We start from the raw sequence: 144179 nt of genomic DNA, 5'->3' as shown, positions 1-144179 counted from the left end.
TTTAGAGTAACATGTTGAGATTCACGTGATAATCCAGGTACTAGATACTCAAGATGTCCATAACCGGGGACACGGCTAACCATGATTAGTTTGTTACACTCTGCAGAGGTTTGCGCACTTTTCCCCACAAGACTCGATCGCCTCCGTTTTGTTTCTCGTTCTACATGGTGTTTGAGAAGACGGATGACCGGGACATAGTCTTTCAGAAGCGTTTGCACCTTACGATGGGTAGACCGTACCACCTACAACCCCTACATCTGCTAGTCTACCACTGTAAGAGTTCACACGACTTAGTCAACTATGCTAGATCCCATAATAGCTTGTGGCTGCACACGGAAGTTTCTAGTATGAATAATCTCATGATCCCTTTGAGCCTGGGTGGCGGTCCAAAAGAAAAACAAGCAAGTCCTGGATACCCCAGGTGCCTCAATCCACCTAGATGTGTGTTATGTTGCCACCTTAGATAAACCTTTAATTATAAAATCTCACATCTGTCATGGATATCACTCACCCAATCCATGTCTACTGGCATAGCATGGCATAATAAGCAAACGTAGAAGTAACTCCCAAAGGTTTGATAATAAACAGGTAATAGGTACTACCTCATCTACTTCCCATCCCATAATTTAATTAGATCCTAATCATGCAATGTGTGAGGGTTGATCTAATGCAATAAAACTGGGTTGTAGAAAAGGTATGATCAAAGTGTTACTTGCCTTGCTGATGATCCGCGAAACCTAGAGATTCGAAGTAACAAGCGGCGCACTCCGGGTATTCTATCGCAGACAAACAACAAGCATACAATAAGTACTCATCTAATGCACAGGTAAAACTCAAATAGAAGATCTAACCAGAAAGTTCAACTTAAGAACCCTGGTTGGCAAAAAGAATCAAATCGAACAAAGCAAAAGAAAACAAACGGCGAAAAAAAACAACTTTGTTCTAGTAATCTAGATCTAGGGCAAATTTTATAGTAGCAAAAACATGTTTAAGTTGATTATTCGGAAAGAGGGTTTCGAGGCGAAACTCCAGGCGCTTGAATCGCTTGATTCCGATAAATGAGCGAAAAGTTATACTAAAACGAAAATCGGATCAGAAATCGCGATCAGAAAATAACCGCGAAAAATCCGACGAAAAAAAGAAAAACGACGAACATAATTTTTTTTATTTCTTTATTATTTTTAAATCCACTCGGAAGAAAAATAAAAAGAAATACTAAACGGACTCCAAAAATCACGAAATAAATTTGGCGGGTTTCTAAAATCAAGCCCGATAAAGTGAACATTTATCTGGGCCCAAACTACAACTTTGAAAAACGCGCATTTTTCCTAAATCCAAATAAAAATACCGAAAAACTCCGAAATAAAACTTATTTGATTTTTTTATTAAATCCTAAATATTTCTATATTTTGGGAAAGTCATTTTATTCCCTCTCTCATATTTTTGTGATAGAAATAATTGGTGATAAAATAAATAAAATCAAATGATCCTGTTTACATAATTTGAGAAAGCTCAAATATGTAAATAACGAAATCCCCAACTCTCTCCGTGGGTCCTTGAGTTGCTTAGGATTTTCTAGGATCAAAACCAAAAGCAAAAATAAAATATGATATGCATGATGACCTAATGTATAACATTTCAAATTGAAAATTTGGGATGTTACAGGGCGCACCTACCCCCTGTGCGCGCCCTCCTATCTCGTGGTCACCTCACGAAGTTCCAAACTTCAACTCCAAGTCTTCTGGTTTGCTTTCGGTCCAAGAAAGATCATCGCGAAGGGTTCATTCCATTTGGATTCCGTTTGGTATTCCTTCTCTGCGAAACACTGAAATAGGCTAAAAACATAAATTGGCACTGGGCCTCCGGTTAATAGGTTAGTCCCAAAAATAATATAAAAGAGCATATTAAATCCCATTAAACATCCAAAATAGGTAATATAATATCATGGAACAATAAAAAATTATAGATACTTTGGAGATGTATCAAGCATCCCCAAGCTTAATTCCTACTCGTCCTCGAGTAGGTAAATGATAAAAACATAATTTGTTGATGTGGAATGCTACCTAACATATTTATCAATGTAATTTTCTTTATTGTGGCATGAATGTTCAGATCCGAAAGATTCAAGACAAAAGTTTAATATTGAAATAAAAATAATAATACTTCAAGCATACTAACAAAGTAATTATGTCCTCTCAAAATAACATGGCCAAAGAAATTTCATCCCTACAAAATCATATAGTTTGATCATGCTCCATCTTCGTCACACAAAATATTCAAATCATGCACAATCCCGATGACAAGCCAAGCAATTGTTTCATACTTTAGTAATCTGAAACTTTTTCAACTTTCACGCAATACATGAGCGTGAGCCATGGACATAGCACTATAGGTGGAATAGAGTGGTGGTTGCGGAGAAGACAAAAAGGAGGAAGATGGTATCACATCAACTAGGCATATCAATAGGCTATGAAGGTGCCCATCAATAGATATCAATGTGAGTGTGTAGGGATTGCCATGCAACGGATGCACTAGAGCTATAAATGTAAGGAAGCTCAACAAAAGAAACTATGTGGGTGTGTATCCAACTTGCTTGCTCATGAAGACCTAGGGCATTTGAGAAAGCCCATTGTTGGAATATACAAGCCAAGTTCTATAATGAAAATTTCCCACTAGTAAATGAAAGTGACAAAATAAGAGACTCTCTATCATGAAGATCATGGTGCTACTTTGAAGCACAAGTGTGGAAAAAGGATAGTAGCATCGTCCCTTCTCTCTTTTTCTCTCGTTTTTTCTCCTTTTTGGGGCCTTCTCTTTTTTTGTTTCCTCACATGGGACAATGCTCTAATAATGATGATCATCACACTTTCTATTTATTTACAACTCAAAGATTACAACTCGTTACTTAGAACAAAAAATATGACTCCATATGTGTGCCTCCGGTGGTGTACCATGATGTGCAATGAATCAAGAGTGGCATGTATGAAAAAATTATGAATGGTGGCTTTGCCACAAATACGATGTCAACTACATGATCATGCAAGGCAATATGACAATGATGGAGCGTGTCATAATAAAAGGAACGGTGGAAAGTTGCATGGCAATATATCTCGGAATGGCTATGGAAATGCCATAATAGGTAGGTATGGTGGCTGTTTTGAGAAAGTTAAATGGTGGGTTTATGGTACCTCTGAAAGTTGCTCGGTACTAGAGAGGCTAGCAATGGTGGAAGGGGGAGAGTGCGTATAATCTATGGACTCAACATTAGTCATAAAGAACTCACATACTTATTGCAAAAATCTATAAGTTATCAAAGCAAAGTATTACGCGCATGATCCTAGGGGGATAGATTGGTAGGAAAATATCACCGCTCGTCCCCGACCGCCACTCATAAGGAAGACAATCAAATAAATACCTCATGCTTCAAATTTGTTACACAACGGTTACCATACGTGCATGCTACAAGACTTGCAAACCTTAACACAACTATTTCTCAAATTCAAAATTACTCGACTAGCATGACTCTAATATCACTATCCTCATGTCTCAAAACAATCATCAAGTATCAAAATTATCCTACTATTCAACGCACTTTATATGAAAGTTTTTATTATACCCATCTTGGATGCCCATCATATACGGACTAATTTTATAACCAAAGAAAATTACCATGATATTCCAAAAGACTCTCAAAATAATATAAGTGAATCATGAGAGATCAGTAATTTCTATAAAATAAAACCACCACCATGCTCTAAAAACATATAAGTGAAGCACTAGAGCAAAATTGTATAGCTCAAAAGATATAAGTGAAGCACATAGAGTATTCTAATAAATTCCGATTCATGTGTATCTCTCCCAAAAGGTGTATACAGCAAGGATGATTGTGGTAACTAAAAAGAAAAGACTCAAATCATACAGGATGCTCCAAGCAAAACACATATCATGTGGTGAATAAAAATATAGCCTCAAATAAAGTTACCGATAGACGAAGACGAAAGAGGGGATGCCTTCCGGGGCATCCCCAAGCTTAGGATTTTGGTTGTCTTTGAATTTTACCTTGGGGTGCCTTGGGAATCCCCAAGCTTAGGTTCTTGCCACTCCTTGTTCCAAAATCCATCAAATCTTTACCCCAAAACATGAAAACTTCACAACACAAAACTCAACAGAAAATCTCGTGAGCTCCGTTAGTATATGAAAATAAACCACCACTTTAAGGTACTGTAATTAACTCATTCTTTATTTATATAGGTGTTAAACCTACTGTATTCCAACTTCTCTATGTTTCATACCCCCCGATACTAGCCATAGATTCATCAAAATAAGCAAACAACACGCGAAAAACAGAATCTGGCAAAAACAGAACAGTCTATTGCAATCTGTAGGTTTGGAATACTAATGTAACTCCAAAAATTCTGAAAAATTAGGATGACCAGGAGAATTTGTATATTGATCTACTGCAGTTGGAATTGGTATTTTATCGCTCTCTGGTAAAAGAATGAAAATTATTTTCATGAGCACATACTTTCTATTTTTATCAGCAAGATCAAACAACAATCACCAAGAAGGTCCTAAAGGCTTTACTTGGCACAAAAACTAACTAAAACATAAAAACACAATCATAAAAGAGGCTAGATAAATTATTTATTACTAAACAGGAACAAAAAGTGAAGAACAAAAATAAAATTGGGTTACCTCCCAACAAGCACTATCGTTTAACGCCCCTAGCTAGGCATTGAGATTTCAATGATGCTCACATGAAAGACAAGAATTGAAGCATAAAGAGAGCACCACAAAACACATGAAAAACACATCTAAGTCTAACATACTTCCTATGCATAGGCATTTTATAAGCAAACAAATTATCAAGACAAGCAAAAAACTATCATATGCATGGAAGAAAAAAGAAACAATAGCAATCTCAACATGATGAGAGGTAATTTAGTAACATGAAAATTTCTACAACCATATTTTCCTCTATCATAATAATTACATGTAGGATCATAATCAAATTCAACAATATAACTATCACATGAAATTTTCTCTTCATGATCCACATGCATGCAAAGTTGACACTCTTCCGAAATAGTGGGATTATCATAAAATAAAGTCATGACCTCTCCGAACCCACTCTTATCAAAAACTTCATAAGATTGAACATTATCCAAATACGTGGGAACTAAAGTTGACACTCTTCGAAACCCACTTTCAATATTATTGCAAACATTATTATCAATCTCATATTCATCATGGGGCTTAAATAAATTTTCAAGATCATAAGAAAAATCACCCCAATCATGATCATTTCAACAAGTAGTAGACATAGCAAAATGATCATTGAAATAAGAAAAATCACCCCAATCATGATCATTGCAACAAGTTTATGATGGGTACTTGGTATGTCTTGACTTGGCGTAGATCTCCCCAGTAATCACGCCAGAAATTCTACTTGCTACCTCTTGAGCATGCGTTGGTTTTCGCTTGAAGAGGAAAGGGTGATGTAGGAAAGTAGCGTAAGTATTTCCCTCAGTTTTTGAGAACCAAGGTATCAATCCAATAGGAGACAACACACAAGTCACCTAGTACCTGCACAAACAATCAAGAACCTCGCAAGCAACGCGATAAAGGGGTTGTCAATCCCTTCACGGTCACTTGCGAAAGTGAGATCTGATAGAGATAGTAAGATAAATATTTTTGGTATTTTGTTGTATAGATTGGAAAATAAAGATTACAAAATAGTAAACGAGATGCGATAATAGAAGAGATGCAATATAATAAGAAAGAGACCCGGGGGCCATAGGTTTCACTAGTGGCTTCTCTCATGATAGCATGTATTACGGTGGGTGAAAAATTATTGTCGAGCAATTGATAGAAATGTGCATAGTTATGAAGATATCTAAGGCAATGATCATGAATATAGATGTCGATGCGAACGACACCTATGTGATCATGGAGAATCCCTTCTACGGTTGGCAGGCGCGGGGCTGTGGAAAGAGCGGGTTTAGAAGATCAACACGGGGAATTTATCCAGCTTCGGGCCGCAAGTCATGCGTAATACCCTACTCCTGCAAGTTTGTGTTTATCTGGTGTTCTTGGACTAGCTACAAAGCGTGCAGGGTCCAAAAGGTCTGAATCCCTCTCTCCAGTATGCCTCGGGCCTCCTTTTATAGCCAAGGGGGTCTCCACAGTGGCACACAAGAGGTGGAAAGTTTGTACTGTACACAAGTCTATCACCTAGCACTGTAGGACAAACACATTTAATGCGCTGCCAACGTGCCCTCTCACTTTATCGGGGATGGCAAGGAAGCTCGTCTCGTCCTTCGGTGCCTTGTCTCGCTCTGACGCGCGTCCAAGCTGACTAGGTGCACAGCGCCACGCTGGCTGGTTGGCTGTGGAGTTGGTGTGGTGGCAGAGTCTTCATGAAGATCTGCATGCCACCATGCAGGTGCTTGCTGAGTTGGCATGGAAGCTGCAGGACTGGCTGTGTTGGAATGGCGGTGGAGCGTTGGCAGGTGGGGGACTGGCTGTAGCCTCGCAGATGTCCCCGACAATGCCGGGGTCTCGCAGGTGTCCCCGGCAAGGGTCTTGCCGGGGGTCTCGTGAGCGTCCCCGGCAAGGATCTTGCTGGGGGATTCCCGTCTTCTGGTCCTCATCTAGTCTTGTATGTTCTTCGTCTCCACAAAGATCTACATGCCACCATGCAGGCACCTCCCGAGCCTTGGTTCCAATGTTGTCGACGGTGTCGGAACTCTTAGGCTCAAGGGTGGCGGCTCTGCTGGTGTTGGGAAAGTTGCCCCGGCAAGACTCTTGCCGGGGCTACGTAAGCTCCCCCGTCAAGGATCATGCCGGGGAAATCCCACCTTCTCCCTCTGCTTCTCGCGCCTTCGGCTTGGCGCTGCTCTGGTAGTCTTTTGTCTTTTCTTCCTCTGCCCCACCAAGCGTGGCCGCAGGCATGTGGCTACGACTTCCTGTGTACAAGTAAAGGGGTACACAAAGGACCCCTACTTTTGTACACTGATAGGAGCCCCCAGGCCTGGGGCACATATAAGCGCGGAGCGTTATTGGGCCAGGCCCAGAACGGTGCGCGGGTACGCGTGGCAGGGTTTTTACCGCAGTAACTCCCTTGCCAATTGCGCTTCCCCACGACCCACGTTGAATGCGTGGCGTGGGGGTCGTGCATGTGGTGGTTGTGGCCTGCTTGCATCATGTCATGGTAAATGGTAAAGAGGCGGCCCGCGCCTTCCCCATAAAAAGGGAAAATTGTAGGCGCACTGCTCATTTACCCCCTGTGCCCTTCCCAATCTCAGAACCGTCGCTCCCTTCTTCTTCCTCTAGCTCTTGCCTTTTGTCACCACTGTCGCGCCCTCATTGCCCTTAATCCTCCATCCCCTCTCGGTCGCTATGGCGCCCAAGAAAGGCAAAGGCAAGGGGGCGGCCAAGGATGTCGGGGAGAAGGAGGCGCCGGAGAGCGAGTTGGTGGTGCATCGGGCGTAGCATGCCTACTTCCCCTCTACTGTCGATGCGGTCCATCTTAGGGACTTCTTCAAGCCCCTGTGGGGGAGGAAGACGACGGGGCACCCTTCCACATGCATCGTCCCTGCCAATTTCGCCGAGGTCGGCCCAAATCGGTACCCCTTCTTCGTCGACTACTTCTCTTGTGAGCTCTGCCCTCTTTCTCTGGCTTGTTCAATGATGTCATGCACACCTACAGCTTCCATCTTCTGGATCTTACGCCGAATGCCGTGGCGTGCATGGCCTTCTTCGCCCATCTCTGCGAGGGCTTCGCCAGAGTGCTCCCTAGCACGATGCTCTTCCGCAACTACTTCTACCCCCGCATCTAGTCAGGGGGCGCCATCTCCGGCCGCATCACTTGGATCCCGAGGTCTCAGGAGAAAGGCACGTGTCCGGAGGGCACCCAGAAGGAGAGGTGGGAGGAGTGGTGGAGTCGGTGGTGTTGGATCAAGGAAGAGGATCCACGGGAGTTCTGCCAGGTTCGCCGGAGTCCGCCGGTCTGCCGCAAGGACTGGAGCGACCTCGACGCCAACGACAAGAAGCTCTTGGTCGCCGCCACCAGGATCAATCGCCTCACCATGGCCGGGCTCACTCTTGAAATGATCGGGGCTGATTTCATCCGCCGCCGGATTGCCCCACTGCATAACAAAGGGGAGGCCGGCCTGGGACTACAGGAACACGGCTGACGTAATGAGGCTCCGCCCTGGCTTGAACCACAACTTCACGGTGATGGGCATGCTCACTTTTGCCAGAGGCTCTTCCAGCTCAAGGTGAGTGACGACGGCATGGCTAAGAGGGCCGGCAGAGCTGAGAAGGCTGGCAAGACCGTCAAGGCGTCTCTGTTTGGGTTACCGGCGGGAGTGGTCCCATTGAGCAACAACTCTCGCCAGATTGCCATCATTGCCATGATGCCGGACTTCAACGCGCACGGCCTTGATCCTCTCTGGGTCGAGCCGAAAGTGGAGGAGGTGCAGGAGTTCTTCGACAACTTGTTGGAGAAATATGTCTGTGACGAGCCGCTGCTCATCCGTGACACCACCAAGGAGCAGCTGGACTACATCGCCGCCAGGACGGCGGAGGCGGCGCTTGCCAAGGTGGAGGACGAGGTCGACACTGCCACGTCGGATAAAGAACTCGTCGGGTGGGTGAAGTCTGCTGGGGAGGCCAACAGCGCCGGCCCCGAGGCTCCCCTCGTCAAAGATATGGTCGAGGAGTCGGCCGAAGAGGAGGCCGAGACGGACGACCCCTGGCCACAGGGAAGAAACACGTCCTGCGGTGGGCTAGCTCCGGCGAGCCGGTCCGGCTCGGCAGGACCGCGCAGCGGCAACAGGCTCAGGAGTAGCCCGTGCGCTAGATGAGGGCGATGAAGGTTGTGGCAGCGATGAAGACGGTGAAGGCCACGACAGCGAAGAAGACGGCAGCTGTGTATTCTTTGTCCATGCAGCGCAAGACCCCATCCCCTTCTCCTCCTCTTTCGGACAGCACCCTGGAGGCCGATTTCGACCTCGGGTCCTTTTAGCCCGAAGAGGAAGAGGAAGCCAGTGGAGGAGGAGGTGGAGAACGAGTAAGTACTTCGCCCCCATCATCTCCTGACCCCACGTCTGTGTTATCCTCCTTTGACTTGATGCTATCTTCACAGGGACATGGAGACGCTGGCCTAGAGGGTGGCGAAGAGGGCCAGGGCCTCGTCGAGCGACAAACCCCCGGCTGGCACTCTGCACACGCCAATGGTGCTGGAGATCAGCCCGGACAACAGCCCCCGATGCAGCCCCCACTTCAACCCCTAGTGTGAGTTCATCACTCACTCTTCGTTTATGGGCATCGGGTCACGGATCCTTGTTGCTGACCTTGCCGGGTTTGTAGGAGGAGAGCGGCGGCAGGAGGAGCCACTGAGGGCCACTCCCAACACGCCACCCCCATCGACCACGCCGCCCAGAGGGGCGTCCCGACAAGGGCACCAAGCACTAAGCCCATGCGCATGGAGGAGGAGGAGGCGAACTTGGGTGCCGGTGGCTCCGTCCTGGCGACGAACTTTGGCGAGGAGGGAACCACTTCTTCCCAGCTCGGCACGGGTAAGTGGCCTGCCCCTCGTCCCTGTTTTTTCTTTTTATTTTTTGAACCTTGATTTTCGCCTCATCTCATTCTCCTTCTTGGTATCCAGACCCTCCCTCGGCAGACCAGGAAGATATTGATACCATCATTGAGGAGGTCGCCAAGGACGCCGAGGCCGAGGCCGACAAGATTGCTGCCGAGGAGGCCGCCGAGACTGCCGCTTAGGAGGCCGCCAAGGGGCCTGCCGGGGGAGCCGGTGAGACCACTGCCGAGGGAGCCGGCAAGGGGTCTGCCGGGGAGCCCGGCGAGGCCTCTGTCGAGGAGGAGCTAGCCGACGACCATCCCGCCTCCCCTATAGCCCCCGCCCCAGGCAAGTACTTGAAGGTGGGCGACAATCTGTTCGTCCACCTCCCGGGGACAGCGGGCACCAGAGCGCCAGCCGAAAGGGAGGTGTTTAATAATGAAGCTCTCTCCACTGTTAGGCTCAAGTTTGTTGATGAACCGAGCGTGGGCGGCGGCGGTTCCCAGGAGGAGCAGCTCCTCCGAGCCATGAGCGCCAACTTCCAGAGGCTCTAGGCGCTCCACCGTGCCCACCAAGACAAGGTAAAATCCAGGATGGCGGCGGTGGACAAGGTGGAGGTGGATTTTGAGGAGCACGTTGCTGAGATGCAGGTCTGGTTCGGCAAGGCCAGGGATGAACTGAAGGCTGCACAGAGTGAGCTGGAGGAGTGCAAGCGGGTGCTCATCCTGAAGCACGCCGATATCAGGAAGGTCTAGGAGGTGGCGAAGAATCAGGCTACCATAGACGAAGCTGCCTGGCAATAGCAGCAGACCCTGCTGGACTCCCAGGAGGAGGACCTTGCCGCTGGTGAGGAGGCGCTCGCCGCCACGCTCCGTGGCAACGAGGAGGAGGTTGAGAAGCTCATCGCACAACGGACCCAGGAACTGGAGCAAAGGCACAAGGAGGCACTTGATGCTCAGGCCCTAGTCCATGCCGGCAAGGTGAAGGATCTGGAGCTGGAGCAGGAGGAGCTGGAGAAGAGAGTCTCGGTGCTGACGGAGAAGAGGGACGCGGCCAACCGCACTCTGGCGGATGCGCAGGTCGCCATCTCCGACAAGGCCAAGCTGCTCTCCAAGTCCAACGGCTCCATCAACGATCTAAAGTTGAAGCTAGACGGCTTGAAGGGGAATATTTCGGAGGCCGGGGCTCATGAGGACACCTTGAAAAAGGTCCCGGAGGACGAGAAGCAACTGTGGAGGAATGACGCCGCCGAGCACAAGGAGTACGCGAAGGGCGTAAACATCTGGATCAGCCGCCTCGTCGACGTCGCCGGCAAGATCACCAAGAAGCTGGCTGCCATGGGATGTCAAATGTCACATACTCCCAGGAGCCGAACGTGAGCCTCAACGCCAGGATGACCCTGTTCTTTGAGGGCGTCCTTGAAGCCTTGGAGCGGCTCTGCTCCAATCGAGCAGCCTATCTGGCCAACGAGTCCTGGAGGCTCTGCCAGGGCGCCATGACCAAGGTACTCACCATGGTGGCATTCTGGAACCCCGGCATCGACTTCGCCGACGCGCTGGAGAGCTTGCCAGAAGGGACGGACCTCACGGCACTCAAAGAGAGTATCGAGCCCATCATCAGCTGCGTCAACGAAGTCCATAGAGTGGAGGGCCAGTGAAGGGACTAGCCACCCCATTTCTCGTTGTTGCTGCGAGTTCATGACCAAGACAATTTTATCTTAAGTTAGAACCACAACAATTATTGATGTAATATAACTCTCCAGTACATTGAAATGAAGCATGCAATCTTCCTGTCCGATCTCTCTTCGTATGTATACACCCTACGCCTAGTAGGATAGGTTCGCCGGTGCGTAAACACATGCTATGGCGCTTTGAGGACGGATCCTTAGCATCCTACCGGGGCGCTTGCTGTCGGACAAACCACATTGCCGCTCTCAGCATGGCCGCTTGAACTGTTGAGCGGACTCGAAACAGAACAAGGGCATTGCTAATAGCGGGTAGGTCACCTTGCCGTTCTTAGTGCGGCCGCTTGAACTATTGAGTGGACTTGAAACAGAACAAGGGTGTTGCCAATAGCAGAAGGGTCCCATTACGTGCAGGTTTTCCGTACAAAGAGCAAGATCTTTCGAGGAGAATAACCTTATACAGTATTAAGAAGAAACGCTCAAGGTTGTGCATGACTTAGCTTTTTAAGACCATGCGGACGGTCGTTGCGGCTGCGAACGACACCAGAGCGTGGCTGATTGACATCGCCTTCCCTTCTCGAGCCATCGCGATGAAGGAGTCGATAAGTTGACTCCAAAACCGGATTTTCATAGCTTGCGCCCCCTATCTGGCGCGCCAAGGATGTCGGTGTGAACGACACCTATGGTATCACGGGGAATCCCTTCGATGGTTGGCGGGCGCGGGGCGGTGGAAAGAGCGGGTTTAGAAGATCAACACGGGGAATTTATCTAGGTTCAGTCCACAAGTCATGCGTAATACCCCACTCTTGCTGGTTTGTGTTTATCTGGTGTTCTTGGACTAGGTACAAAGTGTCCAGGGTCCAAAAAGTCTGAATCCCTCTCCAGTATGCCTCGGGCCTCCTTTTATAGCCAAAGGGGTCGCCACAGTGGCACACAGGAGGTGGAAAGTTTGTACTGTACACAAGTCTATCACCGGGCACCGTAGGACAAACACATTTAATGTGCTACCAACGTGCCCTCTCACTTTATCGGGACGACAAGGAAGCTCGTCTCGTCCATCGCTGCCTCATCTCGCTCGGACGCGCGTCCAAGCTGACTAGGCGCGCAGCGCCACGCTGGCTGGCTGCTGTGTTGGTGCAGTGGAAGAGTCTTCACGAAGATCTGCATGCTACCATGTAGGAGCTTGCTGAGTTGGCCTGGAAGCTCCACGTCGCCACGCAGGTGCCTGCCTTGCTGGCAGGTTTGACTGCTGTGTTGGAACAGCGATGGAGCCTTGGCAGGTGGGGGCCTGGCTGCGGCCCCGTAGATGTCCCCGGCAAGGGTCTTGCCGGGGTCTCGCAGGTGTCCCCGACAAGGTTCTTGCGAGGGGATTCCCATCTTCTGGTCCTCAACTAGTCTTGTATGTTCTTGGTCTCCACAAAGATCTGCATGCCACCATGCAGGCGCCTCCCGAGCCTTGGTTCCAATGTTGTCGACGGTGTCAGAACTCTTAGCCTCAAGGGTGGCTGCTCAAGGGTGTTGGGCAAGTTGCCCCGGCAAGACTCTTGCCGGGGCTACGTAAGCTCCCCCGGTAAGGCTCTTGCCAGGGAAAGCCCACCTTGTCCTCTGCTTCTCGCGCCTTCGGCTTGGCGCTGCTCTGGTAGTCTTGTGTCTTTGCTTCCTCTACCCTGCCGAGCGTGGCCGCGGGCATGTGGCTGCGAATGCACGTGCACAAGTAAAGGGGTACACAAAGGACCCCTACTTTTGTACACCAACAATAGGCATCACGTTCGTGTCAAGCAGATCGAAACGATACTGCATCTACTACTATTACTCCACACATCGACCGCTATCTAGCATGCATCTAGAGTATTAAGTTCATAAGAACAGAGTAACGCTTTAAGCAAGATGACATGATGTAGAGGGATAACCTCAAGCAATATGACATAAACCCCATCTTTTTATCCTTGATGGCAACAATACAATATGTGCCTTGCTGCCCCTACTGACACTGGGAAAGGACACCGCAAGATTGAACCCAAAGCTAAGCACTTCTCCCATTGCAAGAAACATCAATCAAATAGGCCAAACTAAACCGATAGTTCGAAGAGACTTGCAAAGATATCAAATCAGGCATATAAGAATTCGGAGAAGAACCAAATAATATTCATAGATAATCAAGTTCATAAACCCACAATTCATCGAATCTCGTCAAACAAACCGCAAAAGAGTATTACATCGAATAGATCTCCAAGAACATCGAGGAGAACTTTGTATTGAAGATCAAAGAGAGAGAAGAAGCCATCTAGCTAATAACTATGGACCCGAAGGTCTGTGGTAAACTACTCATGCTTCATCGGAGAGGCTATAGTGTTGATGTAGAAGCCCTCCGTGATAGATTCCCCCTCCGGCAGATCGCCGGAAAAGGCCCCAAGATGGGATCTCATGGGTACATAAGGTTGCGGCAGTGGAAAAGTGGTTTCATGGCTCTCCCTGATGTTTCTAGGGTATAAGGGTATATATAGGCAAAAGAAGTACGTCGGTGGAGCTTCGTGGGGCCCACGAGGGTGGGGGCGTGCCTACCCCCTGGGCATGCCCTCCTATATCGTGGCTGCCTCACAGAGTTCCAGACTTCAACTCCAAGTCTTCTAGTTTGATTTAGGTCCAAGAAAGATCATCGCAAAGGTTTCATTTCGTTTGGATTCCTTTGGTTCTTTTTTTGCGAAACACTGAAATAGGCAAAAAAACAGAAACTGGCACTAGGCCTCCGGTTAATAGGTTAGTCCCAAAAATAATATAAAAGAGCATATTAAAGCCCATTAAACATCCAAAATAGATAATATAATAGCATGGAACAATAAAATTTATAGATACATTGGAGACGTATCAGTCAAGGACCACACGCTAGGGACCTTGGCATCTGGCCCTGGGCCAGACGCCGAGGACCGTGGCGTCTGGTACTGGAAACTGAGAAGGACTCTTCCTTGCATTCCAACCCGACTTTGAGGAGGCTCTTTCTCCAAGAAACGACCCCAGGGCTCAACATATAAATAGAGGAGCAGGGCAAGCCCCTGGGGGATACCATGATTCACCAAGCAGTGTGTCGGCGCCTGATATGTCTCCAATGTACCGATAATTTTTGATTGTTCCATGTTGTTATATTACCATTCTTCGATGTTTTATAACCATTTTATAGTCATTTTATATCTTTTTTGGTACTAATCTATTGACATAGTGCCAAGTGCCAGTTGTTGGTTTTTGCATGTTTTTTACATCGCAGGTAATCAATACCAAACGGAGTCCAGATGCAGCAAAACTTTTTGTGGATTTTTTTGGACCAGAAGACATCCAATGGGCTGGAGAAGCGCTTGGGGGTACTCCATGGGGAGCATGGCCCACTAGGGCGCGCCTGGAGGCCCAGGCGCGTCCTGGTGGGTTGTGCCCACCTCGGGTACCCCTGGACCGCCTCTTTACTCTATAAATACCCCAATATTCCAGAAACCCTAGGGGAGTCGACGAAACTCAATTCCAGCGGCCGCAGAGTCCTGAACCACCAGATCCAATCGAGACACCATCACAGAGGGGTTCATCATGCCCTTTGGTGCCTCTCCGATGATGTGTGAGTAGTCTTTTATAGACCTTTGGGTCCGGAGTTACTAGCTAGATAGCTTCCTCTCTCTCGTTTGATTCTCAATACAATGCTCTCTTCAAGATCCATGTGATGTATCTCTTTTGCGGTGTGTTTGTTGGGATCATATGAACTTTGAGTTTATGATTAGATCTATCTCTTTTTATCCATGAAAATTATTTTAGTCTTCTTTGATCTCTTATATGTATGATTGATTATATCCTCGTATTTCTTCTCCGATATTTGGGTTTTGTTTGTCCAACTTGATCCATTTATCTTGCAACGGGAAGAGGTGCTTTGTGATGGGTTCGATCTTATGGTGCTTGATCCCAGTGACAGAACGGGAACCGACACGTATGTATCATTGCTATTAAGGATAACAAGATGGGGTCTATTTCTACATAAATAGATCTTGTCTACATCATGTCATCGTTCTTGTTGCATTACTCCATTTTTCCTTGAACTTAATAAACTTGATGTATGCTGGATAGTGGTCGATGTGTGGAGTAATAGTAGTAGATGCAGGCAGGAGTCGGTCTACTAATATTGGACGTGATGCCTATATAATGATCACTGCCTGGATATCATCATGATTATTTGAAGTTCCATCAATTGCCCAACAGTAATTCGTTTACCCACCGTTCGCTATTTTTCTCGAGAGAAGCCACTAGTGAAAATTACGGCCCCGGGTCTCTTCTTTCATATATTTTCCTTTGCGATCTATTTTATTTTCCTTTTATTTTAAGATCTATTAAATCAAAAATACAAAAATACCTTGCTGCAATTTATTTTATCCTGGATCTATTTATCCATCTAACATATTTTCATCACGTCTGTTTGCCAATGTTTGGCACAATTACCCGAAAGGGATTGACAACCCCTTTAACACGTCGAGTTGCGAGTACTTGTTATTTGTGTGCCGGTGTTGTTTACGTAGTGTTGGTTGGTTCTCCTACTGGTTCGATAACCTTGGTATAATCATTGAGGGAAATACATACCGTTGATGTGCTACATCATCCCTTCCTCTTTGGGGAAATACCGACATAGTCTAGCAGACATCAAAAGGAATTAGGCCACCATATGAGTTTTAGATCCTTGCATTATGCCTAGCTAGGGGCGTGAAACAATAGCGCTTGTTGGGAGGCAACCCAATGAGTAAAATTTATTTTTGCTTTTTTGCTTCCTGTTCTTGAGTGTTAGCACAATTACGCCACTGTTATGATTGTGATTTTTGTGTTTTAGTTAGTGTTTGTGCCAAGTAAAGCCTTTAGGATCTTCTTGGGTGATAGTTGTTTGATCTTGTTGAAAAACAGAAACTTTTGCACTCACGAAAATAATTTTCATTTTTAACCAGAGTGTGATAAAATACTAATTATTTTTGCAGAAAATTAATATACAAACTTTTCATGTCGTCCTAATGTTTCAGAGTTTTTGGAGTTGCAGAAGTATTCGAAATACCCAGATTGCTACAGACTGTTCTGTTTTTGACAGATTCTGTTTTCTTTGTGTTGTGTGCTTGTTTTGATGATTCTATGGTTTTCTTTGAAGAGTTTTTGCCATAGAAAAGTGGTAATACACTAGATATAACACAAGAATAAAATATGAATTGGTTTGGAACAACATTTATAGTAGTGATTTGTTTTGTTATACTAACGGATCTCACGAAGGTTTTGTTGAGTTTTGTGTGATTGAAGTGTTCAAGTTTTGGGTTATCTTACGATGGATGAAGGAATAAGGAGTAATAAGATCTTAAGCTTGGGGATTCCTGTGGCATCCAAAGCTATTATCCAAAGAGAAGCAAACAACTAAGCTTGGGGATGCCCCAAGTGGCATCCCCTCTTTCTTCTAACAACAATCGGTATTTTACTCGAAGCTATATTTTTATTCGTCACATATTATGAGTTTTTCTTGGAGTGTCTTGTATGATATGAGTCTTTGCTTGTTTTGCTTTGTGCTTTAAGTCTTGAATCCTCGCTGGACACACATATTTGAGAGAGCCAAAATTATGTCATGACTTGTTAGAATTGCTCTCTATGCTTCACTTAAATCTTTATGAGCTATGGAATTGCTCTAGTGCTTCACTTATATCTTTTTGAGCATGGTGTGCTTTAGTATTTTTGAAGAAATGCTCTCTTGCTTCACTTAGATTTATTTGAGAGTTAGTAAAAAAATTAAGAACTTCCCTCTTGCTTCACTTAAATTAATTTGAGAGAAAGAAAAATTATGCTCATGATCTTCACTTATATTTGTTTGAGATTATCAAAAGCAACACATGAAAATTAGTTCCAAATTGATAGATATCCAAGAAGGATATAATAAAAACTTTCATGAAGATCATTGGACAAAATAAACTCGATTCCTTGTAATAGTTTTGAGATATGATGATGTGATATGTGAATCATGTTGATGAGTAATTATGCTTTAGTAAGAATATTGGTGTTAAGGTTTGTGATTCCCTATGCAAGCACGAAAGTAAATAGTTGTGCAATGAAATTACATCATACATGTGGTGCATTATTCGGTGTTAATTATGCTTAATGCTCGCTTATGAGATTATTCATTTCTTGGTTGGTCGCTTCCCAATCTTTTGCTAGCCTGCATTTTGCACTAAGTATGATCACTACTTGTGCATCCAAAATCCTTTAAATAGTTTTGCCACATGAGTCCACTATACCTACCTATATGCGGTATTCTTTTGCTGATCTAAGAAAATTTGTATGTGCCATCCCTAATATTCAAAATAAATTTCTCTTTTGTGTGCTCGTAACGCTCGCGAGGCGGCGAGGGGTGGCTAATATTTTCCATGCTAGATATGTTATTCTCACGATGAGTGTTTATTCACTTGTCATTGCACGAGAGTAAGGCAAAGGTATTAGGGATGTCCAGTCCCGAAATGAAAAATGAATTTACTTTATGTTGTCAAATAATAAATTCCTTGGAAAGTGTTGGTATGGAAGGCACCCGTGGATACGGTTAGCCATGGAAAGTGAAAGTATGGTGGAAAAAGGAATAAACTATATTTTCTGTTTGGGAACCGCCTATGATATATCTAGCATGGAAAGTGTTGGGAACTCTAAGTCATTTTTGTTGGTGGGAAAAGCATGCCTCTCAAAATGCTTTTATCTCTCAATTTTCGCTTTTATCTCTACAAATCCCTACTTCCCACTGCGAAGGGCCTTTATTTTACTTTATGCAATTTTTATTTTTAATTAGTCTTCATCTTCTCTTATAAAGCACCAACTAGGGGGCACTATGATCGTACTTGAGCATTGGGTGTAGCTAATATGAGAGTGTGTTAAATGAATGGATCAATCATTGAGCATGATGGGCTAGGGATAACTTATTTTAGTGTTGATATTTTGAAAGACATGGTTGCTTGTTTATATGCCTGAGTATTCAAGTCTCATGTCATATCTAGACTATTGCTTTGGATCATATAAAACTCCAAATGTCCACGCTATAAAGAAAAGAATATGAGATGACATGTTAGGCAGCATTCCACATCAAACATTTTGTTTTTATCATTTACCTACTCGAGGATGAGCAGGAATTAAGCTTGGGGATACTGATACGTCTCCAACATATCTATAATTTTTGATTGTTCCATGTTGTTATATTATCATTCTTGGATGTTTTACAGTCATTTTATATCATTTTTTGGTACTAACCTATTGACATAGTGCCAAGTGCCAGTTGCTGTTTTTTACATCGCAGGTAATCAATATCAAACGGAGTCCAAACGCAGCAAAACTTTTTGTGGATTTTTTTTGGACCAGGAGAAGCACCTGGGGGTGCTCTGAAGGGAGCATAACCACTAGGGTGCGCCTGGAGGCCCAGGCGCGCCCTGGTGGGTTATGCCCACCTCGGGTGCCCCCAGGACCGCCTCTTTATAAATACCCCAATATTCCAAAAACCCTAGGGTAGTCGACGAAAATCAATACCAGTCATAGAGTCTAGAACCACCAGATCCAATCTAGACACCATCACAGAGGGATTTATCACGCCCATTGGTGCCTCTCTGATGATGTGTGAGTAGTCTTTTGTAGACCTTCGGGTCCCGAGTTAGTAGCTAGATGGTTTCTTATCTCTCATTTGATTCTCAATACAATGGTCTCTTGGAGATCCATATGATGTAACTTTTTTGCGGTGTGTTTGTTGGGATCCGATGAACTTTGAGTTTATGATCAGATCTATCTCTTTTTATCCATGGAAGTTACTTGAGTATTCTTTGATCTCTTATATGCATGATTGATCATAGCCTCGTATTTCATCTCCGATATTTGGGTTTTGTTTGGCCAACTTGATCTATTTATCTTGCAATGGGAAGAGGTGCTTTGTTATGGGTTCGATCTTACGGTGCTTGATCCAAGTGACAGAAGGGGAATCGACACGTATGTATCATTGCTATTAAGGATAACAAGATGGGGTCTATTTCTACATAAATAGATCTTGTCTATATCATGTCATCGTTCTTATTGCATTAGTCCATTTTTCCATTAACTTAATACACTAGATGCATGCTGGATAGCGATCGATGTGTGGATTTATAGTAGTACATGCAGGCAGGAGTTGGTCTACTAATCTTGGACGTGATGCCTATATAATGATCATTGCCTGGATATCATCATGATTATTTGAAGTTCTATCAATTGCCCAACAGTAATTCGTTTACCCACCGTCTACTATTTTTCTCGAGAGAAGCCACTAGTGAAAACTACGGCCCCCGGGTCTCTTCTTTAATATATTTGCCTTTGCGATCTATTTTTTTTCCTTTTATTTTCAGATCTATTAAACCAAAAAAACCAAAATACCTTGCTGCAATTTATTTTATCCGAGACTATTTATCCATCTATCTTATTTATCATGTCTGTTTGCCAATTTTTGGCGCCGTTACCCAAAAGGGATTAACAACCCTTTAACACGCCGGGTTGCGAGTATTTGTTCTTTGTGTGCAAGTGTTGTTTATGTAGAGTTGCTTGGTTCTCCTACTGGTTCGATAACCTTGGTCTCATCACTGACAGAAATACCTACCGTTGCTGTGCTGCTTCATCCCTTCCTCTTTGGGGAAATACCGACGTAGTCTAGCAGACATCAGTGCCCCCACTCCCTCTAGTTCGTCCTCTGTCCTAAACCTGTCGTGCTTGCCGAAGCCCTAGAGAATAGTTTCACCACCTCTGTCACCATGGTGTCATGCTGCCGGAACTCATCTACTACTCAGCCTCTCTTGCTGGATCGAGAAGGCGCGGACGTCATCGAGTTGAACGCGTGCTGAACGCGGAGAAGTCGTGCATTCGATGCTTATCGTTACGGATGGATCGGGAAGCTATACGACTACGTCAACCGCATTGATAAACGCTTCCACTTAGCGATCTACAAGGGTATGCAGATGCTCCCCCCTCATGTAGCTATGCTTCTCCATGGACAGATCTTGCGTGTGCATAGAATTTTTTTGTTTTCCATTCAATGATCCCCAACAAAAGGACGATTGGCCCATGACCCCTTCGCATTTATGATGTAGAACGGCGTGCTGGACTCTCTATTAAGCCTATGTAGGACTACGGTGTGTCGATCAGCCGAGGTCGGGCATGATCCAGAAAAGTGTGTTTGGCCGAAGTTAATCGAGCATGTTGGGTAAGTTCACTACAAAAAAATACACTTCCGTGATGATATGTGTTTGTCACAGTAGGTCCCGTTTTTTTGTCATGCATGTACATCCATGACGATTTTATGACGTAATGAAGATAGTCATACCTGTGCTGTCGTAGAAGTGTTCCATCACATTACCAAAATTATCATCACGGAAGTGTCCACTTCCATGACGATAAATCGCGCATCACAGAAGTGCTTTCTTCAAGGGTGACCGACACGTGTCATCCACCGCAACGGAATGACGTTAAGCTATCGGTCCAGTTTTGGATCCGATAACCCGCTAACAGCCTCGACCAATGGGGATTTTCCACATGCAAAATCATCGTTGGCTGGAGGAAACACGTGTCGGCTCACCGTTGGGACAGATGTCATCCACTCATTGGACCGAAGGCGCATATGATACATCGACACGTGGCATGGACAAACAGAGGCCCATTCCTGTGAAAAGGCCGGCCCGTTTGACTTGGTCAAAAGGTGGCAGGCCGGCCCACGGAAAGCCTGTTAACTGCCTGTTCGCATATAGCCCATTTACAGCCCCCTAACCTGATAATCCCCAAGTGCATGGAATCATCGTAGCAATTTCCAAAGGTGGAAGTGATAAGTATGGAGTGTCGAACCCACAAGGAGCTAAAGGTAAGATCAATATTCTCTCAAGCCCTATCCGCCACTGATACAACTCTACGTACACCGAATGTTTGCTTCCAACTAGCAACGAGAAATAAAACTATGTTGTGGGTATCAAGAGGATAACTTTGTATGATATCAGAGAGATAAAATATAAAAGTAGGTGCTGTTATCATAAAGTTAGAATATATTACTAAATATTATAAATAGCGAGTGTGGAATAATGGTGGATCGGTGTGCGGAATTGTCCTAGGCAATTGTTAACAAGATCGGTAATCACTATTGCAGTTTCATATGAGGGAAAGGCATAAGCTAACATACATTCTCTACTTGGATCATATGCACTTATAATTGGAACTCTACCAAGCATCCGCAACTACTAAAGATCATTAAGGTAAAACCCAACCATAGCATTAAAGCATCAAGTCCTCTTTATCCCATACGCAACAACCCCCTTACTCGGGTTTGTGTTTCAGTCACTCACCAACCCACTATAAGCGAATCATGAACGTATAGCAACACCCTACAGCGGGAACCCCTCACGATTGCGCGACACGGAGGGCACCATAGGACAACATCAAAGTAAAACATACAACTCATACCAGTCTAGATCATCAATCAACCAAAAGACAAAAGATATCTACTCAAAACATCATACGATGGCAACACATCATTGGATCATAATATGTGGCATAAAGCACCGTGTTCAAGTAGGGATTACAGCAGGGTGCGGGAGAGTGGACCGCGTAAAAGAGATGAGGATGGTGATGATGATGGTGATGTTGATCAAGACAATCACCGCGGCGATGATTCCCCTCCCGATGGCACTCCGGTGCCACCGAGAGAGAGGAGGAGATGTTCTTCCCCTTGTGCTTCCTCCTCCATGGCCTCCCCCCTAGATGGGGAGAGGTTATCCCTCTGGTCCTTTGCCTTCATGGTGATGATGGCCCCTCCAGGATCCTCCTCCATGCCCTCCGGTGATGATGGCCCCCTCCGGCAGGGTGCCGGAGAGGGCCTAGATTGGTTTTTGGTGGCTACAGAGGCTTTTGGCGGCGGAACTCACGATCTAGGTTAATTTTCAGAGGTTTTTGTATTTATAGGAATTTTTGGCGTCGGTCTCACGTCAAGGAGGTGCCTGAGGCATCCACGAGGCAGGCCCATGCGCCTGGGGGTTGGGCACGCCCACCACCCTCATGGACGCCCCGGGACTCTCCTGTCCCAACTCTTTTACTCCGGGGTCTTCTTTTGGTCCATAAAAAATCCTCAAAAATTGGCACGTCAATTGGACTCCGTTTGATATTCCTTTTATGTAAAACTCAAAAACAAGGAAAAAACAGAAACCGACACTGGCACTAGGTTAATAGGTTAGTCCCAAAAATCATATAAAATAGCGTATAAATGCATATGAAATATCCAAGGTTGATAATATAATAGCATGAATACTTCATAAATTATAGATACGTTGGAGACATATCAGCATCCCCAAGCTTAATTCCTGCTCGTCCTCGAGTAGGTAAATGATAAAAGAAATAATTTATGAAGTGTGAATGCTAGCAAGTGCATAAGTTTCATCAATGATAGTTGCAGTCACTTTTTATAGCATCATTATATATCATAATAGTAGCTCATCTTCATAATACTTTTCATGATCAAGTAACAAGCTATTCACATATTAACGTATAGATCATAAACTTTCTTGAAACTAACAAACTATATTCTCAGTCATCAAACAATTGCAATTCATCTTATTTTCAGGAAGGGTCCATGTTAGAGCTTTGATTTAGCAAACTCCACATACTCAACTATCATTTAGTCTTTCACAATTGGTAACACTCACGTGATATTTATGGGTTCAAAATTTTAATCGGACACAGAGAAAGATAGGGGCTTATAGATTCGCCTCCCAACTTTTACCTCAAGTGTAATGTCAACAATAATAGTTCATGATAACTTACATCCAATTGGATATACATATAAGGATCTTTCCAACACAATGTGCTTGCTAAAGGATAAAATGTAAAAAGGAAAGGTGAAGATCACCATGACTCTTGCATAAGGTAGAAGATAAAAGTAATAGATAGGCCCTTTGCAGAGGGAAGAAGAGGTTGTCATGCGCTTTTATGGTTGGATGCACAAAATCTTAATGCAAAAGAACGTCACTTTATATTGCCTCTTGTGATATGGACCTTTATTATGCAGTCCGTCGCTTTTATTTCTTCCACATCATAAGATCATACAAAGCTTATTTTCTCCACATTAATAGATCATACATATTTAGAGGGCAAATTTTATTGCATGCATCGATGACAACTTACTTGAAGGATCTTACCCAATCCATAGGTAGGTATGGTGGACTCTCATGGCAAAACTGGTTTAAGGAATATTTGGAAGCACAAGTAGTATCTCTACTTGTGTGGCACCCCGGCTCAGAGCGACCAGTTTACCCTGCATTGCCAGCCCAGAGACCATGTCTTCTGGCAACACACAACATCTTGGTACAGAAAAACATCCACTTTATTGATACTAGTGGATCAGAGTTTATATTACAACAGATGTCGAGGCCAAGCAGCAAGCACAGTGCGGCTGAACATTATGTACATTATTTAGTGAACACAAAGGGGGCCTCAATCAAAACAACTACGTGACAGCGGAACAACGTCGTAGCAGAAACTCCATAGCACAGGGACACTGATGTGAACACGATCTACACTTGAGCAGCGCTCCTTTCCAATGCGACTTTCCTGAAATCTGGCATGACACGCCAAGTCAGTACATTGAATGTACTTGCAAGCTCACAACAGTCATAATCATAATGACAAACAATATCATGATCATTAACCAGTTATTAATGCAATAATGTTCCAACATGTTGTGATCATGCTCTTGTGATAAACGTCCCTCGGGACCGACTTACCAACCATGATAGTTCTCGGATCACAAACCAACCACCATCATAGTCTTGACCAGAGTAACTCGCGATCCTTACGACGATCACAACCACGACCAATATTTGGTCTCGAACATCTCGATGGCCCTTCCGCCATCATCGATAGTGCAAAGTTCATGACTTAGTGTGAAAGTTTATTAAATGTTGACTCATGGTGGGACCTACTACGAGGCGTCCGTGACTGTGGACTCGGCTATCGATAGATTATACACTCTGCAGAGGTAGCAGACTGTACCCACACCACGGAACCCATGGCCTCACATTCCCATTCGGGTGGACCAACGGCATTCCGACGAAACCCTTCCATTGCCATGACACTCTCCCGGCCACTCTGACCCAATCCCCAACGGGCCAGTCCTGGGTGGCCCCGTGTCTACCAAAGACACAACGACCACCGTCGTGGCCAAAACGATCCCACTCGGGGACCCGGTACCATAATCTCAACAACGGGCAGACAAGGTTATGCCTGCTTACCGGGCCAGGGTAAGCATGCCCATAACCTTCCCTAGTTGGAGGCACCGACCAGAGGCATGTCAATGGACCTTATCAAGGCCTTCCCACAAAGGCAAATGTGGTTGCACTAGGAAAATCTCGATTCAGCGGCACCATGACCCAGTCAACGATATATTCAAGTTGAGTTATATTCAGGTTCAACTTAAAATGAAAATGACCGGTGTCATAGCATGCCATGAAATACAATACTACACATGCATCACATATTAATAAAAATAAATGATGTCAACCATATTCACACTAAGCATAAGCATCAACAACTCATATTACTTTCCTGGATAGGGTAACTCTCACTTTAACGATATATTGTGCAGCAAGTATTATTATTTTCTCATGCAAGAAAATAACTTCAATTAATTTCTCATATGCATAGCAAAAATTTACTACCATCACCACAATCAAATCCTAATTTCTTTACCAACCAAGTTAGGTTCAAACATTCTGTAAATGGCTAAACAAGCACTTAACATAATATTTTCTAGCAAATTTTACTATTTTATTTATGAAAGAAAATAACTTTAAGTAATTACTCATATGCATAACAAGTCATTTTATCATTACCACCAGTAGGACTTGGCTTTTGTTTACCAACTAAACTAGCTCCAAACATTCTGTAAATCAAGCATAATGAGTAACAAATACTTGACAGAATATAAATAACATAATAGTTATTTAAATGCATGGATTAATAATTTCATTCAAGTAAGAAAATCATCAACATTGAAATGAAACCATGAAAATGTTGTTGTGGCTTTCCTTAGTGCAGATGAGGTTCACAAGCCTTCTAGTGATCCTCAAGATAAGCCTCACCCTCTGAAAATAAATTTAAGCATAAGAAGAAAATATCAAGAACTCTTCTGAAAATCACCAGAAATTCTAGACAGCTCAGAAAAATCTCATTTTTGGTGAGCTGCTAGATTTCTTTACAAAGAACATAATGCAAAAAGAATCAATTCATTTGGACTTATGGTTGAAGAGTTACAGCTGTTTGAAGCTCTCTGGAAATGGATTGAATTTGAATTTAAATAAAACAGACTAGGGGGGTGACGTCGAAGGCGTAAAGCCTCAGGGCGCCACCACTCGTACTGCTTCGCGCGCATACTGAGTGGCTGACTAGCGGGCCCCGCTAGTCAGATGAGAGGGACGGGAGAAGGAAACAGAGGGGGTCGCGGCTTCGCCGGAGCTCTTGCCGGCGACGAGGGCTCCTTGGCAAAAATGAGAGGGAGGGACCGAGAGAGGGGGTTGAGGCGCACCTGCCCGTACCCGTAGTGTAGCTAGGGGTGGTCGGACAGCGTCGGAATCGACCTCGCAAGAGGAGGCAGAGGGCGGTGGTTGCCAGAGATGAGGAAGACGGTGAGCAGAGGCAACTTGAGGGGCTCCACGGGGATGGGATGGCTTCACCGGAGAGAGGCGGAGGCCCTGGATGGATCGGCCTGGCCTAGGAGGGGCTGGATCTACCGCGACGACCATAGGGGATCACCGGCGAGCTCGAGCTCGAGGGCGGCTGCCCGCGGCCTGCCCGGCCGGGCGACGGTTTCCTACGCGCTTGTGGGGTGTGTGGGAGTGGTGGATGGTTCTCGAGGAGGCTGGGGGAGGTTCCATTTATAGGTGAGCGGAGAGGGGGGTTCGGGCTCTGCTGGTGGACACCTGTCCACGGCGCCTGGCAGCGAGCAGTGTCAGTGAGAGGGGGAGAAGGCGACGTAGCTCACGCGGCGACTGTTGGCGAACGGGGACGAGCACAGGAACGAGGAGAAGGCGACGAGCACAGTGCGCACCGCACTATTGGGTTGGCCGCACCGTGCCCGTGCTCGCTGCGGCGAGCTCCGGCGTCGGCGAGCACTAGGGGGGAGTTAGTGGCGTTGAGACGAGGATGGTGGCGAAGTTTGGCACGCTCGGGCAGACGAGGGAAGCGAGCATGCGCGAATAGAGCACTCGGCGGCACCCAGAGCGCGCCGACAAGCATGCTGGCATCGTGGACACGTGTGGTCACCGCGTGAACTCCTCCCTCAGGCCGACCAATGTCCAAAGATCATGTCTGGCTTGATGTTCGTGGTAGTTTTAAGGATTACCACGCTTTGGTTTGGCTCCAGATGCAGTAGATAAGATTTTACATGCCAGGTAAGTTTTTGATTAGTAACTTTGAGATGTTACTGAGGTCAAATGGCTGGGAGTTGGGGGCTGTGCTTTGGAGGCTAGCCATCATCTACCAAGGTGATGATGCACAAGAAAATTCAGACACAATGGAGCAAGTAAAATGGTAGTTTCTGTAGAAACCACCATTTCTGTCCAGAATAGAAAATATTTTCTGTAGCAAAAATATTCAAAAAAGTGATGAAATATTTGCTCAGGAAGGTGCCCTAGGGTTCAAAGAATATTTGGGAATTTTCTAAGATTTTTGTGGGCCAGAAAAATGAGGGTTGCTTTGGAGCTCATTGAACTAGCTAGGGTTTTAGAGAGGAAAAATGAATATGTTTCAAATATTCCCAAGATTATTTTGAGGTGGATCAGAAGGGGAATGATGATTAGAGAGGGGACTGATGCACTTGGGTGAAAGCCAAGGGTACCCAAGTGTTTAAGTCCATATGAAAAGATTAAAAAAACCAACATTCAAAATAAATCCAAATGAAAATCAGGCAAATAAGAGAGGGCAAAAATCAGGCTGTCACAACTTGGTGCAAAGAATTTGGCTAGCATGAGGGGGAAAAGCAAGCTCAACATGTTGGATGATCCAAGACAATATACTTTATTTCGGATATAAGAAAACATAACCCATTACATTGTCTTCCTTGTCCGACATCAAGCTTTTAGCATGTCATATTTTAATGAGTGCTCACAATTACAAAAGATGTCCAAGATAGTATATTTATATGTGAAATCTCTCTTCCTTCAATATTCTTTCATGAATTGTTCAAGTGACAAATTCTACATTTGCTAACTTTCAATAAGTTTACTACCTATACTTATTCTATGTGAAGTCATTACTCCCCATGGCATAAGCATATGAAACATATATAAATTCAGATTTATGATATTCAATTATTCAACCATTTATTCATTGGATATACGTGAAGCACGTGAGTAAATGACAAACTACTCCAAAAGATAATAGTGAAGGACACTGAGTAGTCAAATAATTAACTAGCCATGGGAGGATTCTTTTTCATTTAATAATTCAGATCCAATGATTTTATTCAAACAGCAAGTAAAATTGAAAATACTCTCCAAGCAAAACACATATCATGTGACGAATAAAAATATAGCTCCGAGTAAGGTATACCGATAGTTTTGAAGACGAAAGAGGGGATGCCTTCCGGGGCATCCCCAAGCTTAGGCGCTTGAGTCTTCCTTGAATATGACCTTGGGGTGCCTCGGGAATCCCCAAGCTTAGGGTCTTTCCACTCCTTATTCTCCTCATATCGATATCTCACCCAAATCTTGAAAACTTCAATCACACAAAACTTAACGGAACTTCGTGAGATAGGTTAGTATGATAAAGAGTAATGACAAACTACTCCAAAAGATAATAGTGAAGGACACTGAGTAGTCAAATAATTAACTAGACATGGATGGATTCTTTTTCTTTTGATAATTCAGATCCAATGATTTTATTCAAACAGCAAATAAAATTGAAAATACGCTCCAAGCAAAACACATATCATGTGATGAATAAAAATATAGCTCCGAGTAAGGTATATCGATAGTTTTGAAGACGATAGAGGGGATGCCTTCCGGGGCATCTCCAAGCTTAGGCGCTTGAGTCTTCCTTGAATATTACCTTGGGGTGCCTCGGGCATCCCCAAGCTTAGGGTCTTTCCACTCCTTATTCTCCTCATATCGATATCTCACCCAAAGCTTGAAAACTTCAATCACACAAAACTTAACGGAACTTCGTGAGATAGGTTAGTATGATAAAGAGTAAACCATTCACTTTGGTACTGTCAAAGACAAGGTTCAGAATTGTTCTCACACAATGCCAACTGTACCATATCATTTCTACAATTTATATTGAGAAATATAAGTCATAGAAACTAGAAAAGAAGCAAACTATGCAATAAAAACAGAATCTGTCAGAAACAGAACAGTCTGTAATGATCTGAACACTAACCATACTTCTGGTACTTAAAAAATTATGAAATAAATTGGTGGACGTGAGGAATTTGTCTATTAATCTTCTTCAAAAGGAATCAACCTAATCGCACTCCGCAATAAAAAATGGAAGCAAATCTCGTGAGCGCAAAGTTTCTGCTTTTTTACAGCAAGATCACATTAACTTTCACCCAAGTCTTCCCAAAGGTCTTACTTGACACTCTATTGAAACAAAAGCTATAATACATGATTAATACGGTATCTTAATCATGAGAACACACAAAAACATTAAGGGTAAATATTGGGTTGTCTCCCAACAAGCGCTTTTCTTTAATGCCTTTTAGCTAGGCATGATGATTTCAATGATGCTCGCATAAAAGATAAGAATTGAAACATAAAGAGAGAATCATGAAGAATATGACTAGAAAATTTAAACCTAACCCACTTCCTATGCCTAGGGATTTTGTGAGTACACAACTTATGGGAACAAGAATCAACTAGCATAGGAAGGAAAAACAAGGATAACTTCAAAACTTTAAGCACATAGAGAGGAAATTTGATATTATTGCAACTCCTACAAGATTATATTCCTCCCTCATAATAATTTTCAGTAGCATCATGAATTAATTCAACAACATAACAATCACATAAATCATTCTTTTCATGATCTACGAGCATAGAAATTTTTCTACTCTCCTCATAAGCAAACTTCTTCTCATTCGGAATAGCAGGATCACTAGTTCCTAGAGTTGACACTCTTCCAAACCCACTTTAGATGATAGTATTATTCATACTCCAAAAGATATAAGTGAAGTTCATGGATCATTCTACAATTAATATAAACTAATCAATGTCCAAGCTCAAAATGTATAAGTGAAGCACACGAAGCATTCTATAAAACCATACTCAAAAGATTTACGTGAAGCACAAAGAGCAATTCTATACGATCATACTTAGAAGATATAAGTGAAGCACATGAAGCATTATATAAATCAATGAAGGGATGTATCATACTAGCATGGTTCATAAAGGAATAACAAAAAAACAAAGGACACAAATCATATGAACGAAACAAAAACCGAGGTATACCGATAATTGTTGAAGAAGAAAGATGGGATGCCAACCGGGGCATCCCCAAGCTTAGATGCTTGAGTATCATTAGAATATTTACTTGGGGTGCCTTCGGCATCCCCAAGCTTGAGCTCTTGCCTATATTTATTCTTCTCACATCGGTAACTCCTCGTTCTTCGAACACTTCATCCACAAAAACCTTTAACAAAAACTTTGTGAGATCCGTTAGTATAATAAAGCAAATCACTACCTTTAGGTACTGTTGAAAATTCATTCCAATTTCATATTAGAACTATATATACTGTATTCCAACTTCACCATGGTTCATATCCCCCGATACTACCCATAGATTCATCAAAATAAGCAAACAACACACGAAAAACAGAATCTGCCTAAAACAGGACAGTCTGTAGAAATCTGAAGGTTTTGTAAACTTCTGTTACTCCAAAAATTATGAAATAAATTTGAAAATTCGAAACATTTATACAGAAGTAATGTGCAAAAAGTTTCAGACCCATTTGACTTTGCAGTAAAAAATGTAAAATCACGCGCTACAGCCAAAGTTTCGGTTTTTGTTCTGCACATAGTAAACAAGCAATCTAATCACCCTGAAACCAAAGCTTGGCACATTATTTTTATAATACAATGGATATATATATACGGGGATAATTATTTACAGAGAAAATTCCACGAAAAATTCTACATTGTTTCTGTGAGCATGAACACAAGTGCTCAAGGTCGACCCTCACTTCTTCAATGCATAACTTCCCAATCACTTCTCTTTTTGAAAAACTTTTTAGCCATGAGAGGCAAGTATTTTCTTTGGTATTTTCATTCTTTTAAAAAATTGTATGTTTCACCCACAACTAAACAGAAACAAAAAGGAAAAACAAAATCTACTTAGTGAAGAAAGCAAACAAGCATACACGAGAATATCAACCCCACGCTATTGCTCCCCGGCAACGGCGCCAGAAAAGAGCTTGATAATCCCCAAGTGCAAGGAATCATCATAGAAATTTCCAAAGGTGGAAGTGATAAGTATGGAGTGTCGAACCCACAAGGAGCTAAAAGTAAGATCAATATTCTCTCAAGCCCTATCTGCCACTGATACGACTCTACGTACACCGAACGTTTGCTTCCAACTAGCAACAAGAAATAAAACTATGTTGTGGGTATGAAGAGGATAACTTTGTATGATATCGGAGAGATAAAATATAAAAGTAGGTGCTGTTATCATAAAGTTAGAATATATTACTAAATATTATAAATAGCGAGTGTTGAATAATGGTGGATAGGTGTGCGGAATTGTCCTAGGCAATCGTTAACAAGACCGGTAATCACTATTGCAGTTTCATATGAGGGAGAGGCATAAGCTAACATACTTCCTCTACTTGGATCATATGCACTTGTGATTGGAACTCTAGCAAGCATCCGCAACTACTAAAGATCATTAAGGTAAAACCCAACCATAGCATTAAAGCATCAAGTCCTCTTTATCCCATACGCAACAACACCCTTACTCGGGTTTGTGTTTCAGTCACTCACCAACCCACTATAAGCGAATCATGAACGTATTGCAACACCCTACAGCAGGAACCCCTCACGCTTGCGTGACACGGAGGGCACCATAGGACAGCATCAAAGTAAAACATACAACTCATACCAATCTAGATCATCAATCAACCCAAAGACAAAAGAAATCTACTCAAAACATCATAGGATGGCAACACATCATTGGATCCTAATATGTGGCATAAAGCACCATGTTCATGTAGGGATTACAGCGGGGTGCGGGAGAGTGGACCGCGTAAAAGAGATGAGGATGGTGATGATGATGGTGATGTTGATGAGGACGATCACCACGCCGATGATTCACCTCCCGATGGCACTCCGGTGCCACCGAGGGAGAGGAGGAGAGGTTCTCCCCCTTGTGCTTCCTCCTCCATGGCCTCCCCCTAGATGGGGAGAGGTTCTCCCTCTGGTCCTTGACCTTCATGGTGATGATGGACCCTCAGGGATCCTCCTCCATGCCCTTCGGTGATGATGGCCCCCTCCGGCAGGGTGCCGGAGAGGGCCTAGATTGGTTTTCGGTGGCTACGGAGGCTTCTGGCGGCGGAACTCCTGATCTAGGTTAATTTTCTGAGGTTTCTATATTTATAGGAATTTTTGGCATCGGTCTCACGCCAAGGAGGTGCCTGAGGCGTCCACGAGGCAGGCCCACGCTCCTGGGGGTGGGCGCACCCCCACCCTCGTGGACGCCCCGGGACTCTCCTGGCCCAACTCTTTTACTCCGGGGTCTTCTTTTGGTCCATAAAAAATCCTCAAAAATTGGCACGTCAATTGGACTCCGTTTGATATCCCTTTTCTGTAAAACTCAAAAACAAGGAAAAAACAGAAACTGGCACTGGGCACTAGGTTAATAGGTTAGTCCCAAAAACAATATAAAATAGCATATAAATGCATATAAAACATCCAAGGTTGATAATATAATAGCATGAATACTTCATAAATTATAGATATGTTGGAGACGTATCATAACCCAGTGCTCGTTATGACCTATCCGAATTAGGCCCAGTAGCATCATCTGGGCCGTCCAATATGATTCCAGCCCATTTTAAGGTCTGGCCCATGTATGGCCCATGACGTCTTTCAGCCCATATGAGGTCCTTTGTAACTCTTGGCCCATTAATGGCCCATGGTGAAACTGGCCCGTAATGAACAGTGTATCACTTTATACCCATTAACGGCCCATTAATCCATTGGGCCATTTGCAGCCCATGTTATCTTTTGGCCTTCTCAGGGCCCATTTATTCTTGGGCTCATTTCCAGCATTCTGTTACTTACGACTCGTTACTGCCATTTTCTGCTTGTGGGCCAAATTCAGCCCGTGGTTACAATCGGCCCGTTTGTGGCCCGTTAATACGTTGGGACGTTTTCATAGCGTCATCAAATACGGCCTATTAACGACGGCCCGTTATGGTCAGCCCATGAACGAACGACTCCAACTCTAGCCCATTTACGGCCATAATGCGGTCTGTTTTTTGGCCCATGTTTGGCCAATCGATCATACGGCCCGTATAAGGCCCATTGATGATATGGCCCGTAGAAGGCCCATTGTTTCTACGGCCCGTAGAAGGCCCTTTGTTTGTATGGCCCGTAGGAGGCCAGGTGTCACTACAGTAAATATGTAGCCCATGGCCTATTAAAGGCGGGAAACTACTATAGGTTTAGACCTACTAATGGCCCAAGATGATTATAGGCCCACGTTTTTGGCCCGTATGAGTAACGGGCCGGCCTGAAGACCGACAACACTGAGATCCGCTGAACCTTCCAGCCTAAATAATAAACTTAGACTATACAATAAAGAAATTATGGCATATTACATCCACTGGGAACCAAAGTTCGCTACTGGTGATAATAAAGCGCAACATGACCGCGTATTACATACACTGGGCATCGAAGGTCGCCACCAGTGCATATAAACGCGCCGACAAAAGAATATACAAAATTGAGAGGACTTCAAAAGGCAATAGACCTGGCAAGGTCGGGCCTCGGAAGCAGCCGAACAAGCTGATGAGACTTTAGTTGTGTCAACAATAGATGCTTCATCCCTAGCTGTAAGCACGATAGTGTGCAAGGCAGTCCCCTGACATCTTCATTACATCTTTGACTTCAAGTTAGAGCTGAGCTGAAGCAAGCCTTTCCACTTTATGTTGAGACTGAAGAAGTCGAACTGATTGAGGCAACGACTCCATAGAGGTTGTCTCACACCTGCTGGTGAGTAGCTTCAACTCACTGTCTTCATCAAGACAGGACCTTGGGGTCATCTCACTATCCTCAAGATGGTTTGGCTCACTATCTTTCCTAAAGTTCTGCCTAGCATAAGAGATACAACTCTGAAAGAGAAACAAGGAGACATGTAACAGGCTTCACAATTATATAAGCAAATAAATGGATCTGTTCTGCATAAGGAACATGTTTTTACAACTACAATTTAAAACTGGTAGTTTTTGCAAACATCCAATCAGATGTAAACAGAAGTGGAGGAAATGATGCCTATCCAAATCTATACTAGAACAAAGTTTGAAGGCTTGAGAAGGATGAACTTACATTACATGTTAACATGGGCTAGACAAAGCCCTTCTCCATGTTGATGGACGGATAATTCAATAAATTCCCGAAAGAATTTTTTTTATAAGCATTGCCATTATTCTACATTTTGCAAAGAGTAAATATAGATCAAATAATATTGGAAGAAATGGAGGATAATGAAGCTCAGGTGCAGACTGATGATACATAATCAAATAGCAATTAATTAAGTACATCGTTACAAGGCAAAAGGTACTGACAAGAGGAATGCAGACATCAACGTGTGGAGTGGCGTTGGCTTTATTCAACATTTTGGTAAGAGAAAATGAAGACATGATTATTTGGAGGAATTGGAGGGCAGGGCAGATAAGATGCAGAGTAATGCTAGAAAATCAACTATCTCGCGATGCATGTATAATAATACCACCATCGTTCGTTATTACTTGTCGCTCAAATGGATATATCTAGCACTATTAAGTTCTAAATACATCCAATCGATCAACAATTAATTCAATACATAGGGAGTACATGACAACAGGTACTTACATGAGCAATCCAAAACTTCATAACCATTGTGTTAATTCTACATTTATATAAGAGTAAATATAGATCTTATAATTTCAAGCAAAAGGAGGATAAAGAAGCAAACATTTACAGTGATGCTACATAATCAAACAGCCATGAGTGTAAGTATGATGACAAAGGGCAAGAGGTACTGACAAGAGCAATGCAGAGCCCAGTATTGTCGTGAGATCCTATGATCCTTTGAGCAAGGAGATTCATCTGAAATTAGTTTTCATACAAGAGAGAAGGTAAGGCACATACAGAAAATTAGGAGTTCAAATTTTGAATTGATATCATAAACAGTACCTGGCGATGGGCTCTCAACAGTTCTAATAGGGTTTGGCCACTGGAGTAGGGGTAAAGTCTGGTATAGTTGGGCCTGTGTTTTTTGTGGTTGCTGATCTATCTGATTTAATAGGTATCACTACCTTTTCCAAATACCTAGTTTGTACTCCTTGAGGATCTGCACTCACCCTCTTCCTTTTGGACATCTATTACGAAAGAACAACATTTGACTGGAAAAACATAGTATGACGACACATGGAATAGGTACAAAAAATGGATAGGTATAACATATACTCATATATGATGCTTAAACTAACCAGATGGTGTAACAAAGTAGAAGTAATGTAAGAGGTCAGATGCAAAATATGTGCGACCAATACAACCTTGCCAAGTTAGAGCATGCACCTTGATGGGTGAATAAGATAGGCCATCCTCCACCATGACAAGTTTTTAGCCAGTGGATTGTTCCGCAATATTGCTCTTGTGCGCCCATTCTCATATTCATTTTAATAATGTTCAATACCTAACATGCATGAAAACATAAAAACAAGTGAGATTATCTTTGTAATGCTGAAGTGATTCTAATCGAATATTTCCTCCCTATAAACCCCTTTGTGCTATCTCTGCAATTCTTCTAAGAGGTGCCATGCATGTTGTAATTTGGTGTGTGCATTAATATAATGTGGCCTACTACTCAAAATATGAGAGCTCCAGAAGTGATGATACTTCGCAGATGACAACATCATATAGTAAAGAAGAACAAGTAGACCTGACCTAACAGATTGAAAATATACTAAGGGAGAATAACTTGACCTGACTAGACCGCAAGAGAAGAGGATGTAACGCCCTCGATGCGGCTATATCTCCCACATGTCGAGGCACGACTTAGAGGCATAACTGCATTGAAAGCAATGTCGCAAGTTAGGCAATCTTCACAACATCCCATGTAATATGGATAATAAAAGGGGAGAAACATAGTTGGCTTACACTCGCCACATCAATCAAAGTACATAAGTAGCATTACAACATTCAAACACTCATGGCCTGACTACGGCGCCAAAATAAAAGATAACCCAACATGCGACACGGTCCCGATCGCCCCAACTGGGCACCACTACTGATCATCAGGGAAAGACACGTAGTATCGGCGTGAGTCCTCGTCGAACTCCCACTTGAGCTCAAGCGCATCATCTGGAACGGAGTCATCAGGCCCTGCATCTGGTTTGGAAGTAATCTGTGAGCCACATGGACTCAGCAATCTCGCACCCTCGCGATCAAGACTATTTAAGCTCATAGGTAAGGCAAGGTAAATATGTGGAGCTGCTGCAAGCGACTAGCATAGGTGGTGGCTAACCTATTCGCAAAAGAGAGCGAGAAGAGAGGGCAAAGCGCGAATGAGTAACTAGAGGACAACCTGCGGCAAGCATTACTCCAACACCGTGTTCGCCTCCCGGACTCTACCGAGAAGAGACCATCACGGTAACTCACACAGTTGATTCATTTTAATTGAGTTAAGGTTCAAGTTCTCTACAACCGGACATTAACAAATTCCCATCTGCCCATAACCGCGGGCACGGCTTTCGAAAGTTCAAATCCCTGCAGGGGAGTCCCAACTTAGCCCATGACAAGCTCTCACGGTCAACGAAGGAATAGACCTCCTCCCGAGACATTCCGATCAGACTCGGTATCCCGGTTCTACAAGACACTTCGACAAGTTAAAACCAATCCAGCAACACCGCCCGAATGTGCTGACAAATCCCGATAGGAGCTGCACATATCTCGTTCTCAGGGCACACTCAGATTGTCCTAGGTACGGGTAGGCCAGCCCAGAGTTGCCCCTGGTGGCCACCGGCAGCTGACAGGTGGACCAACACTCAGAGGAGCACTGGCCCGGGGGGGGGGGGTTAAAATAAAATGACCCTCGGGCTCCAGAAACCCAAGGGAAAAAGAGGCTAGGTGGCAAATGGTAAAACCAAGGTTGGGCATTGCTGGAAAAGCTTTAATCAAGGAGAACTATCAAGGGGTTCCCATTATCACCCAACCGCGTAAGGAACGCAAAATCCGGGAACATAACACCGATATGACGAAAACTAGGGTGGCAAGAGTGGAACAAAACACTAGGCGAGAGGCCGAGCCTTCCACCCTTTACCAAGTATATAGATGCATTAAGATAACATGGCAATATAATGATATCCCAACAAGTAAATAATGTTCCAACAAGGAACGGTCTCCAATCTTCACCTGCAACTAGCAACGCTATAAGAGGGGCTGAGCAAAGTGGTAACATAGCCAGTCAACGGTTTGCTAGGACAAGGTCGGTTAGAGGTTTGACATGGAAATTTTGGAGGCATGATAAGCAAATGGTAGGCATCGTAGCATAGGCATAGCAAAAGAGCGAGCATCTAGCAAAGCAAATATAGTAGTGATTTCGAGGGTATGATCATCTTGCCTACAAAGTTGTCAGAGTTGACTGGATCCTCGAAAGCAAACTCAATGGGCTCCTCGTTAGCGAACTCGTCTCCCGGCTCTACCCAAACAAGACAAACAACAAAACGGAACACAATCAACCACGTGCAAAGCTCAAACAATATGATGCAAAGATGGTATGCTATGCGGGATGCGATATGTGATGCATATGCAAGATTTGACAAGGAATGAATGAACCTGGCATCAACTTGGAAATCCAAGTGTGCCACTGGAAAGGTGAGATGAAATATCTTGAAAACGATATAAAGATCACCGGAATCGGAGTCACGGTTTGGAAATGGCAAGCAAATCAAATATGGCACCGGTCTACAATTTACAGCAAGTAGCCATCTAAATGCAACAAGATGAACATGCTACAACACTCAAACATGACAACAAAATACATGGAAGGGATCCATTCATGATGCTAAACAAAAGATGAACACTGAGCTACGGCCAATTCATCCATTAACAGGTTCAAACAAGCATGGCAAAAATGCATTTGGTAAACAGATTTCTGACTTTGTGAAATTAACACTTGTCTGGAATTTCAGATCATATAGCACTCTTTGGAGCATGAAAACTATATGCTACAGGACCTGAACATGGCAAAGTAAAGCATGGCATGGAGCTACTCAAAGAGCTTAACAAAAGTCCCTTAGTGACCTTAAGCCAAAAGGGATCAGAAAATACATTTGCAAGCATGTGAACATGGCAAAAACATAATCAGATCACAGACTTAGTGAAAAACTGGAGCATGCAAAACAGATATCAAGTAGGCATGTTTACGAGCTCGATGCACTCACTACAGAGCAAGTCATGACAATCTAAGCATACACCCATCAAGAATACACATTATACAAGCTAGACATGGCAAGAATAATAACATAGCAAGCACGGATCAACTACAACATCCTCGGCAAAATCGTTAACAAGTAGACAATCTGCCCAGATTCACGAAATAGCAACAGTAGAGCTCGATTGACTCAAGCTAGGGTGCTCCATAATTGCAAACAAAGACATGGATGGATAGAGCACTACAAGATTAACAAAACATCCTTACGGATCATCCTCAAAAGAGGCACGGATCACTAGGAAACAACATGAACATATGCCATATTGAGATAAACAAAGCAAGGACTTAGTGGAATTTCTAAGTCCCTGAAATCAGCCTTAACGAATGCACCACTTTGCAAGCTTGTGCTAGTCACCACACACATCACAAAAATACATGGGTTGCATCTCTGGAAATATGGCAAAACATGTAACAAAACATATGTAGAGCTCAGGGGCATATCATGCACACAATAATCATGGCAAAAATGACAAATATCTAATTGGAGCAGCAGATCTGACAAATATCTCAAATAGCATTCTTCCAACAGCATTTCGGGCATCAAGATGAAATCAAAATAAAATGATGCAATGAGATGAAATGATGTGCTCTCCGAGACAAACATTTCGATATGCTATATGCCCAAAACGGAGCTATGGATGCGGAGTTACGATGTGATGAACAAGGGCAAACTATTAGGGTTTCGGGGATAAAAAGTCAACCGTCCGGATCTTAGATCTGAGATCCACTGTTCACGCGCGTGAAAGTGCAATCATGCCCTTAATCGTATTTTGATGTTGATGACGACATGCATATTGAGACTGATCATGTTTATCGAGTATTTCTCAGGATTATGTCCCAAGGGCTATGTGTGTGTGTGGATCATGACTAAGGACATAACAACATATATCACCCAAGAGCAGAGACAGAAGACAAAGATAAAAAGCTTCGGCTCCTTGTTTTCGGTTTTGCTCAAAACCACAAAATTCCCTCTCATACCATCTCATAAATTCTTCCTCTAACTTGTGCAAAAATGGTAGTAGGTTTCCAAGCTAAAAAGTCCAACTTTCACCGGACGTCCGAAGTCTACGGACATCCGGCCTCTCTCAACAAACCAGACATCCGACTCTCTCCAGTCGTCCGGTGAGTCTGCACAGAACTGAAATTAGCGGAAGACCGGTCACACCGGATGTCCGGTCACCGGACGTCCGCTCACTTCCGGATATCCGGTGCACTCCAACAGAACTAAAATTAACGGATGTGTGATGAAACTGGACGTCCGGGCTCCGGACGACCGGCGCCTTCCGGATGACCGCTACCTGTGCTGTTTTCACGGCCAGATTTATACTCCAGCGAGCGGACGACCGGCTGCCCGGCCGGACGTCCGGTCCGATCTATGTCTCCGGTCGTCCGGTACCTACCGGACGTCCGGCAGCTCCTGTGCCTTAAAGTGGCCAAACGGCTAGCTTTTTCACTACCACTATATATAGCCTTTCTTCCCCTTCGTGAGGGGGTGGACCACTCACATTGAACAAAGCCTAGAACACATTACACTCTCTCTCTCTCACTCCTCCACACCAAATCTTAGATCCCCAAGGGATTTGAGAGCATTTGGGAGAAGTTGTCCGACCAAGTGATTGATCCACTCCTTCCCCTTCTTTGCACCAAAGGAATTTGTGACTTGAGCAAGTCTTGAGCTTTTCCCATCATTCTTGTTACTCTTGGAGGTTGGAGACTCCTAGGCGGTAGGAGTCTTTCGGAGAGGAATCAACCTTTGTGATTACCCCCGGAAAAGTTTGTGAGGGTTTGGAGACCACCCCAAGGTCTACCACTAGTGGTTGAGAAACGCCTTCGTGGTGTTGTCTCAAAGAGAGAATAGGGTGAGCCTTCGTGGCGTTGGTGTGCCTTCGTGGTAACATCCACCTCTCTAACGGTGACGTAGCTTCCCTCCAAGAAGTGAACATCGGCATACATCCTCGTCTCCCGGAGTTGCGGTTATCCCTAACCCTAACTCTCTACTTGTGGTTACTTGTCTCTTAGCACTTACTTCATCACTTTGTATTTGCCTAGTTACTACTTGTGTTACCTGCTTAGTACTTAGTACTTCACTTGCAATTGTTAGGCTCACTTTCACATTCCGCATTATTGCCTAAAATTGTTAAGTAACAATTAAAATTTGTAGTTGTACCTATTCACCCCCCCTCTAGGTCCATCTTGATCCTTTCAATTGGTATCAGAGCCTCGTGCTCTATTCTTGTGGCTTAACCGCCCTAGAGCGAGATGAACCCCGATGGGACTCCCCTTGTTGTAGATCCGAAGGATAAAGGCGAGGCTTCTTCTGAAGTCAAGACCTTTACTTCTGAGGATCTAGAACGGGCCCTTGCTAAGCAAAAGGAGGAGCATGATGCTTCTGTAGAGGCCTTGGTCCAAATGAGGATAGCCACATTGTCCATGGTGCTTGCACCACTTTCGGGTGGTGCGGCTTCGAGACCAACTGTGCCTACTCCGTCACTTGGTCAACAACCTCCTAGCAATGAACACTCTAGTGTTCCTTGGCTTTATGCAAGACCCCAAGTTGAGAAACCAAAATATAACTCTCAAGGCAAACCTCCTTTACTTGACTCCACTTCCGATTTTGCTTTGTGGAGAGTTGCTATGCAGGATCATCTTCGATTTGGAAACGATGAGATGCTAGAGATCTTGGAGTATGGTTACCATGTGGTTGATCCAAAGAATCCTACACCAAGAGAAATTTATGACAAGAATCTCAATGACACGGCAATCATGTGTATAAGGAGAGGTATGGTTGAAAAGCAAAGGAGACCTTTCATACACATCACAAGTGCCAAGGAATTATGGGAAAGTATTATAAGATCCAGGACCGGTACCTCCACCCTCCGGAGTGCTCAATATGAAATTGCCAAGGGGCAATTGCAAAACTTTTGTATGGAGAAAGGTGAAACTCCAAATCAACTCCTTGAGCGTCTCATGACTCTCACCGCTGATATTGAGTCATGTGAGTGTGACAAGACACAAGATGGATTTAACATGACTAAGCGATTCCTTGTGGACAAGTTGCTCCATGCTCTTGCTCCATATCACCATCAGATGGTATGGGACATAAGACAACACCATGCCTTCAAGGAAATGACTACAGATGACATCATATCCACTTTCCAACTATTTGAAGAGTCAAAGGCAAATGCTACAAAACATCTTGCCATGCATGGTACTCCATCGTCGAAGATCAATCTTGCATTGAAGGCCAAGCATGTATGTGAAGATGAGCAAAGTGAAGAAGAAGAAGATGATGATGATGAAGAAGATGGTGATGAGGTTGAATCCGATGAGGGCCCTTCATATGAAGACATGGCTCTCTTTGTCAAGAAGTTTAGCGCGGGAAAATTCAAGGGAAGGTTTCAAAAGAAGAAAGTAAGAAAATGCTACAACTGTGAAGAAACCAACCACTTCTCCAACGAGTGCCCTTATGAGAAGAGAGAAGATAAACCAAGGTTTCCCAAGACCTTTCCCAAGAAGAAGTTGCCAAATCCTTTGAACTCCAAGCTCAAGAAGAGAGATGGGAAAGCAATGGTTGCTCAAGAAGAATCCGATCCGGATGATGTTAGTGGTGTTGCCGGAGTTGCTCAAGATTCTCAAAACACATTGAGGCTAGTCAACAAGAGTGGTGAAGTTGTCACCTACAACTACATGAAGGATTACAAGGGCAACGCTCACAAGTGTCTCATGGCGAAGGCCGTGGTAGAAGATGGAGAGGACCAACACTCTCCTGACAAGGTCAAGGTAACCCCATGATCAAACCCTCCTCTTTTCACTCCTCCTACTCCTAGTGATGAGGATCTTGATGCGGAGGAGAGGTATGAGGATGATGATATAAATGATCCTATGCTTGCTAAACTAAATAAGTTCATGTGCTCTCTTAAAGGAAAGAAGCTCACTATGTTTCGTATGCTTATGGAGATGGTGAGTAAGCACACCATTTCCATTAAGGAACTCGAAACCCTCGTCACCGAGGAAAAGGAAAAATATGAAATCCTTGAGCGGAAAGTCCAATATGAGGAAGCACGCAATGATGAACTATGCTTAAAAATTGGTGCAAACATTGATGTTCATACTAGAGATCTTGCCTCCTTGAAAAAGGCTATTGACTCTTGCGAAGAGTTGATGAATGATAAAACTAAGCTTGTGAAGTCTAATGCTTCTCTCTCTAAGGATTGTGAGCTCCTATCCGTGTCCCTCAAGACCAAGGAAGAAGAGCTCACCCTTCTTACAAAGAGTTTTGAGACACTCAAGCTTACTTATCTTGAAACTCTAGCCAAGGCTTACTCTTCTCCTATTATCAATGTTGATGCTTGTACTACTAACTCTAGTAGTGATCTAGCATCTATTTTTGAGGAGAATCGCCTTCTCAAAGCTCAAATCAAGAAAGGGCTCATGACATGTGCTCAAGGGCAAAAGAACCTTAATGAGGTGTTGAGACAACACAATGAGGTGTTTGCCAAAGAGGGACTCGGGTTTGACCCGAGCACAAGCAAGAAGAAGACGTCCTCTCAAAAGTGCACCACTCCTTTAAAAGAAACTTTTGTACGAGAAGGGCACAAGGAGAAAGGTAAGGTTGTTAGTGGGAAGGCCACAAGGGGCATGCATACTCTCAACAAGCCAAAAGTGTTCATGCCTCCATCCTATGTACTTCGTAAGACTAAGATGGAGAAGTTTGTGCTGAGTTTGTTGGTCCTCGAAATGCATTTCGGTTTTATGCTATTTGGGTCCCTAAGACCCTTGTGACTAACCTGAGAGGTCCCATTGCAAAATGGGTGCCTCTAACCAAGTCATAATTGTGTGTAGGTTGCTTTCTCCGGTGGAGTAAAATGGGTGATTGACAGTGGATGTACCAATCATATGACCGGAGATAGCAAGTTGCTCTACGATTTCATGGAAGCTATTCAACCATTTATGAGCATTATGTTTGGTGGAGGATCAAAAGGACAGGTACTCGGTTTGGGTAAGGTGGCTATCACAAATGACATGTCTCTTGCAAATGTCATGCTTGTCCAATCCCTTAAATACCATTTGCTTTCTGTTCGCCAATTGGCCTCTGTTGGTTATGATACACTATTTGGACTAACGGATGTGAAAGTCTTTAAGAGAGATACTCTCGAAGTGGCCTTTGTTGGAGAGTTGGATGGCAACCTTTACACGGTTGATTTCTCGAAAGAGAGCACATTCCATGCAACTTGTCTAATGGCCAAGGCCGACAAGGGGTGGCTATGGCATCGCCGGCTAGCCCATGTCGGCATGAGAAATCTTCAAGATCTCTTAAAGGGAAATCACATCCTTGGACTAACAAATGTCTCTTTTGAGAAAGATCGTGTGTGTAGTGCATGCATAGCCGGGAAGCAACATCAATCAAAGCACCCACCCAAGAATATTGTGTCTACTTCAAGGCCTTTGGAGCTCCTTCATGTGGATCTGTTTGGGCCTCCTTCATGGGATAGTCTTGGTGGGAAAAAGTATGGACTTGTCATTGTGGATGATTACTCAAGATACACATGGGTGTTTTTCCTCAAGTCCAAAGACGAGACGAAGATCACCTTCATTGATTTTGCCAAGCAAGCACAACGCAAGTTTGACAAAGAAATCATGGCAATAAGAAGTGATAATGGTTCCGAGTTCAAGAATTACACCTTGGAAGGATTTCTTAGTGATGAAGGGATTGAGCATCAATATTCAGCTCCATACACTCCCCAACAAAATGGTGTTGCAGAAAGGAAGAACCGCACCCTTGTGGAGATGGCAAGGTCCATGTTGGATGAATACAAGTCGCCACATAGTTTTTGGGCCGAGGCCGTCAACACTGCATGTCATGCTTCAAACCGGCTCTTCCTCCGCACGATATTGGAAAAGACTCCATATGAGCTCCTAACCGGGAACAAGCCAAATGTCAAGTACTTTCGTGTATTTGGGTGTAAATGCTTCATCCTCAACAAAAGAGAGCGGTTAGGAAAATTTCAATCTAAAACCATTGAGGGCATATTTGTTGGTTATGGATCAAACTCTCACGCCTATAGAGTCTACAACAAATCCAATGGATGTGTTGTAGAAACTTGTGACGTGGTGTTTGATGAATTTAATGGCTCCCATGGGGAGCAAGTTGATCTAAGTGATGTAGGTGAAGAAGATTCTTCTCAAGATATCTTGACGATGGGTGTTGGTGCACTTCTTCCAATGGAACAAGACCCTCATGATGATGAAGAAGAAGATGAAGGCCTCACACACCATCAAACTACTTCCACACCCATACCACCACAAGCACCTATTACTAAATCAATGCCCTTAGTCCAAGTACAAGATGATGATCAAGTTCCTCTTCATGATAATCATCAAGAACAAGATCATCCTCAAGGGAAAGAACAAGAAAGTGCAATCATTGACAATGAACCTCAACAAATGCAAGAAGAAGAAGAAGATTTTCCACCACAAATTAATGATCCATATGTTGAGGACGTGGATGATGGACATGAAGTTGAACCTCGCGAAACCTTAACCTCCATCATGCCTCGAGTGGCCGGTCGTGTTGATGTTGATAAAATCCTCACCGGCATATCGGAAGGTAGAGTCACTCGTAAACAATTGACAAACTTTTGTGCTCACTTCTCTTTTGTGTTTAGTGTTGAGCCTCTCAACGTACAAGATTTGTTGATAGACAACGATTGGCTTATTGCTATGCAAGAAGAGTTGAATAGTTTTGAGCGCAATCAAGTGTGGTCATTAGTCAAGAGGCCAACTACGGAACACAACGTCATTGGAACAAAGTGGATTTTCAAGAACAAGCAAGATGAGAATGGCGTAATCATCCGCAACAAGGCAAGGTTAGTGGCACAAGGGTACTCACAAGTTGAAGGTTTGGACTTTGGTGAGACCTTTTCCCCCGTTGCCTGTCTTAAATCCATTCGCATCTTACTTGCTTATGCTTCTTTCAATGGCTTTACATTACATCAAATGGATGTGAAGAGTGCTTTCCTTAACGGTCCTCTACAAGAAGAAGTATATGTATCACAACCACCTGGGTTCGTTGACCCCGATCACAAAGACTATGTGTATAAACTTCATAAGGCTTTGTATGGCCTCAAACAAGCACCTCGTGCTTGGTATGATCATCTTAAGAAGTTTCTACTCGATGATGGTTTTGTGAGAGGGGTGATCGATCCCACTCTTTTTACTAAGAGGGACAAAGGTGATTTGATCTTATGCCAAATCTATGTAGATGATATCATTTTTGGTTCTCCTAACATTCATTTATGCAAGAAGTTTGCGGCATCAATGACCAAGAATTTTGAAATGTCACTCAATGCGGATTTGAAGTTCTTCCTCGGCTTTCAAATTCAACAATTTCAAGAAGGAATTTTCTTGTCTCAAGCCAAATACCTCAAGGATATCCTAGCAAAATTTGGCATGTCTGATGCTAGCCCATGTAAGACACCCATGCCAACCAAAATTGTACTCACTGAAGACTCAAACGGTATCCCCTTCGACCCATCTAAATACCGCTCTATGATTGGTTCATTGCTTTATCTTTGTGCATCTAGACCAGACATCATGTTTAGTGTATGCATGTGTGCTAGATTTCAAGCTTCCCCTAGGGAAAGCCATCATAAGGCGGTTAAGCATATTCTTAGATACCTTGTTCACACCCCAAAGTTGGGTCTATGGTACCCCAAGGATGCTAAGTTTGATCTCATTGGGTACACGGATGCGGATTGGGCTGGAGACAAAGTGGATCGTAAATCCACCTCCGGTGCATGTCAATTTCTTGGACGCTCCTTGGTAAGTTGGTCCTCGAAGAAGCAAAATTGTGTTGCCCTCTCCACTGCCGAAGCTGAATATATTGCAACCGCCAGTTGTGCAACTCAGTTACTATGGATGAGGCAAACTTTGAAGGATTACGGTATCACCTATAGACATGTGCCTCTTCTATGTGATAATGAAAGTGCCATTAATATTGCTGAGAACCCCAAAGATCATACCCGCACCAAGCACATTGACATTAGGTACCACTTCCTGAGAGATCATGTGGAGAAGGGTGATATTGACATTGCTCATGTTGGCACAGATATGCAACTTGCAGGTATTTTCAGCAAGCCATTGGATGAGGCAAGATTTTGCCAACTTAGGCGTGAACTTGGTATCTTGGAGCTTGACAACATTATGTGAAAACTAGTACTCATGCATGCATTGTCATAATGTCTTGTCTCTATGTAGGCCTATATTTAGGGGGAGACACTCAACTCATGCGTTCTCTCACCCTATGAAATGCATAAAAAGAACAAACACTCTCAAAGCTACCATGTTACTCTAACTATGGTGCTTTCAATGATGGCGTAGTGATTATGGACCCAAAGTTCAAATCTTTGCAGTGTCATGTCACGTATACTCATACATGGTGGCATCAGCCACTGCCTTGTCATTAAAACAACATGTGAGCAGTATATGTGTTTATTATTGTTGGCTTAGGAAACTCATTGCTTCATCTAGGGTGTCCTTGCATCCTACTACATATGTAACTCATCATCTCTCCATCATTGCCATTAGCACCAACTATGGCACCCTAATCTTCCTCGAAAAGATATATATACAAATAACAAAAAAAGAGAGGCCACCGGACGTCCGTCAAGACCGGACGTCCGTCAAGACCGGACGTCCGTCAAATCCCTTCTGGTGCTCTTGCACCGGTCGTCCGATCTGTACCGGTCATCCGTAAAAAATTTCTCTGGTGCCTTATTGTCGGTCGTCCGCTGTAACCAGACTTCCGTTAAATACTGCTCTGTCTAAACGCGTCAGATGTCCGTTTTCTGCCGGTCGTCCGCTACCTCTCGTGTCAGGTTGCCCTCTCAGGTCCCGGACGTCCGGTTCACACCGGATGTCCGGTACGGTTCTCACCCGCCTATATATATACTTGGGCGTGTGATTCGGTCAGTTCTAAAACCTAACTTCTCTCGCTGCCGCCGCCGCACTCTCTCCTAACGGGCTGGATCCCCTCCTCCTTCCGGCCTTCGTCGCGCCTCCTACCTGGTGCGGTGAACGTGGTTCGACCGGACTTCAGATCCAATCAACACGACTGCTTCTCTCTCGACCCGGCCTGTGTCGGGAGAAATCTCTTCTCCGCCGCATTTTCTCCTCAATCTCCCGAGGTAGCAACTTCTCTTTGTTTTCTTTCCCCCATTGCTCTAACCTTCTTGACCTATGGCGATTTTTAAGATTTGGAGTCTCCTCCTTCCCTAGGTAGCAATGCCACGGACAAAGCGCTCTGCTCGAAAGCAGGTCACCGCTGGAGGCTCTCGTCCGTCTTGTTGTGGAGGGTCTGATGATTCACAAGAGCGGGCTCGTCCTTGAAAGCGTGCCGCTCACCCTCGTAGCTCCACTAGCGCCTCTTCGACGGAAGAATCCAACTATGAGGATGAATTGGAAGAAATAGAGGAACCCACTTATGTTGCTGTTCGCACCACTGCACACCAAGCCTGGAACTCGTCGGCCCACATTCAAGCCTCCTCCTCCGGTTCAACCTCCAGGTGCTGCCCGTCGCATCTCTCTTGAACCTCCCCTCCCTCACGGCCACATCATTAAACGGTTCAATGAGGTTCCCATCGCTTCTTACCTTAAGCTTCGTCGTGATGTAAATCAATTCACTATTCTTAGCGATTCACAGGGTGCTCGTTTTCGCACAAATGTCCAAGCGGACATTTTCACCACCATAGTCATTCCTAAAGGGTTATCTATTCATATGTGCATCGACTTAGAGCATATCCACACTCATCCGGAGAAATATCCGGGAGCCATTGGGCTCATTGAGTCCTCCAGTCTTGCTGCACCATTTGAATTCTAGCATGATTTTAACTATGCTGCAATTCATCAATTCTATGCCACTTGTTACTTTGGTCCCGATAAAACTATCACTTGGATGATCTCGGACACCGTGCTCATGGCATCCTATGCTAAATTTGTTGCTGCTCTTGGTTTTCCTGACACAGAGTTCAAAATCCATAAGGATGACCCTAACCATAAGCCCAAGAGCATAGAGGTCTGTGCGGATCTTCTCAAGCCCATAAGTGAAATGTCTAATCAGGAGAAACATAAGGGCCTGAACCAAGTTTCAATTTGGCGCTCACCTTTCTACATCATTTTCAGTGTGTTATTCGCACCATATATCCCAAGATGGGTGACAAGGGGTCATGTAACAGCTACTGCATTGATCTCATGCATCACCTCTATGAGTCTCCCACAGGGAAGATAAATATCCCTCACTTTCTGTGGCATGAGATCCGTCTGGCTTGTTTTCAACACAAGCGAGCCTTTCCTCATGCCCCCTTTCTTCAGGCATTTATCGAGAGTGTTGCTCCATTTCCCATTGCCCGCACTCACTTGCACGAACGGTGGGTCATTCCATCTCACATGGCGGAGGATTGGGTTCCCAAGGACTCTTCTTCTCCTGCTCGTCGTACCCCGGCTAGTGTTCCTTCTTCCACCACTCGGTCTACTTCTTCCGGCTCCGCACCTTTTGGTTGCATCTCTCGCTTTCTTGGGAAAGCTCACTCTGCCATGATGAAGATGTTTACCTTTCATTGCTCTCGAAATCACGATGTTGTCACACGCTTGGTCACCTCCAAGAATGCTTTGAAGGTTCGTTTGAGAGACTCCGGAGTTTACGATGTGAGTGACGATGAACGTCTTCCTGATGATCCACCTTCTGACTTCGGCTTTCCTTTGGGTCCTGAGTGGGCTGACTTCCTTGACGAGGCTGGTGGTAGTGGTGCTCATGATGATGATGACAATGATGCTCTTTGATGCTGTTATGACACCTCTTTTTGGGTATTTGCTGCCAAGGGGGAGTAGGCACTTATTTATGTAATATGATGCTATGATCTTATCTTATTATCGTGTTATCGAACTCATGCTATGTGGTTAACCTGTTATTGCACTTATGATATGTTTGGACCGACTTATGTTATATGCTATGAGTGATGAATCCTTGTGAAGCCTATTCTAAATCTGATGTTATCTTGATTATCTTGCATATGATTTCGGTTGTGTTGGTATCATAGTGAGGGGGAGCTCTCTTCATGTTTACCTATGAGTTATTGCACATATTGAGGGGGAGCTCCACAACAAACCCTTCGATATTCAATGTTTTTAAATTCTTTCGATATTCAAAGCTTTATTCTAAAAAGTGCATGTATGTTGTCATCAACTACCAAAAAGGGCGAGATTGAAAGTGCAATCATGCCCTTAATCGTATTTTGATGTTGATGACAACATGCATATTGAGACTAATCATGTTTATTGAGTATTTCTCAGGATTATGTCACAAGGGCTATGTGTGTGTGTGGATCATGACTAAGGACATAACAACATATATCACCCAAGAGCAGAGACACAAGACAAAGATAAAAAGCTTCGGCTCCTTGTTTTCGGTTTTGCTCTTGAGTGTAGGGATCCCGCACTATTAAGAGGGGATCGATGGATTTCGCGAAAGAACTTGCTCAAAACCACAAAATTCCCTCTCATACCATCTCATAAATTCTTCCTCTAACTTGTGCAAAATGGTAGTAGGTTTCCAAGCTAAAAGGTCCAACTTTCACCGGACGTCCGAAGTCTACGGACGTCCGGCCTCTCTCAACCAACCAGACATCCGACTCTCTCCAGTCGTCCGGTGAGTCTGCACAGAACTGAAATTAGCGGAAGACCGGTCACACCGGATGTCCGGTCACCGGACGTCCGCTCACTTCCGGATATCCGGTGCACTCCAACAGAACTACAATTAACGGATGTCCGATGACACCGGACGTCCGGGCTCCGGACGACCGGCGCCTTCCGGATGTCCGCTACCTGTGTTGTTTTCACGGTCAGATTTATACTCCAGCGAGCGGACGACCGGCTGCCCGGCCGGACGTCCGGTCCGATCTATGTCACCGGTCGTCCGGTACCCACCGGACGTCCGGCAGCTCCTGTGCCTTAAGTGGCCAAACGGCTAGCTTTTCACTACCACTATATATAGCCTTTCTTCCCCTTCGGGATGGGGTGACCACTCACGTTGAACAAACCCTAGAACACATTACACTCTCTCTCTCACTCCTCCACACCAAATCTTAGATCCCCAAGGGATTTGAGAGCATTTGAGAGAAGTTGTCCGACCAAGTGATAGATCCACTCCTTCCCCTTCTTTGCACCAAAGGAATTTGTGACTTGAGCAAGTCTTGAGCTTTTCCCATCATTCTTGTTACTCTTGGAGGTTGGAGACTCCTAGGCGGTAGGAGTCTTTCGGAGAGGAATCAACCTTTGTGATTACCCCCGGAAAAGTTTGTGAGGGTTTGGAGACCACCCCAAGGTCTACCACTAGTGGTTGAGAAACGCCTTCGTGGTGTTGTCTCAAAGGGAGAATAGGGTGAGCCTTCGTGGCGTTGGTCTGCCTTCGTGGTAACATCCACCTCTCTAACGGTGACGTAGCTTCCCTCCAAGGAAGTGAACATCAGCATACATCCTCGTCTCGCGGAGTTGCGGTTATCCCTAACCCTAACTCTCTACTTGTGGTTACTTGTCTCTTAGAACTTACTTCATCACTTTGTATTTGCCTAGTTACTACTTGTGTTACCTGCTTAGTACTTAGTACTTCACTTGCAATTGTTAGGCTCACTTTCACATTCCGCATTATTGCCTAAAAATTGTTAAGTAACAATTAAAATTTGTAGTTGTACCTATTCACCCCCCCTCTAGGTCCATCTCGATCCTTTCAACGCGGATCGAGGTTGGCCGGATTTCACTGTAGCTCGCCGGAGGAGGAAGTTCACCGGAGTGGGACTTGCCGCTAGGGGCGCCGGAGAGGGGCCGGATCGACGGAGCTCGGTTGCCGGCGCGTGGCGGCGCCGGCCGGCGGGAGCGGTACGGCAGGGCCCTGTCGGAGCTCGGGCGCCGAGCCTCGCCGGAGTTGGGCGACGCAACGAAGGGGCAAGCCGCGGGGCGGCGGCGCGAGGTAGGAGAAGGCGGCGGGGCGCGGGAGGTCTCCAGCCCGGGCACGGCGGAGGAGAGGGCCGGCCTTGGGCCCGGCGGGCCTCGGCGGCGCGCGGTGCGGTGAAGTGGGGCTCGGGCCACGTGGCAAGATCTGGTAGGTCGGCGGAGGTGGGCGGACAATGTCCCGCCGTCCGGATTTTGTCCGGCGGCTGGAGGAGGAGGAGGGTTAGGGTTTCCCCCGAGATTTCGAATGGGGAAGATATATATAGGCATAGAAGGAGCTAGGAGTGTCCAAATGAGGTGCGGTTTTTGGCCACGCGATCGTGATCGAACGCTCTAGATGATGGAGAGGGTTTTGGTGGGTTTTGGGCCAAAATGGAGGGGTGTTGGGCTGCAACACACACGAGGCCTTTTCAGTCCCTCGGTTAACCGTTTGAGCATCAAACGAAGTCCAAATGGTACGAAACTTGACAGGCGGTCTACCGGTAGTAAACCAAGGCCACTTGGCAAGTCTCGGTCCAATCCGGAAATGTTTAATCCCCACACACGAAAGAAAGGTAGAAATGGCAACCGGAGGAGAACGAAGCGCCGGAATGCAAAACGGACAACGGGGAAAATGCTCGAATGCATGAGACGAACACGTATGCAAATGCAATGCACATGATGACATGATATGAGATGCATGACAACGATAACAACACATGGAGACAAAAACCTGAACCCGAGAAAATAAAATAACTTAACGCCGGAAACGGCAAGAGTTGGATAACATATTAGGTAAATTACATCCAAGGTGTTACAGAGGATCATCTTAAAGAAGAGCAGAAGAGCAAGCAGATTGAAGATATTACAAGTCTTTCTATACAATGTCGGTTGGCCACCCATGATGAACCAGAGCGCACAGAGAAATACTATTCCTTCCGGTCTCTCCATATGTGGCTCACATGGATTTCGAAACTAAAGTAGGAACATTTAACTGACCAATTAAACATCTCTCAGTTTTAATAATATCACCATAATATCATATTTGAATTTGTACAACTAAGCTTGTTTAGCTCGATGGGTGGAGTAGTGCTATTACGACACAAACCACGTAGGCTGATCGTGGTCATCATAAAATGGGGAAATCGTAAGCATGATGAGTATAGTGTTGACTGTGGCAGTGGGATGGCAGATCTGAAGCTGCAAACCGCGCAAAGAGTAGTTGGCAACCAATGTTTGCTTTGAAATAAGAACTAAGATTTGGTATGGACAAGAAAGTACAGTCAACAAGTGATAAAGAAATGCAATTCTGTTGTCTCTCTATATGTCGCGACATGCATTTGGAAACTCAAGTGGGACCTTTAGCTAACCAATTAAATGTGTCTGTTAACTAATATCAGTATCATATCTGAAGGAAATATGCCCTATAGGCAATAATAAAGTTATTATTTATTTCCTTATATCATGATAAATGTTTATTATTCATGCTAGAATTGTATTAACCGGAAACATAATACATGTGTGAATACATAGACAAACAAATTGTCACTAGTATGCCTCTACTTGACTAGCCCGTTGATCAAAGATGGTTATGTTTCCTGACCATAGACAAGAGTTGTCATTTGATTAACAGGGTCACATCATTAGGAGAATGATGTGATTGACATGACCCATTCCGTTAGCTTAGCACCCGATCGTTTAGTATGTTGCTATTGCTTTCTTCATGACTTATACATGTTCCTATGACTATGAGATTATGCAACTCCCGTTTACCGGAGGAACACTTTGTGTGCTACCAAATGTCACAACGTAACTGGGTGATTATAAAGGTGCTCTACAAGTGTCTCCAAAGGTACTTGTTGGGTTGGCGTATTTCGAGATTAGGATTTGTCACTCTGATTGTCGGAGAGGTATCTCTGGGCACTCTCGGTAATGCACATCACTTAAGCGTTGCAAGCATTGCAACTAATGAGTTAGTTGCGGGATGATGTATTACATAATGAGTAAAGAGACTTTCAAGTAATGAGATTGAACTAGGTATTGAGATACCGACGATCGAATCTCGGGCAAGTAACATTCCGATGACAAAGGGAACAACGTATGCTGTTATGCGGTTTGACCGATAAAGATCTTCGAAGAATATGTAGGAGCCAATATGAGCATCCAGGTTCCGCTATTGGTTATTGACCGGAGACATGTCTCGGTCATGTCTACATAGTTCTCGAACCCGTAGGGTCCGCACGCTTAACGTTAGGATGATGGTTATATTATGAGTTTATATGTTTTGATGTACTGAAGGTTGTTCGGAGTCTCGGATGTGATCACGGACATGACGAGGAGTCTCGAAATGGTCGATACATGAAGATTGATATATTGGAAGCCTATGTTTGGATATCGAAAGTGTTCCTGGTGAAATCGGGATTTTACCGGAGTACTGGGAGGTTACCGGAACCCCCCGGGGGCTTAATGGGCCTACATGGGCCTTAGTGGAAATAGAGGGCAACAAGGGGAGTGTGGGGCGCGCCACCCCAAGGCCCAAACCGAATTGGTTTAGGGCAAGGGGGGCGGCCCCCCTCTTTCCTTCTCCCCCTCTCTCTTTCCTTCTCCCAAGTCCTAATCCAACTCGGAAAGGGGGGAGTCCTACTCCCGGTGGGAGTAGGACTCCTGTTGGCGCGCCCTCTCCCTAGCCGGCCGCACCCACCCTTGCTCCTTTATATACAGGGGTAGGGGGCACCCCATAGACACACAATTGATCGTTTGATCCTTTAGCCGTGTGCGGTGCCCCCCTCCACCATAGTCCACCTCGATATTACTGTAGCGGTGCTTAGGCGAAGCCCTGCGTCGGTAGAACATCAACATCGTCACCACGCCATCGTGCTGACGAAACTCTCCCTCAACACTCGCCTGGATCGGAGTTCAAGGGACGTCATTGGGCTGAAGGTGTGCTGAACTCGGAGGTGTCGTACGTTCGGTACTTGATCGGTCGGATCGTGAAGACGTAGGACTACATCAACCGCTTTGTGCTAACGCTTCTGCTTTCGGTCTACAAGGGTACGTAGACAACACTCTTCCCTCTCGTTTCTATGCATCAGCATGATCTTGCGTGTGCGTAGGAATTTTTTTGAAATTACTACGTTCCCCAACAGTGGCATCCGAGCCTGGTTTTATGCGTAGATGTCATATGCACAAGTAGAACACAAGTGAGTTGTGGGCGATATAAGTCATACTGCTTACCAGCATGTCATACTTTGGTTCGGCAGTATTGTTGGATGAAGCGGCCCGGACCGACATTACGTGTACACTTACGCGAGACTGGTTCTACCGACGTGCTTTGCACACAGGTGGCTGCACTACAAAAAAAGACACATCCATGACATTTTGGGCCGAACGAAAAAAAATTATGTCATACATATGACACTTCTATGACGATAATTGTGAAAAAACCCGGTATCATCATAGATGTGGTGGGCTCCTACTTCTATGGCAAAAATCATGACAGAAAATGGGCTTTTCGTCCTGGGCGAGCCGGAGACGCAGCTGCATGACATTCTTTGGGCCGTCCATGATGGAAAAAACCGTGGTAGAAGCGAGGGGGAGGAAAATTTTGGGGATTTCCCAATTATGGTGGGAGGTCAGGGGCCAAGCGATGCGCGTTTCTCTCGTACACGTACGCGCGTGTGTGCGAGGTGTTGGCTCTAACTGAACCCGAGCGAGGCGCTGGGCTCTAACTGAACCCGAGTGATTGCACTGCAGGCTACGTGTTAATGAACCTGAGCGGTCAATCGATGGATGTTAACTGAACCCGATCGAGCGATTCCTTCGCTACTTCTGCTAACTGAAGCCGATCGATGCTGCCTCTAGGATGAACAGCGAGCGTTGCGGGGGGGGGGGTTGGATGGACAGTGAGTGGTGGCGTTGCCTCTGGATGAACAGGACCCCGTGGTGTGGTGGATGGTTGGATGAACAGTAGACGGTGGAGGGGTGCCCGTCGAGGGGGTGGTTGAACAGGACCCCGTGGTGTTGAGGGTTGTATGAACAGTAGACGGTGGAGGGTGGTTGAATAGTAGCCGGTGGAGTAGCGCGCGGTGGAGGCTGGATGAACAGGATCCCGTGGAGGTTGGAGGACGTCGATGGTGGAGATGAACAATATCCTGTGGAGTCCCGTTTTGCGGTACGCCAGACCCCTCCCGATGAACAGGACCCCCGTTTCGACCTAGGAGGTCCGTTTCGTCCGTTTTGCAGTATGCCACACCCCTCCCGATCAACAGGACCCTCGTTTCGACCGTAGGAGGTCCGTTTCCTCCATTTTGCGGTACGCCACACCCCTCCCGATCAACAGGACCCCCGTTTCGACCGTAGGAGGTCCGTTTCCTCCATTTTGCGGTACGTCAGACCCCTCCCGATGAACAGGATCCCGTTTCGAACGTGGCCGGTCGAACACAAGGTTGTTTCCTCCATTTGCGGTACGCCAGGCCTCGTTTCCATCGCCTATTCCGTCCAAGCCCTCCCGATGAACACGACCATGCATTCCGTTCCGACCCAGCCGGTTGGCTCCCACGCGTTCCGTTGCCTCCCGATGAACACGACGCATTCCGTTGCCTCCCCATGAACACGAGGACGTCGTTGTTTCTCCATTCTGACCCAGCCATGTACACGAGCCCTGGCCGTACGTATGCACGAGTAGGCGTTCGAGACCCCGCCCGTATGTACACATATGTGGCCATATTTTGTTTCTTGCACCCTGGCCGCTGTACGTACGTGTACATGCTACGTACGCTCCTCTACTACGACACGTACGCGCCTCTAGTACGACACGTGCACGCCTCTACATCCACCAGTATATATGTATGTACACGTTCGCGACCAGAATGACAATGCTACGTACGCTTCGACCAGGTGGGTCCCGACTGTCAGGCACTTCCTTGCCTGCGAAGATGTAGCTGGTGGGTCCCAGCAGTCAGGGGGCAAATCGTTTTTTTGCCCAGACGCACTTCCTTGCGTGCGAAGATGTAGCTGGTGGGTCCTAGTAGTCAGGGGGGAACATTTTTTTCACGAAATACGGTGGCCCTTCCAGTGGGTCCCTGCTGTCAGGTGGAGGAATAATTATTTTGCACGTAATAAGGAGGCACTTCCTTGCTGCGGCCGTGGACCCAGTTGTTAGCCTCTCCACGTACAATCCATGTCCGATGTAAGCCGTTCCTTGACCACGTTGACCACGCCGCACCGAGAGCACCAGGGTGGTGGACGACGGCAAGGCCTACGAAGGGGACGACGCGGAGCTGGGGAAGACACGGCAGTGGATGCCCACGCGTAGAGGAGTACGAGGGTTCACTGGTTCGCTGCGGTGTGAGGTTGTCGTCACCGTAGAATAACAGGGGGTGTGGGTGAGTAGAGGGATGGCCTGGCCAGCGGTGGGAGTAGTAGGGGCGGTGAGGCCTCCGCCGCATCGCAGTCGGCCACGGGAGGCAGGAACACAAGGCACGACCGGCGCGGGTTTGGGTGGCTGGAGCAAGAAGACTAGAGGTTGAAGAAGCACTACGTCCGTTGGATGGACATCGTACGGTCACTAGAGCTAGAATCGTGCATATTGACTAAGTTGACAAAGCCCTCCGTCCCCGTCAACTTAGTAGGCCCACAAGTCAGCCTGCCACTATACTGGGTCCCAGCTAACAGGGGAGTATTCATTTTTTGTGTGTAATAAGGAGGCACTTCCTTGCGTGCGAAGATATAGCTGGGGGGTCCGAGCTGTCAGCGGTGGTAACTTTTTTCGCGAAATACAGAGGCCCTTTCGGTGGGTCCCTGATGTCAGGTGGAGGAATCATTATTTTGCGCATAATAAGGAGGCATTTCCTTGCGTGCGGCCGTGGACCCAGCTGTCGGCCTCTCCACGTATAGTCCACTTCAGATGCATGTCGGTCGTTGACCACATTGACCAGGCCGCGCCGAGAGCACCAGGGCGGTGGACGACGGCGAGGCCTAGGAAGGGAATGACACGGAGGCAGGGAAGACTCGACAGTTGTTTCCCACGCGGAGGGGAGTATGACTGTACGAGGGTTTACTGGTTTGTCTACCGTCGCCGGAGAATAACAGCAGGTGTGGGTGAGTAGAGGGATGGCTAGGCCAGCGATGGGAGTACAGTGGGGCGGTGACGCCTACACGTCAGCAGAGCCGGCCGCGGGGAGGAGGGAGCAGGCAGTCCCGCCGGCGCTTGTTTGAGCGGCTGGAGTAGGAAGAGTAGAAATTGCAGAAGCACGACGGCCGTTGGATGGCCATCCAACAGTCACTACTTGTGTGTCAACCTTTTTTTTAGGAAATCCTCAAATCTATGGAAAACAACATACAACCCATCTGCCATTATTTCTAATAATTTACAACCCATTTGCTAATTATTAAGGTTTTTTTTGGAGCCCATATTCTTCTTGTTAGCATTACAGCCCATATTGTGGCCACGGTTAAAAAATTATACGAAATTTTGTATATTTCGGTGCGGTCCGAACTTGTTTTAATCCTGAAATTTCGACTCACATTCAAACTAATTTTAAAAATAAATGTATATCAATATAAAATCCAACAAATTCTCCACACATAAAAATTAATGTAATTTAAAATCTCGAAATGAAAAAAAAGATATTTGAAACTAATTGCCGGTTTGATTTGTTTTAAAAATGTACAACCCATTTCTCATTACTGATGGGCCATTTTCTCAGCCAGCCGAATGAAAGCTCTCCTCGTCTTGAAAGATTTGCAGCCCAACATGCCTGACAAAGCTTCTTACTTGGCAAATCACAAAAAAAACTGGGATGTGGCCATGGACCCAGCTGTCAGCCTCTCCATGTACAATACTCTTCCGATGGAAGTCGTTCCTTGACCACGTTGACCACGCCGCGCGGAGAGCACCACAGCGGTGGACGACGGCGAGGCTTAGGAAGGGGATGACGCGGAGCCGGGGAAGACGCGGTACTGGAAGCCCGCGCGGAGAGGAGTACGAGGGTTCACTGGTTCGGCTGTGGTGTGAGGCTGTCGTCGCGGCAGGGCCTGGCCAGCGGTGGGAATAGTATGGGCGGTGAGGCCTCCGCGGTAGCACAGCTAGCCACGGGAGGCAGGAGCAGGCGGCACGACCGACGCTGCTTTGGGCGGCTGGAGCAAGAAGACCAGAGGTTGAAGAAGCACTACGGCCGTTGGATGGACATCGTATGGTCGCTGGAGCTAAAATCGTTCATCTTGACTAAGTTGACAAAGCCCTCCATCCCCGTCAACTTAGTAGGCCCACAAGTCAGCCTCCCACCAAGGTGGGTCCCAGCTAGCAGGGGGAGTATTCATTTTTTGTGCGTAATAAGGAGGCACTTCCGGTGGGTCCGAGCTGACAGCGGGGGGAACGTTTTTTTTTGTGAAATATGGTGGCCCGTCCGGTGGGTCCCAACAGTCAGGGGGAATGTTTTTTCTGTGAAATGCTGCTGGCCCATCCGGTGGGTCCGTGCTGCCAGGTGGAGGAATAATTATTTTGCGCGTAATAAGGAGGCACTTCCTTGCGGCTGCCGTGGACCCAGCTGTCAGCCTCTCCACGTACAGTACTCTTCCGATGGAAGTCGGTCGTTGACCACATTGACCACTCTGCGTCGAGATCACCACGGCGGTGGATGACGGCGAGGCCTAGGAAGGGGACGACACAGAGCCGGGGAAGACACGGCAATGGATGCCCACGCGGAGAGGAGTATGAGGGTTCACTGGTTCGGCTGCGGTGTGAGGCTGTCATCGCCGCAGAATAACAAGGGGAGTGGGTGAGTGGAGGGATGGCTTGGCCAGCGGTGGGAGTAGTATGGGGACGGTGAGGCAGGAGCATGGGAGGCAGGAGCATGCGGCACGAGCGGCGCAGCTTTGGGCGGCTGGGGCAAGAGGACCAGAGGTTGACGAAGCACTACAGCCGTTGGATGGACATCGTTGACCACGCCGCGCTGAGAGCACCAGGGAGGTGGATGACGATGAGGCCTACGAAGGGAACGACACGGAGCCGGGGAAGACACGGCAGTGGCTGCCCACGCGATGGAGAGTACGAGGGTTAACTGGTTCGGCTGCCGTTGCCAGAAAATAACTGGAGGTGTGGGTGAGTAGAGGGATAGACAGGCCAGGGATGCGAGTATGATGGGGCCGTGAGGCCTGCCCGGCAGCACTGCCGGCCACGGGAGGCGGGAGCAGGCGGTTCCGACGGTGCTGGTTTGGGCGGCTGGGGCAGGAAGATCAGAGACTGAAGAAGCACAATTGCCGTTAGATTGACATCTAACGGCCTGACGCTGGTAGAGTCGATTGTTGACTAACTTTCTTTTTTGAGAAACCTTGTGTACGCATGAACTTAGTAGGCCCACAAGTCAGCCTCCAAATCTGTGGCAGACGACATAAAGCCCATTTGCTATTTTTTATAATTTACAGCCCATTTGCTAATTATTAAGTAATTTATTACAGCCCATTTTCTGCCCAGGACCATGGTCAAAAAGTTCAACCTTATTTTGCATATTTCGGTGGAGTCCGAACTGTTGTAATCCCGAAATGATAAACATTTTTTAAGAACTTATTGATTTGCCAAAAAAATCGTTTTGTTTTTGTAAGCAAATAAGACATGGGACAATTGAGTTGGTTTAAGGGAAAACCAGTGGTAAAAAAATCAGCGCTGGGTGGGAAAAAACAACAAAAATAAGGATGTAAATATGAAAAGGGAATTTTATGTGTTTTCAATATAATGATACATGTATATGAACTAGTAAAACTATAGGTAGAGATTAGAAAACGGATGTAGGACATGCGTTTCAAGAGGAAAATAGAACTGGGCTGTGTGTTTGATTCAGTAAAAAAACTGCCTGCAGATGTTGTAAGACAAAATATAACTAACGCTGGCGGGCCAAAGGCTAGTAGATACCTGCTGGATCTTTGTGCCTCGTTGTCGTCATGGGCTGGGCCTGTTAAAAACAAAACCAACCCTGGGCAGTCTACAACCTAGTTGAAACTTAATCGACCTGAAAAAACAATATACGTGCTAAATAAACAAGAGAATTCTACAAGTACAGACTGATAACTGGGATGCAGCATGGATATTTTTTTTATCGTGATAATAAGTGCATGCACTTGTTTTAAAAAAATTGGAGAACTAGGAGTTCGAACGGCGGGTGCTTATGCTAGCCATCAAATAAAAATCACGTGCCTGAAAATTCGTTTCGAAACAAATGATTCAGCTTTATATCCACGTCGACCCTCGGCATGATGGTTCGAAGCAAATGTAAGTTCATACCAAAAGATCGTTAACAACAATACCAACTTGCGGACGACAAGGTAGTACAACTACCAATACCAAACTAACTTATAATCTTTTTACTCCTGGCCCTAGTGTTCGTCTGGTAGAAAATCTTGCAGAGGACCAGCTCCTGCTCCTTCTCTTGCTCTTGGTCCCAAAGGTGGTACTGGTGCATCACCCAGTTGGTCCTCTACTGGTCGAAGTTCTTGTTGGTGCGCAGCAGCAGAACCTTTTTGTTACCCGTCTGCCGGCCATTGACCACCACCTGCAAGGTATTGCAGGTCTAGTGCCACATCGCATGCATGCCTCACTTCGACTGTATCTTGCGACGCGTCCACGTGCCCCTTTTGAACACCCTGGAATTGTGCTGGAATAAATGCTTGCTTACGCCACGCAGTGTGATACCAGTAGTATTGTCGAATACATGTTTTAGTGTACGTGGTTGGCATTTTCATAACATCTTTGGCATGTTGCAGTCACTTGTTTCACTTTTTATTAATTGTCAAATTGTAATTACTTCACTAGGTCTACGTCTAAAAAGAAAAATAGAGCTATAAACAAAGGAATATGTTTGTGGAAGTAGACAGCCGATCGGTGTCTTACCTAGAAGATTCTCAGGATGGGTGTAGCATATGTCGTGCTCGCTGTCGATGGTTGGTATGAACAAATAGATGAGAGGGTGAGATCTCGCACTGTCAGGAGACACTTTGGCCTCAAGGTGCTCGATCAGCTCCTGATCCGTGAGATCGAACTTGACGCTAGCTGGCAGCACCGGCCAATCCTTCTTGGACTTGCATTGGTTAATTCCAGTTATATGGTACTCAATGTATGATCAATCGACTGTTTTAAGTGAATGATGAAAGATTTGAACAGATAAGTGGTACTCCAAATCTGAAGTCCACAATATCCGAAGACGTCGCCGGGATTCTTGTGTCACCTCACGCACAGCGTGTTCTCACGTCAATTCAATGTGTGGACATGATGAATAATTTGACCGACGTATACTAGTACTACTAATGTACTACTTACTAGTCATATTTACTGTCACATTTTAACCATAGGTTTAACTAACAAAATGTCAATGCATGTCACCGAAAATTATTCCATTGGAAACTATGTTCAAATACGAATAAAACAATATAATTTTTTGTGACATGCATTAACATTTAGTTAGTGATATTTATGGTCAAAATTTCACACAAATTACGAAGGGGCCCAGTAAACCAGGAGGGATGTAGTAGTATGAGTAGCACAATATACAATATAGAGGACTAGTACAAATTTAGAAATGGGGTAAGAAGTTACAAGGCCGTGCGACAGGTCCCCGAGGTGGTACTGGTGCATCACCCAGTTGGTCCTTTGCTGGTTGTAGTTCTTGTTGGTGTGCAGCACCAGAACCTTTTTTGCTGCCCGTCTGCCGGCCGTTGACCATCACCGGTAAGGTATTGCCGGTCTTGTGCCACATCGCGTGCATGCCGCACTCCGACTATATCTTGCGACACGTCGACGTGCCCCTTTTGAATGCCCTGGAATTGCGCTGGAAGAAATGCTTCCTTAGGCCACTTAGTGTGATACTTGTAGTATTGTGGAATACAGGTTTTAGTGTACCTAGTTGGCATTTTCATAACATCTTTGGCATGTTGCAGTCACCTGTTTCACTTTTTATTAACTGTGAAATTGTAATGGCTTCACCAGGTCTACGTCTAAAAAGATAAATAGAGCTATAAACAAAGGAATATGTTTGTGCAAGTAGATGGCCGATCGGTGTCTTACCTGGAAGTTTCTCAGGTTGGGTGTAGCATATGCCGTGCTCGTTGTCGATGGTTGGTATGAACAAATCGATGAGAGACTGAAATCTCACGCTGTCAGCACTCACTTTGGCCTCAAGGTGCTCGATCAGCTCCTGGTCCATGGGATCGAACTTGACGCCAGCCGGCAGCACCGGCCAATCCTTCTTCAACTTGCATCGGTAATTCCAGTTATATGGTACTCAATGTATGATCAATCGACTGTTTTAAGTGAATGATGAAAGAGTTCGACAGATAAGTGGTACTCCAAATCTGAAGTCCACAATATCCGAAGACGCCGCCGGGATTCTTGTGTCACCGCACGCACAGCATGTTCTCACATCAATTCAATGTGTGGACATGATGAATAATTTGACCGACGTATACTAGTACTGCTAATGTACTACTTACTAGTCATATTTAGTGTCACATTTTAACCATAGGTTTAACTAACAAGTGCACACTTGAAGCCTAACTGATATATATATATATATACATCATTATCAGTACATCCTACGCAGGTGAGTTAGGATGCACTTGATCCCAGGTAGGTATCTATCCGTCAAACCAGAGGAGTGCTTCAAACTAACAACAGTACATAATATCCAACAAAAGAGGGTCGTGCTACAGCAGCAGAATACATGGCTCAGTCTAGATATCAACACGAATCAAGTTGTGCATATTTGTTGTTGGCATGAACCACATCGCCGCATGTCGGGTTTGCAAAAGCCATCCATCGCATGGAAGCTTGATGCCTTTCACACACTGAAGATTATTTGGCTACAAGATGTGTCGACAAATTTCTGGATATGGTGATTCATGAAACCCATGCTATGATGTGTAAACACAGCCCCCCCCCCTCGCGAATGGAAGTTGCATAGCACAGTAATCATCGCCGGTGATATGATCGATGATTGGTTGGATGATCGGATAATTGAGCCCGAGGAACAAGGTGTGGTTACCGAGGCTGTAAACCCGCCTCCAGTTGAATACGCCTGGCCCAACGGAGTTGGGATCTTTCTCGAACACGAAGCAGCCATAGCCATCAATGTCTTGAACGCCCCACGCATTGTACTACATGTGGTTTGATGTAATGGTTTGGTCAATTTGGTACGTGCGAATGAGCAACAAATGACCGCCATCAGCTGAACGAGCGATAAACCACCACCCATCGGCTGGTATGATTCCAGGTCCTAGAATCATGAAGGCCAGCGCATTTGCATCTGCTGTAACAATTCAAATTGGAGACCAAAAGGACAAAAATAAACAATCATGTTCAGAGTATGTGCGGAATTAAGATTATTATAACAGTGACACATATCATAGACAGAGAATTGCAATGCCGTGCTCATAATCATACCCCAAGTTAAAAAAATAAGCCAATGGCTTTCATATTCTAGCAATATGTCATGGTTCAAACATCATGTAACAATGAGAGGAAAACAGCTATGACAGCGCCTACTCATATTCTACCATAGCACTTACTACTACTGTTCTCATATCAACTCTAAGCAATAACATGCGTTGTTATAAAAATCTTGTAAACGAGAGTAACATATAGCAATCATGATGTTATGCTCATAATATGTATTCTAACAATCATTAGATGCCAATTGTTCTCATATCAACTCTAACAATAACATGTGTGGTCATAAAAATCTAGGAAATGAGAGGAAAATATAGCAATGATGTGGTTATAGACATGCTATGCATTCTAAATTTGTAACAAATGAACAGGCAATCGTATTCACAAGGTCAAGATGAGATGACATAGAACAATTACATGACGATAGCTTCCACCAGTATAGGCAGCCAATCTGTGCGTCGACCGCGTAAACGATGCCATCGTGCACTATAGCATCAGACAGTAATGTTGCCTCAACAGGATTGATGATGAGCCATAACCATGTATGGTGACCGGATTCCAGATAGACTAATCCCATGTTGAACAAGGCAATGAGCTTGTAATCCATGTAGTCTTCTGATGGTGTGGGCACTTCGCAGATTACAACTTTCTGCAAACAGAGGTCGAGCCAAAAGCTTGACGCGTCTCATGCGTAGTAGGCAGGAGTGTCCGGCGGGCTGCGAGGGCTCGATGGCGGCGGTATCCAACGATGGAAGGGTGATCTCTTGCTGGGTGTAGATATCCACAAGACGCCACGGACTACCGGTGTGGTGGATGAGGACGATCCAGTTGACCTTCATGCCTGCCCAGTAGTGGCCGCGCATGAAGGACAGGTGGACGAGTAGTGGTAGCATGTTGAGGGGCACCACGACAACCTCCATAGGATCGTCAAGTTGGTGTCTGGGCCACCTGCGAGGATCGGGCATCAGCAAGCAGGGTGTCTTGAAAAGAGCTGGCCGGTTGCAGACGAGTAGATGGTACAAAGACACCAAGCATGCGGCCAGACGGACGGTGCTGAGTAGGTCCATACGACTACAGATCTGCTCCAAGAGAATATCGTGGAGGGAATTCCAATTGCGGCTCTGTGTGTCAGTCGGTTCTGCCATTGGGGTTTTCGGTGCCTGCGAGCCAGCAGGGAAGTGGATTCGGGCGAGCGAGCGAAGAAGCTTCTCCTCATGTGGCCGAGCAGTGAGCGAGGGGATATGGTATGCGCGAGCTACCAAGGAAGATGGCGCGGGCGGGCGAGCAGTGAGCGGGGGTAAATGGTGTGCGACCGACGATGGGGAAGAGAGGAGGAAGAAGACGAGATGGCAGTGCTGGGTAAGGCTGATTTAGTAACACCAACATGCTGGTTCATCTTATTAATTACATGTCCCATCTGCTGCAGCGTGTATTGCCACTTCACTGCGAAGACTAGTTGAATAGTTCTCTCTGACCGAGATGGGGAATAATGGATCGCGAGGATTTCCTTTCTACAGTATACCTATGCCTCTACGCTCACTTCACTCATTTTGCTCCATACCTAGTCACTTGTTGAAATCTGTAGAAAGACAAATACTCCATATTTGGGAACAGAGGGAGTATCACCATATGGAGGGAACAGAGGAAGCTTGAAATATGAACATGTCAATGGGAGGGAGTAAGCCATGCAACACTCACATGTACACATGGACACACACAACACTCACACACCCATGCGGCACACAGCACACGACACAACACACACGCTCACGCTCAAGTGCTCAACCTACTCCCAACGTCCGTGAAAGACTGTACATTTAGAGATTTACACATTGACCAGGGCATAATTAACACCCAAAAGTAGCAGACTTATGTGTGCATGCGACCATTGAGATAAGAAGATTAAATGAAGGCCGTTGCATGTTGTAATTAAGGATAGACATGTAGCCTATACCTACAACACAAGTTGGTGCATTAGTCAATCAATATCGATTTAGATTAAAGGCTAAATGCATTGGAAGTGTAGATGTACATCATGTACTACACTCTTTGTTTTATAGCCGATGTACACTCTTTGTTGGAAGACCGAGGGAAGACACGTGCATGCACTCACATACACAGCCAGGGCGGTTCGCGCGCAAGGGTTGGACTCGTGTCGCGCCTGCGTAAAGTTTTGTTTAACTGATTTCTTTGCTTTGCCAACTGACAGGTGGGACCCAGAAACCAGGTGAAAATTTAACCAGTCAAGAAAGTGCCACGTCAACTATGTGGCCGGTCAGTAGGGTGCAATACGATGCTCTACGATGAGCTAGTGATCGTATAATCGCCGCAAAACTATATATAGTGACCGTAAAGAGCGTATTGTTACATACGTCGACCGCCAGTGTATTTTTCTCGTTTCAAATTAAGCCATATTAATCGGAAAGGACGCAGTATGGACTACTACTACTAGTACTAGTACTGCTGTGATGTGTCCCATCAACTCGCCGAATGAGGAGAAGCTTGCTTACTACACCTCTCCCTCGCCCACGCGCGCGGTGGTTCGCAGGAGGAGGAGAGGGTTTTGACTACAACACCCTCTCCCTCTCCCTCTCCCTCTCCCTCTCCCTCGCCCTCGCGGTGGACGTGCATCAGTTCAATCTGTGCCAGATTGCCAGAAGCATATTGTACTGTAGTATCATCATTGTTGTACCTTCCGAAGAGCCGAAGAGCCAAGTGCAAGGTTCACATGAGTACGAATTGTTGAACCTCCCGAAGAGGCAAAGAGCCAAGCGCAAGGTTTTATAGGAGTTGTCGTCCTAGTAGGAGTGTACTACAACTATAGCGAACGATGCTACTGTATGATGCCGCCACATCACGTATATCCAAAGCTGTGCCACCTTTTTTTTCTCAAAGAGCATGTTGGAGCCCGTGCAACAACTACACAAGTTGGACGTACACATAACACATTTACTAGTAATAAATTCTAAAGTACAAATGCCAGTATGCCACACAAGTTCATCCCCAATTCATGTGATAAATTTGTGCATGACTAGTCTACATATATTCACATCGCTACCGTTCACAATTACCGTACTCCACTTACACGTTATAGATGGCCTACATGTCCTCCTCCAGGTTCTAGTCCCAGGTGTTCTTCATGGATGGCACGATCCATAGCGGTGGGCAACATGAATCATTGTCGCAGCTTTCTAGTCCGGTTCCACACGATGGAGACTCATCCAAGCTGAAGCAGCATAAATCAGGGATAGCGTGTCCCAGCATGTCGTTCATCCGGCGGTGCGCACTGAAGACACAACCATGCTTCATGAACAACAGGCCTTCTGTGTCGTGCATGGAAGGTGGAATCCGCTTCACAATGGGGTAGATGTCCCCGATGAAAAGCGAGTACTCTCCAAGAGTGTTCCTCGGCACCCACGTAGCATCACGGGGGTCGAACTCGGCGCCGTTCATCTGGTACACGTGGCATCCCAGATCTGGACACATGGTGACGTACATAGTCAAGGTCCATGCATAATAATGTTGTGCTCAAATATGGCGGTCAGTAATACTGTGCGGCAAATAGTACTACTCTGGTATAGAGGAAGTAAAATAATCGGCTTATTATATATAGCCACTCTTGGCTACATGGATGAGATAGTAAGACATGGAAAAACAAAAATGGTGGCAGCTAGTGGGTTCAAGTCTTCAAGGGCCTAGCTAGCTATACGCGTCCTCCAAGGTAAAAAGTACTCCTACTAGTACTATAAAGTATACTACTAGTAAAACAATGAAAGAGAAGGCGAGAGGGTTAAAAATGGAATACCTGGGTAGATGGTGACGGTCCGATCGTGGTAGATTGTGTGACCATGTTGTACATCAGTGGTACCATGGGTAACGACTGCTAAGATAGTTGATCCAAATATGCCAAAGTCAGCTACAAGGTTCCAGGTTAGACCGAATCGCAGATGCAAATGCACATCCAGGATCGGCGATCTTATTTTGATCGGGGGATGACTGGTCCCTGCAAAATAATGGAGTATCGTTAGGGATGCAAATGGTGGTTTGTGCATTCCGTTTGTAATCTCCCGTATCGTAGGATGGCAACCAGAAAAAACAAGTCCCCTGGCTTGTCACCGCGAAGATGCGGCCTAGATAGCGCACGGCGTCTTTGAACATGTAGGGGTACAAATCTGCCACCGCCAACATGCGCCAGCCTCTGCCGTTACTGCCTCTTGCATTGATGGCAATCCTTATGTCGAACACCACGATGAGATAGTAATCGTCGTAGCCGCGTCGCTTTGTCGGCGGGTCCGCAATTGCTATCTTCTTCAATCTCATGTAGGCATCATCATATGTATTCAAGCCCAGCCAGTCCGGAAGGCCGATCCCAATGGTGGAGAAGGGGTCTACTGGAACGGCCGCACTGTTGTGGATGTTGTGCAAAATGATGGTGGTATCCGGCCGAAGGTATGCAAGCCAATCTTCGTTGGCACTGACCCAGACCTATATATAAGATGGTGGGCAGCGGACAAATTACGGGATGGAAATGGAATAACTAAGTACTAGATGATCAAACTCCATTACTGACCTACTCATCGGACAAAATCCGACTACCTCTCAACGTCGGCAACTCTAGCGGAGTCAACGTGCAACCATGGCCAGGGAGCGGTGGACTGTTCGAAGGATTGTCCCATAGAAGAACCTTCTCCTCGAGGACACATGGAAGACCAACAAGAACGGCCTTTTCCCAAGCCTGTTTAAGCAGCATCTTGAAAAAGTTGGTGCAGGAAGCACCGAGTCTTGCGGCGGTGAGGACGTCGGAGCGGCATGCGATTTCTCCCACAGGATCGTCGTCCAAGGTCTCCCAGCCCCGACGAGGAGGAGAACCGCCTGGCAAATCCATGGGAGCATCGATGAACTACCTTCTCTTCAGGGGGAGGGGAACTGGCGAGGAGGAGATAAGAGTGTAGTAACCGCAGGGCCTCGTCCCTTCCAACTGTGAATCGTTCCTCAGCGAAGGGGTGAGGCTATTATTTACTACTAGTACTCCCTTCGATTCTTTTTACTCTGCGCATAAGAGCATACCCGGATACCAAGGCAGGGGCTCGCTGCATGCTTTCTGGACGGAAATACCCCTGGCGCATGGATGGGAGGAGCTAGCAGCTATCAATGCCCCATGTAGCCCATCGGCTGTCCGCCCGCGTTCTCCTCTCTCTGCATGCTGCATGGATGTCTTCCTCTCTCTCACATGACTGCATGCGGTGGCGCTAGCCTATGAGAAGCTTGTGTGGAGATAGAAATCTTCTCTCCAGAAGAGATTTTTTTGAAAGAAAGGGATTATGGAACGCTATGAGATTGCATTATACTGTAAATAATAGCACTAGCAAGAAATTTGGCACTAGGTAGTAGTTTTTGGCGTGGATTAAGAAATTTTGGGTATGTTTTGCCATTTTTTGTACACGCCAACTAGTGTCAAAAAACGTCTTACATTATGTGACGGAGCAGTACGTACTCGTACTGTAGCAGTACTAGTATTACTTTTCTCAACTAGTAGTGCGATGTACTGTACTTCTAGTCTAGTCTAGTCTAGTGCACTAGTTTTGAACTCTTGAATCTCAGGGCCAAGGAGCTACAGTTCAAAGTGGAGGGTACTACTGTTCTCTAGAACCATCATTGTACTATCAATGCAGGGGAAGTACACCTGCGTAGTGGCCTAGTGGGTACTCTCGGTGCTCTATTCAGCCGCTCCTCTCACGTAGCTGGCCTACTCAGCCACTCCTCTCACGCACACACTAGCAGCCTGTTTATCAGCGACGATTACTATGGGGGAAGAACATTTGAGTTATTTGATACAGTGAGACTAGGCTTTTCGCTTCCATTTGTGGAGGTGTAATGGATCTCGTCGAACTTTGATAGTAGTTCCTTCTTTATGAATGAGATGAAGCAAAGCTTTTGCCTCCATTTCAAAAAAACACGTCAAGAGGAATTTCTTTTATAGTAGAGCCGATAATGGAGCGAAGTCCATGCGTGCAACGCCACAAGCTACAAAGTAGTAGTAGAGCACTTTACGTAAAGAGCCATATTGCACAGTTCCCAATGCCCCGCCAGGCTTTTCCAGCTCCTCGGGCTTAATTGGGAGGCGCTAGTTTAAATATGCTACTAGCTGATGAGGAAGCTAGGAAGGAAAACCTGTTCACGTGGCTAGGCTTTCTAGTGCACCCAGATTGTGGGGCCGCACGTCCGTTTGACTTCAAAACTCAAACTACCCATGTAAAATATTGGCTCGCGGCGAAAAGTAGTAGTAATATTTTTTTTAAAAAAAGGCCGCCATGCATTCGGCCGGGATCGAACCCACAAAACGTGGTATACACTCCCGCGACCACTAGTAGTACTTGATGGAGTGCAATACAACCTAGAATCGCCTTTTGTCGCTAGTAGTGTGTACATTGTTCCTTATAAGAAACCCGTAAAATGCCAAGAAACTACTACCACTTGCATACGTGGCAGACTTAAGATAAGACTACATTATCAACCATTGTACATGCTCTTACCAAGCAACTTCCTCGAGTGACCTCCTACCTCCGGCCCGTCCACCTAGTCATCCTCGGCCATGGGACGCAGCTACCGCCGCCGGTAGAAGGCGAGGTCAAAACTGCCGGCAGTGCGGAGCCCATGTCGCGGCATCCCGGATGCCAGCTCCGTCCGGCGCTCGCGGCCGCTAGCTAGCCAAGATAGCTCCGTCCAGCTGCTTGTCTGCAAGGTTTGCTAGCTAGATTGGCACGGCAGCACGGCGGCTTGCTCGCGCGGGCCGCGCTAAGGCTAGCCATCTGGCTCGAGCGAAGGCTAGCGCGGCGTCTTGCTCGCTCGTGAGTCACGCTTGGGCCATCCTGCCAACCCGTGCGGAGGCCAGCGCGGCGCCCGGCCCGTCCGGCAGAGCGGCGGCCAACTCGCTCATCACCGGCGCCACCGACGAACACGCATCAGTACTGTTTGAAGTAATGTTCAGGAAAAATAATGATTTGAGGGGGAATAACAAGATAGAAGGTCAGATGTGGGTCCCTCATGTCAATGGTCAAACAAAATGTGTTGGTTTAATGTGCCTCGTCGGCACGGATGTGTGGGCCAACCCTGTCATAAATGGGTTTAAACGAACGTAATCGTAGGAGTACTAGTTAGTTTTTGGCGTGGATTAAGAAATTTTGGGTATGTTTTTGCTTTTTTTGTACAATAGATTCTTCCAAGGGCTCGCTGAAAGTGGTAGTTTTTTGTTAAATACTCTACATATTGTAAGCAGGAGTGAAAGTTAAGCTTTGGAAGCCAATAAGCAAGGCTAGTTACATAGTGCATATGTGTGCATGATTGAAAGTAAATATCAACCATGAGTGACAAATATCTTGATGGAAAACTCGAAACTATGGAATACTAGGAAAAAATACATGGTTGGAAATACTAGCAATGTTCATGTCCTTTGCAACGAATCATAATTAGAATAATACTTATTCAGAAACTTGGTACAAAACACTCTAATTTTGATATACATATGTCACTAGAGATATATTATGTTACAATTAGAATATATTCCTTGGGCTGTTTTGGTGAGGTGAGGGAGGGATGTGGTTGGTTTTAAGATACTAATTAGGGGTTTTCTGCAAATTGGTAGACAAGTGGGATGTTGGTGAGAAAAGGCAACAACTTACCTCACAATCGTTAGATGTAGATCTAATGGTCAGAAACGACGGATGGCAGACACACCAGCATCACCAACTTAGTCTTGTGTAGGAGTACTAGCAAGATCCGTGCATTGCACGGAACATCAAGATGCATTTTTTTTATAAAACACTTGTTGTGATTGACCCGTGCGGGAGTAATTCCATGTGTAAAAACTAATGATATCTCGAGAAATATGAGATATGGTGAAGAGGAGTGGGGTGTGGTGGTGGTTGGTGGTCGGACTGAGCGGAGGCATGGGGATTGACGACACCGGCAGCGGCCACCAGGCCAGTTTGTTCCAGAGGCTTCCTTTCTTAATTGCTCAACAATGAGGTTTGTTGGAGATAAGGATGAACGAGGGAAGGCCTTGTCTGCAAATGTGGAGAGGGGTGCGGGTATCTTTTAGTTTAATTTCCATCCGTCAGATATAGATCGGACGGTCTATATTGCAAGATGGCACACGTACTATCATCACCAACTCGGTTTTTTACAAGAGAAGAAATATAAGTATGGAGATACAAACGTATTATCGATACTTGCTTCCGTAAACTAGCATCTACATTCTATTCAACGCCTCGGCATGTGGGGCCTTAGCACAATGACTTATCGACTGTGTAAAACAAAGATTTTCCCGTCGCCGACAAGGAGGGGGTGACGGCGGCGCGCTTTTTGGCTTGCTCTAGTCCTAGTAGTCATACTAGGTGGTCTAAGCACGTGTAGATTTATTCTTTTTCACGTCTCGTGTTCTCCGTACTACCACGACTATTGATGAATAGACGGTAAGTTATTCACGGGGAAACCCTTGTTAAGCGTGTTTGCGAGGGAGAGAGAGATAGTGTGCGTGTGTGATATGTTAGAGACTGAGGCAATGATAACAGATTCTTTGTGTCTATGTGCGTGGAGGATAGAGAGAGAAATGTACAAGGGGCTTTGTGTTGTGTAACGTGGAGACACATATACATAATTAGAGAGTGAGTGTGTGAGATACACATGCGGACATGAGGAGAGATGAGGATCCAGATAAATGGGTCTTTGTGCGTGTCTGTGTGTGTTTGTGCACGCGTTTGTGTGTGAGAGGGAGAGAGTGTATGTGGAGTAGAGAGACCATTGATGATGTAAACCTAGTATAAGGGAAGGGGGAATGGTGTGACATGTGTAGTAGCGAGATAGCACGGGTGCGGGCGGGGGGAGCAGACTACTTGGAAGAGACATCGCGTGTGTGTGTGGGAGAGGGGAGTGAGAGCGAGAGAAAGAGAGAGCTGGCGACGGAGAGAGAGAGAGAGAGAGAGGGGGGGAGGAAGAGAGGGAGCAAGAGGGGTCGTTTGTGTCCAATGGACATATAGATAGGGAGACAATGTTGATGTTGTCCGAAATTGGCCTATGAACGGAGACACAAGGGAAGCGAGTCATCGTGTGTGTGATAGGGACTTCACGAGAGATCTAGAATAGATGGTGCAGAGAACAATGTGCGAAATCGAGAACGATTATACATTAGGGAGCTATGCAAAGAGTCACGACATTTAGAATAAAGGGAAGGAGCTGGGGCGGGTCCGCATGTGGGAGAGATAGAAAGAGGAGAGTGGTGAACAAGGAGACAGAGTGTGCTTGTTTGCAGTGGGGGTGGTGTGTGAGGTGAGTGCGCGAGAACCACATAACTAGGGAGATAGACGTTTGGGGGCGATTTTTTGTGTGTATGGGAAATATACACTCTACATAGTGCGTGTGCTTGGGTAAGAGAGATAGCAGGAGACCTAGAGAGTGAGAGAAGAGATGTGTGCATGCCCGAGAGACAAAGTGATAGAGACCTATGTTGGGGTCCGGACTTTACAAGAGAGAGGGGTGTTAATGTGCTTGTGTGTTGGTGTTTGGGGTAGAGAACGACTTCTCTATGTGTGTGTGTGGTGGTGGTGGGGGGTTGACTTCAGATAAAGAGTGAGGTGTCTATATTTGAGGGACTTTAGCGTAATAGAGATATTGTGCACTCATGGTTGATCAATTTGTTTCACAGTTTGTACTATGAGATAACGATACTTATAAACATGCGTGATATACCTTGATGTACCAAAATTACAAACCTAAGATTGGAATTTTGGAATTCGACTCCATCATTAGCTTTTGTAATTCATTTATACGGAGGTACATTTTTTAAGCCGGGATTTTGTGATTTCAAATTCATATATCAGACCTAGAGATATACACATACGGGTATGTTCAAACTTTATAATCATCCACTTTATTCATACACATACACATTTTTGCTTTTGTCATCATATTTAGGATAAACACATTTGGAATTTAATTTGAATTGGACGTATGATGTATTTGCTTGTAGTAGCTCAATGATCATATTTGAATTGAATGGACAATCTAAGTTTTGAGTTGGAGACATTGATTTTCAAAACTTGAACATTTTTTTGCGTGCCAAACAAACAAATTGTCGGCCATGATATCATAGTCGGCCGTACGAGAGGAGAATACTTATAATTTTAGGCGCCAAAAGCTTTCAAACTTCCCGCGCACATCGAAATATCACGCGCCCAAAAGTTTAGCCCTGCGATATTCCTGTTTTACCCCTGCCACATGAACGGAAAAGGGCTGCTTTGGTAACTCCATTGTTTTCCCCTCTTTGCCCCCTCCCCTTCCCCTCCCCGACCCGCCCCCAACCATGGCAAGCCGCCGAATCTAGTCCTCCGCCTCAGCGGTGGACCTCACAGCCCGCCGGATCTACCTTCCGCACCTTGGAACCCCCAACTGCCAACTCACCACTTCACCAGAGCCGCTTCAGCGACTGGCTTGTCCACCGCTCTAGATCTCCTTGAGTGCCATCATGGTCCACCGCACCGGATCTGCTTAACCGGCACCCTCATCCACCACAGCATAGGCCCTCAATTGACTCCCTCATCCGCCCCTTCGCTGGCCCTTCATACAAGCCCTCGTCCGCCGCAACAGATCTGCCTCACCGAAAGCACTGTACAACGCGCCCGCCGAAGCCTTCGTCCACTGCACCTGACCCGCTCCATGGACGCCATATTCAACTCCACCGGCCCTGCTTTACCGACGCCACAGCCTCATTAGGTTATTTCGATTTGTACTCCTTCGGTGTTTCTCTTTATTGTGCAACTGTTCACTTACCACAGATGAGCTTTCTTGTATGTCGACAGGCGCCGCAACCGTAGCACCGGAGCCGCTTCAGCGACGGCGACAGCCGGCCCAAACTCAACCGCAACACGAGCACCATCAACGATCCTTAGCTATCAAGTATAACAATGATACCCATACGCCACCGAGAATCAGGTACTATTATTCAACGGCCGGCGCCTATGTTCACTTTTCTAGCATAAGCACCGCACCTTTGAATTTCTTCAGGGCATCATTCAGTTTTTCATGAGACGCGTTATTCTGCTTGCACCTGTAGGGCCATACTTCTGGCAGTGAACATGTTACATGTGCTAAATTACATACCAGTGCACATATAGTTAATATGCTTTAGTTTTGTTCTGATGCCACCTGTTGGTTCCATCAGACTGCTTAATGTTCTCTATGCTTAATTACACATCAACAAACTTGCATGTGGTTCCGCTGCTTTTTGTTCGTTTTACCCTACATTTTCTGATGCTAGCTATTACATCACTGCTCCGAGCCTCTGTTCATTACTTGTTTGTGTGTTCTTGATCTTCCCAAGTTACATGACTAATTTGATGCTTCTATTAATTATGGAGCTGCCAACCCCGTCAAGCAAAATATTTGTTCTTTTGGGGCTGGCACCTCAAACAAGCATAAAAATAGAGGGAAGCAGATATATTGTCGTGTATGCACACACCCTTCTTTCATTAGTTAAGATGAACCATTGATGATCAATTCGGACTAGTGCTTGCGATTAAAATTAATTTTACCTAAATAGATGGTGCAGAATAAACTACAACAACTAGATTTGCAACCACGGGATGCTGACGATATCTTCGAAGAACATTGCAACAGCAGCTAGGCTTCACAGCAAAATATGGTAAGCTAGTGTGTTTTAGTACATGTGAAATGTAATGCGAGTGGGCTGCTTTCTTGGCTTGTTCCCTCAACGTGTAATCCTACCGAATTACAAATAGTTCAGTTGTCTGCTTTGCTGTATTGCTTGATTCGAATGCTTATTTGTTGTTACGCTATACCTGAATTGGCCAATATGCCAGCAGTGCCTCCCGTACGATCGTAAAGAAATGCATGCCTATTTCATTTGAGTCCTTAACTTTTCCTCTCAACTTCATCACAAGACCGTCTTCGTAGTTTATATGAGGCCACACTGTTAAGTGCTTTCTCAGATTATTTCAACTGTTTAGATGCCTTGGCAACTTAAATATAGCAGTTGTACACTCCCTTTCAACTAGGGATGTCAACTGGGTCCCGTTTAATCCCGATTAAAGTCCACTAGTGGTATGACAGTTCAAAAGAGTTTTTGTTTTTTGAGGAAAATGAACTAGGGAGGTAGCAAAAACTAACTAGATGGGACTGGCGGATGTCATTTATTTGCCACTTACATCCCTAGTTTCATCTTACCATTTTAATTTCTTTTCGGCTGATGCTACTTCGAACCAATTAAAACATAGTTTGCCATGCTCGGCAATAATTCGTCTGTCATTTACCATGTAAGCTTACCGCTTGGATCATACGATAACTATCTCTTACTGATGTCTAGCGAAAACCTTTCAGGATGCCGTTCACACTAGGACACAATGTACAACCCCACAATCTATTTGTGGAAGTAGTGCGCCATCCATGTTACTAGATGGCAGCAGTTCAGAGGCAACACCGCCGGAGAGCATTCTGAGCACAGATATTATAGTGCTTGAGGCTCTACTAGAGGCAGAAAGAGATGGTGTGGCTGCCATGAATGAGGTAATCTTTATCTTGAGGCTGGAAATTACGGAATTAGCGGCACGCATTATGCAAGCAACCAAAGAATTGGAGGAAGTAAGAATGTTGCATTTGAAGACGGAGGAGGTCCTGCTGTTTCTGCTATCGGAATCCCAAGGTAATCCCGGTTCTTCTTTAGATACCAGTTCAAATTGTCATTAGATTATTGTACTTGCATGTTGTGTCATGTCTCTGAATGGATTATGTTGCAAGACCCCCTATGTTGTCCATGTGTTGTAATGATCCGAATTTTTTAGGCGAGGTAATCCTCAGTACTTGTATGATTGACATAAGGTGAACTGTTTTTCATGTGAGCATATTGTATTGGATGAAATAACTGTTTGACTCAGAGTGTATCCAACCTACTGAATTCGAAGATCACGGCATTTCTAAATCATAATCATATATAAAGGTGGAATAAATCTTTATTGTGGTTTTGAAGAAATAAATAACAAAACATATAATTATCTATGGATATTCATAATTGAATACAAATTGGATTTGAATTTAGTTTGCCAGGTCCCAGGGCAAACGTGAATGCTAATTCTCCCAAGTTTTGAACGAAGCGGCTAAACACCCACTATAATTTGTGGCTGCCCGAAGCAAGTGTTTGCGAGATGGAAATTACTGTCTACCCCTGACAGTTGACATCCTTATCGACCGGATTTACACTGCTATCGATAGGGGTAGACTAGTAACTTCAATCAGATGTGACACGATGGGCTCTGAGCCCATTCAGACACGGTGGGCGCCAAACGTGGGTGGCAAAACAAATTTGATTCAAGCTCGTCTGAAAGACATGTGTCTCTTCCTCCATTTCCCCATTCATACACGGTGGGCGGCAAAGCAAACTCTCCTCCTCCGAAATCGATGTAGGCTAATATTTTAAATACGGGCAGATGTGTAACTTCCATCGGACGTGACACAACCGCCCTACCTGTCAGCCTCGTTCATACACCGTGGGCGCCAACCGTGGGCGGCAAATCACCCTCTCCTCGCCCGAAATAGTTACCAACAAATATTTGGGAGATGCAAGATTACCGTCCTATCCCCAACCGACGCGATGTCTGGAATTTTAAAATGGGGATAATTTTTTAACTTTCCCCCATTTCAGAGAAGCGCATCCTAAAGTTTGAGATTCCCCCCTCCCCTCCATTTCCCCATTCATACACCGTCGGCAGCACGACAACCTCCGCACTACGGCCAGCCTCCTCCGTCCGCCACCCCATCCTCCACCTTGTCGGAGCAACTACCCCTACCCCGTCGTCCACTGCAAGAGATGGACGTCTCTCATCCATGGCGCTGGACCAAGATGCTTTCATCACCTCCTCTCGCTTCATCGGCGCCGTCGTCCACCTTGTCGTTGCCGCTCCTACGACCGCCTCGTCCATGGCAACATGATATATCCCCCGACCCGACCGTGTGCCGTCTAAAGTCTTCTTCCCCGCCGCCGACAGCCATCGCACCTACAGCACCCTCAACGTATCAGCATGGGCCTACACGGTGTTGCAAGAGAGGTGGTACTCTTCCATATGTGCTTAAGTTATTGATCTCACCCGGAAAATAGATCGTAATTTGTTTACTGTACTTTTCTTGTCCATACCAAATCGTAGTGGCTAGTTGAAAGCAAACATTGGTTGCGAAGTAGCTTTGTCCAGTTTGTACCTTCAAATCCGCCATGGCACGGGCACTATACTCGTAAAGCTTATGGTTTCCCCCCTTTATATTCACTACCATCATCGTAGGTGCTTCGTGTCGTGCTAGCACTGCTCCTCAAGACCTCAACCCAAAAGCTTACGTGTTGAAATACGAATCTGATATGATGCTCATATCACTAAAACAGAGAACGTTTAATTGGTCACCTAATGTTCCTATATTCGTTTCGAAAAGCATGTGCGCCACCCACTGGTCCAGCTAGTTCCACTTTCCTGATTTTTCTCTTGATGCTTAGGGTTTTCCCCTTTTATCTACTCTACTATGATCTGCGTAGGTGCTTTCTGTCGTACTAGCATTACTCCATCCTTCAAGCTAAACAACACAACACTCAGAATTCGAAAGCTTAGTTGTTCAAATATGATTGTGATATGATACTGGTATTAGTTAACCGACACATTTAATTGGTTAGCTAAAGGTCCCACTTGAGTTTCCAAATGCATGTCGTGACATATAGAGAGACAGCATAATTGCATTTCTTTGTCACTTGTTGACCGTACTTTCTTGTCCATACCAAATCTTAGTTGTTATTTCAAAGCAAACATTGGTTGCTAACTACCCTTTGCGTGGTTTGCAGCTTCAGATCTGCCATCCCACTGCCACGGTCAACATTGTACTCATCACGCTTATGTTTTCCCCATTTTATGATGACCACAATCAGCCTACGTGGTTCGTGTCATAATAGCACTGCTCCACCCATCGAGCTAAACAAGCTTAGTTGTACAAATTCATATCTAATATTAGTAAAATTGAGAGATGTTTAATTGGTTAGCTAAATGTTCCTACTTTAGTTTCGGAATGCATGTGAGCCACATATGGAGAGACCAGAAAGAATAGTATTTCTCTGTGCGCTCTGGTTCATCATGGGTGGCCAACCAACATTGTATTGAAAGACTTGTAATATCTTCAATCTGCTTGCTCTTCTTCTCTCTTTAAGATGATACTCTTCTCTTGCGGTTGACTGGTCAGGTCGAGTTGTTCTCCCTTAGTATATTTTGAATCTGTCAGGTCAGGTCGACTTGTTCTTCTTTACTATATGTTGAAGCTATCATCTGCGAAGTGTCATCACTTATGGAGCTCTCATATTTTGAGTAGTAGGCCACATTATATTAATGCACACAACAAATTACAGCATGCATGGCATCTTTTAAAAGAATTGCAGAGATAGCACAAAGGGGTTTACAGGGAGGCAGTATTGGATTACAATCACTTCTGCATTACAAAGAAAATCTCACTTGTTTTTATGTTTTCATGCATGTCAGATATTGAACATTATCAAACTGAATATGAGAATGGGCGCACAAGAGGAATATTGCGGAACGATCCATTGGCTAACAAACTTGGCATGGTGGAGGATGGCCTATCTTATTCACCCATCAAGGTGCTTGCTCTAACTTTGCAAAGTTGTATTGGTCGCACATATTTTGCATCTGACCTCTTGCATTACTTCTACTTTGTTACACCATTTGCTTAGTTTAAGCATCATATATGAGTATATGACATACCTATCCATTTTCTGTACCTATTCCATGTGTCGTCACACTATGTTTTTCCAGTAAAATGTTGTTCTTTCGTAATAGATGTCCAAAAGGAAGAGGGTGAGTGCAGATCGTCAAGGAGTACAAACTAGGTATTTGGAAAAGGTAGTGATACATGTTAAATCAGATAGATCAGCAGCCACAGAAAACACAGTCCCTACTGTACCACACTTCACCCCTACTCCAGTGGCCAAACCCCTATTAGAACTGCTGGGAGCCCAACGTCAGGTACTGTCTATGATATCAATTCAAAATTTGAACTCCTAAATTTCTGCTTGTGCCTTACCTTCTCTCTTGTAGGAAAACTAATTTTAGATGAATCTCCTTGCTCAAAGGATCATATGATCTCAAAACAATAATGGGCTTTGCATTGCTCTTGTCAGTACCACTCTCCCTTTTGCCTTGTAACATTGTACTTAATTAATTGCTATTTGATTATGTATCATTAGTCTGCACCTGAGCTTCATTATCCTCTGTTTCTTCCAATATTATTTGATCTATATTTACTCTTTGCAAAATGTAGAATAATGGCAACGCTTATAAAGAATTTTCTTTGGGGAATTTATTGAATTATCCTTCCATCAACATGGAGAAGGGCTTGGTCCAGCCCGTGTTAACATGTAATGTAAGTTCATCCTTCTCAAGCCTTCAAACTTTGTTCTAGTATAGAGTTGGATAGGCATCATTTCCTCCACTGCTGTTTGCTTTGCTGTTTACATCTGATTGGATGTTTGCAACAACTACCAGTTTCAAATTGTAGTTGTAAAAACATGTTCCTTATGCAGAACAGATCCATTTATTTTCTTATATAATTGTGAAACCTGTTACGTGTCTCTTTGTTTCTCTTTCAGACTCGTATCTCTTACGCCAGGCAGAACTTTAGGGAAGATAGTGAGCCAAACCATCTTGAGGACAATGAGATGACCCCAAGGTCCTGTCTTGATGAAGATAGTGAGTTGAAGCTACTCACCAGCAGGTGTGAGACAACCTCTATGCAGCCGCTGCCTCAATCAGTTCGACTTCTTCAATCTCAACTTAAAGCGAAAAGGCTTGCTTCAGGCCAGCTCCGACTTGAAGTCAAAGATGCAATGAAGATGTCAAAGGACTGCCGTGCGCACCATCATGCCTTAAATCTAGTGTTGATGCATCTATCGTTGACACAACTGAGGTCTACTCAGCTTCTTCAGCTATTTGGGGGGCCCGACCTGGCCAGGCCTAGTGCCTTCTAAAGTGCTCTCAGTTTTGTATATTCTTTTGTCGGTGCGTTTATTTGCACTGGTGGCGAACTTTGATGCCCAGTGGATGTAATATGTGTGATAGCCGTGATAGCCTAGCGTAAGTTGCTTGCTTATTTATTTCCTTGTTGTCTTGTTTATTTGTTTGCTAGTGGCTGCAATAACCTATTTTTTTAAAACTAGGCCACAATAACCATGGGCTAATATTTACTGTAGTGACACTGGGCCTCCTACGGGCCGTAGAAACAGTGGGCATTCTACGAACCATAGAAACAGTGGGCCTTCTATGGGCCGTAGGGCCTTCTACGGGCCGTAGAAACAATGGGCCTTCTATGGGCTGTAGAAACGATGGGACTTCTACGGTCCGTATCATCAATGGGCCTTATACGGGCAGTATGATCGATTGGCCAAACATGGGCCAATAACAGGCCGCATTATGGCCATAAACGGGCTAGAGTTGGAATCGTCCATTCATGGGCCGACCATAACGGGCCATCGTTAATAGGCCGTATTTGATGACGCTATGAAAACGGCCCAATGTATTAACAGAGCACAAACGTGCCGACTGTAACCACGGGCTGAATTTGGCCCACAAGCAGAAAATGACAGTAACGGGCCGTAAGTAAACGAATGCTGGAAATGAGCCCAAGAATAAATGGGCTCTGAGAAGGCCGAAAGATAACATGGGCTGGAAACGGCCCAACGGAATAACGGGCCATTAATGGGTATAAAGTGATACACTATGCATTACGGGCCAGTTTCACCACGGGCCGTTAATGGGTGTAAAGTGATACACTGTTCATTACGGGCCAGTTTCACCACGGGCCGTTAATAGGCCAAGAGTTACATAGGGCCTCTTATGGGCCGAAAGACGTCATGGGCCATACATGGGCCAGAAGTGAAAACGGGCTGGAATCATATTTGGTGGCCCAGATGACGCTACTGGACCTAATTCGGATAGGGCGTAACGGGCCTTGGGTTAGCGGGCTGTAAATGGGCTATATGCGAACATGCCATTAATAGGCTTTACATGGGCCGGCCCGCCACCTTTTGACCAAGTCAAACAGGATGGCCTTTTAACAGGAATGGGCCTCTGTTGGGCCGTGCCATGTGTCGACGTATCATAGGCGCCTTCTGTCCAATGAGTGGATGACATTTGTCCCAATGATGAGCCGACACGTGTTTCTTCCAGCTAATGATGATTTTACACGTGGAAAATCCCCGTTGGTCGGGGCTGTTAACGGGTTATCGGATCCAAAACCCGACCCGATAGCTTAACGGCATTCCGTTACGGTGGATGCCACGTGTCGGCCACCCTTGACGAAAGCACTTCTGTGACGCGTGATTTATCGTCGTGGAAGTGGACACTTCCGTGATGATAATTTTGGTAATGTCACGGAACACTTCTACGACAGCACATGTATGACTATCTTGATTCTGTCATAAATTTGTCATGGATGTACATGCATGACAAAAAACACGACCTACTATGACAAACACGTATGATCACGGAAGTGTATTTTTTTGTAGTGCTGGCGGGTGTCAGTTTCTCCAACTTTAGTTGAACAAAGTGTGGCTACGCCCGGTCCTTGCGAAGGTTAAAACAACACCAACTTGACAAACTATCGTTGTGGTTTTGATGCGTTGGTAAGAATGGTTCTTGCTAAGCCCGTAGCAGCCACGTAAAACTTGCAACAACAAAGTAGAGGACGTCTAACTTGTTTTTGCAGGGCATGTTGTGATGTGATATGATCAAAGCATGATACTAAATTTTATTGTATGAGATGATCATGTTTTGTAACCGAGTTATCGGCAACTGGCAAGAGCCATATGGTTGTCGCTTTATTGTATGCAATGCAATCGCCTTGTAATGCTTTACTTTATCACTAAGCGGTAGCGATAGTCGTAGAAGCATAAGATTGGTGAGACGACAATGATGCTACGATGGAGATCAAGGTGTCGCACCGGTGATGATGGTGATCATGACAGTGCTTCAGAGATGGAGATCACAAGCACAAGATGATGATGGCCATATCATATCACTTATATTGATTGCACGTGATGTTTATCTTTTATGCATCTTATCTTGCTTTGATTGATGGTAGCATTATAAGATGATCTCTCACTAAATTTCAAGATAAAAGTGTTCTCCCTGAGTATGCACTGTTGCCAAAGTTCGTCGTGCCCAGACACCACATGATGATCGGGTGTGATAAGCTCTACGCCTATCTACAACGGGTGCAAGCCAGTTTTGCACACGCATAATACTCAGGTTAAACTTGACGAGCCTAGCATATGCAGATATGGCCTTGGAACATTGAGACCGAAAGGTCGAGCGTGAATCATATAGTAGATATGATCAACATAGTGATGTTCACCATTGAAAACTACTCCATTTCACATGATGATCGGTTATGGTTTAGTTGATTTGGATCACGTGATCACATAAAAGATTAGAGGGATGTCTTTCTAAGTGGGAGTTCTTAAGTAATATGATTAATTGAACTTAAATTTATCATGAACTTAGTACCTGATAGTATCTTGCTTGTCTATGTTTGATTGTAGATAGATGGCCCGTGCTGTTGATCCGTTGAATTTTAATGCGTACCTTTAGAAAGCAAAGTTGAAAGATGATGGTAGCAATTACACGGACTGGGTCCGTAACTTGAGGATTATCCTCATTGCTGCTCAGAAGAATTACGTCCTGGAAGCACCGCTGAGTGCTAGGCCTGCTGCTGATGTAACTGCAGACATTAAGAACGCCTGGCAGAGCAAAGCTGATGACTACTCGATAGTTCAGTGTGCCATACTTTACGGCTTAGAACCGGGACTTCAACGATGTTTTGAACATCATGGAGCATATGAGATGTTCCAGGAGTTGAAGTTAATATTTCAAGCAAATGCCCGTACTGAGAGATATGAAGTCTCCAATAAGTTCTACAGTTGCAAGATGGAGGAGAATAGTTCTGTCAGTGAACATATACTCAGAATGTCTGGGTTCCACAATCACTTAACTCAGCTGGGAGTTAATCTTCCGGTTGATAGTGTCATTGACAGAGTTCTACAATCACTGCCACCAAGCTACAAGAGCTTCATGATGAACTATAATATGCAAGGGATGAATAAATCAATTCCCGAGCTCTTCGCAATGCTAAGGGTAGCGGAGGTAGAAATCAAGAAGGACCATCAAGTGTTGATGGTCAATAAGACCACTAGTTTCAATAAAAAGGGAAGAAGAAGGGGAACTTCAAAAAGAACAGCAAGCAAGTTGCTGCTCAGGAGAAGAAACCCAAGTCTGGACCTAAGCCTGAAACTGAGTGCTTCTACTGCAAGCAGACTGGTCACTGGAAGCGGAACTGCCCCAAGTATTTGGCGTATAAGAAGGATGACAAGGTGAACAAAGGTATATGTGATATACATGTTATTGATATGTACCTTACTAGAGCTCGTAGTAGCACCTAGGTATTTGATACTGGTTCTGTTGCTAATATTTGCAACTCGAAACAGGGACTATGGATTAAGCGAACATTGGCAAAGGACGAGGTGACGACGCGCGTGGGAAATGGTTCCAAAGTCGATGTGATCGCGGTCGGCACACTACCTCTACATCTACCTTCGGGATTAGTATTAGACCTAAATAATTGTTATTTGGTGCCAGCGTTGAGCATGAACATTATATCTGGATCTTGTTTGATGTGAGACGGTTATTCATTTAAATCAGAGAATAATGGTTGTTCTATTTATATGAGTAATATCTTTTATGGTCATGCACCCTTGAAGAGTGGTCTATTTTTTATGAATCTCGATAGTAGTGATACACATATTCATAATGTTGAAGCCAAAATATGCAAAGTTGATAATGATAGCGCAACTTATTTGTGGCAATGTCGTTTAGGTCATATCGGTATAAAGCGCATGAAGAAACTCCATACTGATGGACTTTTGGAACCACTTGATTATGAATCACTTGGTACTTGCGAACCGTGCCTCATGGGCAAGATGACTAAAACACCGTTCTCCGGAACTATGGAGAGAGCAACAGATTTATTGGAAATCACACATACGGCTATATGTGGTCTGATGAATGTTGAGGCTCGTGGCAGATATTTTTATTTTCTCACCTTCTGTAGTGACCCGACCCGAATGGATCAAGTGTCTGTGCTTAACTGTCATCCCTGGATCGGTATGCTGACACACACAGTACTCGAGGATTTATAACAGAGGTAAATCACATGTAAAAAGTAATGTAAATACTATTACCTCAATCCAAAATAGCGGAAGTAACAAGGTTGTGGATTCCCATCAACACCAATGGCAAAGTTGAGTGTAGAAATTGTAACCCTAACGTATCACTTACTCGTCGTAAGAAAATCCTGCAACATGAGACTTTGCAGCCATAGAGGGTCGGTACATTGAATGTACTGACAAATTCACACCATAGAGAATGATGAACAATGGCTATCACTACATGCATATTTGGCTGGTGGAAAAGCTCTATGGTTATAAGGTTTTTGCGAAAAGCCAATTTTTCCCTACTGCAAAGGAATAACTTTTATTTAACTATCATGGTGGTTGTTGAACATTGAGAATGGTTGACAGCATTCTCAATCCCAATTAAGCATCATCATTAAAACCCAACAATATTCATTTAAAGTAACATGATGAGATTCACATGATAATCCAGGTACTAGATACTCAAGATGTCCATAACCGGGGACACGACTAATCATGATTAGTTTATACACTCTACAGAGGTTTGCGCACTTTTCCCCACAAGACTCGATCGCCTCCGTTTGGTTTCTCGCACTACATGGTGTTTGAGAAGACGGATGACCGAGAGATAGTCTTTCAGAAGCACTAGCACCTTACGATGGATAGACCGTTACTCCTACTTTGCCGTACATCTGCTAGTCTACCCTGTAAGAGTTCGCACGACTTAATCAACTATGCTAGAGCCCATAATAGCTTGTAGCTGCACACGGAAGTTTCTAGTATGAAAAATCTCATGATCCCTTTGAGCCTGAGTGGTGGTCCATAAAAAACAGGCAATCCTGGTCTACCCAGGTGTCTAGACAGGCAATCCTGGAATAAACAGGTACCTCAATCCACCCAGATGTGTGTTTAAGTTGCCACCTTAAGTAAACCATTAATTAACAATCTCACATCTGTCATGAATACTCTCAAAACCCAATCCACGTCTACGAGCATAGCATGGCACTATAAGCATAACGTAATAGTAACTCCCAAGGTTTGAATGCAGGGCAATAGGTTCCTACCTCATCAACTACTTCCCAATACCCACAATTTTATTAGATCCTAATCATGCAATGTTTGAGGTTTGATTTAATGCAATAAAAACTGGGTATGAAAGAGGTATGATCAAAATGTGAACTTGCCTGCAATGTTGATGAAGATGATTCGCACTCATAACTCTTGATAGTTCTACTCGTCATACTCTGGCCAATCTATTGTAAGCAAGCAATAGTAACCACACATAAGCAATCAAGCAAAAGAAGCGAAGAAAAGATCACGAAAAACTTCGAAAACAAGCAAATAACTCTTGCAACATAAAACAATTTCTAACAGTACCAAAGTTATATGAATTTGGCCTTATCAGAAATTTTACGTCAAGAGCTTCGATTTTCAAAAGGAATCAAATCAAACAAAGCAACGAAAGTCAAACGGCAAAAGAAATAGGCTTCGTTTACTATTCTGGATCTAGGAAAATTTTACAGTGGCAAAAACTTGTTTAAGTTGGTTAAACGGTTAGAGGGTTTCGAGACGAAACTCCAGGCGCTTGAATCGCCTGATTCCGATAACCGAGCGAAAAGTTATACTAAAACGAAAATCAGATCAGGAATCGCGATCAGAAAAATTGCAGATTTTATCCGAGAAAAAGAAAAACGATGAACGTTCGCTAGAACGAACGAACGGACGAACGCTCGCTAAATAAATAAACTAGAAAAAACGATCTGTATAAAAAAACCGAAACTAAAAAAACGTGATTTTTTTAACCGCGAGCTTTTTTTAAAAATAAAAACGGCGGCGAAAATGAGGTTGACCTGGGTCCGGCGGCGGCGGCGATTCCGGTGGCGGTTCCGGCGACGGCGGGCGGCGGTGACGGTTCGCGGATCGAAGCGCGGATCTGGTGGGCTGGGCGGCTCGGGCGGCGGCTATTTAAAGGCTGCCCCCGGGCGGAGTCCCGCTCGGGTACGGCCCGAAGTCGGTTCGTGTTTTTTTTTAATTTATTCCGCGCAGAAAAACAAATAAAAGAAATACTAAACGGACTCCAAAAATCCCGAAATAAATTTTCTCGGGCTTCTAAAATCAAGCCGCACAAGGTGAACATTTATTTGGGACCTAAATGCAATTTTGAAAAACGCATATTTTCCTAAATTCAAATAAAATACCGAAAAACTCCGAAATAAAATCTTGTTTGATTTTATTATTAAATCCTCAATATTTCTTTATTTTGGGAAAGTCATTTTATTCCCTCTCTCATATTTTTGTAATAGAAATAATTGATGATAAAATAATTAAAATCAAATGATCCTACTCGCAAAATTTGAGAAAACTCAAATATGAAAATAACGAAATCCCCAACTCTCTCCGTAGGTCCTTGAGTTGCGTGGAATTTCTAGGATCAAAACCAAAAGCAAATAAATTATGATATGCAATGATGGTCTAATGTATAACATTCCAAATTGAAAATAAATTCAAAAGAACTTTGAATTTAATACTTAGAAACTCCCAACTCATATTTCATATAATTTGAAGAAGTCATTTTATCTTCTCTCATGAAAATCATTGAGCTGCATGAAGTTTATGAATTGAAATGTTTCCAAATGAAATTCAATTATTTTCAAATACACTTTCATTTAATTCAAATGGAAGAAGCCATATCATGTTCGCTCAAGGGTTTTGTATTTGAAAAGAATTTGAATTCATGGAGATCAGAAAGAAAAAGGTGAAAGTTTGGGAAAGTCCTTTTATTCCCTCTCATTTAACTTTCAGAAGTTTCGAATTTCACTCAATCAATCACACAATAATCAAACAATCTATCTATCTATTTATTATAACATTCCAAAATTTAGAATTTTGGGATGTTACACCTTCACAAATAATTTAAGCAGATATGGGTATATCTACTTAATGCAGCGTAAGTCTGAAACATTTGAAAAGTTCAAAGAATTTCATAGTGAAGTTGAAAATCATCGTAACAAGAAAATAAAGTTTCTATGATCTGATCGTGGAGGAGAATATTTGAGTTACGAGTTTGGTCTACATTTGAAACAATGCGAAATAGTTTCACAACTCACGCCACCCAGAACACCACAGCGTAATGGTGTGTCTGAATGTCGTAATCGTACTTTACTAGCTATGGTGCGATCTATGATGTCTCTTACAGATTTACCGCTATCATTTTGGGGTTATGCTTTAGAGACAGACGCATTCACATTAAATAGGGCACCATCGAAATCCGTTGAGACGACGCCTTATGAACTGTGGTTTGGCAAGAAACCAAAGTTGTCGTTTCTGAAAGTTTGGGGCTGCGATGCTTATGTGAAAAAGCTTCAACCTGATAAGCTCGAACCCAAATTGGAGAAATGTGTCTTCATAGGATACCCAAAGGAGACTATTGGGTACACCTTATATCACTGATCTGAAGGCAACACATTCGTTGCTAAGAATGGATCCTTTCTAGAGAAGGAGTTTCTCTCGAAAGAAGTGAGTGGGAGGAAAGTGGAACTTGATGAGGTAACTATACCTGCTCCTCTATTGGAAAGTAGTTCATCACAGAAACCGGTTTCTGTGACGCCTACACCAATTGATGAGGAAGTTAATGATGATGATCATGGAACTTCAGATCAAGTTACTACGGAACCTCGTAGATCAACCAGAGTAAGATCCGCACCAGAGTGGTACGGTAATCCTGTTCTGGAAGTCATGCTACTAGATCATGATGAACCTATGAACTATGAAGAAGCAATGGTGAGCCCAGATTACTCAAAATGGCTTGAGGCCATGAAATCTGAGATGGGATCCATGTATGAGAACAAAGTATGGGCTTTGGTTGACTTGCCCGATGATCGGCAAGCAATTGAGAATAAATGGATCTTCAAGAAGAAGACTGACGCTGACGGTAATGTTACTGTCTATAAAGCTCGACTTGTTGCAAAAGGTTTTCGACAAGTTAAGGGATTGACTACGATGAGACCTTCTCACCCATAGTGATGCTTAAGTCTGTCTGAATCATGTTAACAATTGCCGCATTTTATGACTATGAAATTTGTCAAATGGATGTCAAAACTGCATTCTTGAATGGATTTCTGGAAGAAGAGTTGTATATGATGCAACCGGAAGGTTTTGTCGATCCAATGGGAGCTAACAAAGTGTGCAAGCTCCAGCGATCCATTTATGGACTGGTGCAAGCCTCTCGGAGTTGGAATAAACGCTTTGATAGTGTGATCAAAGAATTTGGTTTTATACAGACTTTTGGAGAAGCCTGTATTTACAAGAAAGTGAGTGGGATCTCTGTAGCATTTCTGATATTATATGTGGATGACATATTGCTGATTGGAAATGATATAGAATTTCTGGATAGCATAAAGGGATACTTGAATAAGAGTTTTTCAATGAAAGACCTCAGTGAAGCTGCTTACATATTGGGCATCAAGATCTATAGAGATAGATCAAGACGCTTAATTGGACTTTCACAAAGCACATACCTTGACAAAGTTTTGAAGAAGTTCAAAATAGATCAAGCAAAGAAAGGGTTCTTGCCTGTGTTACAAGGTGTGAAGTTGAGTAAGACTCAATGCACGACCACTGCAGAAGATAGAGAGAAAATGAAAGATGTTCCCTATGCTTCAGCCATAGGCTCTACCATGTATGCAATGCTGTGTACCAGACCTGATGTGTTCCTTGCTATAAGTCTAGCAGGGAGGTACCAAAGTAATCCAGGAGTATATCACTAGACAGCGGTCAAGAACATCCTGAAATACCTGAAAAGGACTAAGGATATGTTTCTCATTTATGGAGGTGACAAAGCGCTCATCGTAAACGGTTACATTGATGCAAGCTTTGACACTGATCCGGACAATTCTAATTTGGAAACCGGATACATGTTTACATTAAATGGTGGAGCTGTCAGTTGGTGCAGTTCTAAACAAAGCGTTGTGGCGGGATCTACATGTGAAGCAGAGTACATAGCTGCTTTGGAAGCAGCAAATGAAGGAGTCTAGATGAAGGAGTTCATATCCGATCTAGGTGTCATACCTAGTGTATCGGGTCCAATGAAAATCTTTTGTGACAATACTGGTGCAATTGCCTTGGCGAAGGAATCCAGATTTCACAAGAGAACCAAGCACATAAAGAGACGCTTCAATTCCATCCGGGATCTAGTCCAGGTGGGAGACATAGAAATTTGCAAGATACATACGGATCTAAATGTTGTATACCCGTTGACTAATCCTCTTCCACGAGCAAAACATGATCAACACCAAGGCTCCATGGGTGTTAGAATCATTACTGTGTAATCTAGATTATTGACTCTAGTGCAAGTGGGAGACTGAAGGAAATATGCCCTAGAGGCAATAATAAAGTTATTATTTATTTCCTTATATCATGATAAATGTTTATTATTCATGCTAGAATTGTATTAACCAGAAACATAATACATGTGTGAATACATAGACAAACAGATTGTCACTAGTATGCCTCTACTTGACTAGCCTGTTGATCAAAGATGGTTATGTTTCCTGACCATAGACATGAGTTGTCATTTGATTAACAGGGTCACATCATTAGGAGAATGATGTGATTGACATGACCCATTCCGTTAGCTTAGCACCCGATTGTTTAGTATGTTGTTATTGCTTTCTTCATAACTTATACATGTTCCTATGACTATGAGATTATGCAACTCCCATTTACCGAAGGAACACTTTGTGTGCTACCAAATGCCACAACGTAACTGGGTGATTATAAAGGTGCTCTACAGGTGTCTCCAAAGGTACTTGTTGGGTTGGCGTATTTCGAGAGTAGGATTTGTCACTTCGATTGTCGGAGAGGTATCTCTAGGCCCTCTCGGTAATTGTGACGCCCCGAGTCCGATGCGCCAGGTGTCTTGTAGTTATTCGCCGTCGTTGCCATGTCATTCCCTTGCATGTTGCATCTTGCCATGTCATTATCTGCATTGCATCATCATGTTTTTTCAAAACTTGCATTCGTCCGGGTTTCCCAGTTCTTTCTGTTGCCCGTTCTGAGTCCAGACACACTTGCACGCGCCCGCGGCACATCCGAAATATTATTTTATGAGTGGCTGGAAAATGTTCTCAGAATGGGTTGAAAGTTGGCATGCGGTCTTATTATAGTGTAGATAGGCCGCCTACCAATTTCATCGTGTTTGGAGTCTCTTTGATGCCCCAACGAATAATTATAGCGTCACCGTTGCCGGTCTAACGTCGGACGTTTTCGGTCTTTGAAAACTGCTGCCGAGCCCTCTCTCTCTCTCTCTCTTCTCTCCTCTCAGCCTCGCCACAGCCCACCTAGCCCATCCGCCTACCCCTCTTCGCGTCCGGAGCCGTCCGATGCGATCGCACGGTTCGAAAACCCTCTCTGCACAGTGCATCGAACCCCTCGCACGCGTCCGGAAGTTGTCCCGAACCCGACCCGGGGGGTCGTCACCGTTGGGTCCGGATCATCCCCAAATGTCTACAAAGCATCACAGTTTTCTTATTTGGACTTCCTAGTCTATTTTTCTCGACCGCTCGATTTTAATTGGAGGGACGGATTAGCCCCTAAACTCTCCAGATTTCCTTATATATACTCCCTAGTCTAAATCTGGACAAAACCCTAACTTCTAGGGCTTGTCCCATTTCCCCACCGCCACCTTCCAAATCGTCATCGGGATCCTCCCATATCCAATCGGGCCAACCCGGAGTCGCCCCGCACAAATCCTGCAGCCTCGCTCCCAGACTCCCGCAAGCAGAGCCCCGCTTCTCCCGTCTTCACCCGCCTCTACCCGTCTCCGCGCCGCCGGCGACCGCAAGCCACCGGAGCACTAGGAGCCCTCGCGCCCTTCTCCTTCCTTGTTTCCCCTGCGTCTCCCCCTCCGGTCTCTTTTTTTCTCTCTCTCTCTGTTCTCTTTGCAGCGCCGTCTTGGATGGCCTCCCGTAGCTCCAGCTCGTTGCGCCGCCGCGGTTCCCAACCGATCTGCGCTGGAGAGCCCCGAACCCGCGTCCAACCTTCGTTCCTGTGTCGTTTCCTCATGCGCCGGACCTCCCCAGCTTGTCGGAGTCCCAGCAGCTCTGCATGCGCTACATCCAGCCGGCATCCTCAAGGAGATGCCCCTGCTTCAACCGCCCCTGCCTCGCCTCTGCTTCGAGCACCGCCGTGTCGTCTCCTGCCTCGCCAACAAGTCCCGCTACCGGCGGCCGCGTCCTGCTCCGTCCCGGCCTCTTCCCCGCCATGGCCGCCTCGTCCCGGAGCAAGCTCGTCGGCGTTCCTTCGTCTCCCTGCGCCTAGCGCCGCCACGGATCCGGAGAACGCCCTCCACCTCGCTGGAGTCCCAGCTCTCGTTCTCCAAATCATACCGGTGCATCATTCAAATATCCTCTAATCAGTTCATGATCTCTCCTTTCTCATGTATTTATAATCTCTCAAGTTTCTCCGTTCTTTTATAATTCTTCCTGGTGTTTTCTTCATCTTTTCTTTGTTCATTTTCAATTCTAAAGGTGGTTCATTCAAGATTATTTTTCCTCTTGTTATCATATCAGTTTATTCGTTGTTTCAATCCTACCGGTGGATCATCGAAGGCCTCTTCAAGTTTACGCTATATCTCTCTTAATCCTTTCTACAAGAATAAGTAGTATGCCAAATCTATTACTTGTCATCAATTTAAATTGGTGAAGGATACGCATAACATAATTCTTATTCTTGTTTCACCCAAATGATTAATTCCTTATTCCGGAGGTTCATCAAAAATTCTTGATTTTCAATTGTTTCATCTTTTTTTTCCCGGAGTTCCAAGCTCTCGCAATTATATCACCACAGAGATCCATCTAAATCATTATAAGGCTTCACCTTGTGTTGTCAACTTCTCTTTCTTTTATCATCATTTTGTTACCGGAGTTCTTCATGGAGGTTCTACATGGTGGTTCATCAAGGATTCTTTTCATTCTTCAGTTGTTCATCAAGATTTCCCTCGAAGTTTTGATCTGCCAAGCTATACTCTCAAATAAACATGGTGCTCAACACATGTCTTGTTTTAAGGAGTTCAAGCATTCTTCATATTGCATTCCGAAGTGCAATTCTTTCTATCTTATCTTTTTCAGGTGGTGTCATGTCGTTTTGACAGCTTCCTTCATGTTTCATGATTCACAAGTTGTCCGAATGACATATTTTTAAACCCATCATTTTCAATTCGTTCATGAGATCCTTTGCTATCCATCAATATCTTCTTTGGAGTTATCTTGGGTTATATTTCACCTAAAGCTTTCCCTAAGGATTGTTGCTAATTATGGTGCTTATAAACGACCCAAATTCTTAATTTATCCTTCCGGTGAAATAAGTTTCTCGTCTCCTTGTTCATATCAATCCAATCTATTGATTTTCATTAGTGGCAGAATTTCACCTCAGTTTCGAGATGTCTTCCATTAGCCCACATCAAGCTTATGCTTTAGTTGTTGGTAATCCAACAACTCCGTTCAACCTTTTCGTCGTAAGCATGCTCTTTCAATTTTATTTGAGAGAGTTGCAATTCATCTTCTCCGTTCTTTTTTCTTTCCAACAATCTAGCGTCTATTCTTTTGTTCCGGAAGCATTGTCATGTTGCTCTCTTCACTCTTCATCTCGAATTGTGAGGATCTTGTTCTTTTCTTCTCTATCTTGTTTTAACTGGAGTGTTGTGTCTATCATTCCTCTTCTAACCAGAGCCTCATCCAAGTGCTTTCATTTTTGCCAAGTTCATATTCTTTGCCTTCCATTTCCAACTGGAGTGTTGTCGTAATTGATCTTTATCGTTCCTTGTACATCTCTTTTCCTCCGGAGTGCTTGCATGTACTTCTTGTCCATTGAAACCATTTTTCTTATGTCTTTCAACCTACAAGGTTCTCCTAATGTTCCTTGTTCCTCTTTTCTAACGGAGTGTTTTCAAATTCATTCATCTTCGTTGTATTCTTTCTTTCAATTTGTTCAACCTCGCAAGGTTCTTTGGTTTCACTCTTTTGTCAAGAAGCAAATTTGTTTTACCTCTTCCTCTTCCGCTTTCTCTCCGGTGCCATCCTAGATCTCGGGACGAGATCCTCTCGTAGTGGTGGAGTGTTGTGACGCCCCGAGTCCGATGCGCCAGGTGTCTTGCAGTTATTCACTGTCATTGCCATGTCTTTCGCTTGCGTGTTGCATCTTGCCATGTCATCATCTGCATTGCATCATCATGTTTTTTCAAAACTTGCATTCGTCCGGGTTTCCCAGTTCTTTCCGTTGCCCGTTCTGAGTCCAGACACACTTGCACGCGCCCGCGGCACGTCTGAAATATTATTTTATAAGTGGATGGAAAATGTTCTCGGAATGGGTTGAAAGATGACGTCGGTCTTATTATAGTGTAGATAGGCCGCCTGCCAAATTTCATCGCGTTCGGAGTCCGTTTGATGCCCCAATGAATAACTATAGCGGCACCGCTGCCGGTCTAACGTAGGACGTTTTCGGTCTCCGAAAACTGCTGCCGAGCCCTCTCTCTCTCTTCTCTCCTGTCAGCCTCGCCACAGCCCACCTAGTCCATCCACCTACCCCTCTTCGTGTCTGAAGCCGTCCGATGCGATCGCATGGTTCGAAAACCCTCTCTGCACAGTGCATCGAACCCCTCGCGCGCGTCCGGAAGTTGTCCCGAACCCGACCCGAGGAGTCGTCACCGTTGGGTCCGGATCATCCCCAAATGTCTACAAAACATCACCATTTTCTTATTTGAACTTCCTAGTCTATTTTTCTCGACCGCTTGATTTTAATTGGAGGGATGGATTAGCCCCTAAACTCTCCCTATTTCCTTATATATACTCCCTAGTCTAAATCTGGACAAAACCCTAACTTCTAGGGCTTGTCCCATTTCCCCGCCGCCACCTTCCAAATCGTCACTAGGATCCTCCCAGATCCAATCGAGCCAACCCAGAGTCGCCCCGCACAAATCCCGCAGCCTCGCTCCCAGCCTCCCGCAAGCAGAGCCCCGCTTCTCCCGTCTTCACCCGCCTGTGCTCGTCTCCGCGCCGTCAGCAACCGCAAGCCACCGGAGCACTAGGAGCCCTCGCGCCCTTCTCCTTCCTTGTATCCCCTCTGTCTCCCCCTCCGGTCTCTTTTTTTCTCTCTCTCATGGTGCTCTCTCTCTCTCTGTTGTCTTCGCAGCGCTGCCATGGATGGCCTCCCGTAGATCCAGCTCGTTGCGCCGCCGCGGTTCCCAACCGATTTGCGCTAGAGAGCCTCAGACCCGCGTCTAGCCTTCGTTCCCGTGCCGTTTCCTCGCGCGCCGGACCTCCCCAGCTTGCTGGAGTCCCATCAGCTCTGTCTGCGCTACATCTAGCCGGCGGCCTCAAGGAGATGCCCCTGCTTCACCGCCCCTGCCTCGCCTCTGCTTCGAGCACCGCCGGGTCGTCTCCTGCCTCGCCAACAAGTCCCGCTGCCGGCGGCCGCGTCCTGCTCCGTCCCAGCCTCTTCCCCGTCGTGGCCGCCTCGTCCCGGAGCAAGCTCATCGGCGTTCCTTCGTCTTCATGCGCCTAGCGCCGCCATGGATCCGGAGAACGCCCTCCGCCTCGCCGGAGTCCCAGCTCGCCGGAGTAGGCCACCAGCTCCACCGATCTCCAGCACCACCGGCCTCCTTCCTGCTCGCGAGCGCCTCCATCGCCTGGTCCAGCCGTGCCGCCGCGCCCTTCTTCCTCTGAATCGAAGACGAGCACGCTGCCCTCGTGCGTTGACTGTGCCCAGGCCCAGCTGCTCCCCTCCGTCGCGCGAGGCCCAGCGTCCCAAGCTGGCCTCCTCTGCAGATGGGCCAAGCCCATGGTGATAAACCCCATCGCCTCCTTTTCCCTTCTGTTGGGCTATCAGATCCGGTCTATATCGTGTTTTTTCATAGAAGGTTTTCCTATTTTAACCAGGGTTTTGCAGTTTTACAGAAAACCCCTTGCACAACATGCATATAATAACTCACAAATGGTGCATCATATTAAAACAAACTTTATATGAAAAATGCTTAGTTTTTCATCTAGTTTCATAATATGTAACTTTCATCCATGTTTAAAATGCTTAAATTGTTGTTTGCTTTAATTTGCCCCTATGCCATGCTAATTTTTTTCTTTCATAACTAAATAACTGTAGCTCCAAACCTAACAAACTTTATATGTAAATGGGATAGAAAAATGCCTAGTTTAACATGGTGCACTTTTCTTTGCATGTTTAACAACTCTAAAATATGGTTTAGGGCAGAACAGTACCAAAACCTAAAATATGCACATGAGGAGTTTCCGGACTTGTTGTTTGTTGTTCCGACCTCATTTAAACTTGCCTAGTTAGGTAGTTTTATTTTGCTTCACCTCTTGCCATGTTAATCAACATTTAATATTGTTGGGTACATAAATGAGATCGAACTAAATAACTTGAATATGGTGTTCCGTCAATATGCAACTCGTTGCATATTGAGCTCCACTTAACTTGTAGTGTTGTTTGTGTACTTTGCCATGCCATGCTTCATAAAACCGGACATGCATCATACTTGGTTGTGCATCATGCCATGTTTATGTGGTGATTGTTTACTATGTTGTTTACTTCTTTCTGGTGTTGCTTCTTCGGGTTAGTTCTGATAACACCGCGTTTGTGTGGATTCGTTCGACTACGTCCATTTGTCTTCTTCATGGACTTGTTCTTCTTCCTTGCGGGATCTCAGGCAAGATGACCATACCCTCGAAATCACTTCTATCTTTGCTTGCTAGTTGCTCGTTCTATTGCTATGCCGCGATACCTACCACTTGCTATATCATGCCTCCCATATTGCCATGTCAAGCCTCTAACCCACATTTCCTAGCAAACCGTTGTTTGGCTATGTTACCGCTTTGCTCAGCCCCTCTTATAGCGTTGCTAGTTGCAGGTGAAGATGAAGTTTGTTCCATGTTGGAACATGGATATGTTGGGATATCACAATATCTCTTACTTCAATTAATGCACCTATATACTTGGTAAAGGGTGGAAGGCTCGGCCTTATGCCTGGTGTTTTGTTCCACTCTTGCTGCCCTAGTTTCCATCATACCGGTGTTATGTTCCTTGATTTTGTGTTCCTTACACGGTTGGGTGTTATGGGGACCCCTTGACAGTTCGCTTTGAATAAAACTCCTCCAGCAAGGCCCAACCTTGGTTTTACAATTTGCCTAACCACCACCTACTTTTCCCTTGGGAGTCGCGCTCCCGAGGGTCATCTTTATTTTAGCCCCCCGGGCTAGTGCTTGTCTAATTGTTGGTCTGAACCGAGCTGCCTGCGGGGCCACCTCGGGGAAACTTGAGGTTTGGTTTTACTCGTAGCTAGTCTCATCCGGTGTTGCCATGAGAACGAGATACATGCGAGTCCTATCGGGATTGTCGGCACATCGGGTGGCTTCGCTGGTCTTGTTTTACCATTGTCAAAATGTCTTGTAACCGGGATTCCGAGTCTGATCGGGTCTTCCTGGGAGAAGGAATATCCTTCGTTGACCGTGAGAGCTTGTGATGGGCTAAGTTGGGACACCCCTGCAGGGTTTTGAACTTTCGAAAGCCATCCCCGCGGTTATGGGCAGATGGGAATTTGTTAATATCCGATTGTAGAAAACATGACACTTAACTTAATTAAAATGCATCAACCGCGTGTGTAGCCGTGATGGTCTCTTCTCGGCGGGGTCCGGGAAGTGAACACAGTGTTGGAGTTATGCTTGAACATAAGCAGTTTCAGGATCACTTCTTGATCACTTGTAATTCACGACCGTGCTTTGCTTCTCTTCTCACTCTCATTTGCGTAAGTTAGCCACCATATATGCTAGTGCTTGCTGCATCTCCACCTAACTACCTTTTCCCTACCCATAAGCTTAAATAGTCTTGATCGCGAGGGTGTGAGATTGCTGAGTCCCCATGACTCACAGTTTACTTCCAAAACCCAGTTGCAGGTGCCGTTGATACCAGTGCAGATGATGCAACTGAGCTCAAGTGGGAGCTCGATGAAGATTGTGTTTGTTGTGTTGTTTCGTTTCCAGTTGATCAGTAGTGGAGCCCAGTCGGGGTCATCGGGGATCTAGCATTAGGGGTTGTCTTTCTTTATTTGGTTCCATAGCCGGACCTTGATTGTATTCTGGTTGTTGTAATGATATATTTATGTTTTGTGTGAAGTGGCGATTGTAAGCTAACTCTTTATCCCTTTCTTATTCAGTATATGGGATGTGTAAAGATTACCCCTCTTGCGACATGCCTACTATGTGGCTATGCCTCTAAGTCGTGCTCCGACACGTGGGAGATATAGCCGCATCGTGGCTGTTACAGTAATGCACATCACTTAAGCCTTGCAAGCATGGCAAATAATGAGTTAGTTGTGGGATGATGTATTACATAACGAGTAAAGAGACTTGTAGGTAATGAGATTGAACTAGGTATTGAGATACCGAAGATCGAATCTCAGGCAAGTAACATACCGATGACAAAGGGAACAACATATGTTGTTATGCGGTTTGACCGATAAAGATCTTCGAAGAATATGTAGGAGCCAATATGAGCATCCAGGTTCCGCTATTGGTTATTGACCGGAGATGTGTCTCGGTCATGTCTACATAGTTCTTGAACATGTAGGGTCCGCACGCTTAATGTTACGATGACGGTTATATTATGAGTTTATATGTTTTGATGTACCGAAGGTTGTTCGGAGTCCCGGATGTGATCACGGACATGACGAGGAGTCTCGAAATGGTCAAGACATGAAGATTGATATATTGGAAGGCCCCGGGATTTTACCGGAGTACCGGGAGGTTACCGGAACCCCTGGGGGCTTAATGGGCCTACATGGGCCTTAGTGGAAATAGAGGGTAACAAGGGGAGTGTGGGGCGCGCCCCCCAAGGCCCAAACCGAATCGGTTTAGGACAAGGGGGGTCAGCCCCTCTTTCCTTCTCCCCCTCTCTCTTTCCTTCTCCCAAGTCCTAATCCAACTAGGAAAGGGGGGGAGTCCTACTCCCGGTGGGAGTAGGACTCCTCCTGGTGCGCCCTCTCCCTGGCCGGCCACACCCCCCCCTTGCTCCTTTATATACTGGGGCAGGGGGCACCCCATAGACACACAATCGATCGTTTGATCCTTTAGTCGTGTGCGGTGCCCCCCTCCACCATAGTCCACCTCGATATTACTGTAGCGGTGCTTAGGCGAAGCCCTGCGTCGGTAGAACATCAACATCGTCACCACGCCGTCGTGCTGACGAAACTCTCCCTCAACACTCGGCTGGATCAGAGTTCGAGGGACATCATCAGGCTGAATGTGTGCTGAACTCGGAGGTGTCGTACCTTCCGTACTTGATCGGTCGGATCATGAAGACGTATGACTACATCAACCGCGTTGTGCTAACGCTTCCGCTTTCGGTCTATGAGGGTACGTAGACAACACTCTCCCCTCTCGTTGCTATGCATCACCATGATCTTGCATGTGCGTAGGAATTTTTTTGAAATTACTACGTTCCCCAACAATATCACAATCATATTTGAACAACTAAGCTTTGGAATTTTGAGTGTTGTGTTGTTTAGCTTGAAGGGTGGAGTAATGCTAGTACGACAGAAAGCACCTACGTAGATCATAGTAGAGTAGATACAAGGGGAAAACCCTAAGCATCAAGAGTAAAATCGGGAAAGTGGAACTAGCTTGACTAGTGGGTGGCACACATGCTTTTCGAAACGAATATAGGAACATTAGGTGACCAATTAAACATTCTCTATTTTAGTAATATGAGCATCATATCAGATTCGTATTTCAACACGTAAGCTTTGGAATTATGAGTGGCATGTTGTTTCGCTTGATGGGTTGAGGTCTTGAGGAGCAGTGCTAGCACGACATGAAGTAGTGAAGCACCAACGATGATGGTAGTGAATATAAAGGGGGAAATCATAAGCTTGACAAGTATAGTGACCGTGACATGGCAGATCTGAAGGTGCAAACCGGACAAAGCTACTTCACAACCAATGTTTGCATTCAACTAGCCACTACGATTTGGTATGGACAAGAAAAGTACATTAAACAATTTAAGATCTATTTTCCAGGTGAGATCAATAACTGAAGCACATATGGAAGAGTACCACCTCTCTTGCGACGCTGTGTAGGCCCCTGCTGATACGTTGAGGGTGCTGCGGGTGCGATGGTTGTCGGCGGCGGGGAAGAAGACTTTAGACGACAGACGGCCAGGTCGGGGGATAAATCATGTTGCCGTGGATGAGGCGGTCGTAGGAGCGGCAACGGCAAGGTGGACGACGGCACCGATGAAGCGAGACAAAGCGATGAAAGGATCCTGGTACAGCGCCGTGGATGAGAGATGTCCATCTCTTACAGTGGACGACGAGGTAGGGGTAGTGGCTCCAGCAAGGTGGAGGATGGGGTGGCGGACGGAGGAGGCTGGCCGCAGTGGGGAGGTTGTCATGGCGCCGACGGTGTATGAATGGGGAAATGGAGGGGGAGGGGGGTCTCAAACTTTGGGACGCGCTTGTTTGAAATGTGGGAAAGTTATGAACTTATCCCCCATTTAAAATTTCGGACATCACGTTGGTTGGGGATAGGACGGTAATCTCGCATCTCCCAAATATTTGCCGGTAATGATTTCGGGCAAGGAGAGGGTGGTTTGCCGCCCACGATTGGCGCCCACGGTGTATGAACGGGACTGCCAGGTAGGGCGGTTGTTACACGTCTGAGGGAAGCTACACATCTGCCCCTATTTAAAATATTAGCCTGCATCGATTTCGGACGAGGAGAGTTTGTTTTGCTGCCCACCGTGGATGAACGGGGAAATGGAGGGAGAGACACATGTCTTTCGGACGAGCTTGAATCAAATGTGTTTTGCCGCCCACGTTTGGCGCCCACCATGTCTGAATGGGCTGAGAGGCCGTCGTGTCACGTCTGATTGAAGTTACTAGTCTACCCCTATTGACAGCAGTGTAAATCCGGTCGATAAGGATGTCAAGTGTCAGGGGTAGACAGTAATTTCCATCTCGCAAATACTTGCTTCGGGCAGCCCACAAATGATAATGGGTGTTTAGCCGCTTCGTTCAAAACTTGGGAGAATTAGCATTCACGTTTGCCCTGGGCCCTGGCAACTAAATCCAAATCCAATTTTTATTCGATTAGGAATATCCACAGATAATTCTAAGTTTTTTTATTTATTTCTTCAAAACCACAACAAAGATTTATTCCACCTTTATATATGATTATGATTTAGAAATGCTGTGATCTTCGAATGAAGTAGGTTGGATACACTTTGAGTCAAACAGTTATTTCATCCAATACAATATGCTCACATGAAAAATAGTTCACCTTATGTCAATCATACAAGTACTGAGGATTACCTCGCGTAAAAAATTTGGATCATTACAACACATGGAAAACATAGGGGGTCTTAAAACATAATCAATTCAGAGACATGACACAACATGCAAGTACAATAATCTAATGACAATTTCAACTGCTATCTAAAGGAGAACTGGGATTACCCTAGGCTTCAGATAGCAGAAGCAGCAGGACCTCCTCCGTCTTCAAATGCAACATTCTTACTTCCTCCAATTCTTCGGTTGCTTGCATAGTGCGTCCAGCTAATTGCATAATTTCCAGCTTCATGATCGAGATTACCTCATTCATGGCAGCCACACCATCTCTTTCTGCCTCTAGTAGAGCCTTAGGAACTATAATATATGTGCTCAGACTGCTCTCAAGTGGTGTTGCCTCTGAACTGCTACTATCTGGTAACATGGATTACTACTTCCACAAATAGATTCCGGGGTTGTACATTGTGTCCTAGTGTGAATGGCATCCTGAAAGGTTTCTACTAGACATAAGTAAGAGATAGTTATCGCATGATCCAGGTAGTAAGCTTACATGGTAAATGACATACGAATTATTGTCGAGCATGGCAAGCTATATTTAAATGGTTCAAAGCAGCATGAGCCGAAAAGAAATTAAAATGGTAAGATGAAACTAGGGATGTAAGTGGCAAATAAACGAATCCGCCAGTTCCATCTAGTTAGTTTTTGCTAGCTCCCTGGTTCATTTTCCTCAAAAAAACAAAAACTCTTTTGAACTATCATACTACTAGTGGACTTTAATCAGGATTAAACGGGACCCAATTGACATCCCTAGTTGAAAGGGAGTGTACCACCGCTATATTTAAGTTCCCAAGGCATCTAAGCAGTTGAAATAATCTGAGAAAGCACTTAACAATGTGGCCTCATATAAACTACGAAGATAGTCTTGTGATGAAGTTAAGAGGAAAAGTTAAGGACTCAAATGAACTAGGCATGCATTTCTTTACGATAGTACAGGAGGCACTGCTGACATATTGGCCAACTCAGGTATAGCGTAACAAGTAACAAACAAGCATTCGAATCAAGCAATACGGCAAAGCAGACAACTGAACTATTTGTTATTCTGTAGGATTACAGGTTGAGGGCACAAGCCAAGAAAGCAGCCCACATGCATTACATTTCACATGTACTAAAACACACTGGCTTACCATATGTTGCTGGGAAGCCTCGCTGCTGTTGCAATGTTCTTTGAAGATATCGTCAGCATCCCGTGGTTGCAAATCTACTTCTTGTAGTTTATTCTACACCCCCTATTTAGGTAAAATTAATTTTAATCGCATGCACTGGTTCGAATTGATCATCAATGGTTCATATAAACTAATGAAAGAAGGGTGTGTGCATACACGACAATATATCTGCTTCCCTCTATTTTTATGCTTGTTCGAGGTGCCAGCCCCAAAAGAACAAATATTTTGCTTGATGGCGTTGGCAGCTCCATAATTAATAGAAGCATCAAATTAGTCATGCAACTTGGGAAGATCAAGAACACACAAAAAATTAATGAACAGAGGCTCGGAGCAGATATGTAATAGCTAGCATCAGAAAATGTAGGGTAAAACGAACAAAAACTAGCGGAACCACATGCTAGTTTGCTGATGTGTAATTAAGCATAGAGAATATGAAGCAGTCTGATGGAACCAACAGGTGGCATCAGAACAACACCATTATCATAAATATAGCATGCAAGAAGTAAAATAGTAGGCAGTGATATCTAGAAGTACAGTAATACTTAGGACAAAACTAAAGCATATTAACTATATGTGCACTAGTATGTAATTTAGCACATGTAACATGTTCACTGCCAGAAGTATGGCCCTACAGGTGCAAGCAGAATAACGCGTCTCATGAAAAATTGAATGATGCCCTGAAGAATTTCAAAGGTGCAGTGCTTATGCTAAGAAAGTGAATGTAGGCGCCGGCCATTGGATAATAGTACCTGATTCTCGGTGGCGTATGGGTATCGTTGGCATACTTGATAGCTAAGGATTGTCGATGGTGCTCGTGTTGCGGTTGAGTTTGGGCCGGCTATCACCGTCGCTGAAGCGGCTCCGGTGCTACGGTTGCGGCGCCTATCGACATAGAAGAAAGCTCATTTGTGGTAAGTGAAAAGTTGCATGATAAAGGGAAAAACCGAAGGAGTACAAATCGAAATAACCTGATGAGGCTACGGCATCAGTAAAGCAGGGCCGGTGGAGTTGAATATGGCATCCGTGGAGCGGGTCCGGTGCAGTGGACGAAGGCTTCAGCGGGTGCATTGTACAATGCTTTCAGTGAGGCGGATCTGTTGCGGTAGACGAGGGCTTGTATGAAGGTCCAGCGAAGTGACGGACGAGGGAGTCAGTGAAGGGCCTACACTATGGTGGACGAGGGCATCGGTTAAGCAGATCCGGTGCGGTGGACCATGATGGCGGTCAAGGAGATCTGGACCGGTGGACAAGCCAGTCGCTGAAGCGGCTCCGGTGAAGTGGTGAGTTCGCGGTTGGGGGTTCCAAGGTGCGGAAGGTAGATCCAATGGGGTGTGAGGTCCACCGCTGCGACTGAGGACTAGATTCGGCGGCTTGCCGTGGTTGGGGGGTCGGGGAGGGGAAGGGGAGGGGCTCTGGGAAAGAATGTTGGGGGCAAAGAGGGGAAAACAATTGAGTTACCAAAGTAGCCCTTTTCCGTTCATGTGGCAGCGGTAAAACAGGAATATCACAGGGCTATACTTTTGGGCGAGAGATATTTCGATGTGAGAAGGAAGTTTGAAAGCTTTTGGCGCGTGAAACTATATTCTGCTCTTGTACGGCCGACTATGATATCATGGCCGAGAATTTGTCTGTTTTGCACGCAAAAAAAGTGCAAGTTTTGAAAATCAATGTCTCCAACTTGAAACTTAGATTGTCCATTCAATTCAAATATGTATCATTGAGCTACTACAAGCAAATACCATCATACGGTCCAATTCAAATGAAATTCCAAATGTGTTTATCCTAAATATGATGACAAAAGCAAAAATGTGTATGTGTATGAATACAGTGGATTATTATAAAGTTTGAACATGCCCGTATGTGTATATCTCTAGGTTTGATATATGAATTTGAAATCACGAAATCCCGGCTTAAAAAATGTACCTCCGTTTAAATGAATTACAAAAGCTAATGATGGAGTCGAATTCCAAAATTCCAATTTTAGGTTTGTAATTCTGGTACATCAAGATATATCACGCATGTTCAAAAGTATCATTGTCTCATAGTCCAAACTGTGAAGTAAATTGATCAACCATGAGTGCACACACTATTGACCATGTATATCTCAATTACGCTAAAGTCCCTCAAATATAGACACCTCACTCTTTATCTGAAGCCACCACCCCCCACACACAGAGAGAAGTCGCTCTCTCCCCCAAACACCAACACACGAGCACATTGACACCCCTCTCTCTTATAAAGTCCGGACCCCAATATAGGTCTCTATCACTTTGTCTCTTGGGCATCCACACATCTCTTCCCCCACTCTCTAGCTAGGTCTCCCGACATCTCTCTTTCCCAATCGCACGCACTATGTAGAGTGTATCTTTCCCATACACACAAAACGTCGCCCCCAAACGTCTATCTCCCTAGTTATGTGGTTCTCGCACACTCACCTCACACACCACCCCCACTACAAACAAGCACACTTTGTCTCCTTGTGCACCACTCTCCTCTTTCTATCTCTCCCACATGCGGACCCGTCCCAGCTCCTCCCTGTATACATATATGTCGTGACTCTTTCCATAGCTCCCAAATGTATCATTGTTCTCGATCTCGCACATTGTTCTCTACACCATCTATTCTTGATCTCTCATGAAGTCCCTATCACACACATGATGACTCGCTTCCCTTGCGTCTCCGTACATAGGCAAGTTTCAAACAACATCAACATTGTCTCCCTATCCATACGCCATTTATGGACACAAACGCCCCCTCTCTTCCTCTCTCTCTCTCTCTCTCTCTCTCTCTCTCTCTCTCTCTCTCCGTCGCTAGCTCTCTCTCTCTCTCTCGCTCTCACACCCCTCTCCCACACACACTCGATGTCTCTTCCAAATAGTCTGCTCCCCCGCCCGCACCCATGCTATCGCACTACTACACATGTCACACCATCCCCCTTCCCTTATACTAGGTTTACATCATTAGTGGTCTCTCTACTCCACATACACACACTCCCTCTCACACACAAACACACACACAAACACACATAGAAGCGCACAAACACCCATTAATCTGGATCCTCATCTCTCCCCATGTCCGCATGTGTATCTCACACACTCACTCTCTAATTATGTATATGTGTCTCCACATTACACAACACAAAGTCCCATGTACATGCCTCTCTCTATCCTCCACACACATAGACACAAAGAATCTGTTATCATTGCCTCAGTCTCTAGACATATCACACACACACACGGTCTCTCTCTCTCTCTCGCAAACACGCTCAACAAGGGTTTCCCCGTGAATAACTTACCGTCTATTCATCAACAGTTGTGGCAGCACGACAAACACGAGATGTGAAAAAGAATAAATATGCATGTTCTTAGACCACCTAGTATGACTACTAGGACTAGAGCAAGCCAAAAAGCGCGCCGCCGTCACCCCCTCCTTATCGGCGACGGGAAAACCTTTGTTTTACACAATCAAGAAGTCATTGTGCTAAGGCCTCACATGCTGAGGCGTTGAATAGAATGTAGATGCTAGTTTACGGGAACAAGTATCGATAATACGTTTGTATCTCCATACTTATATTTCTTCTCTTATAAAAAACCGAGTTGGTGATGATGGTACGCGTGCCATCTTGCAATATAGATCGTCCGATCTATATGTGACGGATGGAAATTAAACTAAAATATAGCCGCACCCTTCTCCACATTTGCAGACAAGGCCTTCCCTCATTCATCCTTGTCTCCAACAACCTCATTGTTGAGCTATTAAGAAAGGAAGCCTCTGGAACAAACTGGCCTGGTGGCTGCTGCCGGCGTCATCAATCCCCATGCCTCCGCTTTGTCCGACCACCAATCACCACCACGCCTCACTCCTCTTCACCTTATCTCCTATTTCTTGATATATCATTAGTTTTTACACATGGGATTACTCCCGCATGGGTCAATCACAACAAGTGTTTTATAAAAAATACATCTTGATGTTCCGTGCAATGCACGAATCTTGCTAGTACTCCTACAGAAGACTAAGTTGGTGATGATGGTGTGTCTGCCATCCATCATTTGTGACCATTAGATCTACATCTAACGACTATGAGGTAACTTGTTGCCTTTTCTCACCAACATCCCACTTGTCTACCAATTTGCAGAAAAGGCCATAATTAGTATCTTAAAACCAACCACATCCCTCCCTGACCTCACCAAAACAGCCCAAGGAATATATTCTAATTGAAACATAATATCTCTAGTGATATATGTATATCAAAATAGAGTGTTTTGTATCAAGTTTGTGAATAAGTATTATTCTAATTATGATTCGTTTCAACGCACATGAACATTGCTAGTATTTCCAACCATGCAATTTTTTTCCTAGTATTCCATATTTCGAGTTTTCCATCAAGATATTAGTCACTCATCCATGTAGCCAAGAGTGGCTATATATAATAAGCCGGTTATTTTACTTCCTCTATACCGGAGTAGTACTATTTGCTGCACAGTATTACTGACCGCCATATTTGAGCACAACATTATTGTGCATGGACCTTGACTATGTACATCACCATGTGTCTAGATCTGAGATGCCGCGTGTACCAGATGAACGGCGCCGAGTTCGACCCCCTGATGCTACGTGGGTGCCGAGGAACACTCTTGGAGAGTACTCGCTTTTCATCGGGGACATCTACCCCATTGTGAAGCGGATTCCACCTTCCATGCACGACACAGAAGGCCTCCCTCTGTTCCCAAATACGGAGTATTTGTCTTTCTAGAGATTTCACCAAGTGACTACGTACGGAGCAAAATGAGTGAAGTGAGCGTAGATGCATAGGGATAATGTAGAAAGGAAGTCTTCACGATCCATTATTCCCCACCTCGGTCAGAGAGAACTATTCAACTAGTCTTCGCAGTGAAGTGACAATAAACGCTGCAGCAGATGGGACACTTAATTAATAAGTTGAACCAGCGTGTTGGTGTTACTAAATCAGCCTTACCCAGTACTGCCATCATGTTCGCCAGTAGAGCATGCTTCTGTCCTCCATTAACTGACATATGGGCCCTCTTGTGGTAGACACACATGTCGTCAGTGTAACTATTTACACTCCGAAGGACGGTATATCCTGGTAGTAGTAGTAAAATTGAGATTTAATGCACTTTCTTCCCCGTCTTCCACTCTTCTTCCTCCTCTCTTCTTCATCCTCCTCTCTTCCCCATCGTCGGTCGCACACCATTTCCCCCCGCTCACTACTCGCCTGCCCGCGCTATCTTCCTTGGTAGCTCACGCGTACCATATCCCCTTGCTCACTGCTCGACCACACGAGGAGAAGCTTCTTTGCTCGCCTGCCCGAATCCACTTCCCCGCTGGCTTGCAGGCACCGAAAACCCCAATTGCAGAACCGACTGACACGCAGAGCCGTGATTGGAATTCCCTCCCCGATGTTCTCTTGGAGCAGATTTGTAATCGTATGGACCTACTCAGCACCGTCCGTCTAGCCGCATGCTTGGTGTCTTTGTACCGTCTACTCGTCTGCAACCGGCTGGCTCCTTTCAAGACACCCTGCTTGCTGATGCCCGATCCTCGCAGGTGGCCCAGACACCGACTTGACAATCCTATGGAGGTTGCCGTGGTGCCCCTTGACATGCTACCACTACCCGTCCACCTGTCCTTCATGCGCGGCCACTACTAGGCGAGCATGAAGGCCAACTGGATCATCCTCATCCACCAATCCGGTAGTCCGTGGCATCTCGTGGATATCTACACCCAGCGAGAGATCACCCTTCCATCGTTGGATACCACCTCCATCGAGCCTCGCGGCCAGCCGGACACTCCTGCCTACTATGCACGAGACGCGTCAAGCTTTTGGCTCGACCTCTATTGGCTGGAAGTTGTAATCTGCGAAGTGCCCACACCATCAGAAGACTACATGGATTACAAGCTCATTGCCTTGTTCAACATGGGATTAGTCGATCTGCAATCCGGTCGCCATACATGGTTATGGCTCATCGTCAATCCTACTGAGGCAACATTTCTGTCTGATGCTATAGTGCACGGTGGCATCGTTTACGCTGTCGACGCATAGATTGGCTGCCTATACTGGTGGAACCTATCATCGTGTAATTGTTCTATCTCATCTCATCTTTACCTTATGAATACGAATGCCTATTCATCGTTACAAATTGAGAATGTATAGTATGTCTATAACCACATCATTGCTATATGTTCCTCTCATTTCCTAAATTTTAATGACCACACATGTTATTGTTAGAGTTGATATGAGAACAATTGGCATCTAATGATTGTTAGAATACATATTATGAGAATAACATCATGATTGCTATATGTTACTCTCGTTTACAAGATTTTTATAACAACGCATGTTATTGCTTAGAGTTGATATGAGAATAGTAGTAGTAAGTGCTATGGTAGAATATGAGTAGGCGCTGTCATAGTTGTTTTCCTCTCATTGTTACATGATGTTTGAACCATGACATATTGCTAGAATATGAAAGCCATTGGCTTATTTTTTTAACTTGGGGTATGATTATGAGCACGGCATTGCAATTCTCTGTCTATGATATGTGTCACTGTTATAATAATCTTAATTCCACACATACTCTGAACATGATTGTTTATTTTTGTCCTTTTGGTCTCCAATTTGAATTGTTACAGCAGACGCAAATGCGCTGGCCTTCATGATTCCAGGACCTGGAATCATACCAGCCGATGGGTGGTGGTTTGTCGCTCATTCAGCTGACGGCGGTCATTTGTTGCTCATTCGCACGTACCAAATTGACCAAACCATTACATCAAACCACATTTAGTACAATTCATGGGGCGTTCCTGACATTGATGGCTATGGCTGCTTCGTGTTCGAGAAAGATCCCAGCTCCATTGGGCCAGGCGTATTCAACTGGAGGCGGGTTTACAGCCTCAGTAACCACTCCTTGTTCCTCGGGCTCAATTATCCAATCATCCAACCAATCATCGATCATATCACCGGCTATGATTACCGTGCTATGCAACTTCCATTCACCAGGGGGGCTATGTTTATACATCATACCATGGGTTTCATGAATCACCATATCCAGAGATTCATCGACACAACTTGTTGCCAGATAATCTTCAGTGTGTGAAAGGCATCAAGCTTCCATGCGATGGATGGCTTTTGAAAACCCAACATGCGGCTATGTGGTTCATGCCAACAGCAAATATGCACAACTTGATTCGTACTGATATCTAGACTGAGCCATGTATTCAGCTACTGTAGCACGACCCTCTTTTGTTGGATATTATGTACTGTTGTTAGTTTGAAGCACTCCTCTGGTTTGAAGGATAGATACCTTTCTGGGATCAAGTGCATCCTAACTCACCTGGGCAGGATGTACTGATAATGATGATGGAGATGTTGTGCAGTATATATATATATATATCAATTAGGCTTCAAGTGCGTAGTTGTTAGTTAAACCTATGGTTAAAATGTGACACTAAATACGACTAGTAAGTAGTACAGTAGCAGTACTAGTATACGTCGGTCAAATTATTCATCATGTCCACACATTGAATTGACCTGACAACACACTGCGCGTGAGGTGACACAAGAATCCCGGCGATGTGTTTGGGTATTCTGGACTTCAGATTTGGAGTACCACTTATCTGTCGAAATCTTTCATCATTCACTTAAAACAGTCGATTGATAATACATTGAGTACCATATAACTGGAATTAACCGATGCAAGTCGAAGAAGGATTGGCCGGTGCGTCAAGTTCGATCCCACGGATTAGGAGATGATCGAGCACCTTGAGGCCAAAGTGAGTGCTGATAGCTTGAGATCTCACCCTCTCATCGATTTGTTCATACCAACCATCGACAGCGAGCACGGCATATGCTACACCCATCCTGAGAAACTTCCAGGTAAGACACCGATTGGCCGTCTACTTGCACAAGCATATTCCTTTATTTATAGATCTATTTTTCTTTCTAGATGCAGACCTGGTGAAGCAATTACAATTTGAAAGTTAATAAAAAGTGAAACAAGTGACTGCAACATGCCAAAGATGTTATGAAAATGCCAACTACGTACACTAAAGCATGTATTCGACAATACTGCAGGTATCACACTAAGTGGCCTAAGCAAGCATTTCTTCCAGCGCAATTCCAGGGCATTCAAACGGGGCACGTGGACGCGTTGCAAGATACAGTCGGAGTGCGGCATGCACGCGATGTGGCACAACACCGGCAATACCTTGCCGGTGATGGTCAATGGCTGGCAAATGGGCAGCAAAAAGGTTCTGGTGCTACACACCAACAAGAACTTCGACCAACAGAGGACCAACTTGGTGATGCACCAGTACCACCTCGGGGACCTGGAGCAAGAGAAGGAGCCGGAGCTGGTCCTCTGCAAGATTTTCTACCAAACGAACACTAGGGCCAGGAGTAAAAAGATTATAAGTTAGTTTGGTATTGGTACTTGTACTGCCTTGTCATCCGCAAGTTGGTATTGTTGTTAACGATCTTTTGGTATGAACTTGGCATTTGCTTGCAACCATCATGTCGAGGGTCGACGTGGATATAAAGCTGAATTATTTGTTTCAAAAAGAATTTTCAAGCACCTAATTTTTATTTGGTGGGTAGCATAAGCACCTGCCGTTCGAATTCCCAGTTCTCCAAATTTTTCGAAACAAGTGCATGCACTTATTATCACAATGAAAAAACAATATCCCTGCTGCATCCCAGTTATCAGTCTATACTTGTAGAATTCTCTCGTTTATTGAGCACGTATATTGTTTTTTCAGGTCGAGCAAGTTTCAACTGGGCTGTAGACTGCCCAGGCTTGGTTTTGTTTTTAGCAGGCCCAGCCCATGACGACAAAGGGGTACAAAGATCTAGCAGGTATCTACTGGCCTCTGGCCTGCCAGCGTTAGTTATATTTTGTCTTACAACATCCGCAGGCAGTTTTTTTACTGAATCAAACACACAGCCCAGTTCTATTTTCCTCTTGAAACGCATGTCCTACATCCATTTTCTAATCTCTACCTATAGTTTTACTAGTTCATATACACGTATCATTATATTGAAAACACATAAAATTCCCTTTTCATATTTACATCCTTATTTTTGTTGTTGTTTTCCCTCCCAGCGCTGATTTTTTTACCACTGGTTTTCCCTTAAACCAACTCAATTGTCCCACGTCTTATTTGCTTACAAAAACAAAACGATTTTTTGGGCAAATCAATAAGTTCTTAAAAAATGTTTATCATTTCGGGATTACAAAAGTTCGGACTCCACAAAAATATGCAAAATAAGGTTGAACTTTTTAACCGTGGTCCTGGGCAGAAAATGGGTTGTAATAAATTACTTAAGAATTAGCAAATGGGCTGCAAATTATTAAAAATAGCAAATGGGCTCTATGTTGTCTGCCATAGATTTGGAGGCTGACTTGTGGGCCTACTAAGTTCATGCGTACACAAGGTTTCTCAAGAAAGAAACTTAGTCAACAATCGGCTCTACCAGCGTCAGACCGTTAGATGTCAATCTAACAACAATCGTGCTTCTTCAGTCTCTGATCTTCCTGCCCCAGCCGCCCAAACCAGCACCATCGGAACCGCCTGCTCCCGCCTCCCATGGTCGCCTGTACTGTCGGGCAGGCGTCACGGCCCCATCATATACTCGCATCCCTGGCATTTCTATCCCTCTACTCACCCACACCTCCTGTTATTTTCCAGCGACGGCAGCCGAACCAGTCAACCCTCGTACTCTCCACCGCATGGGAAGCCACTATCGTGTCTCCCCCGGCTATGTGTCGTTCCCTTCGTAGGCCTCGCCGTCGTCCACCACCATGGTGCTCTCGGTGCGGCGTGGTCAACGTGGTCAACGAACGACATCCATGGAAAGTGGACTATACGTGGAGAGGCTGACAGTTGGGTCCACGGCCGCACACAAGGAAATGCCTCCTTACTATGTGCAAAATAAGGATTCCTCCACCTGACATCTGGGACCCGCTGGAAGGGCCTCTGTATTTCGTGAAAAAAATGTTCCCTCCGCTGACAGGTCGGACCCACCAACTATATCTTCGCACGCAAGGAAGTGCCTCCTTATTGCGCACAAAAAATGAATACCCCCTGCCAGTTGGGACCCACCACATTGGGAGGCTGGCTTGTGGGCCTACTAAGTTGACGGGGACGGAGGGCTTTGTGAGCTTAGTCAATATATGAATGATTCTAGCTCCAGTGACCGTATGATGTCCATCCAACGGCCGTAGTGCTTCTTCAACCTCTGGTCTTCTTGCTCTAGCCCCCCAAACCAACGCTAGTCGTGTCGCGTGCTCCTGCCTCCCGTGGCCGGCTGTGATGCCGCGGAGGCCTCACCGCCCCCTACTACTCCCATCACTGGCCAGGCCATCCCTCTACTCACCCACACCCCCTATTATTCTGCGGTGATGACAGCCTCACACCGTAGCCGAACCAGTGAACCGTCGTACTCCTCCCCGTGTGGGCATCCACTGCCGCGTCTTCCCTGGCTCTGCGTCGTCCCCTTCTTAGGCCTCGCCATCATCCACCGCCTTGGTGCTCTAGGCGTGGCGTGGTCAATGTGGTCAACGACCGACTTTCATCGGAAGAGTATTGTACGTGGAGAGGCTGACAGCTGGGTCCACGGCAGCTGCAAGGAAGTGCCTCCTTATTACACGTAAAATAATTATTCCTGCACCTGACAGCGGGGACCCACCGGACGGGCCACCGTATTTCATGAAAAAAATGTTTCCCCTGACCGCTGGGACCCACCAGCTACATCTTCGCACGCAAGGAAATGCGTCCAGAACAAAAAACGATTCGGCTCCCTGACTGATGGGACCCACCAGCTATATCTTCGTACGCAAGGAAATGCCTGACAGTCGAGACCCACCTGGTCGAAGCGTACGTAGTGTTGTCATTTCGGTCGTGAAGTGTACGTACATACTAGTCGATGTAGAGAGCGCACGTGATGTAGTAGAGGCGTGCATGTAGCATGTACACGTACATACAGCGACCAGTGTGGAAGAAAGAAAATACAGCCACATACGTACATACGGGCGGGGTCTCGAACGCCTACTCGCGCATACGTACGGCTAGGGCTTGTGTACATCGCTGGGTCGGAACGAAGAAACTGCATCGTCATCATGTTCATGGGGAGCCAACCGGCTGGGTCGGAACAAAATGCGCCGTCGTGTTCATCGGGAGGGCTTGGACGGAAAAACCAACAGAAACGAGGCCTGGCGTACCGCAGAACGGAGGAAACGGCCTTGTGTTCGACCGGCCACGGTCGAAACGGGATCCTTTTCATCGTGAGGGATCTGACGTACCGCAAAACGGAGGAAAAGGACCTCCTACGGTCGAAACGGGGGTCCTGTTCATTGAGAGGGGTGTGGCGTACCACAGAATGGAGGAAACAAACTTGTGTTGGAGTGCTACGGTCGAAACGGGGGTCCTGTTCATCGGGAGGGGTGTGGCGTACAGCAAAACGGGACTCCACAGGATACTGTTCATCTCCACCGTCGACCCCCTCTAGCCTCCATGGGCTAATGTTCATCCACCGTCGACCTCCTCCAGCCTCCACCTGCGATTGTTCATCCACGGGCTCCTGTTCATCCAGCCTCCACCGCGCGCTACTCCACCGGCTACCGTTCAACCAGCCCTCTCCACGGGCTCCTGTTCAACCAGCCCTCCATGGGCTAGTGTTCATCCAGTCCTCCACCACCTACTGTTCATCCTGCCATCCACGGGGTGGTCCTTTTCATCCAACCATCCACGGGTTCCTATTCATCCAGCCCCAACTGGCTCGATCGATCGGGGTCCTGTTCATCCAGAAGCAACACCATGGGGTCCTGTTCATCCACGAGGCACGAGGGGGGTCAACCACCTGCCCACGAGGGTGGAGGGCGCGCCCTACCCCCCTGGGCATGGCCCCTGCCTCATGGGCCCATGATGGCCCTCCTCCACTTATCCTTTCACCCACACACTCCTTCTTCCTCCCCCAAACACAAATATCCAGCTCAAACCCGAGTCCAAGCTCATTTTGCTGCCATTTTCGATCTCCTTGCTCAAAGCACCTCTCACAAAACTGCTTGGGGGAGATTGTTCCTTGGTATGTGACTCCTCCATTGGTCCAATTAGTTTTTGTTCTAGTGCTTTATTCATTGCAAATTTTTGTTGCTTAGGTGACCCTGTTCTTGAGCTTGCATGTCAAATATTTATGGTCAAAAGTAGTTTTGATGCATGATATAGGCCCTAGGCACTTGTAGGAGTAGTTGCTATCAATATTATTGAGTTTGGTTTACTTTTATTTTGAAGTTACTAAAAATTTTCAGAATTTTTCAGAGGAAGAAAAATGCTTAGGAAAATGTTCCAAGGTGGTTCCTCAAGGAAGTAAGGACCCAGGCTTGCAATGCGTGATGCTGATGATGAGCCACCAAGAGACGCTCCAGTGCGTCCTTGTGAGTGGCCTTCTAAAAACTTTATGGATCGAGCGGGAATTAAGGAAGAATTCAATGCATATTTGCGTAATGTTGATCTTGTGAGCTTCGAGGAAGAGAAGTGCAACCAGTATCACAATCTCACTAGTTCCTTTGTGAGGAGGTTTGAATTTTCATCTTCACGTAATTCTCCAACTGTCCTGTTTGATCTTTATGAAAATTCTTATACTATGGACTTAGAGGATTTTACCACTGCTTGCAAACTTCCACAATGGGGTAGTATAAGGGATCCTCGCAAATCTGAATTTAGAGATTTTCTTGCTAGCATAACTGTGGGAGAATCTAGAGATATTACACAAGCTACCATAGGGAGCATTCACTTTCCTGCTATACATTATTTTGCTCTCTTCATAGGTAGATGCATTAATGGTAAAGATGAGGCATGTCATATGTGTGTCCCTGACCTCAGTATTCTTAGGAGTGTTCTGTTAGGAGATAAATATTACAATTTGGGAGCCATTGTTGCACGTAGGTTGCATCTTAATAGATTTAATGGAGATTTCTTTGGAGGAATTTATGCAACCCGCATAGCTAATTTTCTTGGTGTATCCATACGCGAAGATGATATTGAATTACCCCCTGCTTACCTAGACTTTAATGCTATGGTTCACCACCAGTTTGTCGAGAGGAATGAATCACCTCTCCAGTATCGACTAATCTTTGACAGATGTTGTGCTGTCCATATTACTCTCCCTGCTCCTGCCTTCTTTGATCATCAGGCAAAAGGAAGATATGTTATTACAAGAGAGGAGGCAGATGAGTACGAGAGGAGAGCGGAGGCTTCTCGTCGCCACGCTGCAGCTCAGGAGGCGATATCCGCTGCATCTCAGTACGACCCCAGCTATTATTATGGATATCCGCCAGGCCAGCCGTGGCCATAGACCAACTTAGGCCAAAAGCCTAAGCTTGGGGGAGTACGTATTTCCCACCGACATTACATTTATGTTCACACACTCATTGCTAGATGTCGGTGCTCATACTTTTTCATTGTATCATCCATGCTAGTTTACTTTCTTTTTATGCTTTATTTTTGTGTGTTTAATAAACCTTAAGAAAAAACCAAAAAAATAATAGTTGTAGCTTCTAATTAGTTTACTTCCAATTCTTGTAGTAGTAATTAAAAAGAAAACCCAAAAAGATTTCATGTTCTTCTTCTACTTGTTGGGAGCTCTCCCGTGTAAATAGTTTTATTTCTTTTCTTTTCTTTGGGGGTCGATAGGAGAAGACCATAATTAAATTGTTGAAGTGGCTCTTATATGCATTATTGTTGATCTGACAAAAGAGCCCATATTGCCTTGTCTTCTCCTATTTATTGAATGCTTGCAGATTCTAGCTTAGTCCAATGCACGTGCACTATTATTATTATTCACATCGTTTGGTCGTGCAAGTGAAAGGCAATTATGATGGTATATGATGGACTGACTGAGATGAGAAAAACTGGTACGAACTCGACCTCTTTTGTTTTTGTAAATATGATTAGTTCATCGTTCTTGATTCAGCCTATTATGAATAAACATGTTTGCAATGACAACTAGAGATCATAGTTTCTTGTGCCATGCTTGATTAGCTATGAGTTATAATGGTTTACCTTGCATGCCAACATGCTATTAAAATGGCTGTGATGTGGTATGATAGGGTGGTATCCTCCTCTCAATGATTTAAGTGACTTGACTTGGCGCATGTTCACGCATGTAGTTGAAACAAAATCAACATAGCCTTCAAAATATTTATGTTCATGGTGGATTATATCCTACTCATGCTTGCATTCGGTGTTGATTAATTTTAATGCATGTTCATGACTGTTGTCGCTCTTTAGCTGGTCGCTTCCCAGTCTTTTGCTAACCTTCACCTGTACTAAGCGGGAATACTGCGTGTGCATCCAACTCCATAAACCCCAAAGTTATTCCATATGAGTCCACCATACCTACCTATATACGGTATCTACCTGCCGTTCCAAGTAAATTTGTATGTACCAAACTCTAAACATTCAAATAAATATCCTGTTTTGTATGCTCGAATAGCTCGTGTATCAACTAGGGTTGTATGTATCTTCCATGTTAGGCGGGTTATTCTCAAGAGGAGTGGACTCCGCTCCTCACTCACGAGAAAGTGGATGGTCACCGGGATGCCCAGTCCCATGCTTTATGCAAACTAAATCAAAATAATTGCAAACAAAACTCTCCCTGGGACTCTTGTTAGTTGGAGGCACTCGTTGTTTCTAGCAAGCCATGGATTGATGCTTGTTGGTGGAAGGGGGGTATAAACTTTACCATTTTGTTTGGGAACCGCCTATAATGTGTGTAGCATGGAAGATATTGCCATCTCTTGGTTGTTTTATGTTGACAATGAAAGTATACCGCTCAAAATATTATTCACCTCTATTTCAAAACCGAGCTCTGGAACCTCTATAAATCCCTGCTTCCCTCTGCGAAGGGCCTATCTATTTACTTTTATGCTGAGTCATCATCCTCTTATTAAAAAGCACCTGTTGAAGAGCACCGCTGTCATTTGCATTCATTATTGTTAGTTTACATTGAGTATGACTTGACTGGATCTCTTTTACCATGAATTACAACGTCTAGTCAATCCTTGGTCTTTAAAGGTGCTCTGCATTTATATTTTGCGGTCTCAGAAAGGGCTAGCAAGATACCATCTTGTTATATCATATTATGATTGTTTTGAGAAAGTGTTGTCATCCGAGATTTATTATTATTGCTCGCTAGTTGATTATGCTATTGATATGAGTAAACTTGAGACCTAAGCGTTATTGCGAATGTGGTTAGTTATAATGTTTGCTGAAAACTTGAATGCTGGCTTTACATATTTACAACAACAAGAGCAAATAGAGTTTGTAAAAGTTTTTCTTTATCACTTTCAGTTTGTCAACTGAATTGCTTGAGGACAGCCAAATGTTTAAGCATGGGGGGTTGATACGTCTCCGTCGTATCTACTTTTCCAAACACTTTTGCCCTTATTTTGGACTCTAACTTGCATGATTTGAATGGAACTAATCCGGACTGACGCTGTTTTCAGCAGAATTACCATGGTGTTATTTATGTGCAGAAACAAACGTTCTCGGAATGACCTGAAACTTCACGGAGCAACTTTTTGGAAAATATAAAAAATACCTGCAAAAGATGAAGGCCAGGGGGCCCACCACCTGTCCACAAGGGTGGGGGCGCGCCCCCCTACCTCGTGGGCCCCCTGGAGCTCCTCCGACTCCAACTCCAACTCTATATATTGTGTTTCGGGGAGAAAAATCAGAGAGAAGAATTCATCGCGTTTTACGATACGGAGCCGCCGCCAAGCCCTAAAACCTCTCGGGAGGGCTGATCTGGAGTCCGTTCGGGGCTTCGGAGAGGGGAATCTGTCGCCATCGTCATCATCAAGCATCCTCCATCACCAATTTCATGATGTTCACCACCATGCGTGAGTAATTCCATCGTAGGCTTACTGGACGGTGATGGGTTGGATGAGATCTATCATGTAACCGAGTTAGTTTTGTTAGGGTTTGATCCCTAGTATCCACTATGTTCTGAGATTGATGTTGCTATGACTTTGCTATGCTTAATGCTTGTCACTAGGGCCCGAGTGCCATGATTTCAGATCTGAACCTATTATGTTTTCATCAATATATGAGAGTTCTTGATCCTATCTTGCAAGTCTATAGTCACCTATTATGTGTTATGATCCGTGAACCCCGAAGTGACAATAATCGAGATACTTACCGGTGATGACCGTAGTTTGAGGAGTTCATGTATTCACTATGTGTTAATGCTTTGTTCCGGTACTCTATTAAAAGGAGGCCTTAATGTCCCTTAGTTTCCATAAGGACACCGCTGCCACGGGAGGGTAGGACAAAAGATGGCATGCAAGTTCTTTTCCATAAGCACGTATGACTATATTCGGAATACATGCCTACATTACATTGATGAACTGGAGCTAGTTCTGTGTCACCCTAGGTTATGACTGTTACATGATGAACCGCATCCGGTATAATTCTCCATCACTGATCCATTGCCTACGAGCTTTCCATATATTGTTCTTCGCTTATTTACTTTCCCGTTGTTATTGCTATCATCACTCCAAAATACCAAAAACATTACTTTTACTAGTGTTACCTTTTGCTACCGTTACCAATACTATCATATTACTTTGCTACTAAATACTTTGCTGCAGATACTAAGTTTCCAGGTGTGGTTGAATTGAAAACTCAGCTGCTAATACTTGAGAATATTCTTTGGATCCCCTTGTGTCGAATCAATAAATTTGGGTTGAATACTTTACCCTCGAAAACTGCTGCGATCCCCTATACTTGTGGGTTATCTGGTACCGGCACTTTAAGCTTGGTTGGAGGAGCGAACCTTCATGTAGAATCTAATATAGCAAAAACTACACCACGCACACCAAATCATGCAAGACCAAGCCAACAAGAAGTGTTGCTTCAGGCAATTCCAAGTCGGCAATGAAGTATTTCTCAAGCTACAGCCGTACCTGCTGTTGAACGTGACATATATGTATTTTCATACAATTAATCTTTCTATGATCTCCAGCCATGTATAGTTGACTTTTAGAGATATGGTAGGATTAGTTGGCTTGTCACGCAAGACATATCGTGTATATATTGTGACCAACTCCGAGGAATACAATTGAGTTGCATCCCATATATTTTCTACATGGTGGTTTTCATTGTGATCTCCCCCGCTTCCGTCCCACGCAGCCGCCGCCCCTCCCTGTAGCCGCCGATGCCCCCTCCCAAACACTAACACCGCCTCCGCTACTCCCTCTGTAGCCTCCACTGCCTCCTCCCAGACCCTACACCACCGCCACTACTCCCTCTCGTAGTCGCCGCTGCCTCCCCCAAACCCTACACCTTCGCTGCTACTCCCTCCCGTAGCCGCCGCCTCCCCCCAAACACTACACCGCCGCCGCTACTCCCTCCCGTAGCCGCCGCTTCCCCTCCCCTACCCTCAGCCACCATCTTCTCCCTATCCACCACCAAAACCCTAACACCACTGCTACCCCACCTCCCTCTCACCGCCACCATGTCCCACTCCATGGTCGATCTGTCCGATGCCGGCTCCTTCGCTGGCGCCATGTTCACCTCTGACCGCCTCAACGAGCTTGACATCAAAGATCACGTGCCCTTAGTCCTGGACCTCGACTCGCCATCCTACAACGCATGGTGCACCTACTTCACGCTCTTGTTCTGCTCCTACCGTCTCATCGAGCATGTTGACGGGAGTGTCGACTTCCGCAACATGAAGGATGACGATGAGTGGCTTATTGTACATGCTTGCATCATCAAGTGGCTCTTCCTCACCATCTCACGGGGTCTCTTCGACATGGTGAACTCCCGTGACCCATCGGCGTACGCCATGTGGACACGGTTGTGCGACCTCTTCCTCGACAATCAACTCCAACGCCGTGTTTTCCTCCAAGGGGAGTTCTTCACGCTACAGCAAAATGATCTCTCGATCGGTGAGTACTGCACGCGGCTGAAGGTCCTCGCTGACGAGCTGCGCGACCTCGGCATGACCATCGACGACTCCGTTCTCCTCACATACCTCCTCCGGGGCCTCCACCCCGACCTCGGCCAGTCAGCCACCAACCTCTCCCTCGACACACTGACGTACACCAAGGCCGTCACGTATCTTCATATGGAGGAGAAGCTCCTTCGCCACTCTGCTCGGCAGGCGACCCACACCGCTCCCCACGTTGGCCTTGCCGCCGGCCACGGCGCGTCTCCAAACCTACCCGCGCCCTCCCCCTCTTGTGGTCGCAAGTAGAAGGGTCGCATGGGTCAGCCCCGCAACTCCAACACGGCGCCGCGCCCTCCTGCGAACCTCGCGACAGTCCCTACTCCACACTGGCTGTCGGGGTATAACCCCTGGATGGGCGTTGTGTGATAACCCACAAGTTTAGGGGATCGCAACAAGGGTAGAGTATTCAACCCAAATTTATAGATTCGACACAGGGGGAGGCAAAGAATATTTGAAGCTATTAGCAGCTGAGTTGTCAATTCAACCACACCTAGAGATTAATTATCTGCAGCAAGTAATCTGTAGTAAAGTGATATGATAGTTTTGATAATAGTAGCAGCAGCAATGGTAACGGTAATAGTGATAGCAGTAATTTGGGAGCAAGTGTGACCGTGATGATAGCAGTAGTATATTACCAAAAACAATATTGGATAAATTCGTAGGCATTGGATCGGTGACTTGTTGGGTCAGTCTGGGGTTAGTTTTATTCAAATCATGCAAATTAGAGTTCAAAACAAGAGGAACAGCGTTAAGAAAAGTAGATACGTTGGAGACGTATCAACTGCCCCAATCTTAAACCTTTGCTTGTCCTCAAGCAATTCAGTTGATAAACTGAAAGTGAAAAAGAAAAACTTTTACGAACTCTTTTGCTCTTGTTTGCATAAATAAGCTTAAATAGCTCCCAGGTTTTCAACCAACGTTATAACCAACCATGCCGACAATAACTTTTAAAGATCATATTAACTCATATCAATGACATAATCAGCTAGCAATAATAAGACATCTCAAACGGCAACACATTGTCAAAACAACCATGATATAATATGACAATAGTGGTATCTCGCTAGCCCTTTCTGTGACCGCAAAACATAAAGGCAGAGCACCTCCAAAGTCCAAGCAGCGACTAAACATTGTAATTCATGGTAGAAAAGATCCTGCCATGATGCACTCAATATTAGCTACACACAATGCATAAGTCATGACAGCTGTGCTCTCAGGTTCTGGCGCTTGTTTTAGAAGGCGATGACACAACATAAAAGTAAATAGATAGTCCCTTCACAGAGGGAAGCAATGATTTGGAGTGGTGCCAGAGCTCAAGTTTTTAAAACAGAGGTAAATGATATTTTGAGACATGCACCCTTCTCATTTACTTCACGACCATCAGTTATCAATATCTCCCATGCTAAACAAGCTAGTGGCGGTTCCCAAGCACTAAAAAGTAAAGGTTTTGACTCCATTGGGAGTTTTTGTTTGACTATTTGAGAGATTAACTATTTTTGTGTTTGCAGTTTGGGACTGGGCATCCCTATTACCACCCTTTTCTCGTGCGATGGCGAGTGAATAAACAATCGATCTAAGAATAACCTGTTTAGCATGGAAGATACCGACCACCTCCTGTCGTTCCATGAACGATTCAGGCACACAAAAAGGATATTTTTTAGAAGTTTTTAGAGGTGGCACATGCAAATTTACTTAGGACGGCAGGGTAATACCCTAAATTGGTAGGTATGGTGGACTCATCTGGAGTAACTTTGGGTTCAAGGTTTTTAATGTACAAACAGAATTCCCACTTAGTACAGGCGAGGGCTAGCAATTAGATTGAGAAGTGGCCAGCTAGAGAGCAACAACGATCATGATCATGCATTATGCATAAGTAACATCTGACACTAGCATGAGTAGGATATGATTACCATGAACATAAATATCGTAGAGGCTATGTTGGTTTTGATTCAACTACATGAATGAACATGTGTCAAGTCAAGCCACTCGAACATTCAGAGGAGGATACCATATCATCATACTACATCACAATCATTTTAACGCAATGTTGATATCCAAGATAAATCATTATTCGCTCCCAGCTACTTATGCATGGCATGAGAAACTATAATCTCTAATTTATAACATCCCGATTCTCGGAATGTTTAAGATTTTTTTCCCAAAAAGTAGGGCCAGAAAATTTTGTTCGCTTTATTTGGTTAATAGAAGCTAAAATTGAGTTTTCATAAATCGGAAAATTTAATTTGATTAAATACCAACATAAATTACATTTGAGTTTTGTTCTTTCCTTTTAGTTGGATTTTTTTTTTGTCGCCTGCAACATATAAGTTTATGTGCCTATGCTTTTTATTGGAATATTTTAGGAAGATTGTTTGATCTTTATTTGAGCATTTATTCATTTTCTGGACATCCCTCAGAAGAAAATTCATTTCTTCACCTTCACTCAAAATCTGAGCTAAATTCTCTAGCATAAACATCTCTCTCTCTCTCTCTTCCTGGGAGCAACCCACATTTTTTTCTTTCTTTCCACCAAACCACAAACTGCATGGGCCTTTCACATCATTTTTTTTACCACTCTTGTTTTTCCGTCATCCGTTCCTTCTCCTAATGGGCTAACCGAGCTGGCCCATGTCTTCCTCACGGGCGAGCGCCTCTGCTCTCCCTCTTCTCTGTACGTTACAAGAGAGAAACCTACATTCAAGGAAACCCCTCCACTTATTCCCTTTAATCCACTTATTCCCTTTAATTGCTACAGTTTCCAAAAGTGAAGGCATAAGTATGTGCGCCTCCACCTCCAGCCCCGAACTCTTCTCCTCGTTCACTCACACCTACACCATTACAGAGAGAAAAATGTACAGTCATGAAGGAAGCCTCTCCTCTATTTCCTCAACCCTCAATCCTTTGAAGTTCTGAATATATGTAGTTGTGTGCGTTGATCTCCTCTGTCAATCCATTAACTTCTCCTGCGATTTACGTTTCTCATTCTCCCAAGAATTCCTCCAAAAGAAACGGTGTTCCATATACGTCGGTCCACGATCCCTATGAAGGAGGTCATCCCCATCCACGCCCTTGCACCAGAAGATTGCCCTCCATGCTGTGAACCCATTCAGAGAAGAAGGAGCATGATCCAACGACCACACGTGCAGAATTTTGCATCTCCTTCAACCCCGTTCGTCGAGGTCGTCGCACTGTTTCATCAAACTACGTGAGCCTCTACCAAATTCCTTCTGCACGTGACTTGCCGTCATCTAGTGTATCCCGTAGACATTATTATTCAACCTATCTCTGTCGTTGCTCACGGCGATGCATGGACGAATGCCATCGACATGTCCGCGTACATTTTAATTTCTCGGATGATCTTGTGTTCAACACATGATTTATTTCTTCTGCTCGTAGTAACCCTGTAGTGTAGTTAGATTACTTCGCCGGTCAATTGATTTTTATTATAGGTTTTATCTAGTCGTTCTTGTTAACTGAAACAATGGATTTTGATATAGTTTTGTATGGTTTCTCGTAGAATTATGATGTGCCTCTGTAACGGTGCTTGTGAATTATTACCGTGTGTAGGAATTGATGGTTATCATTTTCCATCGAGTAGGTTTTGATTTGTGCTAAGTTTATTTGGATAAGTGCGTATGTGAATGTTTTGTTGCAGTGTAAATCATGTAGGGAGTGTTTAAATTTTAGTTTTCCCATGTCTATGGCATGCCTAGGAGCATGCTCTAATCGTTAATATGATTCTAGGATTATTGTAGAAATTCCAAGAATTAGTTTTGGGCTTATTAAATAGTGATGCATGATATTTGGTTTGATAGTTTTGTACTATTGGTAGACGCATTATATGCATGTGTACGTATTTGAATAAGAATTTCCATACGTAGAAATCTTCATGTTTAATCTAAGATTGGTTTGATGTCTTTGTGTATATAATACTTGTTGCTTGCATTATTGATTTGTGTCTAGCTTATGATTATATTTGCACTGTTATAGGAATGTTTATAACATGTGGTAGTATGGGATCTATCTGCACTATTTTTTTTGATGCATAGTTTTATGGTTTGATTCTTGTTGTTTCCTTTACGTTTGTCTAGCACAAAGATGTCCTAGTCATGTCTTATGTATTCATCTACATCCATGTATATATTGAAACCATGTCATGCTTTTGATAGTTGTTTGTCAATTTATTATTGTGAGCTAGTTCTTTACATTAGCGGTCATGAATTGGTATGTTAACTAACATAGTAATGTTTGCGGCAAATTGCTTGTTGTAGGCCTATTATTAAGATTTAGATTATGTGTCACACCATGGTTCAAGCTCACTTTCTTACTTCCCTAAGTTTTGTGACATGGCATGCTTTGTGTGATATTTAGTAGCAACATTTGAGTAGTTGTACCATATCGTGGAGATGTTTGTTATGCAAGATCACATGATTGGTTGCTTTATCTCATGCTTTATATTTGCATTTCTAGATATAACTTATTATTGTGCAAAAAAATTAGCTTATTACTTCTCGGTATTAACCTATGTGTTTTATTTACCTAGAACAATACATGTATATCTTTAGTCGCTTGCATAGTTAAACGCATGTTTTATTGAATGTTCACCCCGTGTCTAGCACATTGATATGTTCATGCATATGGTTAACATTTAATTGTTGGTAGATCTATGTTAGTAGTTTATTAATCTTATATTATTTTAACAAATAGTATTCATTCTTGCTTGTTCAATATCATGTCATGATATTGTGATTGCATAGGGTGTGTGCGTACCAGTTTATGCCATAGATCTTTCCTAGTTGTTTATGTTATGTCCTTACATGTGTAAGCTGTACTAGATAGAAATGCATGCCATCATGTTATCCATGCTAGTATAATACATGTTCATTGGTTGATGCCATGATCTAGTATTACATGTCTACATGCTCATTTTGCCTGCTCGATGTGCTTATATTTATAACTAGCATGATAGCATTGTGTGATAATGCCATGCTTCCATGTTCTTACATACCATAACTAGTGTGTAGGGTGGTGTGCTACTACCCTGCTTGATTGTCATGTTAGTGGATATCAACTAAGTAATCTTATTATTGTGAGTTGTATTCTATTGGTAGCATATTTTGGCATCTCATGTGATGATCATCCATGCTTAGCATTATATCTAGTTGTTGCATTGTTGTATGCCTAGACATATTTCATGCAAGTAATCTTTCATGTATAATGATGTTGCGTGTGTTATAGTTGCCTAGTTTAGATCTTCCTTATAGATGATTACCTTGTCACATGCTAGTACTATCAGTGTTCTATACATGTTGCAATAGTTCATCTCATGCCTGGGGTAGTTATTTTCCATGTTAGTAGAGTTGTGGTTTGATCATATGCCTAGAGTATATAATTTGATGTGATGGTTAACTTGTTTTGGCATATGTTTGGTTTGTGATATTGGATCGATATCATTCAGTATTGCCTAAGGACCAAACTAAGATCCAACTCTAGTCATGTTTGTTGTATGTGTTTCATTGTTTAACTAGTATGTTTTATAATGTTGGTTTGTTTGTCTTATGGATCAGTTGCTTTTGAATTAATATATGGTTGATGTATATGTTTGCCTGCTATTGACCATTGTAAATATTTAGATACTATCTTGATATTTATTTCTAGTTAACTCTTACCTCACCATGCCATGTTGTGATTGTGTAGTTAAAATGCATACGATGGTTCCATTCCATGTGTGTTGTCGCCATTGTGTTGGTTATATGGTAGTTTCAAGCCTTCCTTAGCCTTGTCAACCTAACTCTGCTCCTTTGTTGAATCATATCTCTTACCGTCCTATCGTGCTACCTCATTTCAGAATCTCCACACTAGTAGAAAAAGGGTCAAACGTGAAGCACATTAGTGCCGGTTTGTATTTGAGCCGGTACTAATGGTACCATTAGTGCCGGTTCGAACAGATTTGCATTAATGCCGGTTCGTGTTGAACCTTTAGTACCGGTTCGTGGCACGAACCGGCACTAAAGGGGTGGTGGTAGGCTGGCGTCAGGCCGGGGCCCCACGATCACCTTTAGTACCGGTTCGTGGCATGAACCGGTACTAAAGGTCTAACCTTTAGTACCGGTTCGTGCCACGAACCGGTACTAAAGGGGTCTAACCTATAGTACCGGTTCGTGCCACGAACCAGTACTAAAGGTCCCATTTTCAAACTCTACCCCCTAGTGGATCGCCTTTTCAGTTTAAAAAAAATAAAATAAAATAATGGAAATGTCAAAAAAATAAAAGAAAATAAGTTTCTCATGTGATATGTGGTCTAGTTGTTGGGAAAATTTGCAAATGTGAATTTTGACTTTATTTGCAAAATCTCTCTGAAATTTGTAAAAATGGGCATAACTTTTGCACACTAACTCGGATGAAAAAGTTTTTTATATGAAAAATCACCTACTCGAAAAGTTACATCCGAATTTAACTGGGGAAACCCCGTTAAACATTTGCAAAATCCTCAAAAACCTAATAGAAAAAAAGTTACGGGGCTTTTAAGATCTAGAGTGGAAAAAATTGAAAAATATTCAAACAGTGGGCAAACTGTGGTCAAACAATGGTCAAACTAATTATTCTAGAATATTAGTGTTACTAAATAATTATTTTAGTTATTTCAATGTTGGTCAAATCTGGTCAAACTGTGGTCAAAATATGGTCAAACAATGGTCAAACTAATTATTCAAGAAATATTAGTGTTACTAAATAATTATTGTTTTTAAAACAATAGTTTCAAACTCAAACAGTGAAATGTGTCACTTCATGCTCAAGCAAAATTCCTGAAAGTTAATAGGATTGACATCTTACTATTGTCAGGAAAACAACAAGTGCAGACTCGGAAACGAAGGAGAATAGAACCCGGAAGTTAAGCGTGCTCGGGCTGGAGTAGTGAGAGGGATGGGTGACCGGTCGGGAAGTTAGATGATTTGGAATGAGTGATCCACACTTGAGCAGTTAAGGGAGGTGATTAGAGACTAAATCATCAAATAATTCAGAAAAATTAAAAATAAAAAAATCAATTTTTTTTTCCAAAATTTTCAAAAAAAATTCAAAAAAACCTTTAGTACCGGTTGGTAACACCAACCGGTACTAAAGGTCCCCCGTACCAGGGCGCGAGCTCACGCCACGTGGTGGCACTTTAGCGCCGGTTTGTGCCGAACCGGTACTAAAGGGGGGGGGGCCTTTAGTGCCGAAATGTTAGTGCCGGTTCCATAACCGGCACTAAAGGCCCTTACAAACCGGTACTAATGGTCCGTTTTCTACTAGTGCCACCTGACCAATATCTTGTTATCCATCTGTTCTTCATTTGTTTTGGATGTTATTTGGATCTACTTTTGTGTTGGTATTTATTTGTTTTCATTTGCTATCGTTACGATGAGTAGGGTGTGACGATGTTGGACATGGACACAACCAGTTACCGAAGGACTCAACAACGAAGGCATGCCTCCTTCTTTGATCATACTTATCCTATGTTTTACAAAATTGCATTGTGTTTTATGGTTACTATATGCACGCTATTTTAATTCTTGTACCTAGCGTGTCGATTGAAACATTACCTTGATCTGCTTGTCGCCTATTCACTTGACACCTGAGTATAATTATAGTATTCTAGTAGAGTAGAAATGCTTAGCCATCCTTATATCATATAGGTCCATTGTTGAATGATCTTTGGATCATTGACACTTGAAACTTGTTGTTGAGCTCGCTGAGCTACGCTGGTTGGCCCTTGTTGACCTTCTCTATCCTCTTCTACTCTGGGTGAAACTTACCATCTGAATATTGGCGCGGGCGACAGCTGAATCAAGGATTGAAGGAGCGATTGGCTGCCCATCATAAGCTGGAGGGAGGAATCAGTTGTCTGTGCCGCATGAGGCCTAATAAGTCTTGGATTTGAAGATTGTGATAACAGTACAGCCATGTGCTATATGGGCACTTGTTTGGTTAATTAGTTAGTTCACTCTTATTGTCGTCATCGCCTTACCACGGATGGGATAGCTGCCTTACCACTGATCCCACTGCTGAGGCTCCTCCTTTGCCTCTGCAGCAGCCTGAGCATTTCGGTAGGCAATGATGTCCGCAGGCATGGTCCTATATCCGCCCTTGGCAACAAAATAAAAAAAAGCAGGAGCAGGCAATGGAATAATACCACGAGTTCCAATGCTAAAAACCAGGTTATAAGGAATAGGAATGTTAGGAGATTTATCATCAGTTAAATGGTGGTGATCCATGGCAGCACGGTCTAGGTAAACCTTGGTCAGAGGGTAATCATGAGGGCGTATCTCAACCTCGAAGTGAGCCGCCAAACGAGTAGCATAAATCCCACCATGAATTTTACCCTTGGATTTATTAAGATGGAGGCGACGAGCCACAATAGCTCGCAAGCTATAAGTGTTGTCTCCCTCTAATGCACGACGCAAAACAGGAAGGTCTGGTGAGCTAAGCGCACCCACCTTCTCCCTAGCAAGCAAGCATTTTACAATGAAAAGAGCAAAGTAATGAACTGCGGGATAGCTGACATCCCTCTCTCATCTCCCACTATCAAAGTGCGATAAAAGGCCATCAGAAGGGATCATGCATATGTTACAAAATTCAGTAAGTGGTATCTGATGGTTTTCAGCATATAAATCAAAACTCACTTCAGGAGGATTATTCCTAGGCAGGAAAGTAAAGCTTTGAACAAAGATGTTTGTGAGGATTTGGCGAGTAAGTGGTATCTGATGGTTTTCAGCAGATAAATCAAAACACACTTTAGGAGGATTATTCCTACGCAGGAAAGTAAAGCTTCGAACAAAGATGTTTGTGAGGATTTGGTGCTGTTCACACTCATCTGCGATGAAGTTGGTGAGGCCGGCATTAGCAGCATATTGCGTGAACTCCTGAAGGATTCCAGCCTCTTCCAGGAACGGGGTGTGCGGCCATTCACACGACCGTACTTCCGCCAACCTCCAAGGATGAAGATCACTATCAGATGACACCCCAATAACACCCTTGGAGTTCTTCTTAGAGCCAAACTTCCTAAAGATATTCATGGTTTTCCTATGAACGCAATTTTGAAATTTATTAACCCACAACATTTTCTCAACAAAACTTCCCAAAAATGATACCAACTACTCATAGGGGTACATAAAGGCCATAGCAAGCATTCAAACTACTTAGAACACTAAGAATTCAACATGCAAGCTCATCTACCGCAGCACCAAGAGTAGCTAATTATTCAAAATATAAACCACTAAAACAAAAACTAATTGGACAAACAGTGGAGTCATATACCAGGCAACAATCCCCCGAAACAATTTCAGAAATGGAGCTTCGAGCAAAGAGATCGAAATCCGCGGGTTTGAGAGCAAGAACACGGGAGAGAGAGCAATGGAGATTTTTTTTCTCGAGGTAGGTGATGATTTGGTGTAAAGAAATAAGTGAGGGGGCCCACGTGGGGACCACAACCCACCAGGGCGCGCCTGGGGGTCCTGGCGCACCCAGGTGGGTTGTGCCCACCTGGTGCACCTCCTTGTGATGTTATTTGCAACAAAAATTCAGAAAAATTCAGAAAAAAATCGTATTAAAGTTTCATGGCATTCTGAAATTTTTTATTTTTGGGTCATTTTTTATTGCACAGGAAAATCAGAAAACGGAAAAAACATGGCATTTTATTTTATTCAACTAATAAAAACAGAAAACCAAAAGTAGGGACAGAAGGTAGTGCTTACTAAATTCATCAACTTCATACCGCTCAAAATGATCCATTAATAAGGTTGATCAAGTCTTATTAACAACCACTTTCGATTAGCATGAAACCAAAGAACTTTCGTAAATCACTAAGTTACCTCAATGGGGATATGAATGTCCCCAACAATAAGCATTTCATATTTCTTTTTGACAGTGGGTAGAGGTATTTGAAAACTTCCAATAGTGATTGTCAGAGATTTTTCAATAACATTAATACCATTCACTTGGAATTGTTTTTTCGGAAAGTGCACCGTACGCTCATTACCATTAATATGAAAAGTGACCTTGCTTTTATTGCAATCAATAACAGCCCATGCAATATTCAAGAAGGGTATACCAAGGATAATCGACATGTTGTCGTCCTCGGGCATCTCAAGTATAACAAAGTCAGTCAAAATAGTAACATTAGCAACAACAACGGGCACATCCTCACAGATACCGATAGGTATGGCAGTTGATCTGTCAACCATTTGTGAAGATATTTCAGTAGGTGTGAGTTTATTCAAATCAAGTCTTTTATATAAAGAGAAAGGTATAACACTAACACGAGCTCCTAAATCACACAAAGCAGTTTTCACATAATTCTTTTTGATGGAGCAAGGTATAGTTGGTATTCCTGGATCTCCATTTTTTTAGGTACTCCTTCCTTAAAAGTATAATTAACAAGCATAGTGGAGATTTCATCTTCTGGTATTTTTCTCTTATTAGTGATGATGTCTTTCATATACTTTGCATAAGGAGGCGTTTTTAAGATATCAGTCAAGCAAGTATGCAAAAAGACTGGCCTCAGCATTTCAACAAAGCATTCAAATTCTTCATCATCATTCTTTTTAGTTGACTTAGGTCGAAAAGGCATAGGTTTTTGAACCCATGGTTCTCTTTCTTTACCGTGTTTTCTAGCGATGAAGTCTCTTTGTCATACCTTTTATTCTTAGGTTGTGGGTTATCAAGATCAACAGGTAGTTCTATCTCAACATCATTGTCTAGTTCTTTATTATTTGGTTGAGTGTCTTCATGAACCTCGTCATTATCTTTTTCATTATTACTAGGTGAGTGTTCATTACCAGATTGAGTTTCAGCATCTGAGATAGAAGTTTCATTATCATTATCAGGAGGTTTCTCTATTTCAGGTTCACTAGGAGCATGCAAAGTCCTATCATTTTTCTTTTTCTTTTTCTTTTTAGAAGAACTAGGTGCACTAGTGTTAGATCTTTATGAATCTTGTTCAATTCTTTTTGGGTGTCCCTCGGGATAAAGTGGTTCTTGAGTCATTTTACCTCCTCTAGTTGCAACTCTAACAACAAAGTCATGCATATTATTATTCATTTCATCAAGCAATTCTCTTTGTGATTTAGCAACTTGTTCTAACTGAGTTTGAACCGTAGAAGCATGCTTTCCAACACCTCTAACATCATTTGATATTCTAAATAACAAGTCACTCAAACAAGCAATCATAACATAATTGTATTTTAATTGTTTCATAACATTTGCACTGAAGTGATCTTGTTTTCTAATATAATTTTAAAAATCATAAAGGCATTGGCTAGGATGCATATTGTGAGGATTGTCATTATCATTCAATTTCATCAGAGAATTTACCTCTACCACCTTAGGCAGTGGTGGTGTATTAAGCCCATGTATTTTTTTCAATAGAAGGTAAAATTTTAACATCCTCAGCTTTAATACCTTTTTCCTTCGTAGATTTCTTTGCCTCTTGCATATCTTCAGGACTGAGATATAATATACCCCTCTTCTTTGGAGTGGGTTTAGCCGGTGGTTCAGGAAGAGTCCAATCATCATAATTTTTTCAATATGTTATTCAATAATTCTTCAGCTTGTCCAACGGTTAGTTCCTGGAAAACACAACCAGCACAACTATCTAGGAAGTCCCTAGAAGCATTGGTTAGTCCATTATAGAAGATATCAAGTATTTCATTTTTCTTAAGAGAATGATCAGGCAAAGCATTAAGTAACTGGCAAAGCCTCCCCCAAGCTTGTGGGAGACTCTCTTCTTCTATTTGAACAAAGTTCAATATTTCCTGCAAGGTAGCTTGTTTCTTATGAGCAGGGAAATATTTTTCAGAGAAGTAATAAATCATATCCTGGGGATTACGCATACAACCAGGAGCAATAGTATTGTACCAAGCTTTAGCATCACCCTTTAATGAGAAAGGAAATAATTTGAGAATAAAGTAATAGTGAGTTTTCTCATCATGAGTAAAAAGGGTGGCTATGTCATTCAACTTAGTAAGATGTGCCACAACAATTTCAGTTTCATAACCATGGAAAGGATCAGATTCAACGAAAGTAATTAACTCTAGGTCGACAGAGAATTCATAATCCTTATAATCAATAAAGATAGGTGAAGTAGCAAACTTAGGATCACATTACATTCTAGCATTCAGAGATTTTTCTTTATACTTGCATAATAATTTTTCTAGATCATCTCTATCTCTGCAAGCAAGAATATCTCTAGTTGTCTCCTCACTCATAGCATAACCTTCTGGTACCTTAGGAAATTCATATCTAGGAGGGCTAGTTCTAGTAGGTGTCTCAGGAGTTTCAGTTTCAAGCTCATCATCAGATTCAACAACATCATGTTGTATAACTCTAGCAATTTGTTTATCAAGAAAGTCACCAAGTGGCACATCATCATTAAGCAAGGTACTAGCATCATCATAAGCATTATACAGAGCAGAGGTAGCATCATCAATAACTTGCGACATATCAGAATTAATAGCATGTGGTGTTGTTGCAAGTTTACTTATAACAGAAGGTTAATCTAAAGCAGAACTGGATGGCAGTTCCTTACCTCCCCTCATCTTTGAGGGAAAAAACTTAGTCTTAGCATCCTTCAGATTCTTCATAGTGATAATATGATAATAATCCCAAGTGACTCAACAAATATAGCTATGCTTCCCGGCAATGGCACCAGAAAAAGGTCTTGATAACCCACAAGTATAGGGGGTCGCAACAGTTTTGGAGGGTAGAGTATTGAACCCAAATTTGTAGATTCGACACAAGGGGACCCAAAGAATATTTGAAGGTATTAGCAGCTGAGTTGTCAATTCAACCACACCTGGAGATTAATTATCTGCAGCAAGTAATCAGTAGCAAAGTAATATGATAGTTTTCATAATAGTACCAGTAGCAATGGTAACGGTAACAGTGATAGCAGTAATTTGGTAGAAAGTGTAATAGTGATGATAGCAGTAGTATCTTAGCAAAAACAATATAGGATAAATTCGTAGGCATTGGATCGGTGACTTGTTGGATGAGACAGTTATAACCTAGGGCGATACGGCACTAGCTCTAGTTCATCAATATAATGTAGGCATGTATTACGTAAATAGTCATACGTGCTTATGGAAAGAACTTGCATGACATCTTTTGTCCTACCCTCCCGTGGTAGCGGGGTCCTATTGGAGACTAAGGGATATTAAGGCCTCCTTTTAATAAAGAACCGGAACAAAGCATTAACACACGGTGAATACATGAACTCCTCAAACTACGGTCATCACCGGGAGTGGTCCCGACTATTGTCACTCCGGGGTTGCCGAATCATAACACGTAGTAGGTGACTATAACTTGCAAGATCGGGTCTAGAACATGGATATAATGGTGATAACATAAACGGTTCAGATCTAAAATCATGGCACCCGGGCCCAAAGTGACAAGCATTAAGCATAGCAAAGTCATAGCAACATCAATCTAAGAACATAATGGATACTAGGGATCAAGCCCTAACAAAACTAACTCGATTACATGATGAATCTCATCTAACTCTTCACCGACCAACAAGCCTACGAAGGAATTACTCACTCCCGGTGGGGAGCATCATGGAATTGGCGATGGAGAAGGGTTGGTGATGACGAAGAACGAAGATCCCCCTCTCCGGAGCCCCAAACGGACTCCAGATCTGGCCTCCCATGAAGAACAGGAGGTGACGGCGGCTCCGTCTCGTGGATCGCGATAATTCTTTCTCCCTGGTTTTTCTAGAAAAATAGGTATTTATGGAGTTGGAATCAGGGTCTGCGGGGCCACCAGGTGGGGACAACCCACTGTTGGGTTCTACGATAGATTGCGTTGACTGCAAATTAAAATTTTCCTACGCGCAGAACAACCAGGAACATGCTACGGGAAATGGATCATAGTTCATTACCACTAGACGCGTAGTGCCGTTCAGCGAAACAAGAGTTGGTGCAGCGCGTCCGCCTGGATCGTCTCCTCCTTGTCCGATCTCCCTCGAACAGCCGGTCGCCGGATCCCACATACAAGTTCGCCGGAGCGGCGCAAGTGCACCGCCTCTAACGGTATCGGCGCGTGCAGGAGAAACACCGTGCGGCGAACTGCTAGGTCCGATCACACAGTCGGTGGCGAGTGGAGGTGTCTATTCACAACACATGCAAACCCTAGTGACAGCGCCGAAGTGATCAACCACATGAGTGTGCCGCACCCCACTTTATATAGGCGTCTGTCGCGGGCTCAACACTTGGGCCTCACACGGACCCTAAAGCCCATAAGTCTACTCAGCCAGAATCCAAACACAGATCGGATCACATCCGACCAGTGTCCTTGGACCCGACCTCGTAGGTTCCTTCCCTTAAGCGCGCAACCCCTTAGGTTCAAGCTGGCTTGGTCGCAGTTCGGATCACCTCCGAACTGCACGGTTGATAGCGCCCTTAGCAAGGCATGCCGAACACCAAGCAGACTATGAAGCTGGTTAGGCAAACCTGTACATCATACTTCCATTCGTTCTACCACACGATATATGTTGTCGGGATCAAGGCGAGTCTATCATCCTTGTGCTAGCCCGACCTCTTTCTCGTTCCAATGCTGCCGACCACAAACTGGATTATCTCATAATCCATGTCGCGTGGCCATATTTATCTTGGTCAGATCACATGAGGGGCCCAGAGTATATCTCTCCTGATCGAAGGGGCGAATCCCATCTTGCTCGACCATGTCTCGCAGCATGGGTCTGGACAAGCCCGAAACCTAACTTTGTAACTACTCAGTCACGGAGTAGCGTTTGGTTGGCCCAAAGCAAGTCTGTCACCATCCCGAGTACATGCGCCGGCTCAGGTCTTAGGACATAGAACGTATGTTGTACTAGAGACTCACAGATGACATATCGTTGCGTCTCATAGTTGGGTCTGTCCGACTCAGACCTTATCTCGACTCAGATCCAACTACATCGAATCCGACCAAATCCTTCCAAGTCCATATTATCCGGTTAGCATCCAATGCTCCATGGCTAGTGAGACCAAGCCATCGACCATGTTATATGCTAGTCTAGTCGGCTGCGCGTGCACACAGCCCTTTCGACTAGGGACCTTTTAGAACAGTCCCACAAACAAGTCACATACTTGCTGATACCCATCATTGATAATGTCCAAGGACTATCTTTATTCATAAACACACAGGAAATATCATCATACATGATTTCCTCTAGGGCATATCTCCAATAGCCACCTGGGCGCGCCTGGTGAGAGGGGCGCGCCCTATGGGTTTTGCCCATCCAGGTGCCCCCCTTCGGTAGGTCTTGGCTCCAGAAATTCTCTTTTATTATATAAAAATTTCTCGCAAAGTTTCATTCCATTCCGAGAACCTTTATTTTTGCACAAAAACAACACCATGGTAGTTCTGCTGAAAACAGCATGAGACCGGGGTTAGTTTCGGTCAAATCATGCAAATTAGAGTCCAAAACAAGAGGAAAAGCATTAGGAAAAGTAGATACGTTGGATACGTATCATCGTGCATGCTTACTCCATGTCCGTCCCCCGCCCACTTCTAGGGGCATCCTTGGTGCATGGTCGACCTATCATCAGGCGCTGCTGACCGCGCCCTCCCTCGGTTTTGTGGCATATGGCAGCGCCATGGCCTAAAGTGGCCCTCCGGCCTACGGCACGTATGGCGGTACCCCCAGCAGTGTTTGGGACCTGACAGTCCTCTCCGCCCTTCACGTCGCACCCTCGCCGTAACTACAACGGAGGTGGCGATTGGTACATGGACACCGGCGCCGCCGCTCACATGGCTTCTAACCCCGGTATCCTCTCCCGTGCCTCCCCCTATCCTTTCAACTCTCGCATCATGGTTGGTGATGGCACCTCTCTTCCCATCACTCATCACGGTTCGTCCTCCCTTCCATTTCCCTCTTCATCTTTAACGCTTAATAACATGCTTGTCTCACCGTCCTTAATCAAAAAACTATGTTCTGTTCGTACTCTTTACTCGTGAACATCTTCTCACTATTGAGTTTGACGCTCTTTGTTTCTCTGTCAAGGATGCTCGCTCCCGGAGGATTCTACACCGATGTGATTCCCCCGACAATCTCTACCCATGCGCTCCTACTATGAGTGGCGGTCCGGTTTCTCTCCATGCCGATGTCTCGCTTTGGCACGCTCGACTTGGTCATCCTAGCACCGACGCTCTTCACAAAATTTTGAGCAATTTTTCCTTTTCGTGTAATGAATCAGTGGCTCATACTTGTCATGCTTGCCGTATCGGAAAACATGTTCGCTTGCCATTTTCTTCCTGTACATCAATTGCTACTTTTCCATTTGATGTTATTCATTGTGATGTTTGGACATCTCGAGTGCCGAGCAATTCGGGCTTATCATATTATCTTGTGATTTTATATGATTTTTCTCACTTCACTTGGACTTTTTCGTTATGCCGTAAATCCGAGCTCGCCTCCACCCTTCACTCCTTTTATGCTTACGTCAACACCCACTTTCATCTAACCATTGCTCACCTTCAAACAGATAACGAAAAGAATTTGATAACCTCGCCATTTGACATCTTCTATCTACCCATGGCACCATCTTTTGTGTCACATGTCCATATACATCCCAACAAAATGGTCGTGCCGAACGTGTCCTCCGCACCCTCAATGGGAGTGTATGTGCGCTGCTCTTCCATGCACACATGCCAGCACGGTTTTGGCCAGATGCCCTCGCTACCGCCACGCTTCTCCAAAACATCCGGCCTTGCAAACCACGATGGAGCTATACACCTCATCATCTCTTGTTCGTGTCTCCTCCATCCTATGATGATCTTCACGTCCTCGGGTGCTTCTGTTACCCTAACATTACCGCCACCGCTCCGGACAAACTTGCGCCTCGGTCTCTCACTTGTGTCTTTCTTGGCTATCAACCCAACACCAAAGGCCTTCGCTGTTACGACCCCGTCACTCATCGTGTGTTCGTCTCGCGGCACGTTTACTTGGATGAGGTTGTCTTCACTTTTGAGCAGGTAACTTTGACAGCGGCCTCATCCTCGGAGACCCTTCCTCGTCGGTAGCGTGGAGCCCTTGTGCTTCCTACGATGCAGCCGCATGCTCCTCAAGCGGCCCGTTCAGTTCCCTCCGCAGGACCTCCCTCGTCGGTTGTAGTGGAACCGGCCTCGACTCCGCTGGCTTAGGAAGAGCCGAACCCGTCTCCGTTGGCTTCGGCACAAGCCTCTGCAACCGTGTCGGCCCCTTCATCACCTTCTACGGCCGAGCTCTCGGCCGTCTCCTCCGCCACGATGTCGCCCTCTGCAGCACCCCCGGCGGCCTCACCCGCGTCCACGACGGCTGCGGCCTCGCCCGCCAGCTCGCCGTCGCTCTCCGCAGTCTCACTCGTGGACCTATCACGCCAGTTGCGGCCTCGCCCGATGGCTCGTCGTCGCTCTCCGCGGTCTCACCCCTGGACCAGTCTTCGCCACCCGCGGCTTTGCCCGTGATTTCGTCGCCGCCTTCTACGGCCTCACATGTGGCCTCAACCAGCGCCTCATCGCCTGCGGTCTCCTTCGTGACCCTGTCATGGTCGTCTTCCGCACCCGTGGCTGTGGCCCCGCCTCGACGACGGCCTCGACCCCCGCCTCCACCGCCTCATCACTCTATGGTGACGCGTGCTAAAGATGGGATACATCAGCCGAACCCCTGCTACCACCTCAGTGTCATGGCCATCTCCCCAGTACTGCACTCGGTGCGCTCTTCATTGAGCCACCCGCACTGGTTCACGGCCATGTGCGCTGAGTATGATGCTCTTGTCACCAAAAGGACCTAGGCGTTGGTCCCTCGCCCTCCCGGTGCCAACATCATCACCGCCAAGTGGGTATTTCAGCATAAACTTCTTCTTGATGGCTCTCTGGACAGGTACAAGGCTCGTTGGGTCATTTGCAGATATGCACAACGTGCCGGTGTTGACTTCTCGGAGACTTTCTCCCCGGTTGTTAAACCCGCCACGATTCGTGTTGTTCTTCAACTCGCTGCATCTCGTCACTGGCATGTTCATCAACTTGACATCAACAACGCCTTCCTCTACAGTCATCTTAAGAGTGTGTTCTTTGTCAACAGCCAGCTGGTTTTGTTGATCTCACTCGGCCTGATGACGTCTGCCTGCTCTCACGGACTCTCTACGGCCTGAAATAGGCTCCTCGTGCGTGGTATCAACGCATTGCAGCATTCCTCTCTGCTCTCGGGTTTCGCATCACCACCTCCGACACGTTGTTATTTGTGCTTCATCGAGCTAATCATGTTGGCATGCTTCTTCTGTATGTTGATGATATCATCATCACCGCCTCTCGCACAGATCTACTTCGCGACATCATTGGCCGCCTTGGTTCTGAGTTTCGGCTGAAGGACTTGGGTGTGTTGCACTTTTTCCTCGGCATTAATTGAAGGAAATATGCCCTAGAGGCAATAATAAAATTGTTATTTATATTTCCTTATATCATGATAAATGTTTATTATTCATGCTACAATTGTATTAACCGGAAACTTGATACATGTGTGGATACATAGACAAAACATAGTGTCCCTAGTAAGCCTCTACTAGACTAGCTCGTTAATCAAAGATGGTTAAGTTTCCTAACCATAGACATGTGTTGTCTTTTGATAAACGGGATCACATCATTAGGAGAAAGATGTGATGGACAAGACCCATCCGTTAGCTTATCATAATGATCATTAAGTTTTATTGCTATTGCTTTCTTCATGACTTATACATATTCCTTTGATGATAACCCACAAGTACAGGGGATCGCAACAGTTTTCGAGGGTAGAGTATTCAACCAAAATTTATTGATTCGACACAAGGGGAGCCAAAGAATATTCTCAAGTACTAGCAGCTGAGTTGTCAATTCAACCACACCTGGAAACTTAATATCTGCAGCGAAGTATTTAGCATCAAAGTAATATAATAGTAACGGTAACGGTGGCAAAGGTAACAGTATTGGTTTTGTCGTGATTGTAACAGTGGCAACAGAAAAGTAACTAAGCAAAGATCAACATATGAAAAGCTCGTAGGCAATGGATCAGTGATGGATAGTTATGTCGGATGTGATTCCTCATGCAACAGTTATAACAAAGGGTGACACAGAACTAGCTCCAGTTCATCAATGTAATGTAGGCATGTATTCCAAATATAGTCATATATGCTTATGGAAAAGAACTTGCATGGCATATTTTGTCCTACCCTCCCATGGCAGCGGGGTCCTATTGGAAACTAAGGGATATTAATGTCAGGACCCCGACTCAATGCCACATCGATCTAGCATGTAACACCTCATATCACTTTGCGGCCTCACGCACGGTATCCCCACAGGTGTTGCCTTACCTTTGCCCGGGACCGTTTGCGCCTTTTGGCACACGTATATGACAGTGTCGCTAGCATCCATATGATAAGGAGCCCGGGCTGACATGGCTAGTCGTAAACCCAAAGTGGCACAAACTTACAGGGACAGGCATCCATGACCCAGCATCCGAACGTGTCGGTCATCAGCAAGTGAATCCAGGCTGTAGCACTGGGCTAACAGGACTCCGGTGAACCAGGCTGTAGCGGGCTAACAGGACTCCGGTATTCATCGCGTGACATTTCCCCGAAGGGACAGACACAGGATCGAAGAAGGACACATGCCGGCCAGCCTAAGTGTTCCGGAGCAGTAGCAAGCTACCAGGGCTCAGTGGAAGCACTAGGAGACATTTCCCGGTAAGAGAGACTACTAAGGATAAACAACTAGATAGTCAGATCCCACACATAGCAATACACATTACACGTACGCATAACATGCAAGTATGTGTTTTACAACATGGCATCACAGCATAACTCAACAACTCATATAGATAAAGGCTCAGAAGAGCCATCATAGCATTTATTACAAACAGGGGTCACATGACCCAACATTCAGAGCAATCAAGCAACAAACGGAAGCATTACATGTCTGAGTACAGACATCTATAAATGAAAAAGGCTGAAAGCCTGACTATCTACAACGTCCGATCAAGATCGTAGCTGAGGTACAAGCTACTTGTCGAAGTCCATGAGAACACTAGTAAGACCGAAGTCTCCGCTGCAAAAACATAAATAAAGCAACATGAGTACAAAGGTACTCAGCAAGACTTACATCAGATCCTATCATACATGCATGTGTATCAAGGGGGTAATGTGGGGTTTAGTTGCAGCAAGCCAGCTTTGACTCCGTGGCTAACCTGTTCTACGACTACCAGAACTTCTTGAGGTGATATGGCGCACACGAGTCCACTAATCACCACACAATACACTACTATGGATTCATCCCCGTCTCCCTACGAGAAGGCCATCCATAGCACTCACACTTGTCTTGAGCTTTTTAGAGTATCCACTTCAAGTTGTCTATGTACCATGTAAGCATCCAAGAAGTCCATAACCACGGACCCGGCTATTCGAATAGATCATGTTAACCCTGTAGGGGTGTACTTCTTCACACACGCTCTCGCCACTTACCGCCATGTACACGTCATGTATCTCGGCAACCTTCAAGCGGAAGCCTGGCGAGGGTGTCGGCCACGACCTGACTAACCACACAAGACTCTAGTCCAGGTTTATCGCCTATTCGGGTTCCATCCGCAAGGAGATCCGGCCGGGGTGTCGCTCACGGCCCCAAACGATGTGTGCAGGGTTCCCGAGCCCACCATCCGGGTGCCACTCGGTACACCAGGCCACGTGTGCCTAGTCTGTCCCAAGCCCACCCTGCCGGGTGCCACTTGGTAGAAAAATAGCACTACCTACAAACACCAGAAACTAGTTGCGACTCCTGGACAGAGATCAAGTCGGTTAATAAGTCGAGAGGGCTTGGAGCGCCCGGAGCCCAATGTGTGGTAGTATCGAGTCATTGGACAACATACATAGAACTCGGTGCTTAAGGACGGTTCCAGTGAGACAACCCACCATGTACTCCTACATGGCCTCTCACCGCTACCTTTACCAAATCGTGTTCACACACTTCACTCTCAACATTGGAACATATCATAACACTCCAATTCATTCCCAATGAATCAGACCTGACACAACTCTAAGCAATAGCAGGCATAGCATGGTAGGAACACAACATGGCTCAATCAACTCCTACACATGCTAGTGGGTTTCAACTATTTACTGTGGCAATGACAGGTCATGCAGAGGAATGGGTTCAACTACCGCAGCACAAAGTAGCGGATGAATCGTTGTTGTCCTAATGCAATAACTGAGAGCAGGAGCGAGAGAGTAGGATTGTATCAGAATGAACAAGGGGGTTTGCTTGCCTGGTAAATCAACAAGGGAGGCACTGCTTCATAGACAGGTACTCTAGAACAGACTCCGGAGCAAGACCTATCGAGAAGGAACAGTGTCGGCAATCAATACACAAACATATGCAACAATATGATGCATGAACATGGCATGAAGATGTGATGCTGTTTGAGCTAATGCAACTAGTACTCATTTGGTTTGAAGTCCATTTGAACCATAAGCTCAAATGCATCGCCAAAGTAAGCTCTTATATATGCCATAATGTGTTTTCTCATATTCAGCATGTATAAGTTGGTTTGACATGCATGAGACTAGTACAGATGGAAAGATTGCATTTTTCTGATAATTTTTCATATATAAATTATTTTAATCTGAGCTACGGTTGAATTGATATGAATTTTTGAAGTTTTGCTAATTTTCTGGAATTTCCTGATTAAAAATAATTCCAGAAAAAGGATAACTGCGTCAGCATGACGTCAGCATGATGTCAGCAGTCAACTGCGGCTGACTGGGGTCAAACCTGACGTGTGGGGTCCACACGTCAGTGTCAGGGGGTTAAACAGGGTTAGTTTAATCCTAATTAAAAAGGTTAGTGGTGCTGGGGCCCACTGTCAGTGTCAGGGGGGTTAGTTAACGGTGATTAGCACTAAGCTAATCACCTGGCCGACGGGGCCCACTCGTCAGGCCGGTGAGGTCGTCGGCGGCGACCTCTGGACGCGGCGGCGTCCGTGAAACAGGCCACGGGGGCGGCGTCGGAGAGCACCGGGGCGTAGCCCGGGCTCTCGCGCATCTGGTGGGGCAGGTGGGAGGAGCTGGGGAGGCCGGAGCTCGCCGGAGCAAAGCTCGCGGCGGCGGCCGGAGCTCGGCTTCGATCGGGAACGGGCTGCGGGGCACGGGGAGGCCACCTGAGGGGCTCGGTGGCACCCTCGTGGCACCGGGAGCACGATGGGGTGCTCGGTTTGGGCGGAGGCGGGCCGAGACGACGACGGCGGCATGGTCGGCGGCGGGAAGCTTCGGCCGTGGTGGGGAAAGGGCTACGGCGTGCGGGTGACTAGGCGGAGAGGGGGAAACGGTGGCGGAGCTCACCGCGGTTGCAGCGGGCGTCGAAGCGGGCTCGGGGACGCACTGGAGACGGCGGGGCGGCGATGGGGATCCACGGCAGCCGGCGATGAAGAAGACGACGGTGTCGGCGATGGAGCGCGTCCCTGGTCACTTGGCTCGTCGAGGACGATGCGGACGATGAGGCGGAGCTTCTAGGCTCGGGCGGAGGGCGAGGGGAGGCCGGTGGCCGCGGCAACGGCGAGCGGTGGCGTCGGTGGCGTTCGGCCGTGAGAGAGAGAGACAGAGGAGAGGACGAGGGCGAGGGAGAGAGCAGGGGGAGAGGAGGAGCACGGGGGGGAAGAGTGAGAGGGGTCGGGGCGGCGCGTGGCGTCTCCAGAGGCGTCCAGACGAGGAGGGGAGAGGGCAGGCAGGCAGGGAGGCTGGTGGCGTGGTGCGGCGGAGCGCGCGCGCGTCGGGCACGCGCCCATCCCCCTGTCGAGGACGAAGACGACAGAGGAGGGGGCCAGTGGGCTGGGCCGGCGCTGGCTGCTGCTGGGCTGCACAGGGAGGAGGCCCAGGTAAGTCTCCCTTTTTATTTCTGTTTTCTTTTCTATTTTCTGACATATGTTTTGATTTAGTAATAATACTAAATCAATTTATTTTCTTATGCCAATTTTTATAGAAGCTAGTGGTATTATTCCAGAGCTCCTTTATAAATGGCATAATTTTTGGACATATATTAATATATATAACTAATATATATCCAATGCAAATATTTATGCATTAATCCCAAATGCCCAAAATAAATACCTATGAGCTCCTAAAAATATTGGTTTGATTTTTATCTCTGTCCAATATTTTCAGAGGGCAACATGAACATTTCCTTGGACCTTTTTGGAACAATTTTTATTTGGGTCATTTTCAAAAATGATTCTCAGGGTTCCATCAATCCTCATTTCAAATTTAAATGGAATATAAACATGATTCACAAATGACTAGCTAGTCTAGGTCATACCAGACTAGGGATGTGACAATTAAGGCCTCCTTTTAATAGAGTACCAGACCAAAGCATTAACACTTAGTGAATACATGAACTCCTCAAACTACGGTCATCACCGGTAAGTATCCCGATTATTGTCACTTCGGGGTTAACGGATCGTAACACATAATAGGTGACTATAGACTTGCAATATAGGATCAAGAACTCACATATATTCATGAAAACATGATAGGTTCAGATCTGAAATCATGGCACTCGGGCCCTAGTGAAAAGCATTAAGCATAGCAAAGTCATAGCAACATCAATCTCAGAACATAATGGATACTAGGGATCAAACCCTAACAAAACTAACTCGATTACATGATAAATATCATCCAACCCATCACCGTCCAGCAAGCCTACGATGGAATTACTCATGCACTGCGGTGAGCATCATGAAATTGGAGATGGAGGAAGGTTGATGATGACGATGGCGACGGATTCCCCTCTTCGGATCCCCGAACGGACTCCAGATCAGCT

The sequence above is a fragment of the Triticum aestivum genome, chromosome 6A, assembly GCF_018294505.1.
Source record: "Triticum aestivum cultivar Chinese Spring chromosome 6A, IWGSC CS RefSeq v2.1, whole genome shotgun sequence".
In the NCBI taxonomy this organism is placed as follows: domain Eukaryota; kingdom Viridiplantae; phylum Streptophyta; class Magnoliopsida; order Poales; family Poaceae; genus Triticum; species Triticum aestivum.
This window is presented reverse-complemented; position numbering follows the sequence as displayed.